The sequence below is a fragment of the Suncus etruscus genome, chromosome 11, assembly GCF_024139225.1.
Source record: "Suncus etruscus isolate mSunEtr1 chromosome 11, mSunEtr1.pri.cur, whole genome shotgun sequence".
Lineage (NCBI taxonomy): Eukaryota > Metazoa > Chordata > Mammalia > Eulipotyphla > Soricidae > Suncus > Suncus etruscus.
In genome coordinates, this window is record NC_064858.1 from 108,572,417 (window position 1) to 108,690,393 (window position 117,977).

At 40.6% G+C, this 117,977-nt stretch overlaps 1 protein-coding gene across 1 annotated transcript; it reads left to right on the forward strand.

Annotated features, from left to right (window-relative positions):
* The first annotated feature begins 31,396 nt into the window (after positions 1-31,396).
* On the forward strand, positions 31,397-101,651 carry SENP1 (SUMO specific peptidase 1). The gene is given in 19 exon segments (XM_049783050.1): positions 31,397-31,400; positions 34,881-35,011; positions 35,673-35,757; positions 43,872-43,930; positions 43,932-44,032; positions 51,374-51,458; positions 51,460-51,536; positions 59,075-59,173; positions 59,256-59,536; positions 69,877-69,931; positions 75,213-75,251; positions 77,049-77,133; positions 78,105-78,260; positions 80,562-80,693; positions 94,333-94,536; positions 95,540-95,619; positions 97,965-98,049; positions 99,830-99,925; positions 101,084-101,651. Coding segments are annotated over 19 exon segments (1,917 nt in total). The 3' UTR covers positions 101,147-101,651.
* Positions 101,652-117,977: the final 16,326 nt, after the last annotated feature.

Consider the following 117,977-nt stretch of genomic DNA (forward strand, 5'->3'; position numbering starts at 1 on the left):
ATTCTGGCCAAACTGTGGGGAAAATAGGCACTACCAAAAATTCTTGTTCATTATTGGCAACAATGCAAAACGGTACTGAATCTTTGTCCATCTCCTTTCAGCACCACTGGGTTTGATCCCAAAGACTAAAACCAAAGGGGATAAGGGAAACACCACTGTCAGTGTTTATAGAGCTAAATAAATAAAATCGATATCTCAGGAGTCCAAGAGATAATACAGGAGACAGATTGGTGCTTGCCTTGCATGAAACGGATGCCTGTTGGATCCCTAACACCACATGCAGTCCCCCAGGAGTAAACCCAGATCATGGGTATGTGTGGTCCCAAACAGACTCCCAAGAAAAGTAAATTTAGACTTAACATATGATCCAAAATGACAGTTTTATCTAAATCAGTTAAAAAGTATATCAATACCGGGGCCAGAGCAGTGGCACAAGTGGTAAGGCGTTTGCCTTGCACACACTAACCTAGGATGAACTACGGTTTGATTCCCCGGTATCCCATATAGCACCCCAAGCCAGAAGCGATTCCTGAGCGCATAGCCAGGAGTAACCCCTGAGCGTCACTGGGTGTGGCCCAAAATTCCCCCCAAAAGTATATCAATACAAAACTGCACACAAATATTAATAGTAGCTTTTCATTTATAATAGTCCCAATCTGAAGCAACTAATATGTCCCTTAAAAGTTGTATGGATAAGGGGCCAGGCGGTGGCGCTAAAGGTAAGGTGCCTGCCTTGCCTGCGCTAGCCTTGGACGGACTGTGGTTCGATCCCCCAGTGTCCCATATGGTCCCCCAAGCCAGGAGCAACTTCTGAGCACATAGCCAGAAGTAACCCCTGAGCATCACAGGGTGTGGCCCAAAAACCAAAAAAAAAAAAAAAAAAGTTGTATGGATAGGGGCCAGAGAGATAGCATGGAGGTAAGGCGTTTGCCTTTCATGCAGAAGGACGGTGGTTCAAATCCCAGCATCCCATATGGTCCCCTGTGCCTGGCGGGGGCAATTTCTGAGTGTAGAGTCAGGAGGAACCCCTGAGCGCTGCCGGGTTTGACCCAAAAACCAAAAATGAAAAAACAAAAACAAAAGTTGCATGGATAGGGGCTAGAGAGATAGCACAGAGGTAGGGCATTTGCCTTGCAAACAGCCGACCCAGAACCAATGTTGGTTCGAATCCCGGCATCCCATATGGTCCCCTGTGCCTGCCAAGAGCCATTTCTGAGCTAGGAGTAACCCTGAGCACCTCCAGTATGGCCCAAAAACAAACAAACAAAAAAAGTTGTATGCATAAAGACAATAGAGATGAGGGACAGAAGGACTAGTCCATGGTTGGAAGATTGCCACAAATAGTGGGGGAGCGCAGTTAGGACAGAGAAGGGACCACTATGACACTGACAGTTGGAAATGAACACTCTGAAAGGAGATAAAGTGACATGCACGATACACCTTCAGTAACGATATTGCAAACCACAGTATCTACAAGGATAAAAGAGAGAGAGAGAGAGAGAGAGAGAGAGAGAGAGAGAAAGAGAGAGAGAGAGAGGCAGCGGGCATAGGAACAGGCAGGAGGGAAACTAGGAAAACAGGAAATACTCACTAGTGAAGAGTATTGTACCTGGTAATGACTTAAACTCAATCATTAACAATTTTGTAACTGTATCTCATGGTAATTAAATTAACATTTTAAAAAAGTTATATGGATAAACAAACTAGTATATCTATGTAATAATGTTTTTCACCAATAAAAATAAATGACCTGGGGGTCTAGAGAGATAGTATAGTAAGTAAGGCACTTGACTTGCAAGCTGCTGACCCAAGTTCAATCCCTGATGCCTATGGTCCCCCAGAACCACCAAGAGTGACCATAGAGTCAGGAGTCAGCCCTGAGAACAAATGGGTTTGTCCCAAATACAAAACAAAACAACAAGAGATCTACCTGGTCATGAAAAAAACATGGAAGACATGAATGAATAATTGATTATTATTGCATTCAATCTATCAAATAGGAAAAAGCTGACATCTTTTTTTTTTTTTTTTTTTTTGGTTTTGGGTCACACCCGGCAGCACTCAGGGGTTACTCCTGGCTCCTCGTGCAGAAATCGCTCCTGGCAGGCTCAGGGGACCATATGGGATGCAGGGATTCGAACAAATGACCTTCTGCATGAAAGGCAAACCCTTACCTCCATGCTATCTCTCCAGCCCCAAAAGCTGACATCTTGACAAGTTTACTTTATGAACGAAAGAAGTCTTAAAATGCTAGATATTATATAATTAAAGTTACATATCATTCAGAAAAAGATGAATCTATTGAGTCAATTGATAAATTAGTGGTTGTTGTAGGCTTAGTGTAAAAAGGCAGAAATAAACAGGTAAAGGGATAGAGGATTTTTAGAGCAGTGAAACCAATCTGTTAGAAACTATGATAATGCATACATGACCTATAGATTTCTCAAAAATACATAGACGTGAATAACAAAAGACTAAGCCATAAAATAAATTATGGTATTTAGGGGTGGAGTGAGAGAGACTCATGTTGGATCTCCCAGATCCCAGTGGTTCCCAATCCAACTCTAGAGCACAACTGGGTGTGGCCCAAGGAGAGAGGCCTACAACATCCTTTACTCCAGAGCCTAAAGGGGAGAAAGAGAGTTAAAGCATATTGAGGGGGCCGGAGAGATAGCACAGCGGCGTTTGCCTTGCAAGCAGCCGATCCAGGACCAAAGGTGGTTGGTTCGAATCTCGGTGTTCCATATGGTCCCCCATGTCTTCCAGGAGCTATTTCTGAGCAGATAGCCAGAAGTAACCCCTGATCACTGCCGGGTGTAGCCCAAAAACCAACCCCCCCCAAAAGAAACATATTGAGGGTGTGGAAGAATAGTACCCAATAGCTGTACTATTCTTCCACACCCTCAATATACTGAATCCCAGACCCTATTCACCCATTACTTCCCTTTCCATTTTCTTCCCATCTTGTTTTCTTTTATTTATAGTACTGGAAATATTTGCCATAGCAATTAGACAAGAGAAAGATGCAAGCAAATGCATTGACATAGGAAAAGGAGAAGTTTGCAGTTGACATGAAACTATACTTTAAAAATCCTATACACTCTACCAAAAAGCTCTGGAAACAAAACATTTGTCAGGTAAAGTGGCACACTACAAAATTAATATGCAAAAATTCATGCTTTTCCATATACAAATAATGAAAGAGAATAGAGATATTTAAAAATTAATCCACTCACAATTATGCTTCAAAAAATCAAGTACCTTGGAGTCAATTTAACTGAAAAAGTAAAAGAAAACTACCAAGCACATCTTCAAGAAATAAAAATAAACTTAAGGAAGTAGAAATATATACCCTGCTCATGGACTGGGAGGAATAATAATATTATTAAAATGGCAATACTTCCCAAATCACTGTACAGATTTAATGGATTCCCTATAAAAATACTCATAACATTTTTCTTTTTCTTTTTTTTTTTTGGTTTTTGGGCCACACCCGGCATTGCTCAGGGGTCACTCCTGGCTGTCTGCTCAGAAACAGCTCCTGGCAGGCACAGGGGACCATATGGGATACCGGGATTCGAACCAACTACCTTTGGTCCTGGATCGGCTGCTTGCAAGGCAAACGCCGCTGTGCTCTCTCTCCAGGACATTTTTCAAAAAAGTGGATCAAACACTCCTGAAATTTATATGAAGAAATAAATTAAAGAATAGAGGAATCCTTGGGGAAAAAAAGATAGGTGGAATCACTTCCCCAACTTTAAATGGTACTATAAAGTAGTAGTCATTAAAACAGCATGCTACTAAAGACTGAACCTCAGATCAATAAAACAGACTTAAATATTCTGAGACTGACCCACAGTTTTTGTTTTGTTTTTTGTTTTGATTTGTTTCTTCAGGCCACACCCATTTGATGCTCAGGGGTTACTCCTGGCTAAGCGCTCAGAAATTGCCCCTGGCTTGGGGGACCATATGGGATGGGGGGGGTTTGAATTGTGGTCCTTCCTTGGCTAGCGCTTGCAAGGCAGACAACTTACCTCTAGCGCCACCTCTGTGGCCCCTGACCCACAGTTTTAAGATCAATTAATTGATCGTAATAGTTGCCAATGGAATATAAGAAATAAAAACTTAATATTTGCTAATGTGTAAGATGACACCAAACTATCAAACCCAAACAAAGGTGTTCCCCAACTTCCTCTTTCCTTATGCAAAAGCCCATTGATAGTACTTTTGACTCTCTCTTGACCTTCCCCCTCCTGGTATGGGGAATTAATTTTAACAAAGGAGGAGAGGTTCTGGCTTTTTTGCTGAGGCAGAGAGCATAAGGAAAAAGGCCACAGATGCCAGGATTATCCTCCTTTCCTGACTGCTTGGTGTATTATTTCTTCGTTGTTACCTTGCTTCTTCAGACTCAACTGTGTGGGGCTTAGAAATATGTTGCCTGGGGTGATCTCTCAACTCATGAATTTTTATTTTACACTATGGGAAAGAAAAACAAAATGGAGCAAGGAAAACCTCTTCAAAAAGTGGTGCTGGGAAAACTGGTCAGCTACTTGCAGAAAAGCATTTAATGCCATGCACAAAGGTAAAATCAAAATGAATTAAAGGCCTTGAAATCAGACCTGAATCCTTAAGGTACACAGCAGAAAATGTAAGCAGAAAACCCCATGACATTGAAGCTAAAAGCATCTTCAAGGAAGAAACACCACTGTCCAAGCAAGAGGAAGCAAATATAAACAAATTGGACTACCTTAAACTGAGAACTTCTGAATCTCAAAGGAAACAGTGACTAAGATACAAAGACTACCCACAGAATAAAAGAAAATGTTCACTCAATACCCATTTCATAACGATTTAATGTCTAAGATATACAAAGCACTGTATATATCAAAGAAGAATTACAGGTGACCAAAAGGCACATGAAAAAAGTGTTCTACATCTCTAATCCCATGGGAGATGCAAATAAAAGCAACAATGAGATATCATCTCACACCACAGAGACTGGCATATCACAAAGAAAAAGAACAACCAATGCTGGCGCAGACCCAGGAGAAAAGGACTCTCATTCATTGTTGGTGGGAATGCCAATCTAGAAATTGAGCTCCCATATTATCGAGCAGTACTACGATATAACTTAGGAACACAGAGACACAATACCACAAGTCCTCAGCACTCCTGTTTTCATTGCAGCACTATTTACAGTAGCCATTATCTGGAAGCAACTCAGATGTCCAACAACAGATGAGTGGCTAAAGAAACTATGGTACATCTGTACAATGGAATAATGTGCAGTTATTAGGAAATATGAAGTCATGAAATTTGCATATATGTATATGGAGAATATTATGTAAGTTAAATGAGTCAGAGGGAGAGAGAGGGATATAATAATCTCACTCATTTGTGGGATATTAGAAAAAATCATATGGTAATACTATCCAGAGACAATAGAGATGTGGGCCAGAAGGACCAATTCATTGCAGAGAGCTTGTGGCCAAATAGTGGAGCAATGCAGTTAAGGCAAAGAAGGGATTACTATGACAATTACTATGGCCCTGGACAAGAATTGGGTGTTAAATGGAGATACAATTATATCATGACACCCCTTCATTAACAATAGTGAAAACCAGTGTCTAAAGAAAGAAAAGGGAGAGAGAGACAGAGAGAGAGAGAGAGAGAGAGAGAGAGAGAGAGGTAAAATGCCGGCCCCAGAGACAGGCAGGGGGAGAATGGAAGGAAAATTGGGAACATCAACGGTGGGAGATATTCATAGGTAAAAAGTGGTGTACATATAAAATTAAACAATCATGAACAATTTTGTATCTTGGTGTTTAAATAAAAGCAAAAAATGCAAAAAATCTGAAACCCAACATAAATAAAAGATACATTAAAAAATAATTCCTCCTGGCAGACTCAGGGTACCATATAAGATGCTGGTATTGAACTTAGAAGGGTTGCGTGCATGGCAAATGCCCCAACCATTGTGCTATCAGTCCAGCCTCATGTCCCAGTAATTCTATTCTGAGTTTAAACCCAAGGAAAATACATATATACATATAAATATGCATACACAATCACTCATTGCAGTACTATTCATAATAGGCAAAAAAATAACAATAGCTCAAATAATCGTGAATGAGTGGGAAAATAAAATTAAATAACAATATGATATGTTATTAGTTGGCAATAAAACAAATAACATACTGATTGATACACCCTCCAACATGAGTGTCATTCACAAAAGACCACATGTTGTATGATTGATTCCTTTCTTATGCAATTTTTAGAATAGGCAAGTCTATAGAAACAAAAAGATTATTAACAGTTACCTGAGATTGCATAAAAATAAAGAGTAAGTACTAAAGAGCACAGTATTAGGGGACTGAAGTGATAGCTCAACAGGCTGAGCTGTTGTGCGTTCAACAAAGCTGCCAGTGCTTTGCAAGCAGGAAGCCTGGGCTAATTATCAGCATTGAATGCCCCTCTCTCAGCACCACCAGGAACTCTCCCAAGAACAAAGCAAGGAGGAAATCCAGAGCACCACTGGGATAGGCCCACCCTCCAAGAAAGAAGAGTGTGCAGGGTTTTCTTTGTAGGTGATAAAAACATAAAAAACCTTATATGACAACACAACCCTGTGAATTATGTACTTAGAATTTATATCAGTTGTTTCTTTCATGAAACACATCTTTTTTTTTTTTTTTTTGTGGTTTTTGGGTCACACCCGGCAGTGCTCAGGGGTCCTGGCTCTAGGCTCAGAAATTGCTCCTGGCAGGCACGGGGGACCATATGGGGTGCCGGGATTCGAACCGATGACCTCCTGCATGAAAGGCAAACGCCTTACCTCCATGCTATCTCTCCGGCCCCCCATGAAACACATCTTTGGTGTGATTAAAAGGCATCACTCATACCCAAAGTCTTTACATTTTCTAATTTTTTTAGAATTTTCTTCATAGTTTTGCACTTTATATTTAAGTCTCTGATCCATTTTGAATTACTTTTTTGAAGATTGTAAAGTATGTGTAAGTTAAATGTTTTTCTTTTGCACATGGATGGTTCTTTTTTATTTGTTGAAATGTTTGTCTCATTATATTGCCTTAGCTCCTTAATCATATATCAATAACCTGTTTCTGGGTCTTTTTTTTTTAATCAGTTTATTTATTGATTGGTTGGTTTTTGGGCCACATCTGGTAATGTTCAAGGGTTACTCTTGGCTCTGTGTTCAGAATTCCCTCCTGCCAAGCTCAGGGGACCATATGGGATGCCAGGAATCAAACAGAATCCAACCTAGGTTGGCTGAATGCAAGGCAAATAAATGCCTTACCACTGTGTCTCTCTCCGACTCCTCTTCTGGGTCTTCTATTCTGTCCCACTGTTCTATTTTTTCTATCCTTTATTAAATAGCACATTATTGCCATTTGCTTTATTAAGTTCAATTTGTTAAGTTTTAGGTTTTAGTCCTGCAAATTTGCTCTTTTATTTATTTATTTATTTATTTATTTATTTATTTATTTATTTTGGTTTTTGGGCCACACCCGGCAGTGCTCAGGGGTACTCCTGGCTGTCTGCTCAGAAATAGTTCCTGGCAGGCACGGGGGACTATATGGGACACCAGGATTCGAACCAACCACCTTTGGTCCTGGATCGACTGCTTGCAAGGCAAACGCCGCTGTGCTATCTCTCCGAGCCCTCTTTTATCTTTTTGAATAAACTTTACAATCAATTTACTGGCACCCACAAAAAAACATACTGGGATTTTCCCCCCACACCCTCATACTGGGATTTTTATTGGAACTAAATTGATCTCAGCCAATTAAGTTGAGAAGAACATTTTGACAATATTGAATCTTCCTATCCACAAGCCTAGACTATTCTTTTTATTTTCAGTTCTTTTATTTCATTCATCAGTTTTACAGACTTACTCATTTTATCTTGTTTATATTTATTACAGTTATATTGATGTTTCACTTGAGGGGAGTGCTAGTGTAAATGATACTGCTTTTCAAAAAATTCTATCATTGATTGTTCACTGCTTTTATAGGAAACAACTAACTTGTACTCTTAAAATTAACATTATTGTAAAGGATATTGTGTTACACCCAGCTGTGTTCAGGGTTTACACATGATTCTATGCTCAGGAATCATTCCTGTGAGTGTTTGGGGGACCATAAGTGGTACCTATGATGAAACTACAGTTAGCTGGGTGTGTACTGTGTGTCTTCTTGTAGAACTGAACATTATGTCATTATATAATGCCTTTGTTTTTCTTGATAATTTTTCATGCTCTTGTATTCTCTATTTCAGAGTAATATATATCACATTCCTGCTTCCTTTTGATTAGCACTATATAATAATATATAATGTAGACTTACTAATTTACTTTTAATCTATATATTTTTATATTTAAAATAGCATTTTTAAAGACCACATGCAGTTTGGACATATTTTTCATTCTTCTTGGCATTCTATTGGTTTTTGCTTTGTTTTGCTTTTGGGTCACATTCAACAGGGTTAGAGAGCTACTCTTGAATCAGTTCTTGGAAATCATACAATGCTGAGAATAGAACTCAGCTTATCGAATTTTTAAATAGATACATTAAATCATTGATATTCAAAATCATCAAAGGTACAGTAATAGCTAACATATCTTTCATTTTCACTTATTCTATATTCCTATTTTTGCTTTCCATTGTGCTGTTCTGATAGCTTTAACTAAGCATTTTATGATTCCATTTTCTCTCCTTTTTCAGATTATCAGAAATACTTTTTGATTTTTCCGTGGTTGTTCTGGAATTTTTTTTTTACTTTTTATGTCTATGTTTGCCTCAGTGAACTTGAGATCAGATTTGATCTCAAGGTTTTTTATCAACTTTGAAATGATTTTTGTGTAATGTGTGAAATATTTATTCATCTTTAATTTCTTATGCATGGTTATCCAAATGTTCAACCATTTGTTGAAGAGACTGTCTTTATTCCATTTCAAGTTCTTGGCTCTTTTTTTATTCTGGGCACTATTTCCTTTGAGATTCAGAAGCTTCTCAGCTGAACATACGGTAGTTCCATCTGTTTATCTCTGCTTCCACTTGTTTGGAGAGTGCTGTTTCCTCCTTAAAGATGCCTTTAGTCTCAATGTCACGGAGTGTTGTACCTACATGTTGTTCTATATACCTTATGATTTCAGGCCTGATATCAAGGTCTTTAATCCATTTGGATTTGACCTTTGTGCATGGTGTTAGCTGGGGGTCTGAGTTCACTTTTTTGCAAGTGTCTAACCAGTTGTGCCAACACCACTGGTTGAAGAGGCTTTCCTTGCTCCATTTAGGATTTTCATTTGGAATTTTCAATATACATTTGCAAGTAATTCAAAGCTTATGAACAACTTTCAAATAAGACTATCCTACTTGCTGAGAAAGATAGTTTAATGGGCTAAGCCTATGCTTTGCAAACAAGAAGTCTAGATTTAATCCTTGAAGCATAGTCACTCAAGAATCGTCAGGAGTAACCCCTGTGCAGTCAGGAGTAGATCCTAAATTCTACTGAGTGTGGCCCCCAAAACACACCCCCACACCCACACACAGGTAATAATAAAGTTACCCTGATTCTTATCTCCTTCCCTTTTCTATTGATGCATTAATTTCACGTATATACATAATCAGATAGGTGATTCCTAATTTGGGGAGGGTCTACAGAAAGTGATGCTCAAGAGTTACTCCTGGCTTGCACTCAGGAATCACTCTTGGTGGTGCTCAGGGAACCATATGAGATACAGGGATTGAACCTGGGTCAGTTGCATACAAGACAAGCCCTTACCAGCTATACTTTCTGACCTCACTATTTTTATTTTGAACAAGCTGTTATAGATAACAAACTTAAATCATAAGAGAATAAAAATTTGAGTTTTATCTTCCCTTTTACTCCCCCTCAAAAAAAAAAAAAAAACCAAAAACAAAAACCTGTGCCACAACCAGCTGTGTTCAGAGAACCATGTAGTACTAAAAATTGAGCTCAGGCCTCTGAATGCAAAGCATGTACACTAACTCTGATCTATCAATGTAGCCACACTATTTTTTCCTTGATTTATATAGATCTCCATTTCTGGTCTATACATTTTTCTTAGCTTGAAAGAATTTTTTAGCATTTCTTAAAAGGCAGTCATACTAGCAATAAACTCTTTCCACTTTTGTCTTCTAAAGTCTTGATTTCTGGGAGCTGGAGCAATAGCACAGCGATAGGGCATTTGCCTTGCACACAGCTAACCCAGGATGACCCCGGTTCAATTCCTGGTATCCTATATGGTCTTCTGTGCCTGCCAGGAGCGATTTCCGAGTACATAGCCAGGAGTTACCTCAGTGCCGCAAAGTGTGACCCTCCCACCCACCCCCCCCAAAAAAAAACCTCTTGATTTCTCCTTCACATTTGAAATACAATCTCTCAGAGTAGAGAATTCTAAGTTGGGGGTTTATTTTCTTTTAGCATTGTAAATATTTGACTCCATTTTCTCCATGCTTACATCAGGAGATGTCAAATTAGTATTTTTGTTCCTCCTATAGAGAACGTGCTTTTTTCCTTCTGGTTTCTTTCATGACTTTAACTTTGTGTTTCTGTAAATGACACACCATTTTATATGTTGGGCAAGATATTCATTCATTTATCTTGTTTCATGTTGTCTGATATTATTTGATGTGTTTTAATGCCTGATATTAATTTAAAAATATTTGTCAGCTACTACTATTTTAATATATTTTTCTGGTACTTTTTCTTTTTTCCTCCTTCTTGTATCACCATTAATCATGTCATACCTCTTGAAATTGTTTCACAATCCTTGTATTTTTAATTTTTTCAGCATTTCTTCTTTGTTATCAGTTTTTTTTTACCTTACTTGAAGAAAATGCATTTCAGAGTTAACATAGTTGGCCATAATACAGATAGGTGAGAGAATTATTTAGATAAGTGAGAGCAATTTTATTAAAAAGGAATAGAAAAAAGAAATACAGTAAAAGCACATTTGTGGAAATTATCGTATATCCAATGAAGTCATTAATCCAATGGCAGAAGGTTTAGTAGTCTTGGTAGCTATACCTTCTGTTAAACTGGTGTGTTCCTATAGCGTAACAACATCAAAAACTTGAAGCTGTCCAGAGATTCAAAACATTGTTACTGATATATTAATTCTTAGGGGTGTGTTCTCAGCTGCCACACTTCCTGGAAGAAAGATTGGGTGGGGGGTTGTTCACACTCACTTCAAGAAAGAAGCCTTGATGATATCAGCCCAAATAGATGTAGACCTGAAGTTTGGTCAGATTGGTATCCCTGAAGAGAATCATAAAGGAGTGATGAAACAGGGTCTAGGGCAAAACAGTGATTCTGGGTGATGGATGCAGCAGGCATAGCTTCAGCAGGGTGTGGGCTTGGCCCTCCCACTCCTCCCAAGATTGCCAGCTTTGTGCTGCATTGCATGGCTGATGTACCTGCAATTTTTCACAGCTTGGTTTACATCTCTTTGAGAAAAGAGTGAGTCTATGGAGCTAGTCCAGTGCAAACATGGTGACTGCATTTGTGAGCATGGTTACAGCTGCTAGGATTTCTTTTCTAAGAAGATGGAGTGGGGAGGTGTCTGTACTAGTTCCAAAAAGCCCTGATGATATCAGCCCAAATACTGTTGATCCGAAAGTGTTTTCAGATTTTGATGATGTTATTGATATATTCTCTAGGTCAGAGATGACATATCTTTTAGCTCAATCATGTATCCATCAAGTCATACGTCCATCAAGATCAAGGTACTCTTCGTTTCTCTTATTGTCTTTTTTCAATTTCTAGTACTTTTGTTATCACTTATTAGTTTTATCTCTCTGCTCACATTGCTCATATGTTCTCCTATGCTGTCAATTTTGTTCACATAGATCTTCCAGTGTATATACCTTGAAACCATATGTATATATTCAGTATATATAGTGTAATATATACATACATAAACATATATGTACATACATACAGGCTCAGAGGAATCATATGGGATACCAGGGATCAAACCTAGGTCAGCTGCATGCAAGACAAATGCCATATTACTACTGTAGTATTGCTCTGGTCCCTGTCTTTCAGTGTATCAATCTAAATTATCAGTTTGATTCCAACACTGCAGCAATGTTGATTTCTTTTCTCTCTCTCTCTCTCTCTCTCTCTCTCTCTCTCTCTCTCTCTCTCTTTATTTATTTTATTTATTTATTTATTTATTTATTTTGGCTTTTGGGTCACACCCAGCAGCTCTCAGGCGTTACTCCTGGCTCTATGTACAGAAATCACTCCTGGCAGGCTCAGGGGACCATATGGGATGCTGGGATTCGAACCATCTTCCTTCTGTATGCAAGGCAAATGCCCTACCTCCATGCTATCTCTCTGGCCCCGCAATGTTGATTTCTAATGTTCTCTATCTCTTTAGTTTGTCTTTTTGCTATTTTATATATCTTTTTTTTTGGGGGGGGGGGGGTCACGTCCAGCAGCGCTCAGGGGTTACTCCTGGCTCTGCCCTCAGAAACTGCTCCTAGCAGGCTCGGGGGACCATATGGATGCTGGGATTCAAACCATTCAAATCCGTCCTGAGTCAGCAAGGCAAATGCCTTACCACTGTGCTTTCTCTCCAGCTCCATATTTTATATATCTTTAACTTGTTTCCTCAATAATAAGTTATTGAACTTACCAGCCTTTAGCTATGTGGTGATGAAGTGGGAGAGGGCAGAAATGTTCAACAGTCCCATTATTAGGTTAAAAACTTTTGTTAAAACCCATGCTTAGCTGGAACGTGAACTTCACATTATTTCTCTAGTTTTCTTTCTCCTTCATAAAGGTAGGAAAAGATGACTAGAGTGGGCTAAAACTGGGTACTTCTTTCCCTCAGGGTAGGCTTTGATAATACTCCATCAAGTTAGGCTCCAGTTAACGAGCTTCCAATGAAAGCAGACCTTGTTAAAAACTGAGCAATGTGGTTTTTATATTTTTAATTTATGTTGGTCCTCCCCTGCAAGAAGCATAAAGGAATTTCTTTCAAATTTATAATGAGACTGTTAAAGTTCTGGAAGTAAATCTCATAATATTGTGCAAACTCTCTACCTCCTCCTTTGAGCTTGCTTAGTAGTTTTTAACATTTAGATTTCCCACCCTTGTCTCTACCCATTTAAATAATGAGTTGGAAAAAATGTCCTATGCTCTCCCCGCTAATAAGTTCAAGAGGGGTTGTTTATTTTTCAATCTTTTCATTTTTCCTTATTGTTGTGATGAAGTAGTAACTTCCAAGATCCTTACATAAGATATTGGAATATGAAAATTCAAATTACACACTGTAAATAGATACATTTTACAATATGACTTAGTGACAGTGACAATATTTAAGATTAGGAGTGGTGGGGTCACACTCGGTGGTGCTCAGGGGTAATTTCTGGACCTGTGCTCAGAAATTACTTTTGGCAGACTCGAGGGACCATATGGGATGCTAGGAATTGAGTCTGCATTAGCCACAAACAAAGCAAATGCTGTGCTGGCTGTATTATTGCAATGGACCCAGGACTTAAAAAATTTGACTTTTTGTTGTAATGGTAGGCACACCTGTCTATGTTCAGGTTTTACTATTGGCTCTGTACTTGAATCACTCCTAACGGTGCTCTAGGAACCAGATGTGATGCTGGGGATCAAACTGGGATCAGATGCATATAAGGCAAATGTCTTGCCTCTGTGTACCATCTTTCTGGCCCAGATATTTCAATTAGAAAAGGAAAACTAGAAAAACTCTTGATACACTCTAGAGTTTCAAATCTTAATGATGAATATGAGTACTGAATCTTTGTTTTGTTTGTTTGGCACAGGAGTTACTCCTGGCTCTGCGCTCAAAATCACTCCTGGCTCGGGCAACCATATGGGATGCCTGGAGATGGAACTTGCATCCGTCCTGAGTCAGCAACAAGCAAAGCAAACATCCTACCACTGTGCTACCACTCCAGCCCCCGAGTACTGAATCTTGAGTGGCAATCTATCCCTTCTCTCACATACATATACTCTAAGCACAAAACTCATGAGTATTCATTGAAAATGTTTGTAATAAATCACTACATTGGTACTTTAATTAGGTTAAAACAAAGAAATGTCATTCATCTATTCATAGCCGTATTCCAAGGCACTGATCCATTGCGTCCCTTTTTCCTTTCAAGGATCAAGCATTACTAGGAATTCCCATAAAATTAAATAAGCTCAAACTGAGGCACCATAATATCAAAAGGCACCTAAGAAATCTTCATGTTGGATGGAAGCAGAAGTTTCAGTAATCTTTTTTTTCAGAGCTTCTTTCTGTGGGAGCCAGCCCAGAGATACCAAGGATCATAATCTCTCCAGGACCCACACCCAAGGAGTGCGGCCGCTCCACTTCGCTCCGCGGCTATGCTTATCTTTTAACTCCTGAACCCCACTTCTCCACATTGTAAAAAGCAATCTACAACCTTACCAATGGAGAAATTTTGTAGTACAATCCCATGTTCTGATAATCCAAAAAGTACCAAACAGTTAGGTATCCTCTCAAATCAGATGTTTAGAGTAGAGTTATGGAAGATGTTCAGGGAGCTCAAAAAAAGCATCGATAGGACTTGAATGGAGCACGGATAAGCATCAAGAGGATTGATGACTGAAATGAGAAATTTTCACAATGAGATAACAGGTCTAAAAAACTTGGCTTATGAATTGTAAACCTCAATGAAAAACCTCTTCACTGGAGTAACAGCTGCAAACAGGGTCAGTGAGCCAGAGGATGAGATGCAGAACAACTCCATACAACAGAAAAGATTGGAAGAGAACTTTAAAGCAAATGATCAGACAATGTCTAAACTACTCAAAGAATGTGAACCAATGAAAATAGAAGTCTTTGAGAGAAACAACATAGGAATCAATGAAGTCCCAGAACCCCAGAACAAGAATAATAAGAGGAGTTGGAGGAAGAGGGAGAACAGAAAGAGGAGGAAGAAGAATTTTAAGAAGAATAAGGTGAAGAAGAGTCAGAAAAATAAGGCAAAGAAGAGTAAGAATAAGGCGAGGAGGAGTAAGAAGAATATTGTGAAAAATAGTAAGAAGAAGAGGGGGAAGATGAAAAGAATTCATCCTTTTCTTCTGAAAAAGAAGAGGAAGGAGAGTAAGAAGAGGGCAAAAATAGTAAGAAAAGAAGAAAAAGAAGAGGAGGAAAAAGAGAAAGAAGAGGAAGAAGACTAGGAGGAAGAAGAAAAAGAAGAGGAAGAAGAGAAGAAAGGAGAAGAAGAAACAGGAGAAGAAAAAGACAAGAGGAAGAAGAAAATAAAGAGGAGGAGAAAGAAAAGTAGAGGAAGGAGAAGAGGAAGAAAAGAAGAGGAGGAGGAGGAGGAAGAAGAATAAGAGAAAGAAAAGGAGAAAGAGGAAGAAGAGTCTACAGCCACACCATCCTGAATGTGCCGATCCTGTCTGATCTCAAAAAGAGGAAGAAGAAAAAGAGGAGGAAAATGGATTGAAGATTTATTTTTAATTTATTTTCTTATAATAGTGTCTTTGTTTAAACACCGTGATTATAACATGTTTGTAGTTGGGTTTCAGTTAAAAAATTTAAAAAAAAAAAGAAATCTTTTTTTTTTTTTTCAGAAATATTAAGACCTTGCCTATATCCATATTAAGGCAATCCCAAAACTAGAAGTACTTTTTGTTTTGTTTTGTTTTGTTTTTAGCTACACCCAGTGACACTCAAGGGTTATTCCTGGCTCTGCATTCAGAAATCACTCCAGGAAGGCTCAGGGGATAGATGGAATGCCAGAGATCGAACCCAGGTTGGACGTGTGCAAGGCAAATTACCTACCCACTATGCTATCGATCTGGCCCCTAGAAGTACTTTTCAGTTAAACTAATGAAAATCCGGGGCCATAGAGATAGCACAGAGGTAGGGCATTTGCCTTTCATGTTGCTGAGCTGGGGAGGGACCCGGTTCAATTCCCAGCATCCCATATGGTTCCCCAGCCTGCCAGGGACAATTTCTGAGTGCAGGGCCAGGAGCAACCCCTGAGTGTCACTGGATGTGGCCCAGGAACCAATCAATCAGTCATCAATCAATAAAAGTTTAAAAATAAAAAACTAATGAAAATCCACACAAAATAGGGTAGCAAGGGGCAGAAATATGTCACATTAAGAAACAGCTGTAGGGGGCCGGAGAGATAGTATGGAGTAAGGCGTTTGCCTTTCATGCAGGAGGTCATCGGTTCGAATCCTGGAGTCCCATATGGTCCCTCGTGCCTGCCAGGAGCAATTTCTGAGCCTGGAGCCAGGAATAACCCCTGAGCACTGCCGGGTGTGACCCAAAAACCAAAAACCAAAAAAAAAAAAAAAAAAAAAAAGAAACAGCTGTAGGACAGACTTCAGTTAGATCCCTAGGCATCCCATCTGGTTCCCCAAGCCAGGAGCGATTTCTGAGTGCATAGCCAGAAGTAACCCCTGAGCATCACCGGATATGGGCCAAAAAGCAAAAAAAGAAAGAAAAAAAAAAAACAGCTGTAAGTGTCCAATGTGAAAATCACTGTACTGAAAAATCCTTATTATTAATTAAATAATATTCAACAAATACTTATTGAGAACCCATTATCTGCCTGCTACTGTTTGAAATTGGGGTATTTTAAGCTTTCATTAAGTTTATAATCTGAGGGATAGTCAAAGTCTCATAAGAAGGTTATATTTCATTGAATTTAAGATATAACTAAAGAGACCAATAATATAATTAAAATGATAACACATCTCATGCTTATTATGCACATATGTTAACAGAGGGTAAATGGTATATGAAAAAAGGCACAGGAACCTGAAGTGCGAGGATGTGGCTATGCTTAATTAATACTAATGAGAGGAAGTAACAGTAACAAATATCCTAGCATTAGCAACAGATATGATGATAGTGATGGTTTCTCTAAAATAAATTTTATGGATTGGGAAGATTCTCAAAGGTCTACAGAATATGCTTTGCAAAAGGAGACCAGATGCAAAATATATGGAAGACCAGGTTCAATTCTCAGCATAGTGTCCTAAACTCTGTAATGGAGCAACTGCTGAGCATGAAGCTAAGAATAGAACTGTTGTGCCAAGTGTGTCCCTGCAAAAGGATTTTACTTCATTTAAATCCTATACTCCAACACGATACATTTAAATTTTTCCAAATTTATTTACTAAACAACCCTTTTCAAAATATGTTTTTCAAAAAATAATTCTTTGAGAACTTAAAATGGGAGAGGCATTTATATTTACATAGCCTTAGCTGAGTTCTGGGTTAAGAGCTGCACACATAATTTGATGGTGGATGGATAATAGAAAAGAAATTTTAGATCTGGGATGTTTGGGGTCCTCAAACTTTTTCAACAGGGGGCCAGTTCACTGTCCCTCAGACCATTGGAGGGTCTGACTCTAGTAAAAACAAAACTTATGAACGAATTCTTATGCACACTGCATATATCTTATTTTGCAATGAAAAAACAAAACAGATACAAATACAATAAGTGGCCTGCGGGCCATAGTTTGAGGACCACATGTGGCTAATTCTAAGCCTTCTCCATCTAACAGGGATCTCAAACTCGCGGCCTGTAGGCCGTTTGCGGCCCTCCGTACAACATTTTGTGGCCCTGCCCTAGAGGAATCTTTTTTGTTTTGTTTTGTTTTAGTTGTTTGGGTCCACCCCCCAGTGTTCAAGGCTTACTACTGACTTTGCACTCAAGGATCACCCCGACTTTGCCTCTGCGGCCCCCAGGTAAATTGAGTTTGAGACCCTGATATAGAGAATATTGAGTCAAATTCAGAATGCAAGTATGCATGCTTGGATACAAAGAAGACATGTGGGAAGCAATCAGTCTACCTTAACAGTTGCATTTAGTATTATCAATCTGTGTACCTTTATCCAAATAAATCATCTAGGTGAGAGCATATTGTTATGTGAATAGAAGATTGGTGAGGCTATAAGCAATAATAATAATAATAATTGAGAGCATAGATGAAATCAAATTAGGGAGTAAGGGTTTATATTTCTGGACAAAATTACAAATCAGGGGTTAGAGAGGTGTAGAGCTATTGACCTGGCACTTGTAGACAGTAAGTTCTCTGAAGCTACTACTTACCAAGGCGAGAGTGCCCATCAGTGAATGGAAGAAGGTTATGTATAGGATATTCTTTAGGACTAGAGCCAGGCCCACAAAGCTTTTCCCCTGGAGATATTTGTCCTATACTCAGGGAATGCTATCTTTCTAAAGAAGGCAAGGAGCTAGAACCTAGGAGTAAAGGGGGAAACTAGGTGACTTTCTCATTCCTTGCTATGCCCTTATAGCTTCATATGTTTGGATATGATCCTCTCTAGGCCAGAAGCATGAGGCCAGAGCACACAGTTTAAATCGTAGTGTATTGATGGGGGGAAGTTGGAGAAAGAGTAAACAACAGGTGCTTTCCTGTCAGGTGTGAGACTAGAAATGCTATATACTCTATTTTTCTTCAGGAGTAAAGACCAGCATCTCCGTAGTTCGTTTCATTCATAACAAAGAGTAGAATGTTCTGGTAAGCATCATTATATGATCACCTCTTCCAATTACACTATTTGATGGCATGATATTAATGAGCCCTAGTGGGTTTAGATGTGAGGAATAGAATAAGGCAGTGACATTATTCATAGCGCCAGAGCCAAATGATCTTGAAACACACATATAATCATGTCACTCGTCAGTGATTTCTCAGTGTCTATGTGGTCTGACATGATTCGACACTAATACTAGCATTATAGCACTTGTGCTATAGCATTTTTTGTTTGTTTGCTTGGGGGCCACACCCAAAAGTGCTCAGGGGTCACTCCTGGCTCTGTGCTCAGAAACTGCTCCTGGCAGGCTCAGGGAGCATATAGGAGGCTGGGGATTAAACCCAGGTCCATCCCAGGTCAGCTGCACACAAGGCAAACCAATGCCCGACTGCTATGCTGTTGCTCTGCCCTCCAGCCCCAGCCACTTTTTGGCACAAGCTACTCCCCAGCTGCTTTGCTCTTTGCAGCTATCACAGTAGCTCAGTCTACTTCAATGAGGCAGACCCCTCACATTGAAGTATATTCCTTTTTTTATTTTCATAATGTGCTTCTTCCCGCTTTGCCTGGCTGATTGATATTCATTTCGGGTCCTTTGTTTTGAGGCTACACCTGGTGTTGCTCTGAAGTCACTACTCAGTTGCTCAAAGACCATAAGCAGTTCTAGGGACTGAACTGGGATCAGCTGCATGCACGACAAGGGTCTTAAACTCTGAAAAATCTCTCTGGTCCTTCTTAGGTCTTCTTGGAAAAGGGTCTTCTGAATTCTCAAACCAGATTATGTTCCTGTCTTTGAACTCTGATTACATGATATTATTTCCTTCACGTAGCAACATCCTGTATATATAGCTAATTCTATAAGCATGTATATATAATCACACAGGATTGTGTGATTACTGTCTTATTCCCACAAGAGGATAAACTTCACAAGGGCAGACATTGCAAATTTGTTTACCTCTTTATTCTCATTGCCGTAAAACAATGCTTGATAAAATGTGTATTCAACAAATTTTTCTTGAAAAAAATAAAAAAGAAAGTAGGAAAAAAAGAAAAACAGCAGAGATTAAAGAAGAAAACAAGAAGATAATGGAGAAAAGCAGAGGAAAGGCAGAAAAGGACAAATGGAGATACCAAGAGGGCTAATTCAAAAGATATTTGACTTTCTAATGGGAAAGTGGAAATGTTAAGAGTAACTCTTACCTCAGTGCTTAAAGGCAGAAGTTGAATATCAGATTTTTGCCCATGGGAAAAATGTTGACATAGGACCAAATGCGTCATCAAAGCAAAAAGGGTCTGAGGTGAGTATTAGGTGCAGAGCAAAATGAGAATGGAAAAGTAGGGAATGTTGGAGAAAAATTAGAAATAATCTATACAAACCCAAGAAACTGAAGGACAAGGTGATCAGTTGAGCTAATTTCTTGAACCTAATCTTTTTTTCTTTTTCTTTTTTTTTCCGTTTTTTGTTTGTTTGTTTGTTTGTTTTGGGGCCACACCCGGTGGTGATCAGGGGTTACTCCTGGCTGTCTGCTCAGAAATAGCTCCTGGCAGGCACGGGGGACCATATGGGACACTGGGATTCAAATCAACCACCTTTGGTCCTGGATTGGCTGCTTGCAAGGCAAACGCCGCTGTGCTATCTCTCTGGGCCCGAACCTAATCCTTTTATGTATGGAAACAGAAAGTCGTGTTGAAGGAATATAGTTTACAGAGTTGCATTTACGTTTCAATCACAGAATTAATATTATATACAAATAAGTTTATTAAGAGTCTTATTAACATTGGACACTAAATAGCCTGAACTTGTGCCATTTTATTTTTGGGTCACACCAGCAGTGCTTAATATTTATATTCTGAGCTCAAAGATCACTGCTTTTGGGGCTCAGGGGATCATATGAAATTCTGGTGACTGAATCTGGATAGTATGCGTGCAAGGCAAGTGCCCTATCTATTCTATACAACTGCTCTATTCCACACTTGTGCCATTTTAAAGCTTAGGACTGAATTTGTACCATAGAACCCTGCTGTCATGGATAGATCTCAGTGAATAGATACTCATGTAAGTAGTCAGCTGGCCCCCTCTCTTCCCTACATCTCAGTGGTGTATTCCTTTGAAAATAAACATTTTTGGCCAAGGTGATCAAACTTTTTTTTGGGGGGGGTCACACCTAGCAATACTCAGGGGTTACTCCTGGCTCTGTGCTGGCAGGCTCAGGGGACCAAATGGGATGCTGGGGACTGAACCCAAGTCCACCCCCGAGTGCAAGGTAAATGCTTTACCTCAGTGCTATCACTCTGGCCCCAAAGTGATCAAACTTTTTAACTTATACCTTATCATAATATCTCCTGTCTTGATCAGCAGTTCTTGAGAGATAAGGAAAGTTCATATTCTCACTTCCTAGGCTTAAAAGAATAATTTTAAATAATATTTTCAAATGTTTTCAAAATAATATTGAATAAATATTGTTAATTCATAGATGTTGGAAGTGAATATCTGAATTTTTTTCCTTTTGAGGTGCCAAGGATAGAATTTAGGACTTCACATTTGCAAGCAAGCACTGTACTACTGAGTCAAAATTCCAGACCATGAATTTGCTAGCCTTTTAAGGAAAATATCAAATTCCTTCTGAAAATATAAGAAATTGAACTAAAGTTATTAGCTAAAATATAAGGAGTTGAATTAAATAAAGTTATTAGCTAAAATATATTGGGCAACGATAAGGCTATATTTTTATAAAAATATTTACAACTTCTTGATCATCTTTAATATATTGTTGGTCACACAGTGGGAACTCCATAAATGTTTGCAGTGAACTTACTTCAAAATAGATGTACTTAAACTGAGAAAGAAAACAAATGTGTTTGAAGTTTTATATGAATTGCTTATGAGATGAACACTGTTTAGAAGGAAATTTGTTCTACATGGGTTCCTAAAAAGACTATTTACACTATTTGTAATATTGTATGTCCTAAGTTTTAAATTTAAACATATTATGTTTTCTGTTAAGTCAGACGAGTAGTTTATAATTATGAGGAAGCTCAATACTATTGATTAAATCCAGTTATCCCTTTCCTTTGGCACAGGGGAGGAAACATATGGCCACACTCAAGGGCTGGCTATTCATGGTTCTGTGCTCAGGGTGATTCCTCGAAGTGCTCAGGGGACCATATTGGGTGCTCAGAGGATCCTATTTGGTCAGCAGCTTGTAAAGCAAGTACTTTAACCCCTGTATTATCTCTTTAGCAGCAGTGTTATTATTTCCAATAGGGAAAAGAGTTCCTCCTTCTGTAACATCACAGATGATGTCCTACTCTTTTTTTTAATCTCTTTATCTCTCTTGTACCATATATTTTATGACTCGTATCTTATCTTATTTTGTATTTTAACTATGGCAGGTTTATTTAACTTATAATGTCATGCTTAAACTTTGCAATACTCTTTTCCTCTTTTCCACATTCCTCCCCTTCCCCACCCTGCCACATTTGACCACAAGCCTCACCATTTTCCACTATTGCTTATACCTTTTATGGTGTCTGGATTACTCAGTGTAACTTCATTCTTCAAGGGTGGTGGTGGCCCATCTATGGGCATGGAGGAAGTTGAAGCTTTTCCAGCTGAGAAACAATACCTTAGGTCACCCTCAAAAAGGGATCTACGGAAAGGAGTGTTCTGTATCCTCTTTCATTCTCTCAATAACTTTCATCTATGCAGGGTCCCCCCCTCCCAATAAAGGCAGTAAAAATTAGATAAGTGATGATTCGTCACTAAAACTGACACCTCAAAAATTTGTACCCCTTTGGGCCCAGAGGAATGGCTTAACAGTTTAGAATGCATGTCTTGCATGAATTTAATCATGACTTTAATCACTGGTTCTAAGAAAGCATAACTCATATATAGACATTTTGAGATTGGGGTGGAACTCCATAGGTTTTAGAGTATCAATGACCACAACAAGGACTTCCTTAGATGAGTCAGAAAAAAAGACTACTGGCCCATGGGCTTATACTAATCAATTTCCTCTTTATCTGCCTTGGACCTTTCTCCACCATAGCCAGGCCCAAAAACTCTCACTTGCTACTTCTACAAGAAAAAGACAATGACTCAGTGACAGCTACTGTATCCTAGTGGGGGCAGAAAAAAAAAAGATCATTTGCTTCTGAAAGATTGTATTTCCAAAGAAGTTATTGTAACATCTTATCCCTAACACCCTGCCAAAGAACCCATTCTGGAGCATAAGCAGTAGACAAAGATACCCTGTTATCTGAGTCGTTCTGACTACCCTGCGACTCATATACATGAAATAGCTCAGATGGAAATTCCCTCCTCTCCATGGCTGCCTCCTAGAATGGAGGACAAGGGTTAAGTCCCAAGGACCAGATTCGTAGACGGAATAAGACTGGACAAATCTAGTGTGAGCTGGGTATGCTCAAGGCTAGCATGCCTTAGGATCAGATGGCAGGCGACCCACGAAGGGATACAAATAATGTCCTTAATCTCTTTCTAATATGAACAGGGTATCCTCAACACTAGCAGGCCTCAGGATCAGATGGCAGGCGACCCACGAAGGGATACAAATAATGTCCTTAATCTCTTTCTAATATGAACAGGGTATCCTCAACACTAGCAGGCCTCAGGATCAGATGGCAGGCGACCCATGAAGGGATGCATATAAGCAAATAACGTTCTTGATCCTTTTCAGAGCCAGACCCATGAACTCGGCGTCTTTTCTTTCCCTTCAGTTGCTGAAACCATTGGAACAGTCCAAGAGGTCTCCAGAGACTTTCATCGTGTCTGATCTAGCGTGACTCTAAGAAATGCCTCAAAGCATTTCTTCTAGGACCTTCAGAAAGATCCAACCAACAAGGTCATGGAAATGCATTGAAATGAAGAATGGGAAAGACTCTGGCTTGCAACCATCAGGTCCATCATGCGTTTTTCCCGCACAGCAAAATCTCCCCCCCACCCCCCCCAACCTCTGTAAGCTTAACTCAGGGTGACTGTGATGCTGAGGAAGAGACTTTTAAAAAAGCAAGCAAGAGCTTTGCCCTCATCTATCCTGGAGGCGCCGCTGGTGGGGACCTAGAGCTTCAGGGCCCAGTGAGAAAGCTGCTATGGTAACCGAGGCCTAGGCCAGAGCGGCCGGCGGAACCGTAGTGCGGCGGGCGAACGCGTCGCGGGGAAGCAAAGCCGGGAGGGGGACGCTCGCCACTAACGGAAGTCAAAGCGCCCAGGCGAGCGGAGGTGAGAGCCGACCTTCCGGCTTGGCGGAGGGAGGGGCCGGCTGGAGTGGGGCGGGCCGCGCTGCGACTGCGACTGCGCAGGCGTCGGGCCGGCGAGTCCTTTTGAACTCTGCTCTTTGGACCGCCCGCCCGCCCCGCTTCCGCGGCCGGCGCGCGGCGCGGCACTTCCGGTCGGGCGGAAGCGCTTCCAGTTGGGGGGAGGCTGCAGGCGGTTCCGGTTCCTGCGTTCCCGAAGCGAGACGCGCCGGGCCGGAAAGCCCCCCGCGCCTAGAAGCGTCGGTTCCGGGTTGGGTGAGTGGCGGCGGGAAGCGTGGGGGAGGAGGATGGAGAGGGATGAGGATCAGGATGGCGGCCGCGGGAAGCCGCGCGCCGGGAGCCGAGGCCGGTGCGTAGGGACGGACGCACGCACGCCGCACGCACGGGCGGGCGGGGTGGCCGTGCCTGGCCGGGCGGAAGCGGGGGGAGGGGAGCGCCGGCGCGCCGGCCACGCCCCCTCCCCTCCGCCCGTTCGTTCCCGCGCGCGCGAGGCGGCCGGAAGCGGCTGCCGGGGGAGGCGGCGGGGGCGAGGCGCGTCGGCCGCTTTCCCGCCACGGGCCGTGCGTGAGGAAGCGAGGACGACGCCGACGCGTCCGAGACGCCGGACGCCCTCCGTCCCCGTCCCGCGCCCCAGGTGAGGGCGGGCGGCGCCTGGAGCTCGCGCGGAACCGCCGCCGCCGCCCTACCTGTCGCATCGCCTCGCCCGCCTCAGTGTCCCCGCCGGCTCTCGCTCGCCGTGTCTCTGCGTCTCTGCCTCTGCTCCGCGTTATCGGGGCGCGGCGCCGCGCTCTCTGGTTGGCCGGCCCTTATCGCCCATCGCAGCCGCCGCCTCGCTGCCCGGGCTGGGCGGGCTGCCCTTGGGGGTGCCCCCGCCCCCCCGCCGTCGGCCGCAGAGTCGGGGGCTCGCCTGGACGGCGTCTCTGGGCACTCGACGGCGGGCTGCTTCCCGGGAGGCTCCTCGTTCATTCCGCGGGGCCCCCACCCCGCTCCACGCACCTTGGGGCGGCCTGTCCGCGTCTGTCTTCGTCCCCCTCTGGCTTATGGACCTCCGAGGAGGCCTTCTTCCTTCCCCCTCCTTCCTTCCCTTCCTTCCCTCCTTCCCTCCTTCCTTCCTTCTTCCTTCCTTCTTCCTTCCTTCCCTCCTTCCTTCCTTCCTTCCTTCCTTCTTCCTTCCCTCCTTCCTTCCTTCCTTCCTTCCTTCCTTCCTTCCTTCCTTCACCTCCTTCCTTCCTTCCCTCCTTCCTTCTTCCTTCCCTCCTTCCTTCCCTCCCTCCTTCCTTCCTCTCCTTCCTTCCTTCCTTCCTTCCCTCCTTCCTTCCTTCCCTCCTTCCTTCCTTCCTTTCCTTCCTTCCTCCTTCTTCCTTCCCTCCTTCCTTCCTTCCTTCCCTCCTTCCCTCCTCCTCCTTCCTTCTTCCCTCCTTCCCTCCTTCCTTCCTTCTCTTCCTTCTCTTCTTCCTTCCTTCCCTCCTTCTTCCTTCCTTCCTCCTTCTTCCTTCCTCCTTCCTTCCTTCCTTCCTCCTTCCTTCCTTCTTCCTCCTTCCTTCCTTCCTCCTTCCTTCCTTCCTTCCTTCCTTCCTTCCTTCCCTCCTTCCTTCCTTCCCTCCTTCCTTCCTTCCTTCCTTCCTTCCTTCCCTCCTTCCTTCCTTCCCTTCCTTCTTCCTTCCCTCCTTCCTTCCTTCCTGTTCCTTCCTTCCTTCCCTCCTTCCTTCCTGCCCTCCTTCCTTCCTTCCTTCCTTCCTTCCCTCCTTCCTTCCTTCCTACCTTCCTTCCTTCCTTCCCACCTTCCTTCCATTCCTTCCTTCCCTCCTTCCTCCCTTCCTTCCTTCCTTCTTCTCCTTCCTTCTTCCCTCCTTCCTTCCTTCCTTCATTCCTTCCTTCCTTCCTTCTTCCCTCCTTCCTTCCTTCCCTCCTTCCTTCCTTCCTTCCTTCCTTCCTTCCTTCCTTCCCTCCCTCCCTCCCACCCTCCCTCCCTCCCTTCCTTCCTTCCCTCCTTCCTTCCTTCCTTCCCTTCCTTCCTCCATCCATTCATCCATCCATTCATCCATCGCTGCGCCCTTGCGGTGACTCTGCCTGGCCGGGACGAGGTCCACCACCACCCCCAGCAGCCTCCTGAGTCGAATCGCAGGCAGGTGCCGCCGCTCGAGGCCAAGGTGACGGGGAGCCCCCCTCGGCAAGCTCCTCCTGGCTCTGCTCTCGGCTCCCACGCCTCCTGCCAGGTGCACGGCCGGCCTGCGTGCCTGCCTGCCTGTGCCTCCCCAGCACAGCTTTTCGGCATCGAGGGATCAGCTCTTAGCTCCTGTAGCGTCCCGCAGGTAGCCCTGTCGAATGACTGACATCTGGATGAAAGGAAACGGCATGCGTAGTGTCTCGCGTGTTGCGGTGTTGAATGCGTTGCAGGCTGATCGGGAGACACGACCTGTCAGAAATGAGATAAAAAGCGTTTGTGATCCTTGGCTGCGAATTGCATCCTAGACAGAGAATTGTTTCCCTGGGCTACAGGATAGAATGACAGGATCACTTCCAAAGCAACACATCCCAATTCTGTATAAAGCTGATTGCACCTGCCTCTGATAGGATTCTTGGAAGTTGGAGTGAGCTCTAAATAGCCCCTTTGCTCGCACGTCAACTTAGGCATGTTTAGCATCACAGAAAATACTCGATTGCAAAAAGGACTTTGCTTTTTTCTGTCCTGTTCATCGACTAACCCGACTTCCTCCAAGTACCTGTTACTCTTTTTGCTTTTTCAGTAAATTAAAAGATGAGTGGATTAGGTTGCGTTATTCAGATCATTTATCTCTTGGTGAAGTAATAAGTTTCTATTGAAACTGACTTAAATGCTGAGGGATGTAAAGAGACAGAGAAGAAAGGTGAGGTACAAGTTCAGGGGAACACAGGCTTGAAAAGGAAACGAGTAATTTTCACGATGTGAACACTTTTATGCTTGTTATTGGTGGCATTAATAATTCCGGATCCAACATTTTACATTCAATTTTTTTTTTTTTGTAATTCTCCCAGTGCTATTAGAAAATACCAAAAGTGGGGGCCCGACCGATAGCGCAGCAGAAGGGTGTTTGCCGTGCAGGCGGCCGACCCAGGACCGACCTAGATTCCATCCCCAGAGTCCCATATGGTCCAACAAAGCCTGGAGTTATTCTGAGCACAGAGCCAGGAGTAACCTCAGAGCGGCACTGGGTGTGGCCCCAAAACCTAAAACTGAAGAAGTTGGATGTCTTTATTTTAAAATTTAACTGTGGGCTTTAGTTACTAAAATTACAAATTAGTATGGATTTCCCAGAACTACTAGAGATTAGAGATTACTTTTATCTTGACAGATTAATCCTTGAACGACGATATGCCAAACAACATGAAGTTTCTTTTTTCTTGGGTTTTGGTTTTGGACTTCACCTTGTGTGCTCAGGTCCATCTGGGGTGTCAGGGATTGAAAACCAGCGCCGGCCACATGTAAGGTAGCGCCCTACCCACTGTACAATCTCTTAAACCTGAGGATCTGATGTATCTTGAAAGCAAATTTTCTTGGGAGTCAAAATCCTTGGATTTTTCTCCTCCGTTTGCCCAGTCTAGAGTGACTTGAAGCAAGTCACATAGCCAGCCTCTCTGGGCATCATCACTAAAATTCTTTGATCTTGCATTGCCTCTCAGCAGTGCCAAGAAAGTTCAGGTGGGATTGTTTTACTGAGCACCTGAAGTTTTCATTGACTTAATGTAACAGCAGCAGTAAAAAGGCTAGTGAGAACAGTTATGAATGAACTGTGGAAGCTCTAGCTACTTTATAAAGCTTTACACACAATCCACCACCCACACCCTCATGTCCTGGGACCCAGGCAACATTTTTTTATTTTTAGTGACTAGTCAGAGTTCAGGGCTTGCCTTGTGTGAGGCTGATCTGATTCAGTTCCCTGCATATGTTTCTCTCAAGTATTGCCAGGAGTGATCCCTGAGCACAGCTGAATGTGGCTCACCCCTACCCTGTCCTCAAAAGAAAATGACCTGAAGAATTTCCACATAGAATGCTTTTTGTGAAATATCTAGAAACATATTTGAAGCTTGCATCTAAGTTTTCAGTTCTTTGAGAAAGTCTAGTTATTCCATGATTAGTCTGTAGTTATGTCATAAAATCTCAAGCAGTCTCTGAAGATTCTTATTTTTCTCTTGAATTAATATTGATGTATAGCATTACATCGAATTAGTTGTGCATCAGTAGAAATCAGTACTTGTATTATTCTTTTTTTATAGTGGAAAGTTTAATTCTATCCCTTACCCCATAGTGGCCTCTTATATCCAACTATATCTACCTTCATCTTCTCTTCCCGTAATACCTAAATTTTGTCTTACAGTCTAAACTTTATTTTTTAAATTTCATTTGTTTTGCTTTTTTATTTCGCTAGAGAAAGAACACATTTGGCTTATTTCACTAGGTATAACGTCTTTGTTAAAAATGGCAGGATTTTATCAATTTAATGCTTAGAAATCCATTTTATGTGTTTATTCCATGTTCCTTATCTCGTTACTTCTCCTTTTGTGTTCCACCTAAACAGTGCTGGGGACCGGAGGTCAGTTTCAGATTGTGATCCACCAGCTTGAATTTTTCAGTGCTTGAGCCCAGCAATTATGGGGGTCAAGACCCAGTGGTGTTCAAGGAGCAATGCTTTCCAGGGGTTAAATATAGGACCTTGCATCTAAGCCCGGACTCTTTCAACCCCAGTCCTCTACTGAAGGGCTTTTTAGGTCGTTTCCAACTCTAGGTTATTGTCAGTAATATTTTGATGATCCCGAGTGCTTACATCTCTTTGAATTAATGTTCTTATATTGGGGGAGGGTAAATATCCAGAAGTAATAATGGAATCACATGTAACTTTTATTTTTTTGGTGGAGAAGGGAAGAACACCTGTTCTGTGTGCAGAGGCCATCTTGGGAGTTTTTGGGGCCGGGGCGGGGATTGTTTTTAGTACTAGGAATTGAACCAAGGTGTGGCCGCAGCTGCATGCTAGGGAAGAGCCTTAACTTCTGTGCTGTCTCTGGCCCTAGAATTTCTGTTTTTAATATTTTAAAGAATCTACCGTTTTCCATACTGTCTAGACTAATTTACTTTCCCACCAAGAGTGTACAAAGGTTCTCTTCTTCGATGACTTTCAACTATTTGCTTATCTTTTTGATTCACTACTATCACAGGTGTGAGATGATCAGTCTTTGTGGCTTTAATTTGCATATCTAGTTATGAGATCATAAATATTTTATGTCTGCCGTTTTTATGTCTTGTGGAGATACATTTGTTTAGTGCATTTGCATTTATAAGAGGTGATTAAATATGTGTTTTCTTGCCATTTGTATATCTTCTGGAGATTGTTCGATTCAGATCCTCTGCCCTTTATCTGATGATGCAGGCATGATAGCTGGATGTACGGTCTGACAGCAAATGTCGTGACCTGGTGGTGCTGGCATGTACTTCAAGGGTCTTTGGGTGGCCATACAGTGCCTGGGGCCTCCAGCATGCAAGGCATGTACTCTATTCCTTTGAATTATCTTCCCAAACCTCTGCTCATTTTAAAAATCCGTACTTTATTTATCATTGAGCTATAAAAGGTTTTTAAGTAACTGGAGATTAACCCCTTTTCAGATGAATGCTTTGCAAATATATTCTATTTTATAGGATTCCTTTTTTGATATTTTCTTTTACTGTCAAATTGCCTTTAAAAAATGTACTTCAGGGCCAGAGAGAGAGCACAGCGGTAGGGCGTTTGCCTTGCAAGCAGCCGACCCAGGACCAACGGTGATTCGAATCCCAGCATCTCATATCCCTCTGCCTGCCGGGAGCGATTTTGTGAGCACAGAGCCAAGAGTAGCTCCTGCTGAGTGCCACCCAGTGTGGCTCCTCCAAAAAAAAAAAAAAAAAAAAGAAAAGAAAAAGAGGGACCGGGCGGGTGGCGCTAAAGGTAAGGTGCCTGCCTTACCTGCGCTAGCCTAGGACGGACCGCGGTTCGATCCCCCGGCGTCCCATATGGTCCCCCAAGCCAGGAGCGACTTCTGAGCACATAGCCAGGAGTAACCCCTGAGCGTCATCGGGTGTGGCCCAAAAACCAAAAAAAAAAAAAAAAAAAAAGAAAAAAGAAAGAAAATGCACTTTAGGGACTGGAGCAATAACAAGTGGGGGTTTTGTTTGTTTTGTTTTGTTTTTAGCTTTTTGGGGCCACACCCGGTGACCCTCAGGGATTACTCCTGGCCATGCACTCAGAAATCCCCTCCTGGCTCGGGGGGACCATATGGGACACTGGGGGTCGAACCAAGGTCCTTTCTGGATCAGCTTCGTGCAAGGCAAATGCCCTACTGCTGTGCTATCACTCCGGCCCCAACACAGCAGGTATTAATAAATCACAAGCATTTGCCTTGCATGCACCTGGCCTGATTCGATCCTGGCATCCCAAATGGTTCCCTGAGTCTGCCCAGGAGTAACTTCGTAGCACAGAGCCAGGAATCTAAGTGCCACTGGGAGTGACCCAAAAATCAAAACCAAAAAAAAAAAAAAAGTGCTTTGTGTTGTTACCCAAAAAGGGTCATTCAGGCACTTTAATATATTGAAGATAAGATATTGTTGTGTAATTGATAAAGTGCTCGACATTTTAAAACCATAGTCATAAGATTATGAATATATATTTTTGGCTGTAAACATCCCTGATCTTTTGAAAATCTGCATGTATATCGAGTATATTTATTAACCTAGTTGAAATCAGCTAGGTTTAGAACTTCCTTTTCCTGTGAAAAACTGATTCCATTAGAGGATAAAAAATGTCATAGGGAATGAGTTTTTGGTTTGTGCTAGCTTAATAAGTAGGAGAAAGTACCTAGTGCATCTTAGAAGTATTCTTTTAATTGTGGTCACAAAACGTAGTAGCAATATTTGTCCATTAGGTAAGATAATGAGAAAGAAGACTAATACGACCATCACATATAATATTCTATGATTTTGCTGATAATTTATGTTTATTTTTATTTTAATTTAATGCATTAGGTTTAATACTTGAGTTAATTTTTATTGTCAGTTGCCATCTTATTTTTAATTTTTTGTTTTATTGAAACCATTGTGATCTACAAAGTCAAAGATACAGTGAATCAAGGCCATTCCCACCACGATAGTGGCAATCCCCCCTCCACCAGTATTCAGAACATCCTATACCACCACCCTTTGCCCCCTGGCCTGCCATTATAAAAGCCCCGTTTACATTTAGATGGTTAGTTTTATATATGTAAGTTTTTGTATGTAAATTTAGATAGTTTATAGTTCTGTTCTTCTAGCACCACGTTGCTGGAATGTTTGGAAACTGCCTTAGACTAGCTTAAATTCCTTTATCTTCTCATCAAGAAAATGTTCTTTTTAAACATATTTTTTTACTTTAAATTCAGATCCACTTTTGGGTCACTTCCTCGTTTTAAAGTTATATGAAGATGTTTAGTATGTAACATTTAAATTTTCTTTCTTTTATAGGATTTTGTACCATTACTAAAAATCAGTTATGTGAAAAACACCTGACAATGGGTAAGTCATTCATTTCTCTTAGGTGCTCTGAATAATAAAGCTGGAGTAAAAGAATGGATATCCCTAACATTTTCCATATTTGCATCTTTGTACTTGGTAATGAATGTGTTTTAGAGTTGGGCTCACACCCAGAAATACTCAGGGGTTACTTCTGGCTCTGTGCTTAGGAATCGTTCCTGGCTGACAGAGGCTATGTGTTGTGCCAGGGATTGCACCTCAGTCAGTAAGGCAAGTGCTACCCTACTGTACTATTATTTCAGCTCTTTGGTCGGCATTTTAAGGGAGATTACTTTTACCATTACTATTACCAACAATTCGGGGGAGGTTTGCCTTTTTTTTTTTTTTTTTTTTTTTTTTGTATTTTTTGTTTGTTGCTTTTGGGCCACACCTGGTGTTCAGGGTTGGGTTACTCCTGGCTCTGTGCTCAGAAATTACTCTTTGCATGACCAGATGGGATGCTGGGAATCAAACTTAGGTAGGTGTGTGCAAGGCAAACATCCTACCCGCTGTGCTATCACTCCAGCCTTTTAGTTTTTCTTTTTCTTTTCTTTTTTTTTTTTTTTTTTTTTTTAAGTAAAACAGGTTTTATATAAGAGAAGGGAGAAGATAAGAAAGGGAGGGAGAGTAACACTTTCAAGAGAGAACATAACTTTCCAAAAGTAGAAAGAGCTCCAGTACATAATCCAGCGTGAAAGTAGGAAAGTACTCTCGGGTGTGTGTGTGTGTGTGTGTGTGTGTGTGTGTGTGTAGGTGATATGTGCATGTGAGTACACATGTACCTGTACACCTGCGTACCTGGTTGTTGTATTTTTGTGACATCACTGTAAGCATGGCACTACTGACAATGCCAAAAAATCATGACAAAACGTTTATCGTATATATAAAGTTTTTTAAGTACTTAAAATATATTCATTTAATCTGTAAATTAAATATGCCCCATATCATACTTCATGTTACAGTTATTATTATTGTTCTCTTTATATCAACAAGAAAACCGGTTCAGTGGTTAAAAGTTGCTGAGGATCAAACAACTCTGACTTAATTTAAAATTGGCGTTTGCCTTGCACGCGCTAACATAGGATGGACCGCGGTTGAATCCCCCCCATACGGTCCCCCAAGCCAAGGAGTACTGTCTGAGCGCATAGCCAGGAGTAACCCCTGAGCATCACCGGGTGTGGCCCAAAAAACAAAAACAAAAAAAAATTGGTAGCTTGGTTCTAGAGTCCTTGTCCTTTAGTACTCTGCTGTACTGACTCATATAACTCATTTGATTTAAGAAAACTTTTATTTTTTGGTTTTTGGGTCACACCCGGCGGTGCTCAGGGATTCCTCCTGGCTCTACACTCAGAAATCGCCTCCTGACAGGCTCGGGGGACCAGATGGGATGTCGAGATTCAAACCACCATCCTTCTGCATGCAAGGCAACCACCCCTACCTCTATGAAATCTCTCCGGCCCTAACTTAAGAAAACTTTTATTTCAATTATGAGTTTATTTACACCTTTATCAGTCCCCAGTAAGGAAGCAGCAAACCAGAGGTGGCTAGAGTAGTCCTTGTTAAGGTAAATTTTTAATTGCAAGCAGCTAATAGGCTGAGCATTCATGATAGACGTTTCCCACTATTCATAGTACTTACTCATAGTCTGTAAAGACCATAAATGTAAGCACAGGATAATTACCAGTTTGAGTAGCTTGAAAGATCTTTGTATTTTGATCGTAGAATATCACCTCTGCTCTTTTTAAATTCATAAGTCTTTTCATTTTGTTTTCTCTTTTGTTAGTTTAATCTTTTCTTTCTAGCATCATTTCTTTTCTTTTTCCTTTCATTACTATTATCAGTGTAAGTCATTGAGTTCTTTGTTCTTGTTTTTTTTTTTTTTTTTTTCATAACAAAGATCTCAATTTTGTAGTACTATCACAATAAGCATAGCCAGGAGTTAGCCCTGAGCACTGCTGGGTGTGGCCCAGAAATTAAAAAACACCCCCCCCCCCCCAAAGTGTTAGTTCCAGAAAGATCTCTCACATATGTGACACTTAAGGATACACAGCAATGTAGCAACAAAAGTCCAAAGCAACATAATGGGAGAACTAATCCACAAAATTGAGATGGTGTGAGGAGGGTTGGGAAGAGTGGTTTTGAGGTACTATTTGGCAGATGAAGGGATGACAATTATGTGCTTAATAGCTTTATAAACTGTAGAATCAAAATTAAAAATGTATTTGTGGGGCCGGAGAGATAACCTGGAGGTAAGGCGTTTGCCTTGCATGCAGGACAGTGGTTTGAGTCCTGGTATCCCATATGGTCGGTCCCCTGAGCCTGCCAGGAGCTATATCTGAGCAGAGAGCCAAGAGTAATCCCTGAGCACCGCCGGGTGTGACCCAAAAACAAACAAAGAAAAATGTATTTGTGAGATAGTACAAGTGGCTTAAGGTGCTTGCCTTGCATGCAGCTGGCCTAGATTGTCTCCTCAGCACTCTGTATACCCCCTGAGCATACCAGGAAGGATCCCTGAATGCAAAGCCCAGTGTAACCCTGAAACTCAGTCCAGTGTGACCCCAAACCAAAAGCATGCAGAACTAACGGGTTTTTCAGAAAAATAATTTTCAAGTTCATTAATTAAAAGCTTTATTATTATTATTGTTATTTGGGGGGGGGGTTTGGGCCACATCCAGTGACACTCAGGATTCAGAAATTGCTCCTGGGATTGGGGACCATATAGGACACCAGAGATCGAACCAGAGTTCGTTCTGGATCAGCCACGTGCAAGACAAGTGCCCTACTGCTGCTCTACCGCTCTGGTCCCAATTAAAAGCATTTTTTATTGAATTACTGTGTGAATTATAAAGTTACTAATGATAAATTATGAAGTTATAAAGTCAATCTATGTTTGACTTACAGACATACTATTCTAACAATCTCTTCTCTGCTGTCTTCGCTACTGTCCACTTCCTCCTACCAGTGACCCCCAGTTTTCTTCCTACTCCCCAGCCTGCCTCTACAACTATGATGGACATTTCTCTTCCCCAACCCCACATCCCCTTTAGGCACTGTGGTTTACAACATTGTACTGATAGGATGTCATGTGACTAGCAAGCAATTCCACATGGATAGTTTCTGCACTTGGATATTTTTTTATGAACAGTGATGTTTTGTGGTTTTTTTACTTACGATTATTTTTGTAGGAAGTTTTATTTGCCTTAGAGCGATTCTTTTTTTTTTTTTTTCCAGTTTGTTTTTGGGCCACACCTAGTGACGCCCAAGGGGTTACTCCTGGCTATGTGCTCAGAAATCTCTTCTGGCTTGGGAGGCCACATGGGATGCTGGGGGATCGAACTGAGGTTCTTCCTAGGCTAGTGCGGGCTTGCACCACCGTGTAGAGCGATTCTTGAAGAAACATTTTTATAGGTAAAAAATATGGTTCAGAAGAAAATAGTCATCAAAGAATTTTGTGACCTGAATTAATATTGACTCTTTCTCCAGATGATATTGCTGATAGGATGAGAATGGATGCTGGAGAATTGACTTTAGTGAACCACAACTCCCTATTCAAAACCCATCTTCTGCCACAAACAGGTTTTCCAGATGACCAGCTTTCACTTTCTGATCGTCAGGTTAGGAACTATTTTATTCCCTGAATTAATGAGTTATTTTGACTTGAGTTTTTATCTGATATAGTTTAAATCTCACACTGAAAATGCAAGCATACATGTAAAATTTTTAGAGTCAGTGCTTCTGGTGTTGGAATTCTGTTGGCTGTGTTAAGACGGGGTTAACGATGTGATGTAGCTCCTGGTAAGCACAGGTGCCTTGAAGGTGTGAGGCTTTGGATTTAATCATCAGCCCTAATCAATACCGCCCCCACCTCAAAAACCAGTAAAGACAGGAATTGGGTTATATATGAGCTCTTTTGAGAAAGTGACATTCGTAAACTATTATCTTAAAATTCTGAGGATTAAGTGGGAGAGAGGGGGAAAGTAGTAGTATATAGAATCAAAACCAGGTTGATTTTTTTGATTAGCTTCTTTGAGATATAGTATAATTTGCTTTTAGAACCAGACACATTGCATATTTACCTTGTGATGAGCATTCTTTGAGTTAATTATATCTGAAGAATTTTGTCCATTTTTTATTCTTTAAGCCCTCACTCATTTCATTTAGTTGTGTTAATTTATAACACATGTAAATTGAATAGTTAATGTCATTGAATATAGAAATATGTCAGAATGAATTATTTGTCACAAATGTAATTTAAGAAAAATCTTCTTTGTTTAGGTTTTACCTTCCAGTCAAGGAAATTTGGACCCATCTTTTACATGTTCCACAAGAAGTGCACCTTATAATCCAAATTACTATTCAGGTATGGTACTTTACTTGGACTCAAGGCATTTATTTCTTTTAGGTTTCTTCTACAGATCTTATGTTTATCATTGCCAAAGTAAAAAACAACAAAAGCAAGATGACATTTTCACTAAAGCAGGGTTCTCAAACTCGCGGCCCGCACAACATTTTGTGGCCCGTGGCCAGCCTTTAAATATCGCAGTATTCTCAATAAAAATCGCATTAGTAAGAAAAAAATCACATTAAACATTCGCATACAGTTCCGTTCGGGGTATGCAAATGTTTAACGCGATTTTTTGCGATTTTTTTTCTTACTAATGCGATTTTTTTTTTATTGCGAGAATTCAGAAGCGAAATCCCTTATGCGGCCCTGCCTCACCCCGACATTGACTCCTGCGGCCCCCAAGTAAATTGAGTTTGAGACCCCCTGCACTAAAGCATCATTTTAGTGAATTTTTGTTGTTGTTGTTTTTTTTTTTTTTTTTTTTTTTTTTTTTTTTTTTTTTTTTGGATCACACCCGGCAGCACTCAGGGGTTACTCCTGGCAGGCTCGGGGACCATATGGGATGCCAGGGTTCGAACCACCATCCGTCCTTCTGTGTGCAAACGCCCTACTTCCATGCTATCTCGCTGGTTCCCTTTAGTGAAATCTTCATGTGTTTGCACACTTGTGGTGGTTACAATATTTCTTTTTTTTTTTTTTTTTTTTTTTTTTTTGGTTTTTGGGCCACACCCGGTAATGCTCAGGGGTTACTCCTGCTATGCGCTCAGAAGTTGCTCCTGGCTTGGGGGACCATATGGGGACACCGGGGGATCGAACCGCGGTCCGTCCAAGGCTAGCGCAGGCAAGGCAGGCACCTCTACCTTTAGCGCCACCGCCTGGCCCTACAATATTTCTTAATCTAGCTCCAACCAAATACTAATGTGTTAATTTTGTTTATATTCGGAATCCATTATTGTGCCATTGTAATAAAAAATACACCTGCGTTTTTTACCCTTTTTTTGGTTATGTTTAATAATATAAATGATATTTGGAGCCAGAGAGATGGCATGCAGAAGGACAGTGGTTCGAATTCTGGCATCCCATATGGTCCCCTGAGCCCTGCCAGGATCGATTTCTGAGTGTAGAGCAAAGAATAACTCCTGAGTGCTGCTGGTATGACCCAAAAACAAACAAAAAAAGATAGTTGGTTTGTACTAATTCAAAATGTAGAGTTAGGCGGTATTATGCTTGAAATCATGAATCCTGGACATTAATTTCTGCTCAAAGTTGTCCCTACATAAGGGCAGGATGTTAGTTACTAGTTTCTGTCTGTACCTGCCACAGCCATGCTTGCATATTTCAAAGGCTTGCCTGTTCAATTTGTGATGAATGACAGAAGTCAGCATGTTCTAGGTCATTTCTAATTGCTGGCCTACCTGACTTGCTATGTGCCTCTTCCTAAGATTTGGACTTCCAAAGATCTTCTCACTCTGGCTAGGGAAAAACTAAATATTTTTGCCGGGTTAGGCCTCCTGACAATAAACCCAGGATGATGGTAATTATCCCAAGTTTTATCATTCCTTATTGCTTTAATCTTCTCACCTTAATCACAAATTTGGGGATATAGGTAGTATATTGAACTTTCTTCAGTGGATTTTCTAAGGATAAGTTGAGGTATTAAATATGAAACACAATTAATAATTATTTTTATTTGGCTCCTCAGGATTGTTTATCAACAAGATGAGATCTCATCCCCTAAAAAGACGTTAGTATGATGTTCTTTTAGATTTTATATTATATTTAAGTGTTCTATAGGTCTTTGGTACTTAACCCTGAGCACAGGATTGCCCTTTTTTTGGGTGGGTAGTGGGCTCCACACCGTATTAGTAATTTATATAGAAAAGGCCATTAATTTGCTCAGAAATTAACTTTACCGTCGTTATTGAAAGATCTTTCTGATGGGCAGTGATTCTGAAATTTAGTTTATTAATTCTAAAGGGAGGACATAATGGTTCATAAGTCAAATTATTAATAGTCCATTTAAGCTCAGATTTTGTTGATTTATACTTTTATTGTGTTTGGATAAACTTATAGTTAAGCATACTTAATTAGAATCATACTCAAATTCTTATTTAAAATTAACTCTGGGGCCCGGAGAGATAGCACAGTGGCGTTTGCCTTGCAAGCAGCCGATTCAGGACCAAAGGTGGTTTGTTCAAATCCCGGTGTCCCATAGGGTCCCCCGTGCCTGCCAGGAGCTATTTCTGAGCAGACAGCCAGGAAAAACCCCTGATCAATGCCGGGTGTGGCCCAAAAACCAAAAAAAAAAAAAAATTAACTCTGGCCTTTCTAATTTTATCTATGCATGGCACACATTGTATAATTCAATACATAAATTATTTTACCAAAGTATTTTCATTTGTCTACATGTTGTCCATTCTCTGTTAACGTCTATTCTACATGTAATTGATATGTACGTTTAATTATCTTTTAACTGCACATAGAAATTAAGAACTCTGAAAGCCAATTCTTAAGAAAATTTATTTGGCATTAAAATATGCCCCCAGATTCATTTTTTGGCTAAATTGCTATGAATTGGCTTGAAACTATACATTGCCTTTGTAAATGTGAGTATATAATTTACTGTGAATGTATCTGTTTGATTACAGAAAGCTGCCTTTATGTTTGGAGCACTACGTAGCTTCCAAGTTATTGTGAAATTTCAAAAATTATTCAGAAATACAGCTGAACTCAAGGGACTCTGATTTAAAGATAGTAATAGGCCTACGCCCTTCTTTGCTTCATTATTTTCTTCATGGTTTAGATTAATATTTCCCCAGAGTGGGCAGTTCTCCCCTAAGGGCCACTGGAACCACCCAAACGGTTATAGAGCTTTGGGTGCAAAAGGGGGTGGGGTGGAGATGCTTTCTCTTTGTTCGTTTTGAAGAAGGTAGATTTCCAGGGTGGTGCTGGGTGCTGGACTTTTTTCCCCACCCTGAAGTGGGGGTGGTAGGCTAAATGAGTGGGGGAGCCTCCGGTTGAGATCCCCTTTATTCTCACCAACCTCATCTCTTAATAACAGACTTAAAATCTTTTATATATAATATATATACATATATATACACACACACACACACGTAACATTTCTTATATAAGTACATATATATACTTTCTTATATAAGTACATATAAATCTCATTAGGCTCTTGGTCATCACAGAGGTTATATCTAAGTTCATCTCAAAATACTCAAATTCTTTTTTGGGGGGGCCACATCCAGCAGTACTCAGGGATTACTCCTGGCTCTGCACTCAGAAATCATTTCTGTGAGGGGAGGGGGAGAAACCAACTGAGGTGCTGGGGATCAAACCCAGGTAGGCCTCATGCAAGGCAAAACGCCCTCCCTGCTGCTGCTACTCTACTCTAGCCCCTGGCGCTTAATTTTTTTTTACTGCTTTTTTTGGATTTGCCTCTCTATGCCAAGTTTTTATCAAATATACTTCTCAGTTCACTCAGTATTAGACTGAATATTTATGTAAGAAAATGCTTTTAGGTCTAGTCATACAGTTCAGCAGCAGTGCACGTGTGACTTATACATGCGAAGCCCTAGGGTCTATGCTAGGCACTGAAAAGTATTTGGAAAGTGAAAAAAATGCCGTACTTAATGACAGTGGTGGAGTTCAAGACCTCGTAATAAGAGGCCAGTGAAGAGAAAAATTAAAATGTGCCTTACACAAGAAAAGTGGATTGATTTTCTTTTGTTGTTGTTGTTGTTGTTATTGGGCCACACCTGGTGATACACGAGTTACTCCTGGCTGTGCGCTCAGAAATCACTCCTGGCTTGGGAAGCCAGGGGAACAAACCGAGCCAACGGTCCATCCTAGGTTAGCCCGGTGCAAGGCAAACACCCTACAGCTTTGTGCCACCACTCCGGCCCCAGTAAAGTGGATTGAAACAAAACTTTATTTTACTCACTTGGAATCATCAGTATTGTGTCTTTAGGAATTATTGTCAAGTTTGCATTTTGTAGGCAAGATGTTTAAAGTGCTTTGTTAAAATTAGTAAATCTTCAAAAGGACGTAGGGGAGAGTAAAAGAGCATGTATGGAGCTTATAGTTATCCCCGTAACTGTATGCTTCAAAGGCAGAGAAACCCTGTATCTCTTAGGCCAAGGAAATTTCCTTTCTAATCACCCCCAATATTTACTGTGCCTATGCAAAAAAAAAAAAGAAAGAAATACAAATTAAATTTTTTTGTTGTTTTTTTTTTTTTATATTTTGGGACCGTGGTTATTGTTTGGTGGTTTGTCTTTATTGCTGTGGTGCTTTCAAGTTCTTTTGTTTGATATTTTTGTGTGTGTTTTTCTGGACTTTTCCCTTCTCTCTCTTTTTTTTTAGGTTTTTGGGTTACTCCTGGCTCTATGCTCAGAAATTGCTCCTGGCAGGCTCAGGGGACCATATGGGATGCCGGGATTAGAACCATCATTTTTCTGCATGAAAGGCAAACACCCTACACTCCATGCCATCTCTCTGGCCCCAAACCCTTTCTTTTAAATTGATATTTATAGCTTCTAGAAGGACTCCTCCCATTTTTTGCTTGTTTGATTTTTGCCCCCCCCCCTTATTTTTCTTTCCTTTTTCTTTTCCTCCAAACAGAACCACAGAACTTGAACTATCTTGTTCTGCCCTCACAAATTGAGGGGGGAAATAATGGAGGGCACTAAGACCAAACAGTTGTTATGAAACATTGAGTAGAAATAAAAAATGATCAGACTTAAACACCAGATCCCAAAGTCAATGACAACAGAATCGAAACCCAGTCTACAACTGGCTAGACACAGAGGGGACCATTTATACTAGCAGCCCGGGGGGGTCAGAGGAGGAGGGGATATGGGATACATGCTGGAACAGGGGTGGATGGAGGACAACACTGGTGTAGGGAAGGCCCCTGATTCAATGTCACTATGTACCTAAAATATTACTGTGAAAGATTTGTTAATCCACTTTGGTCAAAATAAAATTATTTAATTAAAAAAATTAGTAAATCTTGGGGCTGGAGAGAAGATAGCACAGATGTAGGGCATTTGCCTTGCACGTGGCTGACCCAGGACGGACCCAGGTTCAATCTCTGGCATCCCTTATGGTCCCCCAAGCCTGTCAGGAATGATTTCCGAGCTCAAGCCAGGAGTAACTCCTGAGCGCCCGCAGATTGTGGCCCAAAAACAAACAAAAAAAAGAGTAAATCTTGGGCAGCAGGTGGTGGCATGGGATGCATCTGGGAATATTGGTGGGGGGGAGGTCAACACCCTGGTGGGATTGCTCTTGAATATTGTATGTCTGAAACCCAACTATGAAGAACTTTGTAAATCACAATGGTTTCAGTAAAAAATTCTTTTAAATTAGTAAATCTTAACAAGCAATTGGTGATTACTTTTTTGGGGGGTGGTGATGGTGGTCACAGCCAATAGTGCTCAGGGGTTTACTCCTGGCTGCACTCAGAAATCACTCCTAGCCAGAGAGATAGCACAGTGTTAGGGCATTTGCCTTGCACGCTGATGGTGGTTTGAATCCCGGTATTCCATATGGTCCTCCAAGCCTGCCAGGGAGCAATTTCTGAGCACAGAGCCAGGAGAAACCCCTGAGCACCACCAGGTGTGACCCCCCAAAACACACACACACCCAAAACACACACACATAATATATATTTTATATATTCATTACTGAGGTTTATATGTGTTTGTATGTCCACGTGCACACAAATATGAACAGTGCACATTTGTAACCTATAGAACATGGATTTATTAGTGATGACCGAGTACTATGTTAAATACTGGTTTTAAAACTATCTGTTGGGGGCTGAAGTGATAGTACAGTGGGTAGAGTGCTTGCCTTGCACACTGCCAGTCTAGGTTCACTCCCTCGACCCCCATTTGGTACCCTGAGTCCTGGAATGACCCCTGAGCACAGCCAGAAGTAAAGCCCTAACACACTGTTGGGTATGCCTCACATCTCCAGATTAAAATGTTTCTGCAAGGGGCCTGAGCAAGTAGAGCGAGCAGCAAAGCGTCTGGCTTGCACGTGCTAACCTAGGGACAGACTGCGGTTCGATCCCCTGGCATCCCATATGGTTCCCCAAGCCAGGAGCCATTTTGAGCGCAAAGCCAGAAGCATCGCAAACCCCTGAGCATCACAGAATGTGGCCCAAAAAAGTAAAAGGAAAGAAAAGAAAAAATCTGCGATTTTCTGTTTTATTCCTTCCAGCTTACTCGATTACATCATTCAGCCATTTCATTGGGTCTGGAACCACCTGATTTTGTTGTGATGCCTGCTTTTACCCCTCCATTTAAAAGTCGTAGCGACAGAGCTGGAAAGACAGAACAGTGGATAGGTTGTTCAACTGGCACGTTTCATCCAAGTTCAATCCCTATTATCCTGTATGGTTCCCCAGCATCACAAAAAAATAGATACACTTAAAAATAAGTTAGCTGAAGATACTCAGATGCTATTTAAGAGGCTAATCTGACTTCCCTTGGCTCAGATATATCAGGGTAATTTACATTTTTGAAGATTTTTGTCTCATACATTTCTTTTTTTTTTTTTTTTTTTTTTTTTTTTTTGGTTTTTTGGGCCACACCCAGTAACGCTCAGGGGTTACTCCTGGCTATGCACTCAAGTTGCTACCTGGCTTGGGGGGACCATATGGGACACCGGGGGATCAAACGCGGTCCGTCCAAGGCTAGCGCAGGCAAGGCAGGCACCCTTACCTTTAGCGCCAACCGCCCGGCCCGTACATTTCTAATTAGATTGCTTCCTAATCAAAGGTTAGCCAAAGTGTGAGTCAAGATTATTACTATTACTACTTTGGATTCAAAGAAAACAATTTTTTGGTATTTTGATGGATGAGAATAATTTTCATCATCCTTATATCTTTATCTTTAAAATAACGCAAATAAATACAATTAGATGTTTGGCATAGATAATGCCCAGAGAAAGGTCATACTTTATTTTGATTGTAAATTTTGTTAGTAGATTAGGCTCATTTACGGATGAGTTACCAGTGCTAATACCATCTTTGACTGCTGATCTTTTTTCTATTTTTTTTACCTTAAATCTTGATAACTTGACCAACTTAAAATATATGTATATATTTACATATAGAACTTATATTCTACTTTTATATTTTTTATATTTTACTTTTTTGGATAAGGTGCCAATATTTGCATTAAATATTTAATGTGCATAATTACATAATGTGCATATTTCTGTATTTGAAAGTGTGCCTTCAAACTGATGTCAGCATTGGACAGTGAGTTATTTAACAAAAATAGAATTATTGGTGGATTTTCCATTTGGCAACTCCATTTCATAACCTCACATATTTTCACTTTTTAATGGTCTAATCCTGTGATAATAAGGAGAAGTGGACACACACATTTTTTATTTTTAGTTCAAACTTAGGAGGTTTCTGTTGCTACCATTTGGAAATGACAAGTGATAAAAATCAAATAATAAAATTTAAAAAACACAGTCTGATAGCAGTAGCAAACCTGGAAACTATTGGCTTGTCTGATCATTATGCTATTAAATGATGGAAGGTTGTACCAAAATCAGATACATAAGATGGATCATCCCTGCCATTAGCCCTCCAGGTAAGCAGCTATTAGGTTATCTCCACTCTTAGAGCCTCTGAGATGTAATGAAGTAGCTAAAAAACAAAGTGACAACCATCTGCTTATTAAGCAATAAATGTTCATTTGAAATTACAATTCTCCTTGGCCCTCCACCTGCTTTCTTACTGGTCTGGCCTACCTTCTTTCAGGCCCAGGCCTGGGAGTGCTTTGCAAGATATAGTTGGGGTAAAAATGTTGACTTTTGGTGGACACCACGGAGTCACATTGATGCAGATAAGGCACATGGCTGTGGCAGGATTCAGCTTCTTCATCAATTTTCAGGTTAGTATGGCTGAATCAATTATAGTTTGTAGAAAAGTTTCCTTACTGCAGACTTTACTGGCAGTTGAGACTGGGATCTATCTTCCATGAGAGACATGGTGATATGCCGCCTTACTTTGGAATACAATGTAAGACATGGTTTTGGTCCTATGGAGACCCAGTTGTACGTATTTTAACTAACTGAAAGTTTTATTCTTTTAGACAACCCTTCCTCAGACAGTTTTCTTGGCTCAGAGGACTTAAGGAACTTTGCTAAGAGTTGTGAACGGCCAGTGGAGAAATTCCACTCCAACATCAGGGTCAACTTTACAGAAATCAAGAAACAGTCGAAGTCTTTACCTTGAAACCCGAAAGACCTCTGGGTAAGTATTTTGGCTGCTGAGTTTACAAATAAGTCCTTTCTCAAATATAAGAAAAGTGATTATAAAATAGTTTATATTGGCATTTTAAAAGAGTAGATCATATTTTAATGCTAAATTCTAAAATGCAGACAAAATATTTGAACTTTGGTGACAGACGAATATTAGAGAGGTGAGCATTCTTAAGGGGAATTATGGGACCCCCTTCTGCATCATTGTGGTTGTAAGAATCTTTTTTATTTTTTTCTTTTGGGCCATTAAGAATCTTAAGGTGACTTACTCCTTTTCTGTAGCTTTAGTAGCAAAAAAGTAGCACATTTTGCAGACTTAACATGAGAAGAGATCTGACTTAAACCAAAGCATCTCTGAAATACTTGGCCTAAGTCAATACTCCTAAGCTATTTCTTAGGAGATAGTCATAAAGAACTGTCATTAAGTTAGCCTATAGGGGGCCGGAACAGTGGCGCAAACTGTAAGGCATCTGCTTTGCCTGAGTTCCTAGGACGGATTGCAGCTTTGATTCCCCGGCATCCCTATGGTCCCCCAAGCCAGAAGCAATCCTCTGAGCGTCACTGGGTGTAGTCCAAACACAAACGAACAACAGAAAAAGTTAGTGTACAGAGACCAACTTCATAAGCCTCACCTGCACTGATAAAATAATAATATTAAATACTTACTTTCTAAAATACTGTTTATGAATTTAAAAATTACTGGAACCGTGAGATGATTTGAAGGCTAGAGTGCATTCTTTGAATGGGAGGCCTAGTAGTTTTACACTAGTGGTCCCCAAATACCACCAGAAGTGACCCTTGAAGCACTGAGCTGTGGAACCAGCCTCTGATTACCTTTAAGCCTAGGCCCCCAATAATCTAAATAAATAAGATTCAACTTTGATTATTATTTTTTTTAATTTTTTCTTTATTATTTTTGGTTTTTGGGCCACACCGGCAGTGCTCAGGGTTACTCCTGGCTGTTCTGTTCAGAAATAGCTCTTGGCAGGCACGGATGGGGCGACCATATGGGACACCGGGATTCGAACCAACCATCTTAGGTCCTGGATCGGCTGCTTGCAAGGCAACACGCCACTGTGTTATCTCTCCGGGCCCCACATACTAGATTTCTTTTTCTCAATTTTCTGCTTAGTCTTTAATCTCCTTAATTTCCTTTCCGGTCATTGAAACTGCAGGGCGGCTTTTATCAAGACATGGGCTATACTGACAAGGTAATATTTTTCAGTATTCCCAAGAGTCATCTTTCTTTTTTGTTTGTTTTGTTTTTTGGGGCCACATCGGTGTTGCTCAGGGGTTACTCCTGGCTGTCTGCTTAGAAATAGCTCCTGGCAGGCACGGGGGACCATATGGGGACATTCGGGATTCGAACCAACCACCTTAGGTCCCTGGATCGGCTGCTTGCAAGGCAAACGCCGCTGTGCTATCTCTCCAGGCCCCCTAAGAGAGTCATCTTTCTGCTTAATTTTTTTTCTGTCTGTTTTTGGTGGGACTGTGGGGTTTGAAACACTCTTGGCAGTCAGTCCTCGGGGCTTATACCTGGCTCTGTGTTCAAGGATCACTTCTTGGCAGTGTTCTTTGGGGGAATCAAGGTCTCAGTACTGGGGATTTGAAAGTACCTTTAATCCTCCTACTCTCCTCTCAGCCTGCAAGTGATTTACAAAATACTACAAGAATCCTCATTATAAAAATGAAGCCATGATAATAAAACTGATTACTACCCACAAACTTAGAGCCTTTTCTTTGGTGTGTTTCCTTTCAAACTTTTTCCTTGTGCTTTTTCTCTTTATTCTCCAGTATAACATACGGTACCTATAACTATGACATATATTATTCTATACTTAAAAGTACGTTATATATAGCCCAGTTGCTTTTCACTTTATGTTACACTGTTATTTTTGAAAGTAACACTGAAGTAGTATCACAGTTCTGTAATATCTTGGTACAGATCCTTCTAGGTATTTTTTTATGCACTGTAGACAGTTTCTCAGATCAGCTTCATTAATTATTCATATTTTTTCATGATCTGATTTCTAGTTTGGTCTTCAAATTCAGTAAAAAAAATTTACTAAATTATTTATAGAAATTTTTAGTTTCTATAAATAGACTAGATTTCTATAATTAGACTAATTTATATAAAGTAAGTCTAGAAATTTAGAAATTTCTACTTTGTGAAATGTAGTTCAAGTCATTATTAAATTTGGGCTTGTATCTAGATCTATTCATATTTCTTTTTTGTTTTGTTTGGTTTTTGTTTTTGGGTCACACCCGGCAGCATCAGGTTACTCCTGGCTCTGTGCTCAGAAATCACTCCCGATAGCACCTCGGGACCATATGGGATGCTGGGATTCAAACCACCAAACCTTCTGCATGCAAAGCAAAAGCCTTACCCTTTATGGTATCTCTACGGCCCTGATCTATTACATATTTCTGTGTTAATTTATGACAGTCCCCCCTACCATTTTTGTTTTTTAGGCCACATCCGCAGTACTTCAGGGGTTATTCCTGGCCTCTACATTCAGGTCATTCCTGGTGGTGCTCTGGGGACCATATGGGATGGCAGGGTATAGAACTGGGTTGGCCACCTGCTAGGCCTACCCTCTGTGCTATTTGCTACAGCTCCAATAGTCCCAATCCTTTTGAGAAAAGAACTACATTGTAGTACACCAGGATTTAGCTATACTTTCAGTTGTTTTTTAATGTATACATCATTTACCCATACCAACCACCAGAGAGAGTCTGTTACCTCTGCACAAGAGTCTCAAAGGACCCTTACCCCATGTAAATGAATTTCTATAGATAAAACTCTTTAGCTCCAGTTACAGACCTCTTAAAATTTTACTATTCTTGTTTTTGACATTGGGGTCACATGTGGCTGTGCTCAGGATTTGCTCTGGGCGCTGCACTCAGGGACCCCTCCTGGAAGTGTTTTGGGAACCATGTGGGGTTCTACATATCAAACCTAGGTCAACTGCACTCAAGGCAAGCTACTGGGTTGTCCGTTATTGAGTAATTTGGAGGTATTGTGGCCTCCAATCTATGTGGCCTTGTACTTTGAGAGCTCTGGAATCTGTAGAACTGGGCCAGTGAGCTTACGTGTTGGTAGCTGTGGGGTGTAGGTATGTCTGCTGGAACTTTAGGCAGTATGGCATATGGGAGCTCGGCCCAACCCCACTCAAAGAAGACCCAGAGTTTTCAGCTTAAAATCGAATGTACCTAGGGTTTTCTTGGATTTGTGTGTCTTTTCAGAAGATTAGTTGTTGCAGCAGTGAAGTTGGCTGTTCATATGTTCGCTGGGCCTTCATAGGACAGGGACCTCGGCCCTGCTCCCCTCGTCAGGGCATCGCAGTCAGCTGAATGACTGAAGTGCCCCCATGAGATCTAGTGGCTTGGCTCTGCACTTCTGAGATGAGTTGTGAATCTGTGGAGCTGGGACATTGTGCTTACATGGCAGTGATGTTCTGTGCTGGTCCCCTTTTATTTTAATGATATAATTTTCTCTTCTTAATGTTCTGCCTTTTGGTTTTAACAGAATCCTTAATTATGTTATTATTTTGTATGTTAGGTTTTAAACTTGAATAAAATCTAATGTGTGTTATATCACATTAGGAAAACCTACAGTGATCACATCTATCATTAGTGATGGTGATTAACCTTTGGATTAGTTCTTAATTTCTACAGTTACATCTCTCTCTCTCTCTCTCTCTCTCTCTCTCTCTCTCTCTCTCAGAGGAATGTAAAGCTAAATGACATTATTTTGGTTATTAGATGAGGTGACCAATCTTATTTCAACTTAATGGTTTCTAATACATAAGTTGATACGCTATCTTCACCTGATAGCAATTTTATTAGTAATGAAGTAAAATAAAATGAAATAAAATAAATAAAATAAATTTTTTTAACTTTATTATTTCTTTTTCATGTATTAACTTGGCATTTGGCTGTGAGAGGGTTTTTTTTTTTTTTTTTCCTTTCCCCTTGTTAGCTGGAGCTTGGACACATCTAGTGGCACTCCGGTTACTCCTGGCTACTGCTGGCAGGCAAAGGGATTGCTGGGGATCAAATCCAGGCTTGGCATGTGCAAGGCATATGCCCTACCTGCAGGGCTATCTCTCTGTCTCCAAATTCATTGTGTTTTGAGTCAGAATAATCGTTTTTATTTCTGTATGGGGAAATGGATGTCGAATTGTATTTACGAAGTCTGGGGGTCTCCCAAAGCAGGATTCCCCCACATGCTGAATATGCTGAATCAGTGATTCAATGTAGAAGCCTGTCCCTCAAACTGCCACTTCAGCTTTACAATTGCTGGAGATTACCCAGGCACTCTGTGGTGAGGATTTCAGGGTTTCATCTGATAGTCAAGGGAACCACATTGTGTTGGATCAAACAAATGGTGAGGTGCTCTACTTAGAAGAAAGGTATGCCATCTTAACTCTCCCTGTACTAACTCTTCAGCCCCCAATTATTACTCTTCTAATGCTCATAATTTTTACAACTTCAGACAGTGCTTTTTTTGTCTCAGGCTTAGTGCCTGGTTTCAACCATACTAGTTGTTGGAAAGGTGTGTGTTTTAATTTAGGTTGTTGGTGGTTCTAGGGATCACAGGGATAGTTTCGCCGAACACTTCTAAGACCCTTAACTGTTAGTAGGACCTTGTTTTTTGGCATTGCAAGATGCCTCAGCGTTACTTTTTTTTGTTTTTTGTCTTTTGGGCCACACCTGGTGATGCTCAGGGATTACTCCTGGCTCTGCGCTCAGAAATCGTCCTGGCTTGGGTGGGACCATATGGAACACTTCGGGAATCTAATCACCGTCCTTCCCTAGGCTAGCTCGGGCCAGGCAGACGTCTGCCTTACCTCTTGTGCCACCACTCCGGCTCCCTCAGCATTACTTTATCTTTGGGTCTGATGTACACTCAGCTGTGCTCAGAGCTAGCTTCTGCACTCAGGTCACTTCTGGCAGTGCTTAGGGGGGACCTTACAGAGTACCCAGGGATATAAACCAGATCAGCATGTACAAGATAAGCACCCTTACCTGCTGTAACGCTCTCTTCAGCTCCCACAGTGTTACTTTAAGAGTAATCTTTGCAATCTAAAAAGTTTTGCTTTTAGAAAAATATACAAATAGACATTTTTATGATATCTTTGGTTGTTTTTGTTTTGGGGCCTCACCCTGGAGGTCCTCGGGTTTACTCCTGGCTCTGCACTCAGTAATCATTCCTGGTGGGCTCTGAGGGACCCAATTGGGATGTTCGGGTTTGACCACTTAGAAGGCAAAAGTCTGAGTCATGCTTCACTATGACTCCAGCTCCCAATTCTATTATATCTTTATCAACGTACTCTTGCCATTTTACATCTGCCCATCATATGAAAATAAACTTATTCTTAAAAATTATAAAGTCTTGCTTCCTTTCCCCACTCTTAACTCATGTAGAAACTCTAAGTTTAAAGAGTTTAGAGAACAATGTATATTTTTTTCTTTAGGTTTTTTTTTTTCATTTAAAAGTATAATGTGAATTTATTGAAGTGCAAAATTACCCCATAAGTGTTTAAAAAAACAAAATAGTATAATCTTTTCATAAAAAGAATAGCTATGTATGTATACAGATGCATTGATCAAAATGTTAATTGGAGAGAGGCTTTTCTATTACATTTAGATCGAGATTAATTGTATGAGTTCAGCTTCATGAACTATCTCTATTCAGTGACCTCAGCAAAGAATTGTCATTACGCTAGCAGCAGTACTTCAAACTTGCTGTAAATATAGATGAAAATGAGCACATAAAAAAAAAAAACTTTAAATTATTACCTGAGCCTAAGAGCTAAGACTGGATTAGGACTATAATTGTTTATACTGCCAATTTTCCTCAGAGACAGGCACATAAATATTACAATGAAACAAAAGGGAATTCTTTCTCAGGATGTGAATAGTGAATAGTCCAGGAAGAGAGTGATGCTACCTAATACAAAGCTTGGAAAAGAGTTTCATTTAAAAAAGCATGATTTACTGAGTTATGTATAGTTGAGTTTTAGGCATACACTATTTCAATACCAGTGTTAGTTTTGCTCCTTCAGTGTTCCAGTGCTTCCCCTTTTCATATCTGCTACCTTGCTAGGCACATTCCATTGTTTATTGTTTTGTGGTTATAGTTTAGGTCTCATGTTTCAGTGTTGAAAAACTTAAAATTTTTAAGCCTATTTTCTCAGCTGCTTTTACTGAAAAATGGGAGCCTTTGTTGGTCCTTTTTTAATTTATTTTTTATTTTTTTGCCTGTAGGCCAAACCCAACTGAGCTCATGGCTTATGTTCTGGCTCTGCTCCAGGATCACTTCTGGTGTTGGGACTCAGTAATCATATGGTCTGATCAAACCCTGGGCCAGCCATGTTCAATGCAAGAGTCCTGCCTGCTATACTATCGCTTCCAGTCCCACCTCTTTTGCTCTTTTGGAAAAATTTAAAATTTATTTCTAAACCGTGGGGGCCAGAGAGATAGCATGGCAGAAGGATGGTGGTTCGAATCCCGGTATCCCATATGGTCCCCCGAGCCCTGCCAGGAGCAGTTTCTGAGCTTAGAGCCAGGAGTAAGCCCTGAGTGCTACAGAGTGTGACCCAAACCCCCCTCCCCAAATTAAAAAAATTTATTTCTAAACTTAATTGAGCATCTTCCATTTTATTCATTTTGCTTCTTTAGTCTTAAAATGATTTCCTCCAGTGGTTTTGGAGGGGGGAGGGGGCTGCTTGCAGTAACTAGAAAATTCGTGTTTGTGTTAACATATGTAGATCCTAGATGGTCTGCTTGCTTTCTATCATACCACATAGCTACTTTTAATTTATTTGTTTTGCTATTTGTTTGTTTTGGTTTTTTGGATCACATGCAGTGATTTATTTGTTACGCTTTGATTGTTTGGATCATATTCAATGGTACTTAGAGCTTACTTTTGATCTGCTCAGGGATCACTCCTGATGATACTCCAGATGACTTAGGAAGTCTAGGGATCAAATACACGGTCACCTCATGAAAGGCAGGCACTCTACTTGCTGTATTATCTCTCTCATCCCATCACACAGCTTGTTTCTAAGCCAAAGAAACTTAATAGATTGCCAGGTTAAGAAATAAAATTTTAGTTGTTTCATTATATAGTCTGGCAAGATTACATAACTTGTAAATGATGGGACTTGGCATAATGTAACTTACATTGTTTTTATATATTTTCCTCAAATGGTACCTCTATCATTTCTAATTGTTAATTTATGTTTCGTTAGTCCTTAAAAAGTGAATAGTAGTAGGTTAGAATGTCTTTATTTATTGTGATTTTTCTCACAAACTTTTATTTTAGTGGATTGTCAAACACCTTTGCTGGGAAGTCAAACAATCATTGCCAATGTGTCTGCGTATGAAAAAAATCTTTTCCTATTAAGCCGAGTTCCAAGTCCATCATGGAGTGGTTCATGTCGTAGAAGCCTTTGAGCCCCAAGAAAAACTCAGAGGCGACATAATTAGTACAGCAGAAGAGGGTAAGGAAAACCTGTAACAAAAAACTCACCCAAGATCTAGGTTTTATATATTTCAGTCATTTTATTTTCTTCTTTTTAGGTGTTTTACTAAACATTCTGTTTACTTACTCCTTTCTATGCTTATTTTTTCTTTTTTAATGAAATCAGGTTTTTATTTAAAGAAATTTGCTTAGAGAGCCAGAGCTCTCTAAAGTAAGTAGACCATTGACCTTGCATGAGGCTGACCTATATTCAGATTACAATTTGTTCATTTGATTTCCCCAGCCCACCAGAAGTGCAGACGCTAGTGGTAGCCCTGAGCACCTCTAAGTGTTGGTGGTCAAAAGCAACAAAAGGTAAAGAAAAGAAATTTTACTTAGATAAGAGTAGAGAGAATGAGATATTTGCCCAAGAGAGAACATAGTTTTCCCCTGAGTTAGAAGACCTGTTCATACTTGTTTGAGTGACATTCATTTGTCTAAAAAAAATGAAAGAAGTATTTTTTCAGGACTTGTTAATTTTTGGTGGGGATTTGGACTTGGGGGCCATACTGCTTAATTAATCTTTCAATATGTTATTGCTTCTCTTTACATATAAACTACCTTTTTTATCTGGACTCTTCAACTCTTATATGTGCAAAAATGGTTAACCGTGTTTTGATACTATAAAATACCTGCCCTCATGACTAGAAGTCATTTTTTTTATTAATATAAATAAAAAATAAGGGCCTGGCTGGTGGCGCTAGCAGGTAAGGTGCTGCCTTGCCTGCGCTAGCCGTTGGACGGACCACGGGTTCCGATCCCCCAGCATCCCGATATGGTCCGTCCCCCAAGCCAGGAGCAACTTCTGAGACATAGCCAGGAAGTAACCCCTGTAGCGTTTACCGGGGTGTGGACCCAAAAACCAAAAAATAATAATAAAAATAATAATAATAATAATAATAAAAATAAGGCCCCGGAGAGATAGCACAGCAGCCATTTGCCTTTGCAAACAGCAGATCCAGAATCAAAGGGTGGTTTGGTTCGAATCCTGGTGTCCATATGGTCCCCTGTGCCTTACCTCCATGCCATCTCTCCGGCCCCTCTTTAGGGTTTTCTAAATATAGTTAAATGTTATTGTAAAATAGTTAGAGATTAGCTACTTTCTTTCCTGTCTGGATGTCCTTCTATCTTTTTCTTGCCTTATACCTATGACTAATACTATATTGATAGAAGTGGTGAGAGTGAAGAGCCATGTCTTGTTGCCAGATCTTAGGCTTTTAGTTTTTTTCCCATTGTTTGCTGTGGGCTTGTGGTAACTGATTGTGATCAGGCTGAGGGAAAATTCCTTCAATTCCTATTCTATTGGAAGTTTTTATCATGAGTGGATGCTGGATATTGTTAAATGTATTATCTTATCAATCGGTATGCAAATGTTGTTTCATATTTTTTTCAGTAATACTGGTGTATTATGGTGATTGATTTTACATTTGTTAAATCATCCTTTGTTTGTGTTCCTGGGATGAATCCTGCAGTTGTCAAGGAATGTGATAAATTTGATGAGTTGTTGAATTTGATTTAGTGTAGTATATTATTTGAGGACCTTTGTGTCTATGTTTATTAGGGATATCTTTTGGTAATTCTCCATTTTTGTGTGTAGTGTCTCATTCTGTTTTTTATATCAAGGTAATGTTTTTTTCACAGAAACTGTTCAGTAGTTTTCCTGTTCCTTTGATTTCCTGAAAGAGCCTGAAAAGAATTGACAATAAGGTTTGAAAGAACCTCTTTCAACTCACTAATGGAATCCATCCTGGACCTGAGTTTTTGTTTTGGGAAAGGAGTTTTGATTACTATTTCGATTTCTTTGTTCTTATTTTTGTTTTTGGGGTACACCCGTTGTTGCTCAGGGGTTACTCCTGGCTATGTGCTCAGAAATCACTCCTGGCTTGGGGCTATATATGGGATGCCGGGGGGTTCGAACTTTAGTCTGTCCTCCAGCCCCCTCGATTTCTTTGATTTTGATAGGTTTGTTGAGGTGTTGGGAAGTTATAGGAGTCTAAGAATTTATCCTATTTCTTTTAGGTTCTTTAGTTTCATGTCATATAGATTTTCAATTAATATCTATATTTTATAATTCTGTAGTATCTGTTGTGCCTCCCCCTTTAATTTCTAATTGGACTTTGGGGAGTTGCCTCTTTGTGAATCTTGCTAGTGATTTATCAATTGTTTTTTTAAGAAACAAGCTATTGGTTTCATTAGTCTTGTACTTTTTTTTTTAATTCCAATTCATTTATTTCTGCTCAATATTTTACTATTTTCTCCTGCTGGCATTGGGCTCTTTTTTTGTTGGTAATTTTCCAGGGTTTTTGTTTTTGTTTTTGTTGTTGTTGAATCATAGTGAATTATAAAGTTACAAAGTTGACCAAGCCCCCCTTCCTCCTCTCTCCCTCCTCCTCCCCCCCACCCCACCAGCTCCCAGCCCATCTGCCAACTCTTGCTAGCCAGGCTCACTCCTGGGACTCGTGGATCCTGGGCCACATCCTTTCTTCTTGCCTTCCTTTTCTTCCCTTCCCTACCCGGGTCTCCCTTCAAAAAAAAAAAAAAAAGTTGACCAAGCATACCACTTGTGCCAACCAATAGGTGTCCACTTCCCTCAAACCCAAATATTCTTTTTTTTTTTTTTTTTGGTTTTTGGGTCACACCCGGCGGTGCTCAGGGTTACTCCGGGCTGTCAGCTTAGAAATAGCTCCTGGCAGGCATGGGGGACCATATGGGATACCGGGATTAAGAACCAATCACCTTAGGTCCTGGATCGGCTGCTTGCAAGGCAAAACGCCGCTGTGCTATCTCTCTGGGCCCAAACCCAAATTTTCTTTTTTTTTTTTTTTGATTTTGGGGTCACACCCAGTGACACTCGGGTTACTCCTGGCTCTTTGCTCAGAAGTCACTCCTGGCAGGTTCAGGGGATTATATGGGATGCCAGGATTCAAACTGGGGTCCATCCAGGTCAGCCGCCGTGCTATCTCTCCGACCCCAAACCCAAATATTTTATTTAGTTTATCTAACTTTACTTTTCTTCCTAAGGTGTGATAATATATTGTTAAAAACTTAAGAGGGCTAGAATGATAATAAAGCAGATAGGGCATGTATCTTTCATGCACCAAACCGGGTTTGACCCCCGGCATCCCATATGATTCCTGAGCTTGCCAAAAAACGATTTCTAAATGTAGAGTCAGGAGTAACTCCTGAGCACTGCCAGTGTGGCCCCCCAAAAACCAAAACAACAAAAGAATACAACTTTTAAAAGATCTGGTTTGGTTGGACAGAGGATGTTTAGAATTAATTTACAGGGTCCAAAGGATATAGCTCAGTAGTAGAGTTATCTGCCTTACATGAGTTTTATAAAAACTCTAAGCCTTGAGTTTTGTCCATGGCACTGTTAATGCAAGTGTCTTTTTGACACCCTGCAGCACACAATAAATATGCAAGACTGATGAGTTTGTGAGTAGTGAAACCAAATGCATAACCCTTAGACATTGCAGTAATAACAACAAAGAGATAAGAAGGGGGAATGGACATTAATATCCAAACAGTATTGCTTTTCTGATTTTTTTCTCTCCTTTTTTTTTTGGGTCTTGGGCCGCTCCTGGGTTGTGGGACCATATGGGATGAGGGGGGGGGGGGGGGGGTAGGAGGGTTCAACCAATGGTCTATCTTAGGCTAGCTCACGGGCAAGGCAAATGCCTTGCTGCTTGTGCCGCCACTCTGGCCCTGATTTTCTGATTTTCTTAACCTCTTCCATTTTATCACCTGTGAATACAACAAACTGAACACACTCATTGTATTGTGGATTGGGTGATTTAAATTACTAGGTTATTATGGAATAGTGTGGTGGAAAAGCAAATTCTTGACATTTAGGGTCTACGTGGCCCTAAAACCTAGATTGTGTGCTTTGAATATTGAGGATCCAGATTCAGGTCCTAGCTCCACCGTAATGTGCCAGGAATAGCCCCTGTAAACTATGCATGGAGTGGAGATTTTCACTGAGAGGTATCAAAAAATCTCAGTTATGGGCCAGAAAAATAGTAACAGGGATTAAGGTGCTTGTCTGTAACCTGACAAATTTAGCCTACATACCTAGCTCATTTGGCCCTCAGATATCACTGAGAACACTCCCGGGCGCAGCCAGGAATCGTCCCTTATGTGGCTCAAAAGCAAACAAAACAAAAATCCTAGTCATTAAAAGTACCAGACAAAATGATGACTATTATAAGTTATTATACCCCTTCTTAATTCCTTAAGTATTATACCTTAATTATACCTCTACTTAATTCTTTTGGTTTGGGTTTAGGGCCAACCACCCACTCCTGGCTTTGTGCTCAGAAATTACTCCTGGCAGGTTCAGGGAAACAATATGGGATGCCCAGGTCAAACCACGGATTGTCCACGTCCAAGTCAAATGCCCTACCCATTGTGCTATCACTCCAGTCCCTCTATTTTATTTTTTAGAAAAATAACCTATCTTAAGATTCCAAAAGAATTACATAAGATAATGCCAGATAATTCTATGCTCCTGTATCAATAAATAACTGAAATTGGTTGGCCAGATTCTCTTAATATTTGATCTAAAAGATATTTCATTCTTAAGATTATCTACTTAAAATGTTCATAATAACAAACGTGGATTTTAGTAGAGACGCATTATATTTATTTATTTTGGGGTTTTTATTTCATACATAGTATGCTTCGGGTTGACCCAGCATATTATATAAAGCCCATGCTCCAGCCCATTGAGCTAGCTATCTTGAGTCTACAAAAGCATTTGTGGGGCTGAGGTACAATAGCTAGCTGCTAGGATATTTGCCTTGCATGAGCCTGATGTGGGTTTGATCCTCAGTATCCCATATGATCCCCTGACCACCGTGAAGTATAATTCCTGAGAGCAGAGCCAGGAATAACCCCTGAGCATCATTGGCCCAACTCCCAAGATTAGTACAGGTTTAATACTAATTTGTGCCTTTCTTTCGTAATTTTTATGATGACACAGAAATGCCTGATGTGTAACCTGTTTCTTCACAATCAGAAAAGAAAAACAATGCCATCTTGAATACAATGTGAAGAATGTCTAAGAATAAAGATAATGGAGGTTCATGTTAAAAATAGAACTTGGAGTTTTTGTCTTATTTTCCCCTACATTTGCAACTAATTATACTTCTAATTGCGCAGTTACTTAGGTATAGCTCTTTCTCATAAGGAGTTGCCTAAATTCAAGGTGTGTCTTGTTAGATGAGTAGTATACTACAAAGTAATTGCAAGTTATATGTAGCAAAATATAACTCAGGAAAAATTCTTAATGTTTGTTTACCTTTTCATAAATAATTCTTTTACTCGCTCTGTTTAATTAATGGGCCCTACCTGGTGGTTCTTGAGGGAATCCCAGACAGTGCTCAGGAGACCATAAATATGTGCTAGGGATCAAACCAGGGGTCAGTCATGTGCAAGGCATTTTATTTTTTATATTCTCTTTGGCTCCAATTCATTTTGCTTTAATAAATATTTGTATCTGAATAAAAATGGCATATTTATGGAAATGTCACAATGTTGTTAGTTCTGGTACAAAATATTGACATTTGTAAATATTGGTAGTTCTATTAAACTACATAGTTTTTTTAGTATATAAGTACTGAGGCATAATATTTAGTGAATGCACTTCATTGTTTAAAGGGATCTGTATAGAATAGTTGTGTATGTATTTACAAGTCCTTTTTTACTCTGGTTCTCTGCTCAGTGAACTCATAGTATTTTTCTGGATCTCACTGACACTGAAATACCTTGAACATAGAAAGCACATTCCTCTTTCCAGGCCTTTACGTTTGTTGCTCATCTACCTTAGAATACTCATTCATTTCTCTTTGTCATATCTGATGATGATCAGGGCTTTCTCCTGGCTCTGCACTCCTAATGGGGCACAGGGGACCGGACCATATGGGATGCTGGATATCAAACCCAGGTTGACTGCATGCAAGGCCAACACCTTTACCCTCTGTCCTATCACTTGGGCCCCAAATACTCATATATTTCTGTGACTGACTTCATCCCTTTGCGTAGATTTCTTTTGAAAAGGCACTTTTAAGAAGAGTCCTTTTTTTGGTTTTTGGTTTTTGGGCCACATCCAGTGGTACGCAGAGGTTATTCCTGGCTGTCTGCTCAGAAATAGCTCCTGGCAGGCACAGGGAACCATATGGGACGCTGGGATTCGAACCAACCACCTTAGGTCCTGGGTCGGCTGCTTGCAAAACAAACGCTTCTGTACTATCTCTCCGGCCCCTTTTTAGAAGAGTCTTAACTTATTCCTACAGTTTTCTCTGAATTACTTTCTATTCCTTTATCTTTAGTTTTCTTTATACAACTTGACTTGTTCTTTGTCATTCCTTTAACTGTAATATTACATAAGACCAGAATTTTACTTAGTACATTGTTTCAAATGTCTGGAATATGGTAGGTAGGTAAATCAATTAATGATTTATGGGCTGGAGAAATAGAATAGAAAAGAAGTTGAGGTGCTTGCCTTGCATTCTACTTACCTGATTTGATCCTGGTATTGCATATGTTCCTCCAAGTACTATGAGGAGTGATCCATGATCACAGTGACAGGAATAAGCCCTGAGCATAGTTCATTACAGGTCATTATATGTGACCCCCCCCAAATATTATAAATAGTATTTATAAAATTCAGTATTGGCATTTACATTGGGTGGGTTGAGAGCCACACTCAGTGACGCTCAGAGGTTATTCCTTGCTATGCGTTCAGAAATCGCCCCTGGTTTGGGGGACCATATGGGACGCCAGGGGATCAAACCACGGTCCATCATTAAGCTAACACGTGCAAGGCAGACACCTTATACCCTGCACCACCACTTCAGCCCCAAGATTTTTGTTAGATTGTTTTTTGGTCACATCTCCGGTGGTGCTCAGGGATTACTTCTGGCTCTGTGCTCAGAAGTTAGTTGCTCCTGGCAGGCACAGGGATGCAGGGATTTGAACCATAGTCAATCCTGGAGGCTTCGTGCAAGGCATGCGCTCTCTCTCCAGCCCGGCATTTACATTTAAAGAGAAATAAATATTGCTGTTAAAATCAGCTGTGCAAAATACATAACACTCTAAATAAGTAGTGTATAGAGTAGAAAACATCAAGATATCTCGATCTAATAACTGAGTAGTCTAGAATTTATAATTTTTAAAACAGTAGTAAAGAGCTTGTTGAAATCCTAATTTTGAGGTTTCAAAAGTTTTTAGCTCTCTTGGTTGATTTAAAGTGATTGACTATTCTGGTTTCCTGTCATATCTTCTCTGCTAGTTGTATATAGTAGAATCATGTCCCATAATTTTCTAAACTATTTACTCAGCTCCTCCGATATTCTCTATAATTACTAAATTCTCCTTAGTAATTTGTTATTCTTGATTGTTTTTGAGAACTCTGCTAGTGTTCTACAGAACATCTACAGTCTAAATATTTCTTTGAGAATCACTTGCCCATTGAATGTTTTTTTTTCTTTTGTAGACTGTTCAAGAAGAAGAAAGAGAAATTTACAGACAACTGCTACAGATAGTCACAGGCAAACAGTTCTCTATAGCCAAACCCACCACTCATTTTCCTTTACATTTGTGAGTAACAGAAATATATTTCAAATAAATCTAATCCTACATTTTGTTGTTTAATATTGAAATTGTTCTCTTCTCTTGCTAGGTCTCGGTGTCTTGGTACTGGTAGAAATTCTTTGAAAGAACCACTCTTTAAAAACGGCAGTTCTTATACTACTCAAGTCATTGCTTCTGATACGTCATCATCTGGGTCTGCCAGCCTTTTAACTCCACAGGATCAATTTTCCCATAATGTTTTTTCCACATCATCTCATACCCCAGATGCATTTGGACCCAAAGATTCTGATCCTCTCCATCAACCAGAGCATCACTACCCTTTTCCAGCTCAGCCTAATAACTTATCAGCTTCAAGTGAACAATCTAAAGGTACATTATATAGCTATAATTTAAATTCTTATACTTAGCTGTTAAATGATCCTGTTTGAATTTAGCCAAGATTGTAATATACATATTACTTACCACGTAAGAGATCTTCATAGAATTCTGTTAATTTTGCCACTAGCAAACTAAATAGTAACTTACTATTTTTTTTTTTTTTTTGGTTTTTGGGTCACACCCGGCATTGCTCAGGGGTTACTCCTGGCTGTCTGCTCAGAAATAGCTCCTGGCAGGCACAGGGGGACCATATGGGACACCGGGATTCGAACCAACCACCTTTGGTCCTGGATCAGTCATTTGCAAGGCAAACGCCGCTGTGCTATCTCTCCGGGCCCAACTTACTATTTCTTACATGAAGATGCAAGTCATTTGATATGTTTTATTTTTCTAAGAGTCAGTATATTTAGCCCAGTTGTGTCAATTCATCTGTTTTGAAAGCTTTTCAATGAAAATAAGTATTCTGAAGTTCTAGGAATTTTGGAATATCAAGATATTATGTAAAAGTTCTTAAGGTAATAATTAAAACATGAATAGTAGGTTTATGCATTTTAGAAAAGTTGTCCTCAAGTTTTAGAGATAGTCTTCTTATTTATTGGTTTTTAGGGCGCATCATGCTGTGCTCAGGTCTTATTAACTCCTAGCTCTGCACTCAGAAATTACTCCTGGTAGTGCTAGGAGGACTATAAGGGATGCTGGGAATAGAACCCAGGTAAGCCTCATGCAAAGACTATGCATCATTGTATCTCTCCATCCCTTCAGACATAGTTTTCTAACCAAATCAACCAGTCTCTCAGCATTCTACTTAAGATTTTTCTGTTAGTTTTATTTTCTCAGTTTGCACCTTCTTTAAGTATGTATTTATGAGATTAGGCGTGGCAACCCCCCTCAGCCTCCCAGAGGTAGCAAGTGCCAGGCACTCTCCCACAGCACTGAAGGGAACCAGCAGGAGGACTGACTGACCAATAGCATGGTGAATTCCCGCAACTCCCCAAAGGCAGCAAATGATTGTGTCCAGCCATGGCCCTGAAGGGAACCAGCAAGAGGCCTAACCAACAGTGTAGTGAGTTCCCCCAAACCCCAACCGCCAGAGGCAGCAAATGACCTGCACCCAGTCCATGGCCCTGAACAGAAACAGGAAGAGTGACCAGCAGTGTGGCAAGTTCCCTCAGTCCCCAGAGGCAGCAAGCACCAGGACTGCCTCGTGGTCCTGAAGAAAACTGGCAGGAGGGCTGACCTGAGGCATGGTGAGATACGCCCATCCCAACTCGGCAGCTACACACACATCCTCTAGTTAATGAGCCTCCACACAACATGTAGAAAACATCACCCTGCAAAAAGGACATAATGGGGAAACAACGCAGAACACCACCATACATAGAGAATGATGATGGTACCTCTGCAGACCCAACAAGTGCCAACCACCTATATAGCCTCTCTAATAAAGACTTTAGAGAAGAAATCTGGAGAATGTTCAAAGAAACCATCAAATGAACCAAACGAACCATAAGTAAGAGTCAATAGTATATCAAAGCAGAAATGAGAAAACTTCAAACTTAAATAACATGACTGAAAAACTTAGTAGGTAAAATGAAAACCTCATTGGAAAGTCTGTCCAATTGAGTAACAACAGCTGAGGAAAGAATCAGTGAGCTGGAAGATAAGATGCATAATAACTTCATACAACAGAAGAGGTTAGAAAAGAGCCTTAAAACAAATGATGGGAAAAAATCCTTGAAGAATGTGAATAGACAAATATAGAAGTCTGGGATAAACTTGACAGAAAGAACATAAGAATCATTGGCGTCCCAGAGACCTAGGAAGAAAATCCCCATGAAGAATCAACAATCAAGGACATCATTACAGAGAAACTCTCAGAGCTAAAGTGTGGATGCAACCAAATCCTGCATGCCGAAAGATACCTAAAGAAAAGCACCCCAAGACACATCCTAGTTTACAATGATGAATACCACAGATAGGGATAGGATACTGAAGGCAGAAAATCAAAAAAGGAAATTATATAAACGGGTGTCCTTAATATTTTTAGCAGATTTGTCACAAGCAACCTTCCAAGTCTGAAGACAGTGGTGGGATATAGTGACAGAACTCAACAAAATGAATGCTTCACCTAGAATACTTCACCCAGTTAGACATACATTCAGTTTTGAAGGAAGGATACACAACTTCACAGATAAAGAACATCTCGGCAACTTTCAAAACCAGCCTTAAAATACTGCTAGAGGCGCACCAAGCCCCCACAAAATGACCTAAGTCACATGACAATTATCTCTCCACATCAATGCACTAAATGCACCACTTAAGAAACAGAGTGGCAAAATGGATCAAAAAGCTGATTCCAGAATATTGCTGCCTTCAAGAAACATATCTGAATAGTCAGAACATACATAGACTCAAAGTGAAAGGTTATTGAACAATGAATCATTAAGCAAAGAACTCCATTAAAAAGACTGGGGTGGCCATACCAATATCAGATGACAGAAACCTTAGACTTAAAATGGTTATAAAGAACAGAGATGGACATTTCTTAATATCAAGCGATATGTACAACAGGAAGAAATCACACTCTTAAACATATACGCAACCATTGAAGGACCAGAAAAATATTTAAAGCAATTGCTGAGTAATTTGAAGAAAGATATCAATAGTAACACGATAATAGTGGAAGACTTCAACACTGCCCTGTCACCCCCTCAATGGATCAACCAGACTAAAAGTTAAGAAATATGACTCCGAAGGGGAAAATGAAGAGTGGCTTAGTAGATATATATATATATATATATATATATATATATATATATATATATATATATATATATATATATATATATATATATATATATATATATATATATATATATGTCTTTTCATCCCCAGAAAACTAGAAACACATTCTTCTCCAATGCACCTGGTCATTCTCCAGGATAAATCACATTTCTGACAACAGAAATTGTACAAAACTATCTTCTCAGATCATGATATACTGAAATTAGAAGTGAATTATACACGACACAGGAAAAACTTCTAACACCTGAAAATTAAACCACCCACTCACTACTCAACAACCAGTGGGTCAGAGAGGAAATCAAAAGGTTCCCTGAAATGAAGGAGAACGAAGACACGAATTATCAGAATTTGTGGGACACAGTAAAAGCTGTAAGTAGAGGAAAATTTATGTTTTTACAAACACTTATCAGAAAGAAAAAGGGACCCACATAAATATAACTCAGTGGCACAGCTTATAAAATTAGACAGTGATCAACAAAATGAACCAAAAATAATCAGATGAAAGGAAATGATAAAGCTTAGAGCAGAAAATGAATTGGAAATTAAAAAAAACAATGAAAGCAAGAGTCAGTTCTTTGAAAAAATAAACTAGATCGATAAACCACTAGCAAAACTCAGGGAGAGAGAGAGAAAAAAACTTTAAATTAGAAATGAAAAGGGGAGATTACTACAGATACTACAAAAATTCAAAGGATAATCAGAAACTTATTTTGAGAAACTGCCACAAAACAAGAACCTAGAGAAATGGATAAATTCTTGGACTCTTGTAACCTCCCAAGGTTTAGTCAAGATAATCTGGCACCATCTTAACAGACCTATAATGATTAAGGAAATGACAATGGTAATCAAAAGTCTTCCCCCAAACAAAAGCCCAGGCTCAGATGAATTCACTTAGCGAATTCTTTCAAACCCACTACAATCTTTCTTTTTTTTTCATTATGTAATAAAATGTTACTACATTCACAATTATTGTGTAAATACTGTTTTATGAATACTGAAAGTCAAGTGTAGCATACTCAGAGAACTAAATACATATTTTAATCATTTCTAGAAACACATTTATTACACTAAAATAATTGCAGTTTAAAGTCTTTCAAAATATTATGAGAATTGAGACATATTTTAAAGTGACTCTATATTGATACTTTTCTTTTATATCAGAGTAATTGGAATTTATCAAATATCCACCTTTGAGTTGGATTTGGATTTGTTCTCAATATCTAGATAGGTGTATTTTAAATATATAAAGAGACTAAAAGCAAAGATAACTCAAAAGCAATTTACCAAGTGCTCAGAGGGCTGAAAACACATTTTTGCATGCAGAAAACCTCTTTTCCATCCCTACGTTTTGATTTCCAGGACACACTGAAAGTAGGTCATCTCTGAGCACGGAGCCAGTAGTAGTCCCTGAGCACCACTGTGTATATTCTTATCTCCCACCAGCAGCATAGATGATAATTTTACATTAAAAAAATCTACAATCCTTTTCAAGCTCTTCCCGGAAATTGAAGAAACAGACGCTCCCTAATAATTTTTACAAAGCTGACATCACCCTGATTGATAGCAAAATCAGACTGAGATGCTACAAAAAAAAAAAAAAATCCTGATGAACACAGATCCTCAACAAATTCCTAGCAAATAGGATCCAACATGTTATTAAGAAAGTCATACATCATGACCAAGTAGGATTTATTACAGAGATGCAGGATGGTTTAATATGCAAGTCAATCAACAATATACCATATCAACAAAAGGAAAATTAAAAACTTCATGATCATATCAATAGATGCACAAAAAGCATTTGATAAGGTCCAACAACCATTCATGATAAAAACAAGATAGGAAAAAAAAAACAAGATATGAATGAAAGGACTTTTTCTCAATATAACAAAGCCATTTACCTTGATTACCATTTTCTCAATATAGTCAAGCCAATGGCAAATATTATACTCAATGGAGATAAACTGAAAGCCTTTCCTCTAAAATCTGGCACAAAACAAGGCTGCGCCCTCTTGCCACTCCTATTTAAAATAGTACTGGAAGTACTTGCTATAGCAATTATGTAGGGAAAAGATATCAAGGGCATCCAGATAAGAAAGGAAAAAGTCAGGCTCTCACTGTTTGCAAATGACATGGTACTATATTAGAAAACCCTAAAGATTACCAAAAAGCTTCTAGAAACTAGATTCATATAACAAAGTGGTAGGCTAACAAAATCACACAGTAATCAATGGCCTTTTAATACATGAATAATGATAGAGAAGCAATATCAAAAAGACAATCCCATTCACAGTAAGACCACAGAAACTCAAATACCTGTAGTCAACTGAAGAGGTGAAGGAAAACTATAGAGAAAACTATAAAACACTGCTTCAAGAAATAAAAGAGAAAAGGAAATGGTGACACATACCCTGTTCAATTGATTAACATCGTAAAATGGCGATATTCCCCAAGCATTGTACAAATTTAATGTAATCCCCTAAGGATGCCATGGTATTCTTTGAAGAAGTGGATCGGACACTCCTGAAATTCATTTGGAACAATTAGATGGCCATGAATAGCTAAAGAAATACTTAGGAAAAAGAAGAGAGGTGGCATCACTTTCCTCAACTTTAAATTGTGCTGCAAAGCAATAGTCATTAAAACAGCATTGTATTGGAATAAAGACAGATCAATGAAATAGACTTGAGTATTCAGAGAATGACTCCTAGACAAGCACATACATAATCTTTGATAAATGGAGCAAGAAAATCCTCTTTAACAAATGGTGTTAGGACAACCAGTCAACCACATGCAAAAAAAAAGGTGAATTCAGACTTCTAATACCATGTATAAGAGTCAAAACAAAATGAATTAAAGAATTTAGGACCAGAGAGATAGCACAGCAGTAGGGTATTTGTCTTGCCCGCAGCCGACCCAGGACGGACAGTGGTTGGAACCCTGTCATCCCATATGGTCCCTCGTGCCTGCCAGGAGTAACCCTTGAGCTCTGCAGGGTGTGACTCAAAAACAAACAAAAAGAATTAAAGACCTTGATATCAGGCCCCAACCTATAAGGTATGTAGAAGAAAATGTAGGCAAAACATGACATTGAAATTAAAAGTAATTTCAAGGACCAAACAAGTGGAAGCAGAGATAAACAAATGTTGCTACATTAAACTGAGATGCTTCTGCCCTTCAAAGCAAACAGTGAGTAGGATACAAAGGTCACCCATGGAATGGTAGAAAGTATTTACCCAATACCCATCAGATAAGGGACTAATATCTTAGATATACAAGGTACTGACAGAACTGAACAAGAAAAGAAAACTTCTAACCCTATCAAAAAATGAGAAGAATGAAGGCATTTTCTCAAACAAGAAATACAGATGGCCAAAAGGCACATGAAAAAAAAAAAACGTTTCATATCACTATCAGGGAGATGCAAATCAAAATAACAGTGAGGTTCCATCTTACGCCACAGAGACTGGCACACATCACAAAGAATAAGAACAACCAATGCTGGCATGGATGCAGGGAGAAAGGAACTCTTATTCACTGCTGGTGGTAATGTTGTCTAGTCCAACCTTTCTGGAAAAGAATATGGATATGCCTCAAAAAACTGGAAGTTTAGCTCCCATGTAATCCAGTAATACCACTCCTAGGGATAGGAACACAAAAACAATATAAAAATGCCGTCTGTACTCCTATGTTCATTGCAGTGCTATTTACAATAGCCAGAAACCGGTGCTGACAACAGATGATCAGCTAAAGAAATTGGTATATCTACACAGTGGAATACTATGCTGCTGTTTGAAAAATTAAGGGCAATGACATTTTTCCTATACATGGATGGACATGGAGACTATTATGCTGACTGCAATGAGTCAGAGGGAGACACACAGAATAACCTCACTCATCTATGGTATGTGAGAAAAATACAAAACAATATGGCAATAATATCCAGAGACAATGGAGATGAGAGCTGGAAGGATCAGATTATGATGAAGCTTACCACAGAGTGGTGAGTACAGTTAGAAATAACTGCACTGACCACTAACATGACAATGATAGAAATAGAATGCCTGTCTTGGTGACAGGCAGAAGGTGGGGGAGGAGGGAAATGGGGAACATTGATGGCAGGAAAGTCACACTGGTGAAGGATGGTGTACATTTGAAACCCAATTATGAACCATTTTATAACCACAGTATTTATAAAAAGATGATGATGCCTTATCTGATCGCTCATTATTACTGTCTTGTGGTCTGAGGAACCTCTCTATAAGCAAATGAAAGATAAAGCTGGCACTGTGATGAAAGTTCTGGTGACAGACAGGTAGCTACTAAAGCAATCTGTTCCCATACCTTACTGTGACACTTTGGAGAGTGGTGCAGGGAAGATAGCCCAGTGTCTTACTTCTCCCCACTGTTCAGACGAGACTGTGAAACCATAGGTCAGTGTGTGAACAAGATTCTCTTTCACACTTTTTACCATTTAACTCTCAAGCTTAACTTTTAAAGAAAAGATCCAAAATGCTCACTCACCTGTATGTATTATCCAGTCTGGGTTGAGGAGGAAGCCATGACCTTTTTTTTTTTTTTTTAATTTGAGAGAAACAGTGTTTAAATATTAAATATTAAAAAAAAATCAGGGGAAAGAATTCTAAGAAGGAAAAGAAATGCAGAAACCTACATAGCAGTTCCCATCTCACTGTGGTTAAAGGGAATTTACTGCCATCAAGTGGTTTGCTGAATTCAGTTAATTCTAACCCCGAATTCTCCCCAAATATCCATACTTTATCAAACCACCTGCTTTTTATTTAAATAAATCATGAAACCTCATCTAAGAACCACTCAGCTGGAGGAATGCAGCAACTCCGCTGATAACAAGGGGAAACTCCCTCTGAAACAGTAAATACTGCATGAGAACTCTCTCACCCTTTCCAGGGGATGTTTGTCTAGGAAACAGATTCCAGATGCTTGCCCTACACACAGCTTACTCTACTCAATCCGAAGACCTCATATGGTTCCCTGAGCATCTGAACCAGGAATAAGCTCGAGCAGTGGTCCTCAAACTACGGCCCATGGGCCACATATGGTATTTGTTCCGTTTTGTTTCTTCACTTCAAAATAAGATATATGCAGTGTTTGTAGGAATTTGTTCATAGTTTTTGTTTTTACTATTGTCCGGCTCTCCAACGATCTGAGGGACAGTGAACTGGCCCCCTGTTTAAAAAGTTTGAGGACTTCTGTCTGCTCTTGAGCATAGTCAGGTGTGGCCCCCAAACCAAAAACAACACAGTTGTTCTGAGGACCAGGAGACAGCTCAAGTGGTAGACCACTTGTCCAGTTAACATGTATATGGCATATTCTGAATTCTGCCCTGGCATCACATGCCCTGTGCCTTGCAGCACTACCAGATGTCACCCTAGCAGCATCTTAAGCACCATGGGGTGCCCCCCAGACCCACTGATCCCAACCACCATACTGTTCAACCTGGGATAAGCATCAGTAGGAACCGCTTGCTATTAAAAACTCTGGAGAAAGAGCGAGAGAGAGAAGAAAAATACCTGCCATAGGGCAGCAGGGAGGTGGAGAGAGGGAGGGAAATGTGCACTGGTGGAGGGATAGACATCCACAACTTTATAGTTTATCATGGTGAGTCAATTAAATTTATTAAAAATATACTAGCAAAAATTATCTGCTAAAAAGCATGTATTTACAGGATCTATTAAACATTCTGCACCTAATACCATTCAAAAATGGGGAGAAGAAATAGGCGTTTCTTTGAAGAAATACCAATGGGCACATGAAAAAATGTTCCACATCACTAGTCATCAGGGAGATGCAAATCATCTCACACACAGAGACTGGCATATATCACAAAAAAAAAGGAAGGAAGGATAGAGGGAGGGAAGAAGGAAGGAAGGAAGGGAGGGAGGGAGGGAGGGAGGGAGGGAGGGAGGGAGGAAACAACAACCAGTGCTGGTGTGGAAGGGAGGAAAAAGGGGACTCTGATTCACTACTAGTGAAAATGTAGACTGACCAGCCTTTTTTGGAAAACAATATGAATATTCCTCAAAAAACTAGAAATTGACTTTTACCTCTCTTAGGGATATACCCTAGGAATACAAAAACAATGCAGAAAGGCCCTCTGCATTCCTGTTTTCATCACAACACTATTTTTGATTGCCAAATCTGGAAACAAGTGCCCAGGAACATTTACACAATAAAATACTTTTCCTAATATGTTAGGAAAAATGAAGTCATGAAATTTGCTTAAACTTGGATGGCTATGGAGTATTATGCTAAATGAAATGGGAGAAAAAGAGAGAGAATGAATAATCAAAACTCATTTGTGGAATAGAAGAAAAAGAAAAGACAATATGTTAATAATAGCCACAGACAATAGAGATGAGGGCCAGAAAGATCAGTCCATGGTAGAAATCTTGCCACAAATAGTGGAAGAGTGCAGTTAGGGTATCTAAGGGTCCACTGTGACAGGGATAAAACTGATCACTGGACAAGAACTGAGTACTGAAAGGTACTTAAAAGTGATATGTCTGGAACCCCTTCATTAACAATAGTGCAAATCACAGTATCTGAAAAGGGAAAAAGGAAGAGAGAAAGATTGAGAGAAGTAAAATGTGCCCAGAGACAGGCAGGAGGGGGGATGGGAGGAAAATTGGGGGCGTTGGTGTTAGGAAATGTTCACTAGTCAAAAGTGATACGTATTGTATGATTGAAACTCAGTCATGAACAATTTTGTAACCATAGTGTCACAGTGTCTAAAGTAATAAATATTTTCTCAATAAAAAGAAGCATTTTTTTGGGTAAGTGATATGACATGAGGGATATTTTTGATATGTCAGATTATAATAAAGACTCTTAAGTCTCTCCTCTCCTTTGGGTAATTTGTTTTTAAATTAGTGTTCACTTTCTAATATCATTACTTGAGATTAAAATTGGTAATCTATAGCTATATTTTCGTAAAGTCATATTAAATTTTATGCTATTATCTGAAAACTAAAGAAAAAATCCTGTGAACTCAAAAATATTTTGTGATAAATACTCATTTAAAACTAAATGGGAACAAATAAAATACATTAAGCTATTAATTTACTTTTCTGTGTCATTTCGAATCTCTTGCTCCTTTCTCTTTTGCTTTCCCTTCCAAATTCTTCTTTTCTTTCTTCTCCTCTATCCTTCTGTTTTTCTTCTTAGTCTCACAGTAGTTCATGAATTTCTGAGAAATCTTTACATGTTTTTATTCCCCAAGAACAGATAGAGGAAGTTGTAGTAGCAAGCACAGCCAAAGTTAGTTGCCAAAGGGCATGTGAATCCTTTTTAGAGTAGGAATGTCTTATTTGTGAGGTAGATTCTTTCCTATCCCTACTTCTGACTCAGTGAAAGTAAACGTATCTCTTTCTCTTTTATCTTATCTTTATGCTTATGCTTGCTATGCGACTGTTACGAAAATAGATTATAGTGGAATGTACTATGGTGTGGAATTTTATTAATAATCTAATACTCTTATGGTTGTTTAGGATCAGACTCTGTGATTTTACTCAAAGTTAAAGAATCCCAGACTCCAACTTCCAGGTAACTTTCTTTTCCCTCTCTTTAATTGGTTTCTTTACTAAGAGAGATAAAACTAAAGCTGCCTCAGTTTAGAACTCTCACATTGTTTGATTTATTGCAATAACTTGGCATATTTCCTCTGACTTCTCATTTTTTCCTTATTCCATCTTCTCTCTGTTCTATAATCATTCTTTTGCTTAGTTCTTTTGTTTGTTTACCATTCTGCAGCTGGAGTGATTTTTCTAAAATGCTTATCTGTTCATATTCATTGAGCTTTCTCTGGGATGGCTCATAAGACATGAAATCAAGCATAAACTTAAAATTATGGTATACAAAGTACTTTTTTCCACTATTAACTTAATATCACCACATTCTTTAACAAGTATTTAAGTCATTGTTGTGTTGTGCGAGGGACTTGTACAGGTATTGACAGTAACAACAGTGAACAAAAGTAACATCCCTGTCTCAAGGAACTTATTTTCAAGTGCCAATTGTTATGATGGAACGGCATGAATGGAAGGCACATAATGAATCAGTGAACATCTATGCAACTGTAAAGATAGATCATAGGAGTGAAGTGCAATCCCCTTGATTGCACAAAGCTCTGAATTCCCTCCCATGTACCATCCCCACTCCCCTGCAGCACTGCCAGGTGTAACCCTGGGGATTGATGGGGTGGTTCTGGTTCCCCCAGCACCACTGGGTAGAGTAGCACTGCATCCCTAGGATGCATCTCTAGGAGTGGTCCCTTAATTCCAATGCCCACCCCCTCCTTTCCCTAGCACTGATGAGTGACATTATTTGTCTTGGGTAACTAGGGCAAGTCTCTAATATGGTGACATTTGGGAGGAGACATCACAGGTGTGAGAGAAGGAGCCATATTAAAATGTAAAATTCATTTGTTTATCTTGTGTCAAACTTTCTTAAATAAGATGTGCCTTTCAACCTGTTTTGTCCTCCCCATGTCAACTTTTCCCTGGTACTATTCTCTTTATTATCTTTAAGACTCTTTTCTTTTTTTTTTTTTTTTTTTTTTTTTTTTTGGTTTTGGGTCACACCCGGCTGCACTCAGGGGTTACTCCTGGCTGTCTGCTCAGAAATAGCTCCTGGCAGGCACGGGGGACCATATGGGACACCGGGATTCGAACCAACCACCTTTGGTCCTGGATCGGCTGCTTGCAAGGCAAACGCCGCTGTGCTATCTCTCCGGGCCCAAGACTCTTTTCAAGTATGATTATCTAGGCCCTATATGTAACTCAGTAGTAAAGCATGTTTTACATATATGAGGCCCTAGTTTTGATCTTCACATTGATATCAATAAAAGAGAAACGTATAAGCAGAGTTCCGGTTAATAACAGAAACAGATATGGCCTTCTGAATGAAATTCTAAAGGAGGTATCAGATTCTGTGTTCTTTGTGATCCAATGGGTTCTTACTTAGCATCCTCTCCTTTTTTAAATATTTTACCTTATACAACTATGATAATTCAATTGGTAGTGATAATACCAGCTTCTAGTTAAGAAAAAATGAAAAGATACTATTTTCTACCTTAAGTTTCCCTATTTCTTGACACATTTAAATTTTAGATCATAAGAAAATTCTCTATTACAGTTTCTTAGAGGGACTTTACAGTAGTTGAAGTCTTTATTTTTATAGTCAGTCCTTGTTTATGTTTGCCATTTCTAGACTTCATGTAAGTTGGATAATTGTTCTCAGAGCCTCAGTTTCCTTAATAAAATAGCATTACTGTCAAGTTGTAGTGAAAATTAACTTAGAGATAGTGATCAAGCACTTATAAAAGTGTTCTACTTATAGTACGTAAAAGTAGATGTTCTTTTGGGAAAGAAATGGATTTCAGGTAGAATGCTCTCCGTTCCTTAATGGTCTTTACTAAGTCTGTCTTTTGTTTATGGAGGATTTCTCTTAGTGATGATTGAAGAGTGACATGGAAGGAGAAATGGCCTACTGGGTAAGGCTAATTGAATAATGCTATTTATTAAAGTTAGAGCCTATTCACCCCAAGGCTTGGTTGATTGACTTTTAATCTTAATATCCCACAGCAATGAAGACCTATTATTTCCCAAAATACCTGCTGTTCCATGCCTCTGCTGTTGATTAAACATTCTGATTCATTTCTCTGAAATCCCCCTTTCTTCTTGCCAACCCACTAGTTCAGTTCTAATATTGCTCTTCAAAATATGGTTATTTTTCTCAGAACACATCTGACTTGTCCAGAGAGCATTAGTCTTTTCCTCTAGTACTTTATTCTTGTATTGTGTTCATTACTAATAACTTCTACACTTGTCACTCTGTTCATAATGTTACTTGACATGTGGTGGTACTTATTAGTAATTTAATCTTTAATAAATTAATGGATTTCCTAGAACACCAGAAGTGCCTTAAGTACTTTTCTCTGCTTTATCTGAGTACTTAAGCCTATTAAATAGTAATTTGAAGTAGTAAAAAGAACAGTTTTTAAAACTAGACAGAACCATTGGAGGTTTTTGCTGTTTGGTGGTGGTGGTGGTTGTTGTTGTTGTTGTTGTTTCGGGGGGTTTCTTTGCTCACACCTGTCGACACGGGTTATTCCTGGCTCTGTGCTCAGAAATTGCACCTGGCAGGCTGGGGGATACGGGATGCTGGGTATTGAACCCATGTTTGTCTCAGGTTGGCAGCATGGAAAGCAAATGCCCTACCACTGTGCTATCACTCCGGTCCCTGGTGTTGGTTTTTTGATGGTGCAGAAATACACCTGGAAAATTAAACCCAAGGCCTCATACATGTGATACATATGCTCTACCACTAAGCTGTATCCCTAGCTAGATAATAGTTTTGGTTTTATTTGGTGGGGGGCCTTCAAGGCAGCTCTCAGGGAGCATGGAGGCTACTCATGACAATACTTCAAGACAAGATAGATTAGTGTTGCGGTATCGTGATAATGGCATGTTTTAAGACAGCCATGCTGAGAGCCTCCAGTGCTATCCTGGTAGTACTTAGGGGCCATGTGGCATCAGGGATCAAACTTATGGTTATTGTATATGTAAGGTGTGTGTTTCTTACAGCTAAATTATCTCCCCAGCCTCAGAAACAGTTTTTCAGTTATGGCTTTTCCAAGAAGAATTACATTATCTATATCACAGTTTCCTTTTCTGTACATTGTGAGTAATAATTCCATATTAAAGTTTAATTGAGGTAAAATTATAAAAGTCCAGTGACTTGTTATTTTTTTCTCAAAACACATCTGACTGCTCCAGGTAGCATTAGTCTATCCTTCTAGTACTTTATCTCTGTACTTTGTTCATTACTAATAACTATTCCACTTGTCACTCATTGAAGTTTAATTGATGTATAATTATAATATATATACTTGAGTTATTATTAATAAGCTTATAATATGTGAAATACCTAGAAGCAGAGTTTCCTGCATTTAGAGCACAAAGTAGGTGTTGGTAGTAACTTGGTTGAAGTTATTATGCTTCATATGAGCAATAAGCTTAATGAGTTTGAAAAATATTTTTTTTCACCTGCTTTTTTACTTTCCTATGCCAGCAGATTAAAAAGAAGTGCTTTCCCATACATTGTTGTTGTTTTTTTTTTTTTTTTTTTTTTAAATAAATACTGATTCCATACTATGTATCAGGCAGGCACAGTTCTGGGTAAAGAAATGAATAAAGACAAAAATTCCCTCTTCAGGTTTATAGTCTCAAAACAAAGTCAGGTTAGTTTGAATAGCATAATCTTGTACTGTGAGATTCTGGATGGCTCTTATTATCTCTTTGTATTTTTTGATTTTGGGTCACGTTTTTCTTAATCCCTGGCTGTGCACAGGGATTACTCCTGGCAGTATTTGGGGAGCCATGAGGTACAGAGGATCAGTTCAGAGTCAGCTGAGTGCAAAACAAGCACCCACCTATGCTTTTTCTGGCCCTTTCTCTTTTTTTTTTTTTTTTATTATTGTTGTATTGCAATAAATATATTCTTATGTTCTATTGTCGTCAGACCAATCATGTGAAAGGGATAGGCTATCTCCTTGTATTTTCTCCCATTTATTAACAAAAAGATGGCAGTAAAATTTTTATTGCTAAATCCCAGCCTAAGTGTGATTGGGAAATTAATATTCAAATAGTTGACTGAGGAACAAAGAATACCCTCTGGGTACTTGATCTTGCCTTTTCTGTGACAGATTGTAGAAATTCAAGAACCACTCTAATCACCATATTTTAAAAATCCAGAAACTAAATGATGTGGCTTGCTGAGGGTCACAGAGCTAATCAGAAACTACTCTAGGGGCTAGACAGCGGGTAGGGCATTTGCCTTACTCACAGCCGATCAAGGTTCCATCCCCAGCATCCCTTATGGTCCCCCAAGCGAGCCAGAAGTGATTTCTGAGCACAGAGCCAGGAATAACCTCTGAGCACCGCTGGGTGTGGCCCAAAAATCCACAAAGAAGAAAAAAATAAAACAACTAAAGAAACAACTCCAGGTCTTACTTTCCTTAAGTTCTATTTCATTCTTCTATGTACCTGAAAACTTTCTTTGGAAATGTGCTTTACTCTTTTTCTACTTGTTTTCTGTAAGAGATCCCTTCATTAGGGTTTGGCAGGGAGATGAAGTTTTAGAAGAATTGGAGTCCTTTGCATTATTCACTTGGGTTGTCAGCAAGAGTACCATAGAAGAGAATTAGCTTTTAGTTTTTGAAATGGAATTGAGTTGTTCATTTTTTTCTGTGACTCATTAGCTGTTTGTTTGAGGGCCACACCCTGCAGTGCTCAGGGGTTGCTTTTGGCTCTGTGCTCAGGAATTACTCTGGCAGGTTTGGGGGACCATATGGGAAGCTGGGGATCAACCCTGAGTTGGCTGTGTTTTGTTTTGAGGTGGCCATGTTTAAGGCAAATAGCTATGCTGTGTTATCGCTCCAGCCCCTTTTATTGTTCTAAGTTTGTTGTTTGTTTGTTTGTTTGTTTTTGGTTTAGCTGTTTGATAGAGTTGCTATGATTTTTAGTACCATGATTTATTTGAATATATTGTAATTTAGGTAGACAACTTAACCTTCAACCCATAAGATTTAATTCTTAATTCAACCAAACCATTCTGAAGAATAAATTTCTAAGTACATAAACAAGAAGTATACTTTCTTACATACTATTAATCTTATACAAGTAATGTTTAAGTAAAAGATTTTGTAATTTAGGTAACCTTTTCACTCCATCCTTAAAATACGTTCTTGCACTTTATTTGAGAATGAGTACTTGCATTTTGTCATAAACCTCCTAATTTGTTATCTTTTTCTTACTACCCTTAGCAAAGAGATTTTCCAGGCAGAGCTGTGGATCAAAGAATTGTAAGTTAATTATTTTGGTGTTATTTTTTTCTTTGTAACATTTTATTTAGTTGAATCGACCACTTTGCCTGTTTATAGTCAGTGAAAGTTTCTTGTTTGTTTTATAAAACAAGTTTTATAAAAGTATAGTTTAGTTGTGTCTTTTAAGTTTACCTTTTTAAGCTTTTTTGTTTGTTTATTTTGGGGGGGTCGTACTTCACAGTTCTCAAGGCTTACTCCTGGCCTCTGGTTAGATCTCACTCCTACCAGATCTTAAATTGCAGGGTCTTGATCCCAGGTTGGATGTATGTAAAACAAATGTCCTGCCAACTGTACTCTTTCTAGCTCTCTATTTTAACTTAACAACTTAAGTTTATTTTCATTTTAACTTGTAAATTGTGGAGTGTTTAAAATTTGGTTGGAGGGGCGTAGTGGTGCCGCTAAAGGTAAGGCATCTGCCTTGCAAGTGCTAGCCTAGGACGGACCATGGTTCGATCCCCTGGCGTCCCATAAGGTCCCCCCAAGCCAGAATGGATTTCTGAGCCCATAGCCAGGAGTAACCCCTGAGTGTCAAAAGAGTGTGGCCCCTCCCCAAAAAAAAATTTGGTTGGAATTGAAACATTTTTGTTAATAGATCTAACAGTTATTAAATCTAACAGTTGTTGAAACTAAACAGAATTTTATTTCAAAATCATTGTATGAAAAGTATTTTGAGTTTGGCTTTTTTGTTATTTTGTTTGGGTGGGGTTTTTTTGTTTGTTTGGGGCCACTCCCAGCTGCGCTTAGAGTTTACTCCTGGCTCTGCACTATGAAATTACTTCTGGCAGGCTTGGGTACCACATGGGATGCCGGAGGATCAAGCCCTGGTTGGCCACATGCAAGGCAAACGCCCTACCCGCGTGCTATCACTCCAGCCCAAAAAAAGTACTTTTTATTTTTGCATCGAAACTAATGAAATAATCCTATTGCTAGAATTTGAAAAATCACCAAAAGTTTCAGTCTCCAGTTTTCAAATGCTCACTTTTAAGTTGTTTAAACTGTAATCTTAATGATTTTTTAAAAGTCTCAATACTTGAATTAAAACTTCAGTAATGGGGCCGGAGAGATAGCACAGCGGCGTTTGCCTTGCAAGCAGCCGATCCAGGACCTAAGGTGGTTGGTTCGGTTGGTTCAAATCCCAGTGTCCCACATGGTCCCAGTGCCTGCCAGGAGCTATTTCTGAGCAGATAGCCTGGAGAGTAGCCCCTGAGCGCCGCTGGGTGTGGCCCAAAAACCAAAAAAAAAAAAAAAAAAAAACACTTCAGTAATATCTTGTAACACTTTCTCCTTTTGATTCTCTCATTTTTTTTTTTTTTAAAAGGAAACATATGGGCCCGGAGAGATAGCACAGCAGCGTTTGCCTTGCAAGCAGCCAATCCAGGACCAAAGGTGGTTGGTTCGAATCCCGGTGTCCCATATGGTCCCCCGTGCCTGCCAGGAGCTATTTCTGAGCAGACAGCCAGGAGTAACCCCTGAGCAACACTGGGTGTGGCCCAAAAAAAAACAAAACGAAAAGGAAACATTACTTTGTTCATAATCTTAAGGTCATGCTTAAAAAAGACTACACATTTACAAACATCCAGTCACTTATCATTTTTGCAACAGTAGATCAATTTCTATCTAAATATAGTAGAATAATTTCAGTATGTTATTGCAGTCTATCTTAATATATGTACATGTAACATGTGTGAAGATATGACTTTCTATATGAGGATTAACGGCATACTTTATTGTGCTTGATGCTAAGATTGTGATCTTTGTGTTGTGTTCATTTTCTAGAACTAGTGTTTATGATTCTCGAGCACGGGAAAGATTGCGCCAGATTGAAGAGCAGAAAGCACTGGCATTACAGCTTCAAAACCAGGTAAGATGACTTGGCATAAGGTTTAGATAAGTCATCCAAGTTGAAACCATTTTGAAAAGTAATCTGGATTTGATATCAAATCTGTTAAGTTTGTAAGATTGTGTGGTAGGTTAACTATGATCAGTGATAGATGTTCTTGGTCTCTCTAACCAGTAGCAATCTGTATGTAAGACACAAAGTTTCTTCTCTCTCTCTCTCTCTCTCTCTCTCTCTCTCTCTCTCTCTCTCTCTCTTCTCTCTCTCTCTCTCCTCTCTCTCTCTTCTCTCTCTCCTCTCTCTCTCGTGCTAAAAGAGTTATTTAAATTCTATGCTGTCCCCACCCGTTTAGTTGCCTCCCCCCTTCCCGTTTCTCTTGGAAATGGTAGCACCGCATTTCATTAGTGCATTCACAGAGCTCATCCAGTGGGTTGGACGCTCAGTCATCCATGTCCTGCCTGTTTCGGTGTCCTTGCTTCCCACTGCCGTGTGCAATTCCAAGCATCCTTTGTGGGCCAGGGCAGATCAAAGTATTTTCTTAGTGGACTTTCGCTCAAGACAGAACTTTGTTTTAGGGGGAAGGTACTTCAAAAATCTAGGTCCTCCCCTCCCCACCTCTGAAGAAAAAAAAAGAAAGAAACTGGTAGCTTCGATACCACTAAAGGTACCACTGCCCAGAAGTTTATCTGACAGGACAGACACATGGAATCCTCCATCCTCCTAGATAGAAGCTCTTGTTGAGTAAGTCAAGTGTGCACCTATTTTCCCTCTGTACTCCACTCCCGAGCAGAATCTGTTAACATCACTGTATGGTAATAAGAAGCAAACTGAAAAGATTTTAATCTCAGTTTTGTTAGTGTAAATGGAATCTGATTGTGCCGCCTGGAAAAAAATTAAAGGTTTGTATTATCAGAGTGTAAGAACACTATTAAAGGTGTGAAGGAAAGAAAAAAAAAAAAGACAAGGTTTATTTATCTGGAAGTTCTGCTTTTCAGAGACTACAGGAACAAGAATGTACAATTCATGATTCAGTAGAACTGCATCTTCGTGTACCTCTTGAAAAGGAGATTCCTATTACAATTCCTCAAGAAACAGGAAACACAGGCCAGAGGTTAAATGATAGTGAAGAGGAATTTCCCGAAATCACAGAGGTAAAGTACATTCTATAAATACCTACACTAGCAGTTGTTGAGCTTATAAAGCTGAGATACAGCTCTGATATTGAAATGGTTAGCACGCTTTTGTCACTTGTATTACATTTCAGTCTTGGCTTTATTTATTTTGGCTTTAATTTTGTTGTTGTTTTTTTTTTTTTTTTTGGTTTTTGGACCACACCCGGCGGTGCTCAGGGGTTACTTCTGGCTGTCTGCTCAGAAATAGCTCCTGGCAGGCTCAGGGGGCCATATGGGACACCGGGATTCGAACCAACCACCTTTGGTCCTGGATCGGCTGCTTGCAAGGCAAACGCCGCTGTGCTATCTCTCCGGGCCCTTGTTGTTGTTTTTGAGCCACATCCAGTGGTACTTACGGGTTATCTGCCTCGGCATTCTGGAATCACTCCAGGCTGGCACAGGGAACCCTATGAGATGCTGAGAATCGAATACAGGTTAGCCGTGTGCAAGACAAATACTCTACCTGCTGTGCTAGTACTCTGGCCCCATAACTTTATTTTTTTAATAAAATAATTTTTTTCAAAAAAACAGGGACCAGAGTGATAGCACAGCGGTAGGGCATTTGCCTTAGCTATGGCCAACCTGGGACAGACCCAGGTTCGATCCTTGGCATTAAGGTCCCCTGAGCCTGCCAGGAGTGATTTTTTGAGTGCAGAGCCAGAAATAACCCCTGAGCACTGCTGGGTGTGGCCCAAAAACCAAAAGTAAATAAATGTTTTGCTTGAATCAAAGTTTATGTTTCAGTCATACAGTGACCAGCACCCTTCACTAGGGCACATTTCCCACCACCAATGCCCCATTTTCGAGGGAGGCCCTCCAGGTTTCCAGGAGTAAACTTGAGCACTGCCAATTTGGCCCTAAACAGAAAGAACTATTATTGAGAAAAGTATTTATATATTTAAATTAAATCCAAGCATTTAATTGGATTTTGTTTATATTTCTTGTGCTCGTTTATTGAAATGCATGATCTTGAAAGTTAATACTTAATAGTAAGGTGTGCTTTGCATTGCTTTTTTTCTTTTTTTAAGAAAAAGTCATAGGGGAACCAAAGCTATATAGCAAAGCAGTTAGGGCGTTTGCCTTGCACACACCCAGTCTGGGTTCAATCCCCAGCATCCCATTGGTCCCCCCAAGCCTGCCACAAGTAATTTTTGAGTTCAGTCAAGAATAACCCCTGAGCGGCAGCAGGTGTGTGGCCCAAAAGCCAAAAAAAGAAAAAAAATTTAATACAGAATAGTTGTAAAATACATGACAATATATACATTTTTAATGATGGGTTTCTTCATTTTGGCCTTAGAAATTTTTTTATATGACTGATGAGTTTGTGAAGCGTTTTCTACTTTTTTTTTTTTTTTGGTTTTTGGGTCACACCCGGCAATGCTCAGAGGTCACTCCTGGCTCTATGCTCAGAAATCACTGCTGGCAGGCTCGGGGGACCATATGGGATACCGGGGTTCAAATTACTGTCCTTCTGCATGCAAGGCAGACACCCTACTTCCATGCTATCTCTCCAGGCCCTTCTCTATTCTTCTGTCTGCATTAAAAAACAAAACATTTGGGCCCGGAGAGATAGCACAGTGGCGTTTGCCTTGCAAGCAGCCGATCCAGGACCAAAGGTGGTTGGTTCGAATCCCGGTGTCCCATATGGTCCCCCATGCCTGCCAGGAGCTATTTCTGAGCAGACAGCCAGGAGTAACCCCTGAGCAACGCCTGGTGTGGCCCAAAATCAAAAAACCAAAAAAAAAAAAAAAAAAAAAACATTTTAGGAAAATTATTCAAAAGATACTACCTTTATTGTTTAGGAAAGACTACTTCATGAAATTATTTTGACTAGACATAAAAATTAAATTGTGTCTTTATATTAAAAAATATTATAAAATTTATCAAGTGGAGGTCGGAGCAATAGCGCAACGGGAGGGCATTGACCTTGCACGTGGCTGGTCCAGGACAGACCGCGGTTTGATCCCCGGCGTCCCATATGGTCCCCCAAGCCAGGAGCAATTTCTGAGTGTATAGCCAGGATTAACACCTGAGCATCACAGGGTGTGGCCCAAAAGCCAAAAAAAAAAAAAAAAAAAAAAGAAAAAGATTTATCCAGTGTCCCAAAAAGAGAGAAGACGACGGGATAGAATGAAATAATGAGGGAGACTGCAGCAAGGACTAGATACCAACATTTAGACAGAAGGAAACAGTTGACTATTGATAAAGATTTTGTGGTTTTGATAAGAGTTGGTGTAGCTCAAGCAATGAATGCTTGTTTTCTAACACCTGGTTCTCTAGGAAATGGACAAAGAAATAAAGAATGTATTTCGAAACGGGAATCAAGATGAAGTTGTGAGTGAAGCATTTCGATTAACCATTACACGCAAAGATATCCAAACTCTAAACCATCTGAATTGGCTCAATGATGAGGTAATCTTACTTTTTTTATGTTCAGATATTAAATGAACATTAAATGGAAACTAAAGTTATCGTTTACCTTATGTTTATAGTCTTTTCTGTGGGGGGGGGCGGAAGTGCCTCACTTAGTGATACTCAATTTATGACTGCTCTGTGACTCGGAGCACTCCTTATCGTGTTCAGGGGACCATATGTGGTGGTCAGGGATCAGACTGGAGTTGAATGAATGCAAGGCAAACACCTTAATAAGCACCTTATTCCCCCTCGCCCCCCCCCCCCCCCGGTGTTTACATTCATAACTGGTCCTTTAGAAAGCTGGCATCGGGCCGGAGAGATAGCACAGTAGGGCGTGTCCCTTGCACGCAGCCGATCTAGGACGTGTTTTCCAGGAGTGATTTCTGAGCACAAAGCCAAGAGTAACTCCTGAGCACTGCCAGGTGTGACCCCACCCCCCAAAAAATAGAAGGCTAGCATCAAAATCAGTCCTCACAAATTTTTTTATTCTCCTGAATAAGTGTAAGAAACTTTGAACTTTGAACAAATGTCTTGGGCGATTTTTATTTATGTTTTTTAAGTCTGAAAACTGTTCATCTTCATCTATTGAAAATCTAGAAATGGGTATGGGCATTTTTTCTTGATATTCTTACTCTTTGAGATAATCTGCTCCATAGATCACATCTTCTGAGTATATTTAATAGCTAACCATATGCAGCATGGAGAAATAACTTGGCATTCTTATATAGTATTCCAAATGTGCTTTCATTTTATGTGTGTGAGGTGCAAGAAAGTTTTTATTTTTTGAAGCAGGTAAGCTTTTATTCAATCTTTATTTAGAAAGATGTTAGGGGCTGGGCCCAGAGAGATAGCACAGTGGCGTTTGCCTTGCAAGCAGCCGATCCAGGACCAAAGGTGGTTGGTTCGAATCTCAGTGTCCGATATGGTCCCCCGTGCCTGCCAGGAGCTATTTCTGAGCAGACAGCCAGGAGTAACCCCTGAGCACTGCCGGGTGTGACCCAAAAAAAACAACAACAAAAAAAGAAAGATGTTAGGGGAGAGACAAGGAGGTGTATGTCTTCCAGAAAGAACACAAGCAAAGAAACTCAGAGACTAGCAGGTGAGCTGCAAGTTTAAGGAGGAACCTAAATTTTAAAAGCAAACCTGGGGCCAGAGAGATAGCACAGCGGTAGAGCGTTTGCCTTGCAAGTGGCAGACCCAGGACCAAAGGTGGTTTGAATCCCAGTGTCCCATATGGTCCCCTGTGCCTGCCAAGAGCAATTTCTGAGCAGATAGCCAGGAGTAACCCTGAGCACTGCCGGGTGTTACCCAAAAACCAAAAATAAAATAAAAAGCAAACCTACTATTATATATATATTCCTTTCTCTTTTTCTTCTTTTTTTGTTTGTTTAGTTGTTGTTGTTGTTTTTAATCACACCTTGCAGTGCTCAAGGGTTAGTCCTGTCTCTGCGCTCAGAAATCGCTCCTGGCAGGCTCGAGGGACCATATGGCATGCTGGGATTTGAACCACTGTTCATCCTGATCAGCTGCATGCAAAGCAAACAGCCTACTACTGTGCTATCTCGCTGGCCCTGTGCTATATCCCTTTCTGTGTCTACTAATTCTAGATCACACCTAGATTATGATTAATATACTTTCTAAAACCAACCACATTTATTCATTGTTTTTAGAAACAAACACTGAAAAGGTTTTATTGTTAAATGTTTTATGGATTGGGGAAAGAAGTTATCGTACTCAACTTGATTTGAGTTGAGTGACCCTCACACCTAGTGACCCTCAAGTGTTACTCCTGGCTATGCACTCAAATTGCTCCTGGCTTGGGGGACCATATGGGAGACCAGGGTATTGAACCATGGTCCGTCCTAGGTTAGTGCTTGCAAGGGAGACACCTTACCACTAGCACCACATCTCTGGCCTAATCAACTTGATTATTTTAAGTAGGTTAATTACTCTATAATCTGATCTGTTCTATTCCTAAATCTGTAGTAATCTATTTTATTTTACTATATGTAATTTTGGGGGGGAGGGGATTTGGGAGGCCACAGTCAGTGACGCTCAGGAGTTACTCCTAGCTATGTATGTGCTCAGAAATTGCTCCTGGCTTGGGGGACATATGGGACACTGGGGGATTGAACTATGGTCCGTCCTGGGTCAGCCGCGTGCAAGGCAAACGCCCTACTGCTACGCCATCGTTCCTCCCTAATTTTTATTTTTTTAATACTTTATAATATATAGAATTTCAAGAATATGACTTTATACTGTAGATACATAGGTTTCACTATTACAGCCATTAAAAGTTACAGTGCTAAACTACGCCCAATCCTGCTCATCTCTTCTACTTTCCCTTTGATAACAGTATGATTTTCACTATTTCTAGAAATACTTTTTTTTTGGGGGGGGGGGGTCCACACCTGCCAGTGCTCAGGGGTTCCTCCTGGCTCTGTGCTCAGAAATTACTCCTGGCAGGCTCGGGGGACCATATGGGATGCCGGGATTTGAACCACCAACCTTCTGCATGCAAGGCAAATGCCTTACCTCCATGCTATCTCCCCGGTCCCTTGGGTTCTTTTTTTGTTTGTTTTTTATTTGGCCAATTATTTTGATCTGGTTATTTATCTTTCACTTACAAGTGAAAACCATCCAGTTAATTGTCTTTTACTTAGTGTAATCACCTCATGACACAAGACACAAGTTCCAAAAAAATGTAGTCACCATGAAATTGCAAAGTTATTCACAGTTAGATTTCAGGCATACAATGATTCGACACTGATCCTTTCACCAGAGTCTGCTTTCCTCTGCCAATCCCCCACTTGCCACCAGCAATCTCCTATGTGAGACGATTTTTTTTTTTTGCACTGTGGCTTACAGTACAATTGCTGATAGGGTTTCATCCATAACCCTTTTGCACTTTTCAGCTTTCCTCTACCAGTCCCTTCCAGTGGCATGTTTCCTACTGATCCATGTACCATTTGAAATAGCTATCCAAAAGTCTTTCACCATGAACTTTTGCATATTAATTTTGTATTCTGCACATTTGTTGTTTCTAGGAGCTCTTTTGTTATGTTTAGGATTTTATAATTACAATATCATTATCCATAAATAATGAGTTTGACTTTTCCCTTTTCTATCTGGATGCTTGATTGCCTGATTGTGACTGGAATAACAACCTTGTATTGTGCCTGATCTTAAGAAAGAAGGTTTTTAAGGTTTTGGGTTGGGGGGGTGGTTTGTTTGGTTTGGTTTGGTTTGGTTTTTGGTTTTTGGGTCATACCCGGCAGCCCTCAGGGGTTACTCCTGGCTCTATGCTCAGAACTCGCCCCTGGCAGGCACAGGGAACCGTATGGGATGCCGGGATTCAAACCACTGTCCTGCATGAAAGGCAAACACTTTACCTCCATGCTATCTCTCCGCCCCAGCTTTTAGTTTTACTACATTGAGTAAAGGTCCTTTGGTTCCCATTTTGTTAAGAGTTTTTATCATGAGAGCTGTGTCTTGTCATGTGCTCTCTCTATTGATGTAATCTTAGGATTTTTTTTTGTATTGTTATGGTGTATTACATTGATTGACTTGCATGTTAAACCACCCTTGTATCCCTGGGATGAATTCCACTATATCGTAAAGGCTATTCTCACTGATGCGAGGTGCTATATTATAGTTTGATTTGATTTCTCATTTAACTTTTATTTGTTCATTGCACAATAAGTGATAAAGTGTTTTTTCTTATGTCTGTGAGTTATTTGATATCAGAAGACTTTCAGTATAGCAGGTTTCTGAATTATATGGCTTTTTAAAAATAATTTTTATTTAAGCACTGGTTACAAAATTATTCATACTTGAGTTTCATTCCTAGAATATTCACCACCCTTCACTAGTGCATTTTGCCTGCCACCAAATGTCCCCAGTTCCCCTCCATCCACCACCTTTCTCTCTTTCTCCACCCCCATATCTCTCTCCCTTTACCTCTCTCACTCTCCCCCCACCTCTCTCTTTCTCTCTGGTTTGCACTGTCATTAATTAAAAAGTACCATGTCGGGGGCCGGAGAGATAGCATGGAGGGTAAGGCATTTGCCTTTCATGCAGAAGGTCATTGGTTCGAATCCCGGCGTCCCATATGGTCCCCCAAGTCAGCCAGGAGCGATTTCTGAGCATGAAGCCAGGAGTAACCCCTGAGTGCTGCCGGGTGTGACCCAAAAAAAACAAAAAAACAAAAAAAAAAAAAAAAAAAAAGTACCATGTCACTTTATGTGCTTTTATATATATGTATTTACATATAGGCTATATATAGATATATTTATATATAGGATTTTTATATAGTCAAGCTAGCAAGCACTGCCTGCATTTTATCCCGTATGATTAGAACCTTCCAATATGTGTTGAGTATTTATTTGCATTAGGTAGTATTCAAAATGTCCTTACATGTTCTAGTCATAAAAAAATCTCCATCTAATTTTTTGAGGTAAATACTGTCATTTATTTTTATTATTTTTCCTTTTATTTGGGGGCCACGATGTGCAGTGTTCAAGGAATATTCCTAGCTTACGGGGCCCGGAGAGAGAGCACAGTGGCATTTGCCTTGCAAGCAGCCGATCCAGGACCTAAGGTGGTTGGTTCAAATCCCGGTGTCCCATATGGTCCCCCGTGCCTGCCAGGAGCTATTTCTGAGCAGACAGCCAGGAGTGACCCTGAGCACTGCCGGGTGTGGCCCAAAAACCAAAAATAAAAAAATAAAAAATATAAAAATTATTCCTAGCTTACTGCCTTGACTCATTTCTGAAGACTATGCAATGCTTAGGATGGAACCCACATGCAGAAACTTGTACTCCACTCCAGCCCATTGAACTACATCTCCAACTACCAGTATATAGTTTTATGATTTCTATTTATGGTTGAAAAAGTAAAACATAGAAAATAATAAGAATCTTGCAAAGTTAATTCATGGTTAGAATTAATACAGATAGAATCAAACCCAAGCATTGGCTTTTATCTATTATATCATACTGCCTGAGGCTGTTGTTGGTGTTTTTTGTTTTGCTTATTTATTTTTGGGCCACCCTGTTGTTTAGAACTTACTCCTGGGTCTGTGCTCAGGGATCACTCCTCACAGGGCTTGGCTCAGCTGCAAAGCAAACACCTACTCAGTGTCCTATACTCCAGCCTGAGAATTTTGGGTTCTATTTTAAGATTAAATATATAAAATTTGAGTGTCTTAATATGTGTCTTCATTGTCATTTGTTTGCAGGAATGTTTTAATTTCCTCTTTGATTTCATCTCTTACCCAGTGGTTGTTCAGTAGTAAGCTGTTTAATTTCCAGGTGTTAAAGTTTTTCTTCTGTGTCCTTTTGTAGTTCACTTCTAATTTCAGTGTCTTGTGATCAGCAAAGGTAGTCTGCATAATTTCTATCCTCTTGATTTTATGGAGGTATGTTATATGGGTGGGCCAACATGTGGTCTATCCTGGAGAATGACCATGTACATTGGAATAGAATGTGTATCCAGGTTTCTGGGGATGGAGCGCCCTATATATCTACTAGTCCATTTTCTTCCATTTCTCTTTTCAGAGCTAGTATATTTTTGTTGGGTTTCAGTCTGGTTGACCTATCAAGAGGTGACAGGGCAGTGTTGAGGTCTCCCATAATTATTGTGTTGCTATTGATATCTTTCAGATGTGTCAACAATTGTATTAAATATTTTGCTGCTCCCTCATTGGTTGCATATATGTTTAGGAGTGTGATTTCTTCCTGTTGTACATATCTCTTGATTGGTATGAAATGTCCATCTTTTTCCCTTACAACTTTTCTGAGTCTTAAGTTTGTGTCATCTGATGTTAATTTGACCACTCCAGCTCTTTTTGTTTTGTTTTCATTTTTGTGGGTCACACCTGGCAGCTCTCAGGGACCACTCCTGTTAGCATCTCATCTTCCAGCTCACTGATTCTCTCCTCAGCTGCTGTTACCCTGTTGGAGAGGCTTTCCATTGAGTCTTTCATTTCATTTACCTAGTTTTTCAGACCTATTATTTCAGTTTTAAGTTTTCAGATTCCTATCTTCATATCCTCTTGGTTCTTATTTGTGGTCCAATCAACTCAATCTATGCTTTCTTTGATTTCTATGAACATCCTCCATATTTCTTCTCTACACTCCATATCTGAGAGACTAACTAGGTGGTTGGCAGTTTTCAGGTCATCAGAGTTGCCATCTTCATGCTCCATGCCTGGTGTTGACCTGCGTTGTTTCCCCATTGTCAGACTTGTAGTGTGGATTTTTCTATGTGTTGTGGTGGGGTTCGTTGGCTAGAAGGTGCGCACCACCACCTTGAAGCAGAGCACTCTAGCTCCATCCTTTGTAGGCGGGACTGATCACCTCTGAAGAAGACGATCCCTCGGGGAATAATGGCAAAGAGGATCCAAATCCCAGGCTGCAGGACATCATAGAGAAGTCCCAAGATGTCTGCCATGTCTCAGGACAAACCAAAATTTAAATGTCTTATGTCACACACAACATGTTAAATTTTACTGGGACCAGTTGGACGAGCCTGATTCTTTTTGCCCTAATAAATTTACAACCTAAATTTAAGTAGTTCACTGAAAATTTAAGTATTTACTTCCTAAATAAATTTTTTACCAAGAATAGTTTTAAAAATTGTATGATTTTGCTACTGTCTTGACATAGGGGAAATGACCATTCAGCCTAGAATAATGGATCACTAATTGAATCAATTAGCAAAGAAATTAAAGAACAAAATGAAAATTTAAAGTATTTACCAATTAAAATTTTTATTTTTTACTTTTTGGTTTTAGGTACCACCTGGTGGTTCTTGGGTACTGTATACAGTATTAGATATTGAACCTGGATTGCTGTGTGCAAGGAAATTGCCTTATCTGATGTACTCTCTCTGGCCCTAAAAATATTGTTTAGGAGTTTTGAGTTTTTTTATTTTGTTTTATTTTGTTTTGTTTTCATTTTTGAGTCACACCGGCAGTGCTCAGGGTTTCCTCCTGGCTCTGCTCTCAGAAATCGCTCCTGGCAGGCACTAGGGACCAAATGGGATGCCAGAATTTGAACCACTGTCTGTCCTGGATCGGCTGCGTGCAAGGCAAACGTCCTACCACTGTGTTATCTGTTCTGCCCCAGTTTAGGAGATATTAATATATGTGGGCCGGGGAGGAGTGGGGGGGGCGCGTATTTTGCTTCCTATTGCTAAATGGGAAGAGGCCTGCATTCTCTAGGGAGATTGGAATCCTATTTGTTGCAAATCATATGATGTCTTCTAGAGGGCAGCAGTGAGTAGGAAATGAGCCGAGTTCTTGAGTTCTTGCTTACTGTGATTAGCTCAGTGAGATCCTGTACAGAGCCCACATTCATCAGTACATATTTTCCATTCCCTGGGACCATCAGAAGACGGATTTTTTAGCAAGCAGAGTTAATGGAAATTTCATTTTTTAGAAGAAACAGGGAAGAAAAGATTCCTTGTCTAGTCTATCTCTGTAACAGCTACTTACAGCATTTTTAGAGTGTATCTTCTAAGTTCAGAATAGCATGAACCTTGATAGCAGGTTCAAACTAACAACTATTTAATTTTTTATTTTTTTTTATTTTATTGAAGACAAAGATGCAAAGAAAGGACAAGGTGAAGTTACAGTGGGAAGGCAATCACCCATAAACAGAATTCTCAAAAGAAATCCTCTTGCTGACACCTTAATTTTGAATTTTCAGCCAAAAAAACAATGAACAACTATTTTCAAAAGCAGCATTTAAAAAATACCGTACTTCTACTTTCTGTTATTGCCTTTGAGGAGCTAATTTTTATTGGTGTGTTAGTAGCTCATCTCCATACTCCATTAAAATACTTTTGTTTCTCTAATACAATGTTCTTATGATTTTTATAGAAAAGATCATGGAAATGAAAGTATCTGATTTAGTTTATGAGAAAGATTAAATCAGAAATCTAATATACATAAAATCATAGGCTGTCTTTTTTTCTTGCCTCTTTTCTAATCTAGGCCACAGGGCCAGAGAAATAGCACAGCAGTGGTCATTTGCCTTGCATGCAGACAATCTGGGACAGACGGTGGTTCGAATCCCAGCATCCCATATAGTCCTCCAAGTCTGCTAGGAGCGATTTTTTAGTGCAGAGCCAGGAGTAACCCCTGAACACCACCGAGTGTGATTCAGAAACAAATAAATAAATAAAATAAAATAGTCCACAGTCCCTTTTCACAAAAAAGACTTTCAGAAATAGTTTTTATGAAAGGAATTATATTTAGGTGTGAATAGTTAAGTTTGTATTCTAAGATTTAGCGTTGATATTCTGTGTCCCCTATGAGAAAGTTAAACTCAAACAATATGGGAATTGGTTTCCTTATAAAAAGCCTATGAGGGGCCAGAGAGATAGCATGAAGGTAGGGTGTTTGCCTTGCATGCAGAAGGCGGTGGTTCGAATCCCAGTATCTCATATGGTCTATCCCATATGGTCCCCCGAGCCTGCCAGGAGCGATTTCTGAGTGTAGAGACAGGAGTAGTCCCTGAGCATGGCCAGGTGTGACCCAAAAACAAAACAAACAAAAAAAATGGCATATGAAAGAAGGCTAATAATATACACAACATCTTGGACATTGTACATATGAATTTTTTTATTGACTCTAGTGAATAGTTATTAGAAATATCTAAGGATGAGAAGGGGATAAAGTGTTATGTAGAGATAGAGGAGGAGTTAATTGTGAAAGTAAACTAAAAGCCATAATCAGGAAACAGTACACAGTATATTTAGGGGTGGGATGGGACAGGGGTGTGCTGTGCTCCTCATGACTATTCAAGAGTCACTCTTACTGATGCTTGGAGGCCCATTTGGAGTTCTAGGCAGGTATCTGACCTGCGGTATCTCTTTGGGCCCATAGGCAATATTTTTAAATGATAGTACTAGAAATTTTGAGGGATGCATGCTTATCTGTGCTCAGGGCTTACTCCTGGTTCTGTGCTCAGGTATCACTTCTGGTGATCTCGGGACTATAAAGGATGCTTGGGGTTGAACCGGATCAGCCACACGCAAGCAAGTACCCTACTCTGTACCCTGCAATAAGTTAATAGGTAGTGTGTTAGGAATCTAAATGTAAGATACTGGGCTGTTGAATCTGTGTGCTAGAGTGCTTTAGAACATTTTTTCTTTGTAAGTCAAGTATAAAGTACGTAATTAGGAACTAAAATTAGGATGTCCAACAACAGATTAATAGATCATGGAGCTGTGGTACACACAGTGTGGTATACACAATGGTATACTACATAGCTGTAAGGAATGATGCAGTCATGCAATTGGCTGTAACATGGATGGAACTGGTAGATATTATTTAAATGAAGTAAGCCAGATAAATACAAGATGAGATCGCTGGGGGCTGGAACGATAGTATAGCAGGAGGGCCTTCGCCTTGCACTAGGCTGACCCAGGTTCAGTTCTCCAGCATCCCATATGGAGCCTGCAAACCCTGAGCACTGCCGCGTGTGTATCAAAAACCAAAACAAGATATCACGTATATGTGGCATTTAGAATAATTGCATGGAGAAATGCGGTGGCTTACATAGGGGTTGTTTGAACACGCTAGACCCCAGAACATAGTGAGTACAGCAGGTAGCCTTGCGCAGCTAACCCAGATTTAATCCCCAGAATCCCACATGGTCCCCTGCGCCCTCCAGCAGTGATTCCTGAGTGCAGAGAGCTAGGAGTAATCCCTGAACACAGCCAGGTATGGCCTAACTTCTGCCATCCTCCCTCCCTGACCTCTCAAAAAACAACCCAAACCAAAAAAAGGGGGGGGCATTGAGTCATTTATGTCATTGTAGCATACAGGAAAAGAGTAAACCCTTAGTTTGAAAGCATTATAGACTTTTTTTTGGGGGGGGGGGCCACACCTGGCGGTGCTCAGGGGTTACTCCTGGCTGTCTGCTCAGAAATAGCTCCTGGCAGGCATGGGGGACCATATGGGACATCGGGATTCGAATCAACCACCTTTGGTCCTGGATCGGCTGTTTGCAAAGCAAACGCCGCTGTGCTATCTCTCCCGGCCCAGCGTTATAGACTTTCAAAGAGAAGCTTTTTTCCCAGCTTCAGCTGGCAACTCTTTAAGTAAAATCACAAAAGAATGAGAATTCTATAAACAACTGCCCTAATTCCAAACAGGATTGCATAGACAAACAGGCGCTCAATAGGCTGTGACAGCTACAGGGACAGATCCTTGGGCACCAAAAGCTACAGAAAGCAAATAGATGCTAGTAAAGTCAACAAAGTTACAAGTAAAAAGAGAGTTGTTCACAGATGCTGGTGTTTTGGTAAGATAAACAGTCAGAATAGGGTTATCTACTGCTTTTAGCTTCTTAATTCAACAACTCTTAGTGCTATATAGAGCACATGCCCTGCAAGTGGACAACCTGGATTCTGTTCCAAGAACTGCAAAACAGAATGAAAAAAGAGATGTCAAGATCTTTTGGAGCTAAAGCTTATATGTAGAAAGGCTGTCACCAGTGGAGGGGCGGGACCCTTTCCATCGTAAAATACAAACAGATGGCACTAACCACCACTGCTTCTCTTTCATCTTAAGCAATGTGATCCCTTCTCTCATTTCTTTTTCCTTCATCTCCAGCCCTCCTCTATGAGACAACATTAATGTTCTTTTCTTCTCTCTTGTTTTCTTGGTATGATTGTATCTTGGCTGAATTGTAACTATTTTCTGCCTTTGAGCAGAGTAAAAACTCATCAAAGAAACTCAGATCTAACTTCTGCTTCAGATTTCACATGGCATGGGGCAGGGACATCTGGAGGAAGGAGGGAAGAACATTGAGACCACCAAGATCCCTCTTCATGGGATAAGGGGAATGAAAAAGAATCTATATCTAATTAATGAGCTATTGACTTTGAAGGCGGGAACCATTTTCCTCAAGGGAAGAAATAGTCATTGGAGGCAGAACTAAAACAGAAAAGGGATGCTCAAAGAAAACAGACATTAACTGCTTGTTAGATCTTCTCCTTTCATCTGGAATGGTCTTTAGCTTTAAAGTTTACTCTCCCAAAATAAGAAAATAAAGAGCCAGATCAGCCAGTAAGTTCAGCTAACAGTCACTTGTTTCTGGAAAACCTCTAATTAATAACTTGATTTATTGATTTTGGAGCTAAATCCAGCTTGCTCAGAGGTCACTTCTGTTGGCGATTGGAAGATGCCATGCCAGGTGTCAACCCAGGACCCTTCCACATGCTAAAGCCTGTGCTCAGCATGTTGAATTTGGTTCGGAAGAAATGTCTGAATATAGGAGACCTATGTGTGCCAGGATGCTTATGTCATTTAATTTTATTTGAGGTCCCAAAGGTGATCTCTGATGGGCTCTGGAAGTGATATCTCTCCATGGTTATTCCTTGATTGCATGTCCTTATTTGACCTCGTACTTCACTTTGAATTCTTAGTTCTTCTTTCCTGTTCCAGTATATAATTATGAGCCTTATAGAAAATTGGGTTTACCATAAGAGCAGGTAATCTGCCTATTCACTTTACCCCCTTGACTGAAGGTCTTAGCTTTGTAGTATTGCCAATATCTTTAGATGCATAGAAGGCCAGAGGAATCGGTTTCTGGATTTTTCTCTCACATAAGAATATAGTTTGTAGTCAGGAAATCTACAAAGCAAATTCCCTGCACTCCCGATTACCTACATAAGCCTAGAACTAATTTGTAGCACAATGTTTTTCAACTGGAGATCATATAGGCCCCATAGGTCCTCAGGATAGTTCAAAGAAGCCATAAGGTGTAAAGCATGTAAATTGAGACTAGGGAGATAACAATCTTCTGTGATAGCACAGGGAGGCTACAGGAAGGAAACAGGTTCAGAAGTTGGAGAAAAAGGTTGAGGGGCAGGGGAGATAAACAGTGGTAGGGCATTTGCCTTGCACACAGCTGGCCCAGGATGGTCCCAGCATCCCATGTGGTCTAAGCCTGCTAGGGGCAGTTTCTGAGTGCAGAGCCAGGAGTAAGCGCTGCTGGGAGTGGCCCAAAAACAAAAACAAAAAAAAAAAAGGAAAGAAAGAAAAAGATTGAAAAACACTACTTTTGCACAGTTGTCCTCTGGATGGAATTAGATTGAGAAATTACCCTAATTGTGTCTTGAACCAACACTTATTCATAGAAACTGAATTCTAATTACTATTGGAGTATATTTAGAATTGTCCACAGCATTAGATCTTTGGACCCATTGTGCCTTGCTGTTCAGTTTTTGAATGCAGACAACATAGCAGTTTCTTCAATCAGCCTCCCCACCTTCCAGCCTTACTCCCAGAGTTCTCTCTCATAGCTCATGCAGTTTGCTTGCAACTACCTAGGCATCCTCGTCTGTAGACCCTTTCTCTGGTCTGGACCAGGCTCTGGTGTATTCCTGGCAGTGTTCCCTGCTGCCTACCCACTATGTAGTTGCCTACTGTTGAGCAGTAGCTCACTGCTCTGGCATCCTCATGTGTAAATATTTGTCAAAGGATGGGGGTGTTTTCCCATTCCCCAAAAAGCATTCTGAAAAATGTCCCTGTTTTCTTAGTCATATTTCCAAGTTGTGAATCAGTTAGCCCATTCATTCCTCGTAGTTGACAGACACAGGCCTGGTCTCAGCTATCGACATAAAGTGAGTGGGCGGTGCCTTCCAGCACAGTAATTTTCTGGCTTTAGTATCATGGATCCCTGGATCTAAAGGATCCATAGGTAATATAGTCACCATCAGGGAATGCCATGGTTTTATTAATAGAAAAAAATGATATAGTTTATATACCACACTTTAATTTCTTTTATTCATAAGTGATGTTGAAGACATGAACAGAATTAACAGAAATTTGAAGCCTAAACATATAGGGGAAGCCTTACTCTTTTGTTTTGTTTTGTTTGTTTTTGGTCCACACCCAGTGGTATTCAGAGCTTACTCCTGGCTTTGTACTCAGGAATCACTCTTGGTGAGCTCAAGGGATTATGGGATGATGGAGATTGAACTTGGGTCAGCTGTATGCAAGACTAATGCCCTGCCTACTTCTAATGTTTGTGTTTTTTTCAGACCTCATGCTGTGAGCTTCATTTAAAAAAAATCTGTATTCCTTCTTACAGAAGTTTATTTAGTGCTTTATCCTTTTAGTTCTACTTCAGACCAGAACAGTTGATCTCTGCGTAATGGCTAGAAATGGTCTTCTTTAGCTGTGAAGTGTGCAAATCCTCATTTTGTGCAAAACCAGGTGGCCCAAATATAAGGTTTGAAATGTAAAAACTTTTAGCTCTACTAACAGTATATTCTTTTTTTTTTTTTTTTTAATCCTGGTTGTAGGGCCCTGGAATGCACCTGATAGTGCTCAGGGGTCATTTTTGGTGGTGCTCAGTGGGCCATATATGGTGAGAGAGGTAGAAACACAGGTTTATATATATATAAGTTGCACATAAGGCAAGTGCCTTAACTGCTGTACAATCTCTCCAGCCTTCTAGTCAGAATTTTATGTAATGACATGAAACTGTTGGGCATTGCAGTTTTAATTAAGTTACTAGGAAATCATAACATATAACATGCAGTAGAACAATTGCTTTCCTTTTACTCAACTTTATTTTGAAAGCTATTCTAATATGTATGATTTTTCCCACAGATCATCAACTTCTACATGAACATGCTAATGGAACGAAGTAAAGAGACGGGATTGCCAAGTGTGCATGCATTTAATACCTTTTTTTTTACTAAGTTTAAAACTGCTGGCTATCAAGCTGTTAAACGTTGGACAAAAAAAGTAGATGTATTTTCTTTTGACATTCTTTTGGTTCCCATTCACCTGGGAGTGCACTGGTGTCTTGCCGTGAGTACCTCTTTACTTTTTGATAAAACTTAAATCACTATAGTTACAAAATAAATAGAGTAGTGAGTTAGGTCTTCATTTTACTAGATTACTAGGAGAAAGAGTAGTATTTAGTTGGCTAAAACTTGGATAATTAATGAGCCTTCTGTGAACAGTGGAAGAATCTTTAAGAAAACCTTTTCTAGAAATATTTGAAGGGGAATTTATAAATCCCCTTCAAGCTGACTCAAGGCAAGGCTTAGGAAGAAAAACTTAATGATGCTACCAACTCATTCTATGACTGTTTTCTGCCTAATCATGACTTATATGCTTGGTATTACAATATTTTTTCTGACTCAGAGAACAAGAATACATTAATATAATAAGTTATTTTACTCAATAAATTTTTGTTTTGTTTTTTTGGGTCACACCTGGCCGCGCTCAGGGGTTACCCCTGGCTCTACGCTCAGAAATTGCTCCTGGCAGGCTCAGGAGACCATATGGGATACCGGGGTTCGAACCACCGACCTTCTGCATAAAAGGCAAACGCCTTACCTCCATGCTATCTCTCCAGCCCCTACTCAATAAATAAACATTTAAAACATATATTTATTTAGATTTTTGGGCCAACCGGCAGTGCTCCGAGTTACTCCTGGCTCTATGCTCAGAAATCACTCCTGGCAGGGTCAGGGGACCATGTGGGATGCTGGGAATCGAACTCAGGTCTGTCCCTGGTTGGTCACATGCAAAGCAAACACCCTACCGCTGTGTTATCCCTCTGGCCCCTATTTTGAGTTGTATTAAAAAACATAAAGCCAAGGGCTTGTTAGATTATACAGTAAGTAAGGCACAAAACAAATTTGATCCCCAACTCTCTAAAAACCAAGGGAAAAAAATCATGAATTTAAAAAGTTCTCTGAGTAAAGAAATCAGAGTATTTGTTCGCGATGTACAAAGCTTCTCTGAGAAATCAGTTTCCTTCTTGTTATAAGCACAGATTTTTTGTTGTTGTTGTTGTTCCCAGGTTGTGGACTTCAGAAAGAAATATATTACCTATTATGACTCTATGGGTGGAATAAACACTGAAGCCTGCAAGGTCCTTTTGTAAGTAATGAATTAAGAAATAAGGGGTTTAGTCTCAAGTGTATATTATGATTTCCTAGCTATTGAGCTCAGTTCTTTTCATTCTTCAGTGAAGTGATAAAGGAAATCTTCTTGGATCGTTTATGTCTAAGTAAAGTTTAGCAGTCATATATTAGTGTAAAAACAGTATGTCCCAATGGGGGACAATTACTGTCTATCTATCAACTACAGTAGATAGATATAGATAGCTAGATGTAGATACTACCTAGAAATCATCTAAACCAGCCTCCTAATTTTTCAGATGATGACGTCAAGATCTTGGGTCAGAATAGTACAGAGTTAAGGCACTTGTTTTTGCACATGGCCTGCTTCAGAAGTTCACTAACCAGAACCACAAGTGGTCCTCTGAGCACTGCTGGGAGTTAGCCCTGAGTATTGCTGGGTATAACCCAGCACATCTCCCTTTCTCTAACCCTCACAAAAGAATTCAAGAACTAAAGGAGATTTTTATTTATTTATTTTTAATTATGTGAACAATGATGCAAAGAAAGAGGACAAGGTAAAGTTACAGTGAAAGGGCAAACAGAGTTCTCAGAAGAAATCCCCCTGCTAACACCTTAATTTTGATCTTACAGTCAGAGAACATTAAGAAAAATAAAACTGAACCCCTGTACAATTACTTTGTCCCTCAAGTCCCCAGATTGTAGTACATTATAACATTTCTTAGCGGTACACAAAGCAATCTAAAGCCATAAAATTTATGTAACTCCTTAAACTTGAAGGCATAGTAGTTTTTTACATTTCCATGCACATGTATATTAGTTTAAGTTAACCTCAAAAGTTTAAGTGGGTTTTTTTTTAAGGTTTAGAGTCAAAGGAGCACAGTAAAAACAGTGTTAGAGTGGCAATTATCGTTTGCATAGGCCCACCAAAATATGGCGGGCATGGGAAGGAAAAGCCTTGGCCTAAATACAAGGGGACCCTACCCCTGAAGTTTCCTGGCATAAGACCAACTCTAGGCTCCAGGTAAACTAGTTTGTCCAATTCGGGTCATTGTCTGTAGCGCCACTAGTTTTATTTTTCACACAGTCTCTATTGTTGGTATCATGTTTCTGTATTGAAGATCCTGGAATCTGTATATCCTACATTGAAGTCAGGATGGTGCGGAGCATCCTCTAATTTTCACTCACAATTAAAGGGCAATGTAGAAAGCCCTGTTCAGTAAGTAGGTCATTGTTGTTGTTAAGTCTTCTCAGTGTTAAGGGAAGATTCTTTTGAGTATATCTATGTCAGAGCAGCAGTAGGGTCTTCCCTGGTAGAGGATTGCTTCCAGGTGATGTTATAGACAACTTTGGATGTTTCATAGATGGTTTTCCTGGTGAATGGAGAATGCCCATTCTTCTGAGGCCTGTGCCAGGTTATATGCCTGAGTTCCTAATAGTGAATGACCACTCTTGGAAACCAGAATGCAAATATCTTTATATCCCATCTCTTTGGTTTTGGTCAGATACTCACTGTTGCACTCTGGGGTCTGGGCAGAGGTAGGTCACACCCGGCAGCGCTCAGGGGTTACTCCTGGCTCTATGCTCAGAAGTCACTCCTGGCAGGCTTGGGGGACCATTTGGGATGTCGGGATTCGAACCACCAACCTTCCACATGAAAGGCAAACGCCTTACCTCCATACTATCTCTCCGGCCCCAGGAAGAGTGCTTTCTATAAGATACACACTCCACTATTGATTTGGATTGATTTTTTTTTTTTGTACAAGAGAATCGAGACTGAAGATAGGGGCCAGACCCTGATTCAGTGCCCAACACTGCACAATATTTTTTTAATACTGTAAATCCATATTGTTATTTTCGTCCTCTTTTTGGGTAATTTTATGTACTGTGGTTGATAATACCATTAATGGTAGAGTTTATTGCATTAAAACATTTCAGCGCCATACTATATACCAGTGTTTGCTTGTCTTCACTGTAGTCCCAGTGGCCCCTACCCCTTCCTACCCCCTCCCTGTGGTAAGCTTCCTACTGAGCACCAACTAAGAGAACCATTCTTATTTTCTAATCCACTGAATTTCTAAAGAACCACATAAACAAAGGACAAGAAGCAAAGTTAGTTTCTCAGGAAGAACAGTTCAAAGGAGCCTGGGTATCAGAGTCAGAGATTATGCATGGTCTCTTACAAGATGGCTTTGAATTTTGGGGGCTTCAGAAGGTAAACAATTTAAAAGATTCTCAACCCTCCCTTATATACTGCTTTTTTTTTTCCTCAAACATGCAGATAGAAACTTGCTAAGGATTGTCAACTACAGACTTTTGAGTGACTAACATCAAGTTCCTTTTTATTCTCTCCTAATTCCTTAGATATTACTTAAAGCAAGAAAGCATTGACAAGAAAAGAAAAGAATTTGACTGCAATGGCTGGCAGCTCTTCAGCAAGAAAAGCCAGGTATATTTCTTTAATTTCTTTATTGATTGTCCTTTTACACAAGTGTTCAGGGGCCCCAGGGGCCCCTTGAAGTGATTTCCAGTCAACCAGGCTGCCAGCAATACAGGAGCCTAAACATGTGATGATGTTTAACGTGTGTGTGTGTGTGTGTGTGTGTGTGTGTGTGTGTGTGCGTGTGTATGTGTGTGTGTGTGTGGTTGTGTGTGGTTGTGTTGCCTGAGATTGAACTGAAGTGTGTGTGTGTGTGTGTGTGTGTGTGTGTGTGTGTGTGTGTGTGTGTGGTTGTGTTGCCTGAGATTGAACTGCCAGACATACAGACTATCTCTACAGCCCTCCAGTTCATCTTTTCTGATGTTCTTTTTTTTTTTTTTTGGTTTTGAGCCACACCCGGCAGTGCTCAGGGGTGACTCCTGGCTGGCTGCTCAGAAATAGCTCCTGGCAGGCACTGGGGACCATATGGGACACGGGGATTTGAACCAACCACCTTTGGTCCTTGGATCGGCTGCTTGCAAGGCAAATGCCACTGTGCTATCTCTCCGGCCCAATCTTTTCTGATGTTCTTTCTGAACCACACCTAAGTACTCAGGGCTTACTTACACCAGTATCATTCTTGAGGTGGGAGGTGGCATACCTTGTGCCAAGGAGGCAGTTGTACAGATAGTATAGTACAGTCAACTGAACTATTACTGCTCTGGTCCCATTTCATATTAAGATGGAAGTCCTACCATTACAATATTTGGGCTTATTGATTGATAGCCAGGATTTCTTTGTCTAATATGACTTCATCTTGGTTGTTTGGTTCTCTAAGGAGAATAGAATAAACTATTAATGGGAAACTGTATTTTCAGGTAGAGCTAAGTTTCGTTTGTTTTAGGTTTGTTTGTTTTTTAGATTGGTTTAGTTTTAGGCCCACATTCAGTGGTGTGCAGGGGTCATTCCTGGCAGTGCTTGTCAGAATCATACAGTGTTCCAGGAGTCAAACCCGGGTCGGCCACATGCAAGGCAAATATCCCTTGCAAACCCCGTATCTGTTGTACTATCTCACCAGCCCCTGAACTAAATTTTTTTTTTTTTTTTTTTTTTTTTTTTTGGTTTTTTTTGGGCCACACCCGGTGACGCTCAGGGGTTACTCCTGGCTATGCGCTCAGAAGTCGCTCCTGGCTTGGGGGACCATATGGGACGCCGGGGGATCGAACCGCGGTCCGTCTCCTAGGCTAGCGCAGATAAGGCAGGCACCTTACCTCGAGCGCCACCGCCCGGCCCCTGAACTAAATTTTTAAATGCTAAATTTATCATGCCTGTGGGAAATGGTTGCTGATTGTTAGAGCCCTTAAAAATGCCAGGTTTTATGCCCTTGGGTGCATTGGGCATCTAAAATAGGGTGGTCTTTTTTGTGATAAAATACACTACCCTGACTGAACTCTACTTTTTTTTTTTTTTTTAGTCTGTTTTTCTTTTTTTTTTTTTCTTTTTTTAATTTTTTTGGATGGGGTCCACACCTGGCAACGCTCAGGGTGTACACCTGGCTGTACACTCAGAAATTGCTTCTGGCAGGCTCAGGGGACCATATAGGATGCCGGATTTGAACCATGAAAGCATGAAAGTCAAACACCTTACCTCCATGCTATCTCTCCAGCCCCCCACCCCTGTCTCTGTTTTTCTAATGAGGAACCTGGCTTATCTCTTCAGAGAAACCTATAAATTTAAAATCTTTGAGTTTTATTCTTAATCTAATAAGGAAATTTGGAAAGATGTCACTATTTAGTTTCTGATCTTTTAGGAAATTCCACAACAGATGAATGGAAGTGATTGTGGGATGTTTGCTTGCAAATATGCTGACTGTATTACCAAAGACAGACCAATTAACTTCACACAGGTAAGTCGAGCCTTCAGGAGGGAGCTCTATATTCACCCTGTTTTCAGACTGCCTATCTATATTTACTTTTCTTTACCTTTCTCTGCTTAGAGGCTCTGCTGTAGGCCTGTGGATCCTTATACTGGAAGATACTGTTCATGCCACATCACAAGAAAATGATAGTAGCAGGCTCTGTTATTTTCTGTGTTATCCATACATCACCTCTTTTAGTCAAGGAGTCCTGGGCACAGCAGAGCCTCCTGCTTTGCTTATCTCTCCCATATCCCCTACATTTTATAAGAAACAGAATAGGGACCAGAGCCAGAGAAAGTGTTTTCTAGTTATCCTTATTTGGCTGATAGGTTTTATCAAAGGTCACCTCTTCATCGTTAAGGTAGAGTTAGCTATGTATCCTCTACCCCTGCTCTTCACTTGATGCAACTTGATTAGTTTTTTTTTTTTTTTTTAGTTTGTATTTGTTATTTCTTGCCCATGAAGTCCTTCAGAAACTTAAAAGTATTGAGATTAGAGATTATAGTTAGTATGTTTCTTCCATTTAATTCTTTAAGGATTTGGGAAGCCAAATCCCCAATAATAATAATAATAATGACCAGTTCTAGTACTAGGTATGCCTCCTATTTAAAAAGTTAATTGTCTTTCTAGATTTTCTACCAAAGCTTTTGAGTGAGACTGACTTGTAGTTTCTATGTTTCTTCCCGTAAAAAGTGAATTTTGGGGGCCAGAGAGATAGCATAGAGGTAAGGTGTTTGCCTTGCATCCAGAAGGTCGATGGTTCGAATCCCAACATCCCATATGGTCCCCTAAGCGCTGCCAGGTGTGACCCAAAAACAAAAAAGAAGTGAATTTTTGATTTTCAAGTTTGAACTCTCATATCTTCACTAAAGTTCAACCTAGAGAACAACTTAATACACCATTCCCAAAGTGGCACTTGAATATAGGAAATCCCAAATAAGACTTAGAACAATGGAAAATAACAATAGAAAAAAATGCATTAGAGGAAAAAATATATATCACATGTAATCAACATAAGAAATTTTGAAAGACCAGCAACTGAGATTAATCTAGTTGAAACAGAATCTCAAGAATGAAATATGTGGAAGAGAGGAGAATGGTTTGAGTAAAGAAAATGAAAATTAAGGGCATTTCTTTGTTTTGCAGCAACATATGCCATACTTTCGGAAGCGGATGGTGTGGGAGATCCTTCACAGAAAGCTCTTATGAAGACTGACTCACAGACATTGACCTTGTTGGGGACCAGCTTTTTGTTATCTACAACCGGAGACCTTGGAAACAGCTGCTCACAACCCTCTGTTCTTAGAAAATGCTTTATCCTGGACCAGGCCCTGGCAAGAAGCATTCACAAGCACATCTGCCTTTCCTTTTGTATCTCAGATACTATTTTTGCAAAGAAACTTCGGTGCTGCGAAAGGGGTGAGGGGCATCTAAGCTGAAGAGAGAGACTGCTTTCCAATTCTTCACTTCTGCCATCTTATTTCCAAAGGGCTCCAGCCTCACTCATTCTTTAGTTGAGTATTGGGAGAAGCTTGGAAAGACTCTTGGTTTCATATAAATTCTTGTGGTTGGCCTTACTAAGTATATAGGAAAGGCCCTGGGCAAAAGGTAGGGAAAAAAAAACACCAGCAGATTCATGCACATATTAATACACACTTGATTTTCAAGATGTATAGTCAGGAAAATGGCTATATTGAAGGTGAACTGGACTTTGGGCAAAAATGCATAGGTCCGCCCTCCAGATTTTTTCTATTTAGATGCCCCTCTGTACAATCCATCTGCTTCTGTACAAGGCTCTTTTTTTTTTTTTAAATCATCTGTAGCTTTTCCCCATCCAAAGTGTAACATATTCCCTGACCCAGGCAGTCCTTTTCATAAAAGCAGAGGTTTGCATTTGCATACAACATATGACATCAGAAAGATCCACCCAAGGAGTGGGTTAGTGGAGCAAATAGAGACTACTTTGACTGCCACCTAGTTCTGACCAAGAAGCAGCTCAGTCTTTAGTATAAACTCCAACATTGGATGAACGCAGGCCTAGGTTTTGGTCTGTGGCTAAAGTATGTTTCTAAGCGGGGAAAGGGAGGAATTAGATACACAAAACATATTTTTACAGGGATACACTCTTTTTGTAAGCTGGATGTTGTGTACACCATTTTAGCTTGTAGATTTATTTTTATTTTCCAAGTTTAGCTCCAGCACACAGAGATTCCCAACCCCTGTGCGTAAGGTGTTTGTGGACTTTCTTATGAAATATTTTGTGAGGCCTGGTTGAACTTTGGTTTAGGGATAGCAGTTACAGAGGGTGGTGAAATTGCAGCTGAAAAACGGGTGGAATTTGGACTGATTAACTTGAGATCTAAAATGTATTCCTTTTCTTTCTAGAATCTCCCCCATCCTCACAGGTCCTCAGGCTAGATAGTGAAATGCCAGTGTCATTTTGTACTTAAGTTCCAAAATAGGAACATTTTATACTTTTTTCTGTATTGTAATAGGTAGTTTTGTATAAAATCTTTCTCCTTCCCTTGTACCCATTCTTTACAGCGTTGTGCTTTCAAATATTTGGACTTATTTGACAATTTTACTCTGTTTTATACTAAGCTTGTTTAGTACATTTTTCTATGTTTTGCCACAGGTTACAATTTGAAAAAGAAAATATTTTTTTTAAATATTTAATTGTTAACTGAATGTTACTGTTTCCACTCCAGCAACCAGATGTGTCCTACCTTTTTCATAATTGCCTGCGGGGGTATGGGGAAGACCACCTTTTGTTTTCTTTTTTTATTTCTGTTATATCTCTCATTCTCTTTCTCTCTCTCTCTCTCTCTCTCTCTCTCTCTCTCTCTCTGTCTCTCTCTCTCTCTCACACACACACACACACACACATTTCTATAGGTAATAAATAGCTTTCTATATATGAGTAGGACCTTTCACATTCTCATTTAGAAATCTGGCTTGCAGACTCATAGGACTCCTGAAAGTTGATTATTACTGTATTGAAACAACAGTTTGATAGGTGGCAACATGGTATAGATTTGAGCTATGAATCAGAAGACTTGATTGTTTCAGGCTTTCTCATAATTACCTGGGGGAACTCAGAACGAGATGGTTCTCTATTTTGTGTCTGTTTGTTTGTTTGTTTTTGGGCCACATCTGGGAATGCTCAGGGGTTACTTCTCACTGCACTCAGGACTCACTCCTGGCAGTGCTTGGGAACCATAGGGAATGCCAGGGATCGAACCCTGGTTGTCCGTGTGCAGAGCAGAACCCTGCCCACTGTACTATTGCATTGGCTCCTTATTTTGTCCATAAAGGTGACATCTGTCTTACCTTCTTCGTAAACATGTATAGACTAAAGCAACAAATATTTATTGCCATATCTAGCAGGAAAACAATAGTGTTGTATCAAATAATTAACGATGGGGCTGGATGGCGATGGATGGAGGCCTTTGTGCTTAGGCCCCAGCCACGTGGCTTCATTCCCCATCCAACCGGCGGGTTCCAGGCCCAGGTGAACGGCGTAATGAAGACTCACTCACAGGCAGGCTTCAGGAAGCATCATCTTTATTCATGCCCTATTCACCACATATGTGTGGCCTATCTCATAACCTTTTAAGCATTCAGCCATTCTAGGCTACCCTGCGTCTTAACCCTTTTAGCCATCTTCCCTTTGGCCTCCATCCTGGTCCAAGACCAGAAACAGAGACCCCAAAGCCAGCGAGCTCAGCCGGGCCGAAAAGGGGCCGAATCCCCTCGGTCCAAGGCTTATCTAACTTTTCCAAGACCCCTCCCAGGAATGGGCCAGGTCTTGCAGGTAAGGTCACACCTAATATCCGGTTCCCAAGACCCCTCCCAGAAATGGGTGGGTCTTAGGTATCTACACCCAAATTCAGGGTCTCAGCTACGTACACACCAACATAATAGCATTTTTAAAACTATGTAAGGAGTTGTTGATCTGTGCCCCATCTGTTTCGGATCAGTGCGGTTAAGTTAGTTATCCCAAGACTACCCTATAAGGTAGGAGTAGATAAAAATTTGCCACATGTTGTACCCAGTATATCTTAGGAGAAAACAGTAGGCCGGCCCTTCTCTCTTCCCAGAGAGCTAACCAGCGGGAACAGGACCAGCGTTTGGAGACTTACTTTTTCTCCTTGATTTAAGGGTGAACTCCAGCGATCAGGAAGGAAACTAATTCCTACATTCCATGGTCAGGGGTATGTTACCAATATCTGATTTAATCTGTGTTAAAGAAAATAAGCTTACTGCTTTTTTTGTCTTCCCCTATGCTCACTGCTCATAATCACATCCTTCGCTAAAAAGAAAGACTTGATGGACATACACTCTAGATTCCAGATAGTCTTCAATAGAAACCACAGCTTTAGCAGTCATTCTAGCATCCTGTCTAGAGAAAAGCATTCCTATTTGAGAATACATGGAGTGAGTCAGTGCTAGTTCCATTCCATTTGCCACCTGGGGCCTGCTTTTGTTCCAGGAAGTTCTGCTTAAAGTGGAATGCAAAGTACTTGGCTGGCATCCAGCCAGAAGACTTGATATGAATTGACTCATTATGTATAAAGGGCTTCATACTTTGTTCTCTGTGATGTCAACTTTTCTCTTTTTAAGCTACTGTAATTATGTTAGCATCTTCTGCCCATTGGCCCTAGTAGGGTTATCCCAAAATTTTAGACAGGTCTTACCGAAAAAGAGAAATAAATGATACTTGTTTTTTGTCTTCTCACTTGCTCCACCTGAATGGGCCAAGGTAAAGCAAAACCATATGCTTGAACCTTGTAACTTCATATAACCGAGAGAGGAAAGGTTAAGGATATTGGGACCCTAATGTTGACTCAAACATGTGATTTGCTCTTGGGAAAGTTACTGTACTTCTTTATTTAGGAGCAAATTCATCGTGTTTCAGAAGGGTCAAATCATCCCCAATATCTCTCCTTGCATAATTTCTTATTGAACCTGTGCTTAATATTAGCCACTGAAGAGCACATGGCTACCCATTTCTTGCTTTGTCTGGAGAGAGACCTAAGATTTAAGTTAGCCTCCCACTTAGATAAAGGAGTGTTTACACATACATCCTTTCGTGTTCCCACAAAAGAGAGAAATTGGATTTTCCCCTCCCCCTGAGAAATTAGATTTTTAACTGTAAGATGAAATTTAAATGTAGCTGCAGCCTGTATCTAGGCTTCTCAGGATAGGGTAGATAGTTCCATTTGTGAGTGGTTGGACCAGATGTGTTAACATACCAATCTAAGATTCTAAGAAGTTACTGTGAATGTGAAGATTCTGAAAGTTACTGGGTAGCATAATGTTGCTTGGAATAGAAATTTTTGAAGGTACAAATTCAAAGTTAAAATTTGAGGTCCCAATTGGTGCTTTAAAAAAGGGCATTAAAGAAGACCAGAATCTTTAGTTTACTGGGAAAACCTCATTTCCTTGGTGCCACCTCTGATCATATCTTAGAATCTCTTGTCTGGAATCAAACCATTATAATCAGTACACAATACAATTCACATGGTACTCGTTTTTTATATCAAGAGTAGACTGGAGGGCTGGAGAGAGAGCATGGAGGTAAGGCGTTTGCCTTTCATGTAGGAGGTCATTGGTTCAAATCTCGCCATCCCATATGGTCCCCGTGCCTGCCAGGAGCAATTTCTGAGCGTGGAGCCAGGAATAGCCCCTGAGGCACTGCCGGGTGTGACCCAAAAACCAAAAAAAAAAAAAGTAGACTGGGACATACTGCCATCAAATTGGTGAATGGTTGGATGCTTCTTAAATTTTCGAGCCAGGAATGCATGCTGCTTTACTCTGGCCTATCTACTGAGCATAATTAATTTGTTTTTTGTTTTGTTTGGGGGCCACTCCCAGCATTGCTCAGGCTCTACACCAGTCATTTCTCCTGGTGATTCTTGTGACCACATGGAATGCTGGGATCAAACACCTTGCCCACTGTACATTTCTCCAGCCCCAAAGCAGAGTGTAAATAATTTGATTAAATATTTAGAAAGCCATAAAGTACAGAAATTAAAGCACTTGCCTTGTACATGGCTAACCTTGGTTTATTCCCCAGCACAGCATATCTTTCCCTGAGTACTACCACGGAATGACCACAGCCAGGATTAAGTTCTGAGCACATGCCAGGTGTCCCCCAAAAGCAAGAAAAAAATCTTAGGGGCCAGAGCGATAGCACAGCAATAGGGCATTTGCTTTGCACGTGGCCAACCCCGAACAGACCCCAGTTTGATTCCCAGCATCCCATATGATTCCCTGAGCATACCAGGAGTGATTTCTGAGCACAGAACCAGGAGATTTAATCCCTATTTTTTTAAAAATTAAATAAAAAGCAAGTAGATAATTTAGAGGATATTATAGGGTCAATGAAGTAACAATACCCCATGGTGCACCATAGTTCATCTCTGGTTCCAGATCTGGTGCTCTGCTCTTAGCCTTCACAAGAACCTTTTCAGCAGTTTGGCATGCTCTTTAGTGGCCTCCATTTCTACTCCTTGAGAGACTACTCAAAATCAATTTTCTTAGTACAGATCTTCTATAGTACAGTTTTCTTCATCTTTTTTCTTCTAGTGATAATATGCATCCCTTGTAGAATGAAACTGCCTTGTTCTATAAACAGACTTATACTGCTTGTGTCTTACCAATAACCAGAGCTAAGTTCCTGAAGGGCATTTATTTGCCTTTGAGGTACTTAGAAAAAGAGTACCTTAGATGAATGGTGGAGTGAAAAGGGTTGGACCGAGGACATAAGAGCCACCTGTCCTTAAGAATCTTTGTGCTTAATGTGGGGGACCCAGCAGATACCAGCATTGGACCTTGTCAAGGAGTCAGACTCAGCACAGGGTCCCATTTGAAGCTGGATCTGGATAGTGGAAGGGTAGGAATAGAATTAAGTCAAGGATGATACTGCTCTTATGTATGGCACTCTACTTGGCTTATTAAAATAAATTTTGTTAATTTTGCTTTATTGCTTTGATTGGAAACTTCCCTGGTAAAGGGATGTGATGCTATTTGTCTCTTCAGACTGTCTCTCTGTCTCTTTGACTGTTCTGTCTCTGTCTATGTCTGTCTCCTGATCCAAGTTGGACCAGTGATTGGATCCTCAGTGTGGTCTGGATTCCTGAGTCCACCTCTTAACCAGAGGCTGAATGCTGCTCATTCATTTCATTTCACATACCTGAAATCGAAGCCTGGATCGCAAATAACATGCAAATCCATGGCTCCCTGGCACTTTTAAAAAACCAGACCTGTCTGTGGAACCAGCCAAAGAGCCCTCCTGAGCCAAACACACCAACCCGTGCTTACAACAGCACCCTTTGTATCCCTTATTCCTCACCCATACTCCTTCCTCCTCTTAACTCTTAACTCTTAACTCCAAAGGAGTGTTCTCCTTGGTCTTCTTGTAAAGCTCAAGTGCAAAAGGATAAAACATAAGAAAGCACCATCTTCTAGAAACTTCTACTTTGGTCAGATGATTTTATCTGTTGAGTTGAGAGCCCCTTGTCATCTCCAGAACAGTCTTGAATTCTTAGGATTTCCTAGGCATGGTGAAGATCTTTCAGTCATTTTAAAGTGGCTGAAATGAGGAAGCAAACCTTCCAGCCACTCACTCTTTTCATTCCTGAATATGGCTAGGGATAGCAGACATTACCTGTGTCTCAGGTCTGTCTCTAGATGAAGAGGATTCCTTTCAAGAGGTAGCTTGGACATAATTATGAGTCTGAGCTGTCTTGATCATCAACTGCTCCGTAGGTTCCCTGGGCTCTTGGGCACTGCAAACCTGCAACGAGGAGGGAGGCGAGATCACATTTTTCCAAGGAATTCACATTCTATTCTATTCTATTCTTTTTTTTGGTTTTTGGGCCACACCCGGTGACGCTCAGGGGTTACTCCTGGCTATGCGCTCAGAAGTCGCTCCTGGCTTGGGGGACCATATGGGACGCCGGGGGATCGAACCGCGGTCCGTCTCCTAGGCTAGCGCAGGTAAGGCAGGCACCTTACCTCGAGCGCCACCGCCCGGCCCCAGTCTATTCTATTCTTAATACCAGGGAAAAGGCTTCATTCTTTTGTGTACTTGTGCCCCATTGAGGCCCGTATACATGGCCCACTACCTTTCTCAAAGCATCCCCACCTCTCTTCCCTGGCTCAATGGGCCACAGTGACACGTACTTTTTCTTGGTGTTGCTTTATGGTTTGCTGCTGCTGTGTCTGGATGGCTTCCCTCATTACCATCTAATACAGTCTCTAGATGCTTAATGTCTCACTTTGGCCACATTCCAATGCTCTTTCTTTTCATCCTAATCCTTGCCTTTTACCTCCCTGTAGTACTTAACACTTGCTTGTATTACTTGGTTTTACTACTTCTCACTAAGGTATATGTTTATGATCTTTCTGTGTCCCAGTGGTCTGTTCACCAGTGAAAAGAGAAGTGCCGGAGGAGTGGATGACTTACTGACCTACTTCTTGGATTTTGTCAGCCTATTTAAATTCTCAACTTCTTTTTTTTTTCTTTTTTCTTTTTGATTTGTGGGCCACACTTGGTGGCTCTCAGGGGTTACTCCTGGCTCAGCGCTCAGAAATCGTTCCTAGTTCAGGGAACGATGTGGATGCCGGAACTTGAACTGGATTGGCTGCGTGCAAGGCAAACACCCTACCGCTGTGCTATCTCTCTGGCCCTTCAAATTCTCAACTTATATGGTTTACATACATCTTCCCCAAGGCCTCTAGCTTCATATTATAACCCACTCTGTAGCTGAGTTTCCCCTTCAATCATATAAGTAATGAGTAATAAGAAAGAATTTATTGAGGTCCTGACCCTAACCTTATTTTTATTCCAAACATGTTGCCTCATTTAAACCTCTCAAATATTCACGGGCACTATTGGCTCTGTTTCTTAGATAAAAAATGAGCCAAAAGGCTAAATAACTTGCGCAGAGTTGCACAGCTGGTCATCAATACAACAGGCATTCCTGATCAAAATCATATGTGTCCAAAGACTTGAAGTCCTGTATTCTGCTGCTTTGACATCATTTCGTGTCATGAGGAAAAGCATCTGCCCTAAGCGATGTGGTACAGGCTCTCCCAGCATGAACATAGAAGAGAACCTTTAATGGGTCCACTAAATTCATCTCCCCCCTCCTTTATTTCCTCTCTCTCGAGCAGGATCTGGGATTTTAATTGTCTCTTGACTTTATTCATTTGGGGAAGGGGGGGGGGGGAGGAGTTGGGCTACATCCGCCAGTGCTTGGGTTATTCCTGACTCTGCACTCAGAAATTGCTCCTGGTAGTCGGAACCATACAGGATGCAGGGGATCAGGCCCAGGGCAGTCAGTCGAGTTGGCCATGTGCAAGGCAAACACTGTACCGCTGTGCTATAGCCCCAGCCCCTTTGACTTTATTTAATCTGGAGAGTCTGGGGGAATGATAAGGTTCTTCTGCTTTGAGCTCATCTGACTTCTCCAGGATTGAGTACTTAGGATTTTCCAACTTCCTTTCTATGACAACTCTCCCCAACTGCCCTTTACTGTTGTTATTTTTTGCCTCCCACTCTGCCCCTTTGACAAAACTGGCTGTGAGTCTCAGCCTATCTCAGAAAGGAAAGAGCTAAGGGGACAAGGCAAGACTTCAAGAAAGTGAAGCTTTGTGGGAGGAGGGTTGGGGAATCCTTTTCTGTTTTCACTTCTGTGTCTCAGTCTGTTCCTTGAATGGAGTTTCCTCTGCCATGTGATGAGTTTGAGAATCTCAGGAATGCAAGCGCCTGTGCCCCCCTGCTCCCCGCTAGCCCTTCCATACACAAAGCCCCTATAGAGTGAAACAGTTCAGGCCCAGGGGGAGGGTCCTGCTCTGTCACTGACTCCCAGTGAAAACACTCAACCTTCCCTTCCACTCCTATTTGTTCCCTCAAATCATTCAGCCACTTTGAGCTGCCTCTTAAACAGGTGGCTTTTCTCACCCGCCTGCTTCAGTAGGGGCCCTGTTCGTGCTAATTAGTCCTAATTATTATCCTTTGCTTACAAGGCTTTTATTTGCTTGCCAGTCGCCCACAGTTCTGTCTGCCCAGAAAGTGGCTCAGACCGAGGCGAGTGTCTTTGGACTTCCACACTCTGAGCTTTTAAACTTAATTCTGCTTTGACCCTGGATGTGTTTTAGGGCTGCTGTTAGATTCCCAAGGCAAACTGCAGCAAGGGAATAGGAGTCACATCCAAGGAGAAATTCAGTCACTGATGCGTTCTTTCTATGAAGATCACATCACCAGGGAGGATATCATGGATTCTGGTCTGGGGCACAGGACAGAGTGCCTGAATAGGGTCTCTGTAAGCCCTTCTGTTCTGTGCTTGGTGGTATGGAGCTTCTCAATCCATCAGAAGACTAATCATCAGTTCCCAGTTTCCACATACCATTCTATATCCTAGCCAATGGTTGAGGAGACCTTTTGATAAAGTGTGAGGCCACTCAGCAGCCACACACAAACATACACACACGAATTCATGAATTCATACATGTATAAATACTGACTTGCCTTCTGTTGTTTCCAGTTCCTGGATCAATACTGCCATTAGGGGCCGGAAAGAAAGCACAGTGGTAGGGGATTTGCCTTACATGTGGCTGACCCAGGATGGACTCAGATTCAATTCTTGGCATCCCAGATGGTCTAACCCAGGGGTGGCGAACAAGTTCGACACAAAGAGCCAAAATTTTAAACTGTGAGAGTCAGAGAGCCACACCACACAGTGACCTGCCAAAACACACACACAAAAGCATCTAATTTTAACAATAATCTATGAAACACATTGCATTTTGCCATTTTGAGAGACGGTCAAAATCCTGCAGGTGGTGAGGGTGTGCTGCATCCTCCACACTAAGAACTAATGGCAAGAAGTGACCCAAAGTGACAGACACACGGGTTCCCCCGCTCACTGGCCCGTGCAGTTGTTTCCGAGGGATGGGAGACGGGATGACACAGCCTGGGGGTGGGAGGGACTACGCACTCAGAGATCTCTCCTCAGAGGTCCCTCAGAAGTAGAACAAAATCCGAACTTGGCAAAGAGCCACAGTATACAACATAATGATAAGAGGCAAAGAGCCGCATTCATTTTGGCCGACAGCTGCGTGTTCACCACCCCTGGTCTAACCCCTAGCCTGCCAGGCGTGATTTCTGAGCACAGAGCCAGGATTAACTCCTGAGCGCTGCCGGGTGTGGCTCCCAAAACAACAAAATACTGCCATTAATAGGATGGGTCTGGAGAAGGAGGTATCCGAGGTATCAGAGGGAGGGAAACCAGGGTAGTGGGGGTGAAGGGAGAAATAAGTGGGCTTCAAATGCACCTTTCCTTATTTTTCTCTCAGCAGACTTGTTCGCCAGGTTCATTCTGCACCCACAATGTCCTCAGTGGCCCAGTGCTCCAAAATAATGCCATATGCCTCTGGGAAAGAGATTTAGGGACATTAACCAGAGATAACATTTAACAAATACTAAGTGCCAACTGTATATCAGACCACAGGCCCCAATTGCCCCCACCCTAGCCTCACCCCTCCAAATCAACCTGAAACTCAACTTTGGCCATTCATCTCCTCCCTCGGTCATTGTTACCTGGAGCAATTGCTGGACACCTTTTCTAATGGACAGTGAAGCCTCTATAAGAGGCCAAGGAATAGCCTTTAGGTTGAGGGGAAAAATTAAATTAACCCAAAAGATCTACCACAAAGAATCTCTGGGCTAAGAAAATTTCTTTGGAGTCAGGGATAGAATGGCTGCACCTTCTAGATATAAGTGGTCACCCTTCTTCCCCAGTGTAGACCAGGAAATCATTAGGCCTGAGGTCTAAAAATCTTTGTGTTTATCTGTTCCCTGATCTATTCATTCATGTGCAGCTACTCAGTGCCATGCACTGGGAAAGTGGGATGGGCAGATGGGCATGTTGTGGCTAGTTCCCTCTACAAGCTTATCTTTTGATCCCTGGAGTTATTAATTGCTTCCTCTGAACCCAGATCTCTCCTTTTCACCTCAGGGAGTGAGATTTCAATTGAACAGGTATCCCAAAAGATAGCTAGAAATCCTGAGACCAGAAAGGGGAATGGAGGCCATTCCAAAGAAGGGCTGAAGGGATGAGAAAGGCACTCAGTCATTCCACTGAGCCCATCACTGTGGTCTGGCTAGGAATGTGAAAAATAGCCACTTTGGGCAACGGTCTCCCTATGTTCTGAGCTCAGGATTGCTCCCAGACAGGAGCTGCTCCATTAAGCACACACAGCCAAGGGCAATAGAGGACCACAGAACAGAAGGGGGAACATGGGACTTGAGGTAGAACTGAGCCAAGTCTGTCCTTCCCAGTCAATGGTGTATTGACTTTGGAGACATGAGCATACATTTCAAGAGCTGCACGTGAAAAGGCAAAGAACTGACAACTAGAAGACAGACTCACAAAGTAAAAACCAGCTACAAAAGCTCTCTAACATATGTTTTAGCTTGTTATCAGAAGATTCTTCCCAAAAGATTGGTAACAGAATATTGGTTATAGGGCTAGATGATCTTAAGAAAGCAATACAGGGTGTGTCCATGTGTGTTGTGTGTGTTTGTGCTCTACTCAGTGAGTTTGTATCACTATAATGATTTTCCTTTGTTGCCTTGTACTTCATTCTAAAATCAAGATTGAATAGCTAGCTTAGGCTTCCCCTAAGCTTCTCCATGGCTCATGTGTGGCTGAGGGACTGCATACAGAGAAGCTCAGACATATTAGGAAAACAGAGGCTCCTTCAGGCAAGACACCGTGGCACCTTTCTCAGACTGATCTGTAATTCTGGTCCCTTAGCACCAACCCACACAAGATAACGTGCACCTTTGCACATGCAACCTTGGTCTCGGAACACACGAACACACACAAAGCCCACTCAGGGTCTGTTAACATTTTACAACCATATGCTGGAGGAGGAGGCCTCTCGACTCTTGACCAAGTTCTCACTTTGTTTTTATCTAAACCTATGTAAGTTAATTGAATGCTTAGCTCCTTGGAAGCCAACAGGCCCCACTGTGGACATGCAAAGTCTTCAGTGGCTAGGAAAGGAAGAGAACACAGTCCTAGGCCGAAGAACAGAATGGAGGCATTTCCTTCCAAACGAGGAAGATAGGAGATGATCAAAGTCTGGCTTCAGGTCGCAGGTACGCCATTGGTAAGCTGTGGATCCACAGACAAGGTATTTAACCCCTTTGAGCTCGAGTTTTCTAAATCTGTTAACCTACTGTTAACATGTTAATCATGTGTAATACATGTAGAATTACAATTATAAAATGTTTCATAGCTTTATGCAGCTAGTAGGTCCCTGAGCTCATGCTAAACTTAAGAATCTGAACTTCTGGGGGCCGGAGAGATAGCATGGAAGTAAGGCGTTTGCCTTTCATGCAGAAGATTGGTGGTTCGAATCCTGGCATCCCATATGATCCCTCATGCCTGCTAGGGGCGATTTCTGAGTGCAGAGGCAGGAGTAACCCCTGAGCGCTGCCGGTTGTGACCCAAAAACCAAAAAAACAAAAACAAAACAAAACAAAAAAAAAAAAACTGAACTTCTGGGCCGGAGAAACAGCAGAGCAGTGGGGCGTTTGCCTTGCATACAGCCAACCAGGGAGGGACCCGGTTCAATTCCCAGCATCCCATATGGTCTCCCAGCCTGCCAGGGCCAAGCGATTTCAGAGTGCAGAGCCAGGCCAGGAGTAACTCCTGAGCACCGTGGGGTGTGACCCAAAAATCAATCAATAAATGAATGACGTTTAAAAAAAAATCTGAACTTCCAGGCCCAAGAATATAGCTCAGAGTTAGACTACTTAACCTTAAATGTGTGACTCCCTGTGTTGGAATAATAAAAGAATCGACCTCCCTCTCTCCCTCCCTCTCCCTCTCTTTTCTTTCCCTCTCTCTCCCTCCCCTTCTCCCTCTCCCTGTCACTCTTTTCTCACCCTCTCCCTCTTTCTCCCTCCCTCTTCCTCTCCTCCTCCTCTCTCCCCCCTCTTCCTCTCTCTCCCCCTCTCATTCCTTTCTTAAAAAAGGAAGAAAAAAGAAGAAAAGAACCACGAGCTTCTTCAACAATTCTAGGATGCTGTAAAAATCAAGTGTTCTATGGGATTGGAGTGATGCTACAGAAGATAAGGCATTTACCTTTCATGTGCCCAGCCTGGGTTTGATTCCCTGCACCCCATTTGATCCCTAAGCTGCCAGAAGGGATCTTTGAGCTCAGAGCCATGAACCTGAACAACACAGGTGCGGTCCCAAACAAAAAGAGCCAAGTGTTTTGTAGGTGATGCAAAGGTGGCTACTATAAGTTTACTGAGAGATGCTGCAGTTCTTTCCAGACACACCCTTCACTTGCAGCCTCTTACATGACTTCACTTCCTATAACGCCAGATGAAGCGGTTCTGTTCACTATTGCCTCCCGAAAAAGAGCCCGTTTCTTAGTTGGGGGCACTCTCATTTAATGAGCCCATTTTCTGGCAGCCAGATGGGGGCAGATGTACCCAGCATGATGAGAAAATAGAGCGCACGGTGACTGTTGGGATAATCACCATAATACCGCTCATAATCAACCAATTATTATGTGTCAAGTACTAGGGAACCAATAATGAAGTGAATAATATGATTCCCATGTTACAGACAAGGAAACCAAGAATCTTGGAAGCTGTTAATTGCACAGGATCACTTGTTGAAACTAATTATGGAAGCAGGTCTAATTCCAAAGTGTGCTTTTTTTTTTTTTTTAAATAAAAAGTAAAGGAAGTGTCTTTAAGTAAAAAGAAAAGAAAAAAGGAATGAGAAGGATGGTGTTATTTCAGATTAATTGGGCACAGAGCTGCAGAAGCGATGGAACTTCTCTCCTGTGGCGAGCAGGGGGAGTTAGCCCTCATCCAAGCCGGTCCTTGGGGTCTGAGTGCGGGCGGCAAGGAGGCTGTCAAGGTCAGGCTTTCAGCGGCTTGGTTTGGAACCCACTGGAGCCACCTGAGAGAGCTGCACAAAAATCCTCTTGATCAGGGACACCCAAAGCTCTTCCTCGGACAGAAGGACCATAGTGCTCTTTGGATCAACTAGAACCCCTGTTCTGCAGTCGCCCAAAGGTGTGATTGTTCTCTTTCTCCAGATGCACAGTTCTTTGGCTGTGGAGACCCTTTGTGGGAAAGCTAGGTGAAAGATTTTTAAAAAGTATGAATGTTTGTAAATGTACCAGAATACTTTCTTAAGGTGTTTAACCCCCAGTCTTCATTCTAGGGATTCTGTGATCAAGGGGCCATAACACTACCCTTATTCGGGTGGGGGAGGAGATGAAGCACTCAGGGCTTACTCCTGATTCTGTGCTCCAGGATCATCACACTCAGGGCAGGCTTAGGGGACAAGGGATGGTGCAGGGAATAGGACCATGTCTACTTTGCTGGCAGAGCAAATGCCCACAGCCATGTTCTGTCTTTCCAGGCCTGCTACTCTCAGTTCTGTGAGGATGTCTTCATACCTGGATCCCCCATCTCACCTAGAGAATCTTGGACTTCCCACTGGTGTTTAGGGAAGCAGCCGATCCCCATCATTCTACAAGAGTCCCTAAAAGAGTGGGTGGGTGACGGGCGAGGGTCAGAATTAGGGGCATGGGGTGGGCAAGAAGGATTTCATGAAGGTGAAACAGAGTAGACCGTCTGGTGTTCTGGTGACTTCCAAACAAACACATTTTATTTCTTTTGAGGCAAAGAATTAAAAACGAATTAGCTGTTTGTTTTCATATTACTTAAAAGAGTTTTGTAAGTGCTCATTAGTTTGTAATTAGAAATATCAGAATTTACCCAATTTTTTTGTTTTGTTTCTGTTTGGGGGCCACACCCAGTGATGCTCAGGAGTTACTCCTGGCTGTGCGCTCAGAAATCGCTCCTGGCTTGGGGGACCAGATGGGACTCTGGGGATCTAACCAAGGTCCATCCTGGGTCAGCCTCACAGAAGGCAAACACCCTACCACTTGCGCCACCGGCATCCAACCATTTTTAACACTGTTCCCCTAGCCTCATCTTCCCAAGGTACGGAATTCCCATTGCCATTTCAGCATTCAGAGAATCAAAAGAAGCAGGAAAGAGGTGGGAAATACACTGATGGATTTCTGATGCATGAACATAATTTCCTCCCTGCACCCCGAGTAGGTTCTAGAAGGGAGAAATGAATGATGAGAGGATCCTTTGGCCAAATGAAATTCTGGACTGTGGGATCATCTCTAACAGATAACGGGCTCTGGACACTTTTCATCTCCTTTTGCAGTTCTCTTGCCAGACCCTTCTGCTTTCATTCCTGCCACACATCTTGCTTGTCCTTCCCCAGGATCTGAACTCTCCTTCCTCGGAGTTATTATAATTATTGTTACACATCCCAAGCCCCAGAGAATCTGCTGTCCAGTCCGTCAGGACCCTCTCTACCTCTGTGACTGTGTTTCCTTAACCCTCCTATGTAAGGCAAAGAACGTGCTTCTCCACTATATCTCTTCCTGCTTACCTGCCCCTCCAACCAGCATTTCTTCAGGTGCTCCGTTCTATGCTTACTTGTCCCAATAAAACCTGCCACCTGGTGAGTGGGTGTGTTGCACAAAGTTTGCCTGAGATTATCTCTTGCTCTGAATTTGGCCCCAGATCACTGTGATGGCGGGATGTTCTCAAGGCTGGGTTACAGTCTTGTTATAGGCTACAAATGATTTAGGACACCAGTAAAGATGAGGACAAATGATGGGAGGATAGGACATTAGATAAAAATAAAATTTTTATTCTTTGATATTTGCTTTTTAATCATAAAAGCATAATCCTTTTCTTGTTTTCAAGCTATTTCCGACACATACTAGGAAATATACTGTTTTAGCTTTTAAAGTACTATAAAAACACTTTGCCATTTTTTAAAATAAAGACTTATTAGCTATTTATTTACCTTCTTATAATTTAAATATAATTTATAATTTAAATATTTAAATTAAAGCACTATCACTTACAAAGTTATTACAGTTGAGCTTTAGATATATACTGTTCCAGCACCAATCCACCACCAGTGTCAACCTCCCTCCACGGATGCTCCTATGCCTCCCCCTCCCAGCCTGCCAATCTTACAGGCACCTTTTTAAGTTTGGTTGTTCAAGTTCGGATCTCAAGATTTCAGTGTTATTGACTCTGTGGTTTGGATATTTAGTTCTGGATATTTAGTTTGGTTTTTTAAGTCCTTAACAGTACCAATTCAACTGAGTCCCCCTGATCCCAGTCTGTCTCTCTCTCATTATTTCATGTCTTTCTCTTCCTCCATTCTATTTCTTTTCATCTCATACTCCTGGGTCAAGAGTGTTCTTGGAAATCCCTATTTAAACTCTTGCAGTCCCTCAAGCAGTTATCCTAAATACCACATATAAATGATATCCTGTATTTATCCTTCTCCTGGCTTACTCATTAAACATAATATATTCCTGTTCTATCCGTGTTATGCAAATTGCTTGGCTGATGGAATCATTTCTTATAGTTATGTAGTATTTCATTGTGTTCTATACATTGTGTGTATATATGTATATGTATACATACATATATGTATATATATCTTGACCACATTTTCATGACCCATTCATTTGTTGCTGATTTCGAACCAAAGTTGATTTCAAATCTTAGCTATTGTGCTGAGTGGTACAATGAACAGTCATTTGCTTACATCCTTTTGAATGAATGTTTTTTGGTTAAGGTTTTGGGGTCATACCCAGATATACTCAGGTTTACTCCTGGCTCTGCACTCAGAAATCATTACTTGTGGGACTCAGTGGACCATATCAGATACCAGGGAACAAACATAGGTCAGCTGCATGCAAGGCAAGTGCCCTATCTGCTGTACTATCCCTCTATCCTCTCGTTAATGTTTTTCTGTTCTAGAGATAGATAGACAGATAGATGATAGATAGATAGATAGATAGATAGATAGATAGATAGATAGATAGATAGATAGATAGATAGATAGACAGACAGACAGACAGACCAAAGTGGAATTTCTGG